At 42.7% G+C, this 141,190-nt stretch overlaps 2 protein-coding genes across 3 annotated transcripts; both read left to right on the forward strand.

Annotated features, from left to right (window-relative positions):
• The first annotated feature begins 1,508 nt into the window (after positions 1-1,508).
• Positions 1,509-69,563, forward strand: ptpn4a (protein tyrosine phosphatase non-receptor type 4a). Its single transcript, XM_047600442.1, has 27 exons — positions 1,509-2,082; positions 27,288-27,442; positions 37,918-38,025; positions 38,373-38,415; positions 39,019-39,097; positions 40,473-40,517; positions 40,763-40,815; positions 44,820-44,940; positions 46,038-46,125; positions 47,817-47,905; positions 50,877-50,940; positions 52,490-52,662; positions 53,812-53,880; positions 53,993-54,127; positions 54,892-55,053; positions 57,936-58,095; positions 58,670-58,753; positions 58,956-59,012; positions 59,623-59,779; positions 60,435-60,601; positions 61,006-61,096; positions 61,261-61,322; positions 62,970-63,116; positions 64,058-64,186; positions 65,000-65,148; positions 65,303-65,438; positions 65,543-69,563. The coding sequence occupies exons 2-27, from the start codon at positions 27,305-27,307 to the stop codon at positions 65,939-65,941; spliced, it is 3,105 nt and encodes a 1,034-aa protein (XP_047456398.1). The 5' UTR covers positions 1,509-2,082; positions 27,288-27,304; the 3' UTR covers positions 65,942-69,563.
• Positions 69,564-70,913: 1,350 nt separating this feature from the next.
• On the forward strand, positions 70,914-105,207 carry epb41l5 (erythrocyte membrane protein band 4.1 like 5). 2 transcript variants are annotated; one of them, XM_047601231.1, is made up of 26 exons: positions 70,916-71,147; positions 72,201-72,412; positions 77,996-78,100; positions 79,534-79,576; positions 79,739-79,817; positions 81,156-81,200; positions 82,090-82,142; positions 83,772-83,892; positions 84,138-84,225; positions 84,469-84,557; positions 84,704-84,773; positions 86,839-87,008; positions 87,753-87,859; positions 88,523-88,541; positions 89,422-89,467; positions 89,727-89,845; positions 97,444-97,592; positions 97,956-98,050; positions 98,248-98,382; positions 98,871-98,938; positions 99,670-99,792; positions 100,711-100,792; positions 101,117-101,197; positions 101,830-101,892; positions 102,134-102,267; positions 103,157-105,207. In XM_047601231.1, the coding sequence occupies exons 2-26, from the start codon at positions 72,233-72,235 to the stop codon at positions 103,224-103,226; spliced, it is 2,334 nt and encodes a 777-aa protein (XP_047457187.1). In that variant the 5' UTR covers positions 70,916-71,147; positions 72,201-72,232; the 3' UTR covers positions 103,227-105,207. The 2 variants fall into 2 exon arrangements, with proteins under 2 accessions (XP_047457188.1, XP_047457187.1); XM_047601232.1 differs by lacking the exon at positions 102,134-102,267 and having other exon boundaries at positions 70,914-71,147.
• The last annotated feature ends 35,983 nt before the right edge of the window (positions 105,208-141,190 follow it).

The following is a 141,190-nucleotide window of genomic DNA, read 5'->3' on the forward strand; positions in this document are numbered from 1 at the left end:
GCATGTTGTGATAATATCCGGACACAAAGGAGCATGAAGTCAGGAGAAGTGCTGTTACAGAAGAAGTGTTCCTACTCGGGAAAGCTTGGGCACATTGTTCTCTGACAGCAACCATCCTCCTTGCCTTAGTCCCCTTGAGCAAGATAATGGATTAGTTACAACTCACTGTCATGCAGCGGATTGTGTGTTCTGACACATTTTATTGTTTTTCTAAAATAAACTTGTATCAGGTCATACGATGGTGAGGAATGATAAAAAAAAAAGGATTGGACATTCCTTCATTCAGTAGATCAACCCCTGAACTGGTTGATCTACTCCATCATTTTCCCAACTACAAAGTGTCTTTTGAAATATGCACAACATCAACAACACTGGGTTTATTGTCTTGTCCTCGGCACTACGCTTCATCAGCTTACCTCATTGTATACTCAGCCCCACTCAGTTGTGTGTACAATGGCCCATTGTTTGTTGCATTGTGGTGCGTTTCTTTTTGAGCCACTTGAGGTCAGTACAGCCCACGTTACCGGGCTCACAGTACGAGATCCTCGTTCTTTTATGGCGTTCATGAATGACCGGGCTGCGGATTCATTCGGCTTGAATGGACAGGCTTGGACTTGAAATGAAAGAGACAGATTTAAAAAAAAAAAAAAAAGAGAGAGGCATTTTCCTAATAACACTGGATAGTGGTTTCATTCCAAAATTCTCCTTTCAAAGTAAAATGCAAGATGAAAATAGCTTGCAGCCAATAAAAATGCTTACAGGGAATAATATAATAATATACACAGCTCTAATGCTGCTGGCTGTAAAATAAGTTAGCTGGGGGGGTTTTAAAATTAAAATGACTGCATTTGTAGTTGTACAGACAACTGTGGCGTGTTTAAATCAAAAATAAATATTCAAAGCTGTGATTGCCTATTTGCACTACTGTTCAACTGCTTACTGTTTTAAATGCTGCTCCCCCCCCCCTCACCAATTACATTCATTTGCGTGCTACTGGGTATTTTATTCTATATACTGTATTTTATTGTGTATATGCTGCTATAGTTTCTATTTTTTATTGCTCCCGAACCGAAGAGCTGCCAAACTATATTTTGTTGTTTTTCACTGGGCAATGACCATAACAAGCTGTTATTCTTATGTTCTTGCAGCTCATGCTGCCAGTTGTGATTATTATTCAGGACATTACTTAGACCCACACTTAGATTTGAACGATCCACAGGGGAAAACACATTGGTCACTGTTGCAGAAGAGGGCCGCGAGTAAATAAGAAAGATAAAATAAAAATAAATAATGGCTTAAATAAACAAATAATAGCTTAGTCGGCTCCCAATAACACTGACCAAATGCCAACATTTGGCTGTATAAAAACTGTCTAAGATAAGATTTCACTTGGCAGCAGTTCAACTCACTGCCGGGGTGCGCTCGCAGACAAACAGCGCGCCTCCCGCTCCATAGCCCCGCCCTCTGTGCGTTCGGTTTGCGCCATTACGTCGGTATCCCCGGTCGCTGCTGTACTGCAAGAAGGCAGACGGAGGAGCAGTCAAAGCAGCAGCTGCAGAGAGAGAGAGAGAGAAACCAAGGCAAGGCTGACAACAAGGGACGGGCTCACGTCGGGAAGAGTCAGAAACGCCACATTTGCCCGTATTTTGATTTCACGTAGAGTGCCGTTCACGTTTAACGTCTTTGCCCATTCGCAATCCTTTCTATTATTTTTCATTTTTTTTTAACGCGTACGTGGGATTATATTTCTCGTCCTGACGACCCGAAATGACTGCTAGTCGCCGCGTCTAGCCAATGGTTACTGCGGGGGCTCCTGGCTTGTGGATTATCCGTCGTCGCCGAGGCAGTCGCATGGTCGAGCCCGGAGGAGGCCCCGCTCTGCTGGATGGATGTGTGTGAAGCGGCGGGCGAGCTCCGAGTGCTGATGAAGACTGTGATAGCGACGATGCCCCGGTCCCATCGGCTCCAGTGGGTGAACTGATCTTGGATGTTCGGGCTACGTCGCCCCTGCACAAACCATTTCCTCGTACTGATAAGATTCTATTCCTTAAAAACTGGACGCCCCTGGAGCAGTTTATGACGGTAAGAAGGAAAAAAGAAAAAGAAAAAGAAAAAAAAGACACCCCATTCACAGGCCACCAGCTTCTTTCACGGCCAGCTGACGTTGGCTAGCTTAGCGTAGCGCTGTCACTTTTATCCAAGTTGCTCTCCGCACGGCTAAAACGACCGATGTTCGGGAGCTACGTCGCGGTAACTCTCTTCCAAATGGCTCGGTTCGCAATTACACTCGTGTCTGTTCGCTTGGGGTCTCCCAAAAAGAAGGAGAAACCCTCAAACGGCGTATTTTATTCTGTAGCTCGCCAGCTAGCTGTTTCTTAGCCCATTCAATATCTCCAAGCTTACTTTACGTAGCCGAGAAACAGAAGCCAATCCTATTAATGTAAAGCTTTATTTAATAATTAAAACATTTGGCGCTCGGCGTATTCGACGTGGGTGTATTTATTTCTTCTTCTTCTTTTTTTTTTATTTTTTTTTTTAAATTTTAAACAAGTCCTTAATGGCTCATTCATACGAGCCATTTAATCACTGACTCAAGTTGGCGATCCATGAAGCGGCGCCGCGTCGCTCTCGGTGTGGATGTGGCTTTAAATATGTCACGCATATATCATTTAACGCACATTAATTAGTGATTATTGCGCGACTTGGGTTCGGGCGCCGGACTTTGACCGAGCGGAGCGAGCCCGTACAGGGGGGAGAACAGGCAGCGGATTCAGAGTTGTTGCGTTTGTGAAATAAGCTCCGCTCGTTCCAGCTGCTCTGGTGTACATGTCACATATCTAGAAACGACACACGGGAGGGCCTGCGTGGATAAGCCGCTTACCGAGACCCTGCTCTGTAGTTGCCCGTGCATGCATTCGTTGTTTTTTTTTTTTCTTCCTCTTACTTCTTCTTCTTTTTCTTCTCGTGCTGAGATAATTGTTAGAAACAGTCAGCGGTGTGGTGTCAAGTAATGGATGTGAGGCTTTGCTGTGATGAGGCGTCCTCCTTTTCTCCTTTTCGATGACGTAATCCTCCTCCATCCGTGCCACATCTTTTGGGTCTCGGTCGGTTCTTGGATCATATGGACTCTGCTCTGTCCTGTTTGTCTAGCCTCCCTTCCTCCTTTTTTTTTGGCCCATGTTCCGCTATCTGAGCTGTGAAATTACTTATGCCATAGCTGACCCCGAGTAGGGTCTTAAGGAACTGTGAATGAAGTCCAGTGGCCGTGATCTCCACATCAAAAATCCAGGGATCTGGTCCCCGACCACATCCTTTCTTACCTAAACAACGGCTTCCATTGTTTTCTCGAGAGCCCCTCTTTTTTTGCAGTATTTGTTTCTGAATGAATCCCTGTAAACACAAAAACAGATGGGTGGTCCAGAGGAGTATCTGCGCTAGCGTTGGTTTGTGGTTGGTCTGGACCTGAGTGCATGCGGGAATCCCTGACTGAGGATGGTGGTTGCTGGAGCTGAACTACTTATCTTGGGAATTAGGTCTGTCATGCTGCACATTTTTTTTTTTTTTTTTTTGATATGGGACACCCATTCCAGGCTGCCGACTGCCAATGTATCGTATGTTAAGCTACGATATCAGGGATTACTTTTACATAAGACTCGTCTGAAAAGTGCTTGACACAGACTTGTACGGTCCGTATCGTCCCACATGACATGATGTTTCAGCTCACTGATTCCAGACTTGCTCTCTAATGCAGGTAGCAGAATATTTTCTATCTGTCAGTACTCGAAACGCTTTAAAGTCCCATCATGCATTCGTTGAAACAAGCAACCTGGGGAATCCTCTGGTTTGTGGACAACCCTGCTCAACCTACCGAGCCTTATCTGCCCCAATTATAATGTAATTGTGACATTTAAATATATGTTGATAGTTGTTTAAATCAATAAAAGCAATCTAATAGCTCAAATAAAACTCTGCTCAGCTAGCGTGAAAATTGAAGAGTCGAGTATCCAGATTGGTTTCAAGGCTCCGTCCTTCATTATGAAAGGGAATTCCATTGTTGCTGGGAGAAACGTTTAGAAGGAGTGGAGGCTGCGCTGCTGCACCTAAACACGACTAAATGAGGCAGAGCAAAGTTTGTGTTTCATGAAAGGCAAATGCACTCATGCCACCTTTATTTTCATGTACATTATAAATTCATAAATGGTGCAGCGAGGAGCATCTTGAGCTGAACTTCAAATGCCTGTGGCTCTGCAACAACGCTACAGGAGTACTGGGTTTCAGGAGTGAATGGACTCAGCTGGTGAAGACTGAACTGCCTGTGGCAGTGGCACCGCCTGACTCGAGAAGCGCACCTGAACCTGCCATCCCTATCCTGTACACCAAAATTGTGAGGGTAGATAGTAAAAAGAGAAAGACAGAAGGGGCGCAGGTGTGGCAAGGGCAATTGGGATAAACTGCACATGTTAGCAGGGGGCAGCGGGATCCCATGGGAGCAGGTTTCGAGTCAGGTGGCACCATCACATCCCAAGGCACCTCATTCAGGCTCACCTCTTCATACGACTCTGAGGTAAATTGTACTTACACAGACAAGCTGACTAATGATTCAAGCCAGTTGCCTTTAGTTTAAATTAGTCTCAGTCTGGAGGTATAGACGGGAGGTCTGTAAATTATGCACCCTGTTAGCTTTAACAGTTTTAGTAACTGACAGCACGAATCAGATTGCCATCTGAGTTTTGTGATGGATTTCTTCTCTATACCATCTATAAATTATTAAAGAGGAACTGTGCTGAATAATTTTGCTTCGCGTCCAGCACTTCATGTTAACCTCTTTGGATCATGGGTGCAAGCAGTACCCTGTTTCATTAGCGGCCATGTAGGAGGGTAGCACGTGCAGCAGATGCATGTCCATGCGTCCTTAGACCTCTCACTTTGTCATCTTGCCAGTTTGAATGGTGGCTGCAGAGAAGATGCGTTAAAATGACAGGCTTCTCGTTCATCATAAACTGGCCCGGATAGCAGAGTGGTCAAAGGTCTGACATTGTCCTCACCAGTGTAGGAGAGGTGTGTATACACTGATGGGTTAGAAGTACAGAATGAATTTGTGTGACCCAGTATGTTTAAGGGCCATGGCACACCCAGCCGATGGTCGGTGCATCTTGCTCCGTTGGCCCATGTCTGCAGGGTTATGAAGATTCCTCATGTCGAATCTAGAATTAATAGAAAGTAGACCAACTGAGCAGCACGAATTGGGAGAGACCAGCTCTTTCTGGCGCCTCCCAACTAATAGTGACGTGTTCGGTTAGCTCAAGATTTGTTTCCTTTCACACAGATCCAGAACATATGTGCCAGCTGACACAGGCTACTTGAGGTGATGTCACAGTCGGCCTTCGTGCCAGTAGTTCTTAGGGTTCGGTTTGAGGAGTCCTTTCTAGGGATGTCGATGGGTATCAGGAGATTGGTATCTCCAAAACCACAACCACATCCCTGTAGCGTAAAAACGGATTCTTCCTCTTCTGTTTTAATGACGGTAGGCTAGTGCCAAAACTACCAAAAAGAAAGCGAAGAAGACGAAGGCTTCTTCTTCTCCAAGAATCACATGAATAAACATGTCTGCTGTATAAAATAACTTTGCCCGGGAAAATGAAGTCAGTCAGACTGCAATTTGTAAATTGCGCAATGTGAATGTTTGGCGGGGTGGTAGAAAGAGATCATCATTCAATAGTACCAACTAGACTTGGTGCCAAATAACTCAAAACAAAACAGAGTATGCGAACACCAAGGTAAAGCCTGAAAACACAACAAGCATTGAAAAGAGAAAAATTTCCTGGAGACAGTGTTAAGAAAAAACTATTTCAGGGAAGGTTTACACAGGTTATGGAACTGGAGAACACAGGTTTTTACTGCCCATTGGAACTTCTGGAACCAAGGTACGAGCTACCATCTCCTCGCTAGATCATCTTTGACACACCTCTTTACTTCTTGCTACTCAGCAAGACCTACCAGAAAACAAGTAAGATAAGAAATGCTGTCAGGAAATATAGTTAAAGATTGGATCGAGACTCAGAACAGTCAGTACTGAATATTAAGAGATTGGTACCAGATTGGGGGCCAAAAAACTTTATTGGGACATCCCTAGTCCTACCTCAAAGACTCTTGGTCGGTGGTTAATAGGCCTACTTCTTTTGCTGTGGATAAAGACAAATTGATCTTCCATTCTTATGGGGATTCTCGTGTCTTTGCCTAGATTTTTCTCTGCTCTTCCCGTTTTCTCTCTATCTCTGTCTTGCAGCTTACTTTTCCTTAGTCTCAACGCTGGAAAGGCACACCCAACCACTCAGCGGGGTGCTCCACAGTGCTGACAGCTTATTATTGGTGTTAACTAACAGTGTTGGTTAGAAGACTGCTCGCTGGGTGCTGCAGGCGAGATACTTTATCAGGCTTTAAAGATGTCAGCGTTTACATATCTTATATCGGTAGGTTTGGAATTATTGCCGGAGACTGTGGAAAAAGCCCGGTGGCAAACTTTCACTTTTGTTATCCTAGTTTTCCCCGACTCTTTCTGAATCCATATATGCTCTCAATCTAGTGCTGCAGAGTGAATTATTGAAATCCCATTCCCAAATTAATAATTTAATTATCCAGTTCTCAGGCTTACAAATTGATGATACTTACAAGTAGTCTGCGATACTGTGCCTGTTTATTTCTTAATTTGTTTGAGAGATAGATAGATGCCAAAATAGTGGTCATCTCTTTGCACCATCACCATGGTTGTTCTGAGCTACCGTTCCGTCAGTCTGTCTGACTGGCAGTCTTTGGCCCAACAGCCATCCACACAGACATCCAGCCAGAGAGGCAGCTAGTTAGTGGTCTGTTGCTGGGGCGGACATGGCACGACTTTTTAGCAAAAAATCGTCTCCAAAGCTCCAAACACAGCTGTGTTTATTCGGTGCAAGATACCACGGCCGCAGAATGCCAAAGACGAAGGTGCCTGGACAGATCTAGACTTCCAAAATGGGAAAGCTGATCGATGGTGATACATTAAGTTGTGATTTGTTGCAAACAGTGCCTATCAAATGTGGATGTGTCTTGTCGGGCTTTCAGTAATTCGACTCAAAGTCGCGCTAACGTGGCAACGAGTGTAGTTACATACACCATTTGAAGACAAGAATAAAAATGATTTTTTGCCTGTGAACGTGGTGATAAAAAATAATTGTGGCGTTGTGGAAAAGGATAGATGAATTCCGCTCTGACAGGGGCTCCCTTACTTTAGGGTTATGTTATAATTGCTAAATGCATAGTTGAACAGTTTAGTAATGTAGTCAGCTTCTCTTAAAGGAACCTTGAAAAAATTAGAAGTAGCTGACCTCCTTTCTTGTGTCTTTTTCCTTTTCTTCTCCATTTATTTTAGACATATTGTCAGATCAGGCAGAGGTCACCTCTTCTATCCCCCACTCGGTTTTTCCTCTCTCTCTGCTGCCGTATCTGGATCATGCATAACTAATCAGATGATACTGCAAATTATGGTAATGGTGTTCTCAGTTAGCTGGCAGTCATAATGGTTTGATTAGCTGGAGCAGCATGTTATCCAGCCATAGGGGAGCTAGATACAGACCCCCTACATCTTCAACGCACACAGCAAACGCTTTGTAGAGCTCCAGCAATTACTCCAGTCCTTTGTGAAGAGAGAAACAATAGGGGTATATTTAATGATTGATTAATCATTGATTTAAATTGGATTTTATTCTCTTTATTCATTATAATTATAATTAATTGAAGATCTTTAGGTTTTGAAATGTTGGCTGAACAATAAGAACATTAATATCACTGATTGACATTTTTTTTTTAAAAAAAGGATAAATATTTGCTTAACTGAGAAAATGATCAAAAGTATTCATGTGTTCTATCCAGATGACTTAGTTCAGCATGTTCGGCAAACAACTTTAAAGAATAATCTGCAACAAAGGCCGGCTGCGACCTCACCTCATGTTGCTTGTGGTTGGGCAAAAAAAGTTTCACTTGAACTCACCATGAAGTCTCCAGCAACAGCTGGTCTTATGTGTGTATCAGTGGTAATGTGTTATCGGTGGCAATGTCGGTAAAAATCGGTCAGATCAGGGTCACTGACCCCCCAACATGTGTGAATGGTCGACCATCGTTCACATCGTTCACAACGTCATTTACTGTAAACTTTCTCACCGTAGAAAGCTAATTCTGAGTTACTGATTCACCGATTCTTGGAAATCCATGTTGTTAAATATAACAAGAACATTTGTCTGTAACATTATGTGTGTTTTCACTTCTAATGAAAATCAGACCGGTTTCAGAGGCTACACACGGTGTTATTTTAAGCCTGAAGAGTTACCCACAATATAATACCTGCTAACCGGGTTAGTGGTCATATCCGCACACCAGAGTAACTGCCACAAAGTGAAACCGTTTTCCTGTCACAAAATTTAAGTAACGAACAAATTGTTGCTTTCTAACGTTTCCTGCGTTCACCTCTCGGCCATCGTTGGCCTCCGCCTCTCGCTGCTGCCTTTGCGGGCTGCTGTCGCTGCCAGCCCTTATGTGATGTGGGTGGAGGAAATGCCAGCAGGAGCATCACTGTTAACCCCACAAACAGTTTCCCATCAGCAGTTTATCTCCCCAAACAGAGGCCACTGCCCACTGTTTATCTCCAGCACGTTTCCGCAGCGTCTGGCCGTCCTCCTCCCGTTTTAGGATTTCTCTTTTAAATATTTTCTTTTCTCAGACAAAGCTATCACAGCATATCTCGATGGCGATTATTATTATTATTTATTGCCGTCGCTCCAAATAGGGGGTTGACATTCTTTTGCTGAAAGTTTGGCAATTTTGAGTTTTCTGCTTATCAGATGTGGTGGTTTGAAGGTGCAGTCAGCTATAATTGTTTCAGTTAAAAACGTCTTAACTTCTCAGAGTTTAAGGAAATCAGTCCTTCTTTGTGCAACAGACACATTTGGAGCCTGGAGTCTTACTATTAGCTCTAAGCCTTAGTGGGCGTCTGTCTTTGCAAAGCCAGCCCAAGGTTTTCTGTGGCCATCGTTCAGTATCATTACATCAGACCAGCCAGGATTATGAAAGGACTGTCATTGTTGTTTCCCACTGGGAGCAGTGAGATAACGTTTACTAGAGTACAGCTCTTATCAAAAGTAGCTCTCAGAGGAGCGTACAGTAAAGGTCACTTGGGGAAAAGGGAAACAAGTTATGAAACTAGTTATGAAATGCATCCCCTCTGTTATGGAGCGGAAAAGCTCTTAATCTGCTTCTGGAAATAAATGCATAGGAAACCGCGTGTGAAATGTTTAATTGTTCAGCAGAAAATCTACAACATTAATTCAAATGTTCAAACTCATTGAAGAAAAAAACATTTTTTTACTCCACTTTCCTGCACCTGTGTAGACCTTGGCGAGTGGCTCCGGATATCTTTTGCAATTCATCATCCTTTATCGTCCCTTTAATGAGTCACTTGTGTGTTCTAACCCAGTTTCCGAAAAGATGCAGGACTAGCTTATGCCATCAGAGCCAGGGGATAAAGCGAGCTAGATTATGGTGCAGTGGCTGTGACATGGAGCTAGCATGCCAGTGGTCAGATTATGAGAGTGTAACATAAAGACATTAAAGGATTAACAGAATCGATGATCATCACTGGGTATGAAGTGATGGTTGCAGGGATGGCCATGGGATCAGTGGAGGAAAAAGGGGCCGCGCAGGTGGGCAGGTGTGTAGCATTAACAGACGGGTGGAGTACATGAAGCAGGTTTGGTTTGCTTCCACTTACATATAATCTGTAACTCCCAGGTTTTGCGGATGACATTGGACTGACACCATGTGATTCAGTTTAGTTTAGTGGGCTGACTCATATGTTAATTCACCAGGTTGAACCCTCTTTTGTCTTCAGCGCTGCCTTGATTTGTCATGGAATTGATCAACAAAGTGCTGAGAATATTTCTTAGAGACTTTGGTCCATGTTGACACGACAGTTGCTGCGTTTGTCGACTGTACATCCATGATGCGAATCTCCCGTTCCACCACATCCCAGAGGTGCTCATTTTGATTGAGACCTGGTGACTGTGGAGCCTTTCTGGCAGTACAGTGAACTCATCATAACATTCAAGAAACCAGTTTAAAATAATTTTAATTTTGTAACCTGGTGGATGCTGGAAGTAGCCATCCGAGTATGTGTGCTGAGGTAGGCGCTGGTTGGTACTAAGGGGTTCTAATAGGCTATTTAGACTTCTGTGACAAGCTGATGCAGATGCTATGATTGGTCCGCTTGTTTGTTAACGTATTTCTGCTTCCGTATTTCAGGCTGCTTCTTCATCTCCGTCATTATCGTATTGATTGTTTTGGATCAATATAGGTGTAATACATTGAAGAAATGTTAAGTGAAGGGCCGTGGAGAACATTTGTATGAACCCTGTCGAAAGTGAAGCAGGAAATAGAAACAAAAATGAACCCGAATGTCACAAAAATCCTGAGACCAGGTGACTGGGTTGTCTCTGTTGCTGTATCCCATCCTCTCCTCTCTTGAATGAGTTGTGTTGTCGGTCGTAACCATTCTCCTCCGTCCTGAGTCGTCAATTAAACATGTTGAATGTTGAATTTGGGCTTTAACTATTTTTAAATCTGTAGTAGAAGGCCAAACGGGACCAGGTTAGACTTGTCAAAATAAAGCACTGCAGCAGTCTGATGAATTAGTGAACGGATTTGCTTGAGATTCTACTGTACAAAGTTACAATGCTGTGATGAATGCTAAAATATATCCTAGCAGCAACAACTGGGTATCATATTATTCAATTATGATGCTACTGGGTATTAAATCTAAAACATTTTTTACCTGAAAGAGAGGGCTCCTCTCCAATGCAGCCCCACCCCCATCTTTACGCACCTCAGGTATGCGAGTACAGCTGGCTGCTCACACTTTACTCAATAGCTATGCTCCAGTGCGTGTTTTGGCCTGTTCTTTTTTCCTTCACCCATCACCCATCACCCATCCCATTCTCTCCCAACATGGATATACTGTACGCTGCCACATAAGCGCTTCTATGTGCATTTACTCGTACATCCAAAATACAGCAATAGGAAATTATTGTTGTATTTTGATGTGCTCAGCAAAGAGTTGTAGACCTGCTGCTTGTGTAACCTGAGCAGAGTTTGTGAGTGTGTGTGTGTGTGTGTGTGTGTGTTGGCTTCAGATCCCCAGGTCTCCCTTTGAAACAGCTGCTTAAAGAGCCTTGAATACCTCGGGAGGTCAAAGGACACAGTTGCTTAAGAACAGTGGGTCGCAGTGTGAAGTGTGTGGCACTCCTCGTTCTGCCGCGTCTCCGTCTATGAGAATCGCATCCAACGTTTCTCAGATCTGAGGCCCACATTTAGGTTCCGCTGTGTAATAATAATAAAAAGCAAACAAACCCCGTTGTCGTTGGTTACCGCGTCTCTAAACTTTTTCGCTTCCTGTCGTTCCTTTTGATTCGTGCAGCGTGTTTTTGTGCGGGGTTATTTCTGGTACATCAACAGTTTACACACTGAAACCTAGCTTGTTTTTTCCCGGGAGATCTTTTTCTTTTTTCATTAGCATCATTTTTTTATGAATCATATCACCACATGACCAGCAAGCTGTTAGTAAACCCTGGCCGTCCGTAATTTTCCAGTGGGCATATGCCAAATGTGTGCTGTGACAATGTTGCACAAGAAGCGATGCCGAGGAGCGAGGCGAGAGGGAAAAGGTTGACAACGCGCCTTAGCTGCTCTGCTATTTTGTTGACATCTGGGCCTGCCTCAACGTCTCTCAACTTCAACTCGCAGCCCGGGGATAGGAATTATCCCTTCCTCAAAGCAGCGTCTTCGCAGGTCAGAATTTGAGGCAACGAAAATGTTTGACACTGTGCAAACTGTGCTGTTATTTATTTATTCATCACGCCAATTTAATACATAGTTACCATCAAATCTCCCTTTGTGACCGTTGAAATGTTCAGTTTATGTAGAAACGGCGTCAGAAAGGTGCTGAATCAACTGGATGGTCATTTTGGACCATATAAGTTTGCCAGTGTAGTCTAGTGCACTGATTAAAACGGGGTTGTAAAAATAACAGAAACATGTCCTTACAACATAATGCAATTCCAACTGAAGTTGAATCAACAGCTCTCTCAGATGTTTGAGACATACCTTGAATACCTCCACGAAGATCAGATTAAAGGATCGTCACATTCGAATGCTTTCATTTTACCTAGTGTACCTAATGAACTGGCAAGTGAGTGTATATTTGAACAAAACATGACAGACATATATCTTCTACATATAACCTCTATTTCTTTTCCAGATTTAAGGGCTTGTCTTTTCTTTTTAACATAAGTTGTATAACAGGCATAATTGCAGAGCGGCAGTAACCTTTATTAAAACTCAGCGTTCATTATTAGCAGAATTTTTTTATTTTTTATCATATTATCATTGCTGTGGCTGGATAGCATCATGTTTTGTGTTTAGGTCAGACAGGGACCGATCTAATCTTACTCCATGTGGGCTTGTATCTATGTTCCCTTATTCTGCTATTTGTAGACACTGCTGTGACTGACTGTGACTGTTTCAGACTGTAGAACAAGACCAGTGGCAGCTATCACTAAAAAGGTCTCCAAGGGGCTGCTGAGTCAACCTTCTGTGACACTTAAAGGTCTTAAGTCCACTGCAGTGACCATTACACGTGCAACTCTCTGCATCTTTGACAAAATAAGATCTTGTTTATTTGAAGCTTGTGCTAGTATGTGAAACAATGTCACATTTAGGCAGGTAAACTAAATTGCAAATCCTTCTGGGTTTCTGCAAACTCATGCTGCAAGAGCCTGGACGTCAGCCCGGAGAACTTACCCCGGTGACAAAATTTTAGTTAGGAATTTTGGTCTGGATGCGTTCTCCATTTGAAATTCTTTATCCCCTGTCAAAGATCTGCCAGACCAATCAAATAGTTTGGAAGGGCTTTGGTCTGTTGTAAAAAAAAAAAAAAAGTCGACAACGGTGCAACTTGCGGACGAACAGTTAATAGCGATTAAGGCGCTGGTGGAGAAGCTGAGTGGTTGTAGGACCATCCAGTCACACGCGGAGGTAAATTTTCTGTGTATCGACTGAAACGCCTGAATCCTCGACAAGAACTGAGCGCGGGAGTTGTCGAATATCGCTAGAACATATTGGACAATCCATACATCTGTCAACGCGTTCAGTCTCTTTCGCCATTCGTCTACTGGCTACTCATGTACTGCGTGTCGGCGTGGTTTTACTGCGGGCGTTTGTCTAGATCCGTCTGTCGTTTGCAGCGGTTCTCAGCAGGAAAAGCAAATTGCAGTGTGCGTGTGTGTGTGCGTGTGTGTGTGTGTGAATTTTGCACCGTCAGGTCCTTTGTGCGCATACGAATTCATGAAAGAGCAGAAAGAGATGGAGCAAGATGGGCAGCCATACCCTGAGAGAAGTGTGTGTGTGTGTGTGTGTGTGTGTGTGTGTGTGTGTGTGTGGTGTGTGTGTGTGTGTGTGTGTGTGTGCGTGTGTGTGTGTGTGTGTGTGTTAGAGCGATAGAGAAGCAGCCTCGCTGGTATTTTCTGGGGCAGGCCATCAGGCTGCAAGGCAGCGGGGAGGGATAATAACAGAAGCTGTTACATTCTTGTGGTTTCTCTGATTTCAGCATGAGGCAGGGGGCTGTCTCTGGCTGACTCACGGCCGCTCTGCCTTCCCTCTCTCGGCCTCCGTGCCAGCATGGAAGCTGCTAGCAAGAGGACAATACATGACATTTCTTGGACACTTTAATCTAAGACACATTAATTACAGGAGCATAAATCTCTGCCCAATAACAGACCTACGGACTGATTAACGCCGGCTCAACTGCCACTGTGAGCTGTGGCAGTGTGTTAGCTCAGGTCCTCTGCGGCTCTGCGCGGGCCCTCGTGTAGAGATATACAGATATCTGTGTGGCTGCTCGCGTTTTAATGTGCTAGCTGGTAAATTGTTATTTGTGCAACGATCTAAAAAAACTGATTGTTCTGATGCAGATCATAACACCAGTGGGCGTTAATCTTGATAAAGAATGTACTGTCAAGACCTAAAAACTTGACAGCATCGCTTGGGTTTAATTTTTTGGTGACACCAAAGAGTGGGTTAAAAATGAAAAGATAATAAAACCCAGTAATACTAAATCCAAAATTATAGCCCAGCCGGAGTCAGAGTAATTGTGTTTTTGCACAGGAAAGAAACGCACCAGCTCGTCAAGACGTAGACGGAGGAGGACTTTGAGGTTGAATCAGTTTCTTTGGTTCGTTTAAGCCCTCATTTAGGTCTTGGGTTGCATTAATCTTCTTTTGTAAAATCAGATTAATGCACAACGGGCTAAATCAAGCGCCGTTTAACACGTGTTTGTGAAACCTGCTTTGAGTTTGTGTGTATCTGGCCAGGTCTTCACATGAAACGCTGCCTTGATGCGTAACTGAAGCGCCGCGCTCCCATCGCAGTCTGATGGCCCTGCCTGCTGCGTCGGGACAGTGACACTTTGCTGGGTTTGAGCGATGCCCATAAAAGCTGCTCGAGTTAAGCGGCTAGCGTCGCCCGCATTTTCCACCAAGTAAACTCATGTGGCATTTAAATGAGATTAATCCAGACACAAATTTCTACCTTTTATACCTCAAGACATGCAACAAAAGCCACAAAATGCTGTCTCAGCTAACCTTATTTTCTAGCAACATAGTACGGGCTCTGAGGTGACTCTCAGGTGGGCCTACGCCTTCCTGTTTTGGCCCTGTTTACCAACCGCAGTGTGTTCCACCCACCTCTACCTCTTTATCTTCCCCTCTTCGTAGAGACATCCACTAACACCTCTCCAACGCACGCGCATCTTGTTATGCACAATTATCATACAAACAAGCTGTTGATTCCTCTGGAGTAGCCAGTGTCGCAGCGGGGCCCGACGAATGTGAAGCGTAAAAAACGTTGTCCATCGCAGACTTTTAAAGTCTACATTATGTCCCATCTATAGGCGCACACACACACACACACACACACACACACACACACACACACACACACACACACACACACACACACACGCACACGCACACACGCACACATAAAAAACAATTCTCAGAAGTGCGCATTTGTTCTCAAGGCATTTCATCGTAAAGCCAAAAGGAGCAGATGTTCTGCTTTTTCTTTTGTCGTACAGGGATTAAACAATGAACATCAGCAACACAGTGACCATGATACAACACCAGGCACAAGGTTCTCAGCTCTTATTTCTAACAAAGAAAAATTTTACTGTAAATATCCTTTGTCATTTTGCCTCATAACCCTGCAACACTTGTTTTTCATTGTGAGCTGTTTTCTCTTTATGTTGCTGCCTCTGTCTGCCTGGCACTTAGGAAATATTAGTTTGGCTGAAAGAACATTTTTTTTTTAAGCCAAAACCAACACAGCCTCTTGCAATTGACCCTTGCTGACCACCAACCAGAGGACTCACAACTTTGGTCACATCCAGGCTTCTTACGTTACTAATCTGTAATAAATCCTTCTTTAAATTTATGTATTTATTTATTTTTGATATAGGGTATCTGTAGGTGAGACAGCTGTTATTAGCAACCACACTACCGTAGGGAAACACTGGAACAACAACCAGTCTTTTCACCAGTTTTTTTTGTGTGTGGTTATCCATGGTTATCTCCTTTGCTATACCCACACTTACGTAAGTACATTTTTCATATTTTTGAAGAATCATGATAACGGGTTTTGTTGCTAACTAAGTACACATGCTATCAGTGTTTGTCGAACCTATGGGAAGTGAGGACTTGACAAAGGATGGGAGCCCTCTGGTTGGTGGTCAGTAGAACAATCAGAGGGCCAACAATGGATCAGCTTTCTGCCACATAGTTGGAAACACAGCCTCTGATTTGTGGCCAGACTTAACCAATGACGTTGTTGACGACTAGTAGGTGGTTCATTTTCCACTTACCCGATCAGACAGTTGTATGGGGCATTAGTTCACTTGCCTAGTATCAAAGTCGAGCCATGTTTTGTCCAAGTTACGGGATCGGTGTCATGGTCACATTTTTAAGACAACTCACATGTCCAACAGGAGTTGTGAAGTTTCCACGGAAATGACTGTAGTAGCTCCTCGAAAGGACTCGACTGATCATAAAAGCCTCTCGCTAGTACTCTTTTTTTTCCCCGACTACCTGCTGCTACTTTCATTTTAAATGTCAACCCTCAGTCTAATTCTGTTTCCCGGCAAAGAACAAGAATAGAAAACCTTCTTAGAAAAAATGCTTGAGACGTGTGAAGGGGATGAAGAGATGGGTTGAAATTTGATGAGTTCTAATTGGTTTAGTGTTTGAGTGCCGCAGCTATAGCTTCTAAGAATAGGAGTCCAGGGTCAGCCTGAGGGTGCAGGGGATTATGTGAATCATGTAGTTGGCATACCTTTGTCTCAAGCTGCCCTCAGTTTTTTTTTTTTTTTTTTTTTTTTTTTTTGGTAAAACACCGATTGATTTAGTTTTAGCTTGATATATTCATTTAGTCTTGTCTTGGTGTCAAAGTATGCAGGCTTTACAATAACCCATTTGTGGAGTTAGTTAAATATATTACCATTGCTTTTATTGTGTTTAATGCTATAGCCTTTATTTTTAATTTTCCAGGAAGGAGTCCAGACCCCTTGGTCCAAATAACGTCTTGTGTTATTTTGCCTCGGCAGAAAGCCACTTCCTTCTTTCCTTTCGCTAATTTTAAAAATACATTAATGCATTCAGGCTACGCTAAAGCTGCTTTTACACAATCAAAGTTCCTAATGCCGCTTAATTCCCTCCATCATCGCTAATGTTCGTTGCGTCGATGCCCAGCTGCTCAAGACAAACCGGCTGCTCAGACTTTAAACTGTTGTGACAGACACCTCGTCATGTGAAGAGCGTCGATGTTAAAATACTTAATATAGCCGTGTTGAGACATGCGCCGTACATGTGTTGTGTCATTTTTTTTTTTAATCCTCTATAAGCGTGTCAGACAACCAAGTGTTGTTCGCGACTCTGGCGGGGAGTTTTTTGGCCCTTGTACGGCCAACACTGAAGGTGTAGGTGTCATCTAGGTCGCTGTCTGTAATCAACTCACACTATCATACAGAAGAAACTCGCTTAAAAATACAAAAGAGTCTCTTTCATGCACAATGATGCAAGAATGTGGACGTGTTTTCTTGTCCATACTGTATGTTTGTGTTGTTTGTTCTCGTTTGCCTGGATTGGTGGTTAAAGATTTAAACCTATCAAATTTTTTAAAACCTTGCACCATGTGCATCTTTCACAGAAAATTTTGATGTTTTTTGAGATAGTTGGAAACCATGTTTTCACCAAGAGAAAATGGAGAAAATGACTCTTTCAAAGACAGTAGCTCACAGATAAAAAACAAACAAACAAATGATCACAGGTGAAATTTGTGTGACGCCAAAGTGCCAGTTGTCCTCGAACCACGTGGCTGAGCCGCGCCGCGCCGCGCCGCCAACCTAACCTGACCTGACCTAACAGCAACGACTGCCTGGCGGCAGGAGGGCGTGGGCCCCGGCACAGAAACACCTGGCCTCCCTGCTGGCGGGGCAGGAATGCGCGTGGTTGAGTTAGATGGGTGGAAATCTGCAGCGTGTTCAGAACACGACCCCTGGTAACATTTGAAGGTGCCGGTGTCAGCAGGAAAGGGAGGGAAAAAAAAAACAAAAAAAATCAGGAGAATGTGCTGCTTTAATCAGACCTGCATCTCCGTCTCTCTGCCTTCTGTGTTTTTTTTCCTGTGTGTTTGTGAGAGTCAACATTAGGGCCTCTTGTTGGATGATTGAGGGAACACTGTCCCAACCATCTCATATTTCGAATTTCCTATTATTTTTCCTACTAAATAAACATGGTAGCGATCTCTCTGAATAGCATTTTATTCTTCAGCAATTAATCCTGTTGGAGAATTCAAAAGACCTTCCTAGATGTAAGACAATAATAAAAAAAAAAGTAGCCCACATGACAGGTCTGTGTCCAGAGATGGTTACACTCTTCTTGCGTATTGGTAAAATAAGACCGATATGAACCACGATCCATGTGCTGAAGTCAGTCGAAGAAACGGCTGCAGTTTGCATCAAATCTTTCTTTTAACTTCACATATACATTTTTTTTCGCAGAGGTCCTGCTGCTGCTCAGCCTGAACACCGTGAATAAATAGTTTTTTCGAGTGTGACAGATTAAAATGAATTTACAGAGCAGCTGCACGTTTGTTACTTGCAGCGTTAGTCAAAAGCAGGAAACCTCAAAATGTGGGCTCTGTGCCCCCACTCGCCAGTCACCACTGTGACCTTTGTGCTATATGTAAATTCAGAACATCAAGGGGAGTCGGCGAACGTATTCACATGCCATGAAGAGAACCGCCGACCATCTTTTTTTTTTTTTTTTTTCCCTTTACATTTTTTTTTTTGTCATAATGCTGTTGACGTGACGAGACGTGCGCGCAATAGTTTCCGTAGGTGAGCTCCCGCCTTTGTCTAGTGAGTCTCAGCTTCGAGTGGAAATGTGTGTGAGAATGTCTTGCGAGCGGGACGTTTCCGAGCTGCTGCTCTGTGAATCTCAGGCTGCCAGACAACGTTTAGCAAACCCGCAAATGTAAACATAAAGCGTCTAATAAGCGCGGGGGGCGAGGGGGTCGGAGGAGATGGCGAGCTGAGTGACAGCGTTGCGAGGACACGTGAGAGAGTTTGTGACATGCGAAGGAGACGACGCTGGTGCCGCCATTATCTGCGTCTTTGATGCAGCGAGAGTCTCTGCGACAGGTGTTGGATTTTCTGAATGGCTCTGTGTCTGTTTGTGCGCATGAGTAAATGGCTTCTCCTTGGCACCGATGACTGTAATTTGCATAATGGACTCAAAGGCCACACCGGCTGAGAGAAGTCAAGGAGAGGGAGAGAATGAAGTGTGTTTCAAGGAAATCTGCAATCAAAAAATCTCAAGCGGCACCTCTCTCTTTTCGATATCGGATTTTTACTAAAAAACAAATAAATAAATAAGGAGACTTGCGTCTTCAGGGTTCAGCTAAGGCTGCTTACATGTTTTGTTTTTTGAGTTAGTCATAAACCGTTTTTGTGTGTGTGTCAGGCTGCATCCTGCTGGGAGTGTCATTGGTCTCAGGTAACATCCACGTGAATTCCAGGTCCAAAAGATTCCCAGCAGAAGATGGGCATAATGTTGTGGCTGATCAGTGTGTGTCGTTTCAGATAGATTTCAAATGTGCACCGTTACCCTTTATGCTACTGATTGACACGCCATTGAGTGGAGCATATGTGTCTGTATGAAGAGACTGCAGCATGGATCAAGAAAGTTTTCTCTTCTGTTGTTTTAAACCAGAATTAATGCTCAAATCTCATCTTTCTGGCACATTTTGAAATTTTCACTTGAAGACATTTGTCTCATTTGAAGTGCATGTAAGGGAAAAATCCCAGTGCATGGTCCAGTATCCAGTCCAGCAATGACCAAAAAGATTTCATATGTTTTGTAGTTATCCTTAATAGTACATTTGAGAGTTTATTTATTTATGTCACACACTGTCTTGAATCATCATGTCATGGACGTGGAGTTGACGAATGGGAGCGAAGACTCAGAACAAAAAGCTGTTACATGGGCCGGGCAGGGCAAGGCAGCTTTATTTATATAGCACAATGGGGACTGTGACAATAGAATAGTGACAAATATTGCTTATGTAAACAGAAAAACATCTTGGGTTTTTAAATAAAAAGTGAACAGACGAGACACACCACCAGAAACCCTACACAGAGAAAGGTTTCAGAGGTTTTGCATGATGTGACATAAGTTAATCTGTTTGCCGTAGCATTAAAATGCAACTGGATATTATTTTTAGGCCTTCTTCCTCTAGGACATCTTGCCTAACAGTGCTCAATAATAAAAGGTCAGGGTAGTGTTACTCTTTGACTCATTCTACACCGTAGCGCGTGTTTCTCACCTGTGTTGAAATAACAAATGAAGTGCTGTGGGAAACTGAGAACTGGAACGGGCTGTGTAGCCTTTTTTTTACGAATCGGCGCAGCCGGCCCGGCTGACTCAGGATTTTCATTCATGCGTCAGGAGAGGCTTGTTCCATGAGGGCTCGGTGAAGTTCAAGCAGAGGTCTGCAGGCACGTACGACTTTGTGTGACTGAATTACGATGGGTTTAAATTCGATTCGCTTCGCCGTATTCTGCATGTAAAGCTGCGTGTGCGCAACAGAAAGTCTAGGGCATGATTATAACGCACGTTCAGAGTTTGTGACTGATCCGAACTGTGCACGCGGAGCTGTAGTGAATCACGGTTGGACCTCATTTCACATTTTGCTTATTTTCTACAGAGGTGCAAGCATGAGGTTGGGAGTTACTGCTCTAACGTTCATCCTTTTAACTGCTGCTGCTGTTGTTGTTGTATAAAGGATTTCGAAAAAAGAAAACCCTCTCCACTCCTCTGCTCCCCACTCCACTGTATGACTTTACCATCAGCCGGGGCCACATATGGCGAACCCTAAACGAGGCCATAGGTCGTCCGCCGCCTGCATTCCTTGAGCTGCAGCCTCCCCACCGACCCCCACAAAGACGCATCAGAAATGTTTTGTCTGAATCTGCGAGTTCAGCGTGTGCACCCTGTCGCCCGCTGTTGTTGGCCCACGTGAAAAAGGTGCAATCAAAGGGCGCATGGAGGTGGTCTGATGGGGGCGGCGGGGGGGGAAGGGGGGGTTTAATACCATGTATCTCTGTTCCGTTCACATGAACGCCACCACTCTGTGCGGTGATCACGCTCCATTTCTACGTTCTTATTTAAATCATCCATGAGGGCTTTTTTTTTCTTTTTTTCTCTAAAACAAGCATTTATTATGAACGCTGCAATCACAAACTGTGTCTGCCCACACACACACACACACACACAGTGGCACACATCTGTAATTGACCACCTGTTTGTCTGTGGCCTAGTTTACGCTTTATGAAACACAGTGAAGCGGTCGTTCCTTTGGGATTCCTGACTGCTAGCTTCTTATTTCAGCTGTTCCCAAGAAACGCAAAGGGACAAAAAAAAAAAAATCGAAAACAAAACTACGTAGCGTAGTATCTTTGAAGAATTTGCGGGTATAAATAGAAATTCGCAGGGTGAATAAAGTTCAGCAGTCGGCCCGTATCTGAACCGGGACCGTGCCTTTTGTTAGATTCGCTCTCAAGACGTTTGTTCTTTTAGTTCAGCAAATAACGTTTTATCGGTGTGCACCCTGATGCAGCTCAGCTGCCCACGGCCTGACTTTGCTGTTGGATAACCAGTGTGTGTCTCTGTGCATGTCATTGTGTTGACATAGGTGTATACATGTGTTTATACGTGTTCCTGTATACAGACAGGAAGGCTGCAGGACCGTCTGTATTTGCAATAAGCCGAGAGAACCCGAGGGAAGCTGAGAGAGCCCACCAGTGACGGAAGCTGTAGGGGTCAAGGGCCCTCATACCAACGCACACACACACACACACACACACACGCACACACACAAACGTAGAGGGAGAGAGACGCACTCCTGCCTGTTTATAAGCTCTGCTGACTGCAGGAAGCAATAATGGTAGCGTGCTTCCGGAGATCCGGAGGCTTCTCTCAGGGGAGCGTGGCCGTCCTGTCCAGCTCAGCAGAGCAACGCTAAAAAGAGCACAGCGGAGCAGAAAATTATAGAACGTTGTGAATAGAACGGAGCAGAAAGGAAAGCGGCACAATAGAACGGGGGCCGTGGAGGATACAGTAGAATGAGACGGAACGGAAAATACCGGAACGAAAACAATGCGTGTCCTTACAGGAGAACCCAAGAACACAATGGAATCGGTCTCTAGAAGAGAAAACGCGCCGCACTAAAACAGCGAAAAATCCTCCGAACAAAACAAATGAGGAAAAAGCGCTCGCTCTACTGGAATATAATAAGTTGTAATTTATTAATATGCTTTAGTCGTGGTTGCAGCTCTGGGTTATTGAACCAAGATAAGAATCACAGACGGAGAAATTAAAACAACACGATAAAAATATTTTGTCCATGCTATTTCAAAAAATAATTTCTTTTAAAGTTGCCCATATTTAAAGTCAGTAATGCAGGTGTTAATGAGGGGAAATGGGATGAGCCCTTCTGTGGTCTTGGGCAGGATGTGAGGACAGGAAGCGAGCAGGCGACGCGGCCTGCGGAGACGGTCTGCGTGTGGGAGCTCATCACCCGCGTGTCCCACAGCTCCCCCTCAGTGCGAGCCGTGTGACTGCAGCGCATCACTCCATCCTTCCTTTTTCCTTCTGCATGGCTTCGCCGCTGCATCCGTTCCTGCTCATCTCCCGGGCCCGTCCGCTCCGTCGTCTCCCAAGGTGACAGCGCTGCGGCGGGCGTCGCTGCGCTGCGCTGCGCTCGCTGTGTCTTCCTGAATTTGCATGACTTTGTGGCTTCGCACCCCTGCTTGGGCGTGTGCGCTCGATTGTGACCGCGTACGTGCGTTCGGTCGGCGGTCGGACTGTACTGCTCTAACTGGGAACACCCACAGCAAGAACAGCTCCTCATCGTCCACAATACATACTCTCATGTTTGGACAGAGACCATACTTCTCCCTACAGTATTGTTATCGTTTGTGGTGATGTCTTCGTCGGCCGTGATACGAATCAAATAATATGTTTAGTTTCAAAATTACTTCATAAACAATGACCACACTGATATTGTGATTTCACCGTGTGATGTAATGTGCTCTATCCTTGTGTAGGCTAATGCTGTATTTCATAACTGCATAAAAATGTATTCTGACATAAGTGGGGGCGGCTTAGCGGTGCTGCTATTATGCACTTGCCTTTGAAACATTTTTAATCTCCAAGCAGCAACTGAGATATCCCCAGTGACATCACCGGGGATTACTTTGTCAGACTTGTCAAGAGCCACAGAAAGATTATTAATTATTCTTAGTTGCTGAAAGTGTTCGGAATTTTTTTTTTCTCTCAGTAACCGAAGGCATCACTTACGTTATCCTGTTCACATATAAATAAGTTAGTTAAGCCGTCAACTAGCTGCCGTGCTGACGGCCCATCCGCGGGGTTAGGGTTAAGTGCTTCATATGCGAGGCATAGATGGGGTAACCTACGCACGTAACCATGTCGCTCTGAGCCATTTATGCTTGTCAGTCTGGCTCGCTCTGTAAAGCTGCCACCCAAACACCAGTTGGGTTTATTTTTGCTTCCACTTCCTGCTTCGCTTTCAACAATGGCGACTGAAGCTTTTGCCAAAAGTTCCCAGAAATTTCGCAGTTCAAACCTCAGCAGTCTTTCTTTCTTTTTGGTTCCATTTTTACTTTCGAATCGGTTCGAATCAATTTGCGGTGCCAGTCAGACCAATCACTGCTCCTGCGGCCTCTGTCGCTGTGACTCGTAGTTACATTTCTGAGGAAATATTAGTGGATGGGAAATGAAACACTAAAATACTCGTCACTGTTATTTCAGGTAGTTAATCTAATATTGATGCATGAGGATAAGTTTTGTTCTAGTAAGTTATTTGACGCTATAGAAACAGGATGTTGCATAATGGTGACCACCGGTTACTATGCCAACCGCTCTGTAAAGTGGTCCTGTGGGACCGCGATAGTTGTGAAAAAAAAAAAAGACAGTACAGTACAGAGAATAACCCAACATTTCCTTGTAAGTGGTGGAGGTAGAGAAGAGCGTAGGAGTAATTAAATGAAAACGTGAGCGAGTCTGGAGGACGTGTGGTCGAATTATGGATATCATGGTTTACTCTGGGTCTGTTCTCCACAGACTCTGGCTCTAAAGATGGAGTCCCCCACATCCCCGGGAAAGTAGTGGAGCTACGCCGTCCAGTTGACGCAGAAACATAAACTAGGGTTTAGGGTTTAACTCTCACCCTGGCTATGTGCCATTACATGTTGTGCACCTTTGGGAAGCTAAACTAGTTGCAAATTCATAAACGTGTTCTACTCATTTATTGAGCCTCACAGTATTCCATAATATAAACTAGATATAAAACTCCAACAAAAATGGTCCTGTTACGTTGCCAAAGGTCCAATAAATGTCCTCCAGTTTCTATTGTCAAATTTGAAGCGAGACTAGGTTAGACTTCATGCTGTGATCTCGTTGTGTTTTCTAGTCCACACCACCAAGCTACAGGTATTTTGAAGGCAAATATTATTAACAAATTAAGGGAACATAAAAACCACCTTTTGGTGCGTTCAAAAATCAGTGCCAGTAGCACTGAGTAGATTCTTAAAAATTCAGTGTCATATATCAGTGTACTCCAGGTGGTTCAAGGCCAGCTTTTATATTTACCGTTTTGCTTTTTTAGGCACTTTAGGTGAAAATTACAGGAATTTCAAGAGGCTAAAACCCTTCGGATAATGGGCATAGCTTTCTCCAGCAGCTGCATCGAAGGCACGAGCACAAAGCATCGAATACACTCGTTTCATCAAACCTTTTAAAGGACGTTTCGCGAAACACTTTCTGGAGCGATGTCACTGTGCCCGGCCAAGATATGATTCTCCACATACTCCCTGTAAAACCACACCTCGTTTCACACCTTGGTCGTCATACAGCAGGGACATTTCTGTGCCCAAGCTCCTCTTTATTCCTGTTTATGAGCGCCCGAGGTTTGCAGGCATTTAGCCGGGGCTTATCCGTGGCTCTTGACGAGTAGTGTAGTGTGACCCGAGATGCAGATGAGCATGAAAAACACTTCCTCTGTTTGTGCAGTACCTGCACTTTCTGCTTGTGTGGAATCACAAGCGAAGAAATTGCACGTTAAGGTTACGGATAAACCGGGCCCACATCAAAGGAGCGGCGGCGGGGAAGGCTGACTGTGACGTCTTCTCGTGTTGCACTTGAGAGGACAGAACACAAAGGCTGCAGCCGGCGGCCAGCTGGCCCGTACGCTCTCTGGCATCCGGGAAACCGGAAGAGCTACTATTGGCCTAGGAAGAGTTACAAGCCATCTTACATAGCTGGCATTTCCTGAATCGTGCCAGACCATCGACTGCTCTAACGTTTACCCGTTCTTGAAAATGACGCACTTGCGAAAACATTTGCATATTTGAATACTCCGATCAGATAAAGGTGTTAAAGAGGAGCGCCTTCTCTCTACCCTTTGAACTTCATTATTTCTTTTTTTTATTACTTCTGTTTTTCTTATTGTGCACCGGTGGTGTGATCTCTCTCACTGACTCATTTTGTCGCTTATTCAACGCGGCTTAAAAGCTTAGAAGGCAGAGGTGTCAGAGTTGTGGTATGACACACCTAGAAAACCTAAGGCCAGACGCCTACAGAGGAACCTCCACCGGAAAACGTCCGCCCGTCGGCTCGCCGTCTCTCCGTGTGCGTGACGCTCGAGTGTCTAGAGGTGATAAGGTGGACCGTCTGGCTGTTACTAGCGCGGCCTCAAGTGTCGGATCTGCTCGCGTGCGCTCGCGAAGTGCACGCCATCTGCCAGTGGTCGCGGGGCTTTGCGCTCATGCGCGGCGACACGCGGTTTCTTCTGCAGATCTCGGCGGCGGGGCGGTGACCCTCGTGGGGTTATCATGGCTGCTGTCGTGGCGGATCAGCAGAGGATAAAAAGAGCAGGAGGCTGACGGGAAGCTCTCGGAGCCCACTGCGAAGGCATATGATAAGCAACAAAACAAGAGAACCTGAAAAAAAAAAAAAAAACGTCGCAGCAGAAAGAGCTAAAATGCGAATGGCCGCCCGGTTCGCATTTCTGAATTAGTCAGACAAATATGTCAGCCACTAACCTAAAGCGTAAACATTTCAGCTGGATACTTGACAGTTAAGTTGTAAAACCATATAATCAGAAATGACAGCAATTACAAGACAATGAAAAGCATACAACGGTTTTACAGGTTAGCTGGACACACATTATTGTGAGGCCACAGTCGGACATTTTTGGGGAAGTGTGCTTGTTTCCATTCCTTTTACGACAAAAGAAACTTGATACCACTTTAATGTTTGTGCTCTAAATACGATGCCACCAACCGGTTACATTGACGTAGGCCGTAAATGGAGGAAACCGTCAGGAAACGCAAACCTGCAAGCACTTACCTCTGCAGCCCGGCGTGTAACATGTCAGATATTATCTGTGCAAACGAAGGGCGTGGTGTTATGTGCAGGTGCATGTCTTAGAAGTCTGCGCTCCAGCCGCCGCTGTGAAGCTTCCATGTAGCGTTTCTCAGAAACTACCCTGTCAGGGATAAATAAAATGTAACATTCGTTTATCCCATCAATACAACTACAATCCCATTAGTATTGGTGCCAAAATAATCCTCCATATATTCTTTTTTTTTTTTTTTAAAGAATTGTTCAAACAGTGTGGCACGATTACGAGGGTTCTCGTTTTCTTCTGTAATTTCAGAATCGAGGCACATTTGCCATGCGAGTCACTCAGATGTGGCCTCCGTAACGAGGGACGTGTTCTAAATGGATCAGCTTCTGATTGAATTATTATTATTATTTATCCCCTCTGATGAGCAGACAGGGCTCCCTCCTCGACCATCACCTATAGCCCACAGGCACGTCGACGATGGAACGATTAGAGGAACATTAGACTATTGACCTTTTTTTTTTTTTCCTGAAAAGATATAAGTGGTCATTAGAAAGCGCTGACCCATGAAATGGTTATATAATAGTAGTAGTAGTAGTTTTAAATAGTTATATAATAATATATTAAGAGCAGGCAGCTGAAAGGACTAGATCTCTTGATCTTTACTCCTCTGTTCTTGCTTTGTGTGCAATATTCCTTGAGGTATACTTGAAGTATCATGCTATTTTTTTTTCTAGAAAGACGCATTTTATTTCTTTTTCTCTAACTCATAAGTGTTCTGGTGTTTGGCTGCCGTGCGCTTTCTTCCCCCCTTTGGTAGAGAATCTGCTGCTTGCCTTCTCATTGACATTCTTTTCTCATGAAGTACACTCTCTGCTCCTTCACTGAGCCTGTACAGGCTTGTGCTGCTGCATGGCTGTCTCTACTAAGACAGCTGGAAGCCAACGTGACATACAACATATTGACTCTTTTTTTTTTTTTTGGTAGAGCCTTTATCAAAGGGGGTCTTTGTCACATGGGTAACACGGTTTCTTATGGCATGTGTATGTTTCGAGCAGTGTGACATGCCGGTTTGGTTTCACACTTCAGACCACGACGTAACGATTCCCCCGTTTGCTCGTCACCTCTCGTTTGTCTCGCTCATCGTTTTCTCCTTTTGCTCTTTGCAGACCCTGGTAGGAGCGTGATGAGCGCGCGCTTCCGCTTGCCTGCTGGCAGATCCTACAATGTACGGGCGACGGAGCTGGAGCGAGACAGGCAGCACACACAGGTTGTGTGCAACGTACTGCTGCTGGACAACACTGTCCAGGCATTCAAAGTCAGCGTAAGTAAAGCCCCTGCGTTTAGGTGAATAGAGTTGAAATGGACAAAGGCAAAACTGTAGAGTCAAATTATTGCCTGTTTTAATGTTACCATTTAAAAATGAGTCCGGGTGGAACGCTGACATTGCATTGCTAAAAAAAAAACTGTGGGACAATGTTTCTCTGTATTTACTTTTTGAAGGCTCACTAAACCCAGTGATGTACTTTAGACCGGCTGATGGAAGTCAGTACAGTTTACCTTTTAATCCAAACACAAAAGTATTGGGATATTCATTTAGTCATGAAGTAGCAAGCAAATGAATGCGGTTTTATCCCTAAGGCTCAGAATGTACCCCTGACACTATATATATATATATATATATACACACACACACATATATGTATATAAACTAAATCCCCACAAAAAAGGAAAAGAAGAGATTACAGTAGCAACACTGCACTTCTTCCCACTTCTCCCGATAGTCAGTGTGTTTACATGCACAACTTTATCAAGCTATGCTCAAACTTTTACTTTCTGAATGTGGTACTTGTCGCAGTTTAAATGCAGCGGAGAAAATCGAATAACTGGCGGGAATATGTCCTCCTCCTCCTCCACACTAGGGGGCAGGTTAATAGGACCCCCTTTCCAGTTGACCTATTACGCCATATAATAAACAGCTGAAGTCGTCCATGCGGCAGACCGGCATTTCAAACAACAGCTAGATTGATAATAGTACAGCTGGTTTAATCTTGTATGTAATGAGTGCGCTACCTATGGTGCACATAAGATATGCGCTATCCCTCATCTTCTGCGACCGTCTTTCTTGGATGTTTTTGCTCTGGGGTCATGCGCTGTCCCAGGAGTTGTGGAGCATGCGCACATGCGTTGTCTAGTTAAACTCCAGTTAAGGTGTATACATGCCGGTGAAAATCGATTTCCAGTCACATTATGTGGGTGTCATAGCTGAATATAATGATATTAGTCAGAGTAACGTGTTTACATGCACTTAAGTTGTCCAGTTAGAGTCAGATTAAGGCATATATATATATTTTTTGCATGTGCAGGTAAACATACTGAGTGTGAATTTCCCCTCATTCCCACCTCTGGTTAATTTAAGTGTCGGTGAGGGAAAAGCCCCTGTGCGTCTCTGCATGCAGTCAGACATTTAAAACACAGCCCACAGTTTTCTCTTCGTTTGGTTTGTGGTATATTCCAATAGTCCTTTAAGGTTAAAATTCCTTTCCCCCACCTTTCTAGCCTCAAGTTTCAATTTCGGCGGTTGATCATTCGATCTGTAGCGTTTATCTTTCCTTACAAGGGTTCAGTAACTCACAGGCGCGCCCTGAGGGGACAGAAAGCGACGCCTGTGCGCGCAGCATGTGCTTCAAACTGGGTGACGGGGTTTGGCTTGTGAGTGATGTTCAAATCCTCCGTCTCTCGCTCTCTCTCTCAGTGGCCTTTTGTCTCTCTCTGTCACAAACGTGTTTGATCAGAGTTATGACAGAATGAGGCAGGAAATTCCCTTTGTGAGTCAGAAAACACAATTTCTCTAATAATACCGTTTTCCGACGCATCTCTTCCTGTGGGTGTTCAGGTCTGTGTGAGTGATTACTTTCGCACGTACCCACAGAAATGCAGAAACGTTAATGTGCACATTACAACCGCGTCTCTCAGCCCTGCGTGGTAGTAAAGCCATTATTCCTCTGAATAAAAGAGAGAGAGACGGATGACGACACGCGTTTAATGCGTTTTCTTGCACGCTAGATGGCTAGATAGATACGCTCGGCCTGTCCCAAATGGTGACAGGAATTCTTCTTTGACAGGCCTCACAAAGAACAATCGCACAATTCTCATCAGAAGACGAGAAACTCTAAACGCACATGACTGGCGCATGGGGGTGGGGGCACGTTCTAGGTTGGTGATTGCGGATGGAATGAAGGATTTTTTTTTTTTTCTGGGCCAGTGGTACTTTGGACCTTCTTCCTGGAAGGAGTGGTGGAGGGGATGAAGTTTCTAGCTCGTAACCTGTAGATCTTTCACTTCCTGCCACAAAGTGTTGCTGTGCTACCTCTGTGGTGCACACTACAAAACAAATACTAAATGGTGAAAAAAAATGCTTTGTAATGCAAGAGTCCTACATCCTATCTTCATGAAGGTTATGGTATTAAGCATTTGTTTCAAAAAAAAAAAAAAACGAGGGAGCTTCATTTTGTTGCAGTTTGATTTGTATTGTCTTGTTCCAGCACATGTTTCTATTATTTGGACAGCCACATGTTCGTCTGTGCGCTGGGCTGAATAGCAGAAACACGTCAGTGTTTAATTTAATCCATTTTAGCAGCAACACAAACTGCATCCTCTTAAACGATCGCACAGTTTAGCTCCCACTTTTCTGGCCTCGTTTCAACGTAAACCGAACATTAGAGCGGCCGTGAAGGAGGATTTATTGGGGGACTGATATATTGGAATGCAAATGTTTGGTTTTTAGTGTTTTGAGACTACTTCAAATGCACTGATTTCTCGCGAACGCCCCTCGGTTTGCACGATACGCTGCCTTCGCGGCGTAAAAAAAAAAACTGCGTGGATTTCTGTCTCACACGACGCCTTCTGCACGACGCCGACCGTTCCTCGCCCTCTCTCTGCTTTCTGCTCCGGCTCCCCTCTCCATGCGTCGTGCTGAATGAATGACTCGGCCTCTGTCGGTCTCTCTGTCAGTGTCATTGATCAGACCCCTGCAGCAGCAGTAACTTCCTGGAAAGACGGGCCATCCCGGGAGCAACAATGCGTCTATTGATCCTCTCTCTGGCCCGACTGGCCGCGGCTCTAGCGGAGAGTGAAAATCCAGAAGCGGTCGCTTATTGTCATGGGAACCGTGGCCCTTGTGGTGTGTGTCTGGTATTGATGATCTTCTAAATGGGAAGCCTTTGGCTGAAATGATACCACCATGAAGACGAGTCCGTTGCAGCGCAGGAGCCTGATGGATGACGAGAAATGTAAAAATAATGCCTGCCCACTGCCGACCCACCTCTTCACCAATGCAAAAGCAAGGTCAGAACCACAATTTATTCAGGTTAACAGCAGAGGTAACCATAGTAACCACTATGCACCACGCAGACATCCAGCTATTTGGTTATAAAGCAGCTCTTAATAAAGAGCAAGTAGGGAAAGAAAGAGCAAAAGGATAAATAATTCTACGGCCACTCTTGAATGAGACTTTTCCGTGTGGAAAGCAGCGTAGCAGCATAGCTTACGCCTAATAACGTAAAAACGTAAGTGCTACTTTGGTAATGAAGACCAAATAAACAAGATCACCATGATAGCACGCTGCTGCAAAGTGGCCACCACAGCTCTTCGCAGTACGCATCAGCAGCTTGGTAATAATCAAGTTTAAGAAAGTTGCCTAGAAAAGGAATCTGTGTCCGTTATTTCTCGCAGTTTGACGAACACTTTTCACACGAGCGCCGTCGGAGTAATTCCGCGCAGTAAATGCATTTGCAGCAGCAGCAACAGACGGCAGACGAACTTGCAGTGAAAGGCTTTTGCTGAGCTCGCGCTACGTTACACAAAGCGGCAGCACAAAAAGCATCTAAATGCAACCTGCTATGACAACTGCTCCCCGTGTTTAAATGGATGTTTTCAGGTTTTCAGTGACATTGTCCAGCAACAGATCAGACAGTTTGAGTGGATCCATCTTTCAGATTCGAGAATATCAAATGGTTTTCATGTGATCAGCTGGGGTCGACCGTGTTCACCATGAAATCACAGTCGCGTGCAAACGACGGTGATTCACACGCTCCTGTTGTCTCCATCTAAATGGCTGGAGAAGGCGAAATATTAACCACATATGGTCCGTTTCGACAATTGGGATGTGTGAGGTTGTCGTATAGTATGTGTGGGCGAAGTACACCACGCAGCACGTGTGATTCTTTATTACTCTCTGTAGATGTAAACGTACCTGTTTCCATAGATACATGGTGACACTTTTTAGCTGTTTTTTTTTTTTTTTTTCTGTTTCTGGTGTAGGGCCGCAGGTGAGTGTCTGTGGTTCTCGGCACTTGCCACTTTCTTGTCACTGTCTTTTTTTTTTTTTAGCCGATTGAGCATGTTGGTAAGAGAGGTCTCTCCTCATCGGCTGATCAGCTTAGAGCAGCGGCGCGCGACCAAAAGAACGGAAGCGACAATTTGAATGTCTATCTCGGCCGAACATTCAAATGCACACATCTTTTCCGAGCCACGATTGTCTAACGAGTGCGCACTGTAGACCAATTAATCAATATAGCAAAGGAGGGGCCAGCTCTGCACAATGGTTTGCAGGTCTTTCTAGTTTTCCAGCCTCCCAGCTACTAGTGGCTCGTCCATGCGGTCTGTGCCAGCTGGCTGTCAGCTGTAGCTTTTTTTTTTTTTTTTGCGATGCGTTCAAGTGTAACCATTTTGTCTAATTTGACGTCACCGTTGACAGTTCATTAGTTGTGGCGTGTCGGTTTGGTGTGTCCGTGCCTTAAGCTAGCTTTTGTGAAACCGAACTCGTGAAAACAGCCCATTTGAAGGCCGCCCATTATTTTGTAGTGAAAGTATAAATCTGATGACTACGATTCATTCAGAACTCCTCCACCGATCTTCTAGCGAGTTTTCTTTTTCAAATGATTTTCCTCAAACTTGATGCTTTTTCTTCTCTTGTGTACATTTTGAGTAATTACATTTCCTAAATGGGCTGATGGTGAATGTGAGTGTTACTCATCATCAGTAGCTTGGCAGCGAACGTTGCTGGCGAACAACCATCCTCATCCTCATCCTCGAAGTCTTTTCTACACCTGAAAAACACACTGCAGTGTTTGTGTGTATGTTTTTTTTTTCCTTTTATTATTGTTTTACAGAGAGGTACAGAGAAGCAGAGGCAGATGTAGCCGTAACTCCTCCTCCGTGTACCTCTTTTCCTGTCCGGACAAGCTGCCTTACGCATTCCTGAATTTCCCTCATTCTTCAACACCAACACTTATCACTTATCACATTCAGCTGTGTTGTTTATTCATTTATTTGTTCGGTTGTCTCTAACGCGGTAGAAGAGAAATAACACGATGGCGTTTTTTTTGTTGCCCCGCAATCAGACAGTAGGATTTCCCCCCCGAGTGTCGCTTTCCGTTCGAGGTCAGCCCAGTTTATCTGATGTTTGATGGTCTTTTCCCCCCTGACACTGACGACCACCCCTCAGGGGGAGAAAAACTTATCGCAGCATCTTTCTCACTCCCTTTTTTTTTTTTTTTTTTTTTTTTGTCTCTTCCAGTCTCTTGTGCCCTGATTGCTCTCTATCCCCACGTCTCCTTCCTCTGTCCTCACTCTCACGCACACAGACACTATTTCAGTCCGTGGTGGTAGTGGATTGCACAAAGAGCGCTTGTCTGGCCCGGTCGCGTCGTCAATCACTCTTTTTCTCTTCCCCGCGCTCGCCCTCTCTCTCTCCCTCCCAGCGTCTCTGTGACTCTCTGTCTTCTTACGTTTTCTTTCTCTTTCTTCTCCGCTGGTCCCTCTCTCAGCGTTGTGTTACTCTTTCTCTTTGCTCTCTGGGACTCTTTCTCTCACGGAGCGCTACCACGCGAGCTATCCACAATATGGGTTTGTTGTTGCCGGAGCTGCTGTGTAAAAGTACAGAGAAGGAATTTGTGAAAGCGTGTGTGTCCGTGTGCACATGCTTCCCTGTGTGTGTGTGTGTGTGTGTGTGTGTTCCTGGCTCAGTTTTAACAATGTACGGCTGTTTGCTCTCACAGTGGCAGCAATGGCACATTTGGTCTGCTTTTAAAATGCTAGGAGAGGCTAGCACCAACGCATATACAGACTGGCAATGGGTTTCCTGGGAGCACAGTGTGTTTAAAAAAAAAAAAAAAAAAAGAGTGCACAGAGGGCTCCTACATCAAGATGAAAAGCTGCTTCACACAAAGGGGAAGCAGTGGCCATACATCTGAAGTTTCTCAAAGGGCCTGGAATAGACGTGCCTGTTAATAGTCTTACATGAGAGAACATCACATTAGATTTTTGCATGTTTTGCCACTTCCTCATATTTGTCGTTCAGCTGCAGCCACTTCGGTCGGCAGTTGTGAGACTATTTCTGAACTCGCAACCCGCTTGCCCGCAAAGCAGCAGTTTGTTTTTGAAAAAAAAAAAAACAACAATTCTATGCGTCACTTGGTTTTACATGATCTGAATGTTCAATGTGACGGTCGAGTGGCGGGGATCTCATGACTGTCTGGAGTTTTTTTTTTTTTCTTCTGAAGATCCCTTTTTCTCCACCTTCACTGCAGGGGAAGTGTCGCTTTTTAGCCAGTTCTGTCAACATGAAATGTTGTCAATTTCCTCTGAATTTCTTGGAAAGAAAAAAAAATAACCCCTGGTCTCATATTCATAGATACAAGCTCATTGTTTTCTCACGTCTGTCCGAGTCAGGTCTAAATCGATCACTTTGACAACCGTGTACGCCGATTCCATTTCTCCTCTTTGATCTGACGTCGTGCTAATGATGATCTCCTCGGATCCAGGCAGCTTTAGCTTTGGGAGCCAGTTGTTTTCCCTCCAGTTTCGCAGCCTCGGGGCACGACGGGAGACGCCTGGGTTCAACTCAACAACATGACGTCCTTTTTATTATTGTTGAGTTGCTTTCAGTCTTATCAGATTCTGTAATTTGATTCTGTCAACAGAATACATATTGTGCGATTAGATTACAAATCGTGGATTGAACGCAGTGCATCAGTTCCAGTCTGCATAGTCACGTTGGGCTGATTAGGAGCACGCAACAACACAAAGAAACAGATCTGCTGTGCGAGCTATTGTCTGGCTGTGTTCTTTCCCAGTCAGTCGGGCGATCTGTGTCGATCAGAATTCTATAAATAGCGTTAACTTAATAAGCTATCCTAGTTAAAGCAAAACATGTTGGTCTGATAACATTCATTTGGATCCAAATCTGATTGGTCTGGGACTTCGCTGCAGCTCTTTCGCTTACTTCGATCAATGGGAAAACCTGATGGGACTCTCTTCATCTGGCACCGCATTTCATACGCACGTCTGATGGGATGAATTGATGACGTTTTCCATCCGAGCAGTCAAAAACGTTAAGTATCAGGTTGCCTTTAGAGCTAGCTGCCTTAATTCAACAATGTGCCGAGAACATTTCTTAGAGACTTTGGTCCATATTGACATGACAGCGTCACACAGTTGCGGCAGATTGGTCGACTGTACGTCCGTGATGTGAATCTCCCGTTCCACCACATCCCAAAGGTGCTCTGTTAGATTGGGATCTGGTGACTGTGGAGGCTTTCTGGGTCCTGTTAAAAAAAAATAAGTTATTTGAGATTATGTCGGTTTTGTGACGTGGGGACGTGTCCTGCTAGAAGTATCCCCCGGAAGATGTTTATACTGAGGCCTCAAAAAGGATGGACATGGCCAGAAACAATGCTCAGGTACTAAGAGAATATCCACTATACCATTACACCACCACCACCAGCCTGAACCGTTCATACAAGACTGGATGGATCTATGCTTTCATGTTGTTTACACCAGAGTCTGACCCAAATGTCACAGCACAATTCAAGACTCATCAGACCAGGCGACGTTTTTCTAATCTTCTAATCAACTGCAGCCTCAGTTTCCTCTTAGCCGATAGGAGTGGCGCCTCGCTGTGGTCTTCTGCTGCTGTAACCCATCTTCTTCCACATTCATTGTGTTATGTGTTGAAAGATGCTCTTCCGCACACCTCAGCGATAACAAGTGCTTATTTGAATTACTGTCGCCTTTTGCTTTGACTCGCCTTGACCACGTCTGCACTCGTAAATGCCCTGAGCTGCTGCCGCCGTCTGATTGGCTGATGAGATATTTTCAGTAATGAGCCGATCTGGCGAGCGTAAATACCGTCACAGTCTCCACCGCACACTTTATATCGTGAGCGAGGACACACGCTGCAAACTGCAAACCGTCTGGCTGTGGGAGCTGTGCCACTACAAGCGCGGCAGCTCCAGTTTTAATTCATTTTTCATCACTCGCCCGAGACGTGAAGAGAGCAGAGACGGGGAGAAGAGGCGCAGCGGCAATCCGAGTTGACTCACACTTAACGAGGCTTTGACAGCGGCAGACTGCACGCACACGCTTTCCCAGTTATCCTAGAGGGCAACCATGTCAACATGTCAACTGTCACCCAGGGCACACGCTCTGCTCTGAAAGTGTGTCACCAGGGCAAAGGGGAGGGACGGACTGGAGCACTAACCGTGCGCGTTTGTGCGTTGTGAGTGCGTGTCTTTTCTCCCATGGGAGCGCTGATGGAGTCAGATACTCTCACTCTCCCTCCCAGATCAGGTGTGAATTTGTGCTCCACTTGTGGTCCCACAGTTTATCCTCTCGCCCTTCCCACTCGCTCAGGAAACAATATGATATTAATGACGTGTTCAATAAATAATTCCCCCACACTTTACCAGCCTCTCGTCCGCGCGCGTAGCCCCTCTTTCTACCCGGTGACAACGACGGGGCAACGCTTTTTTCCTTTTAACCTTTTAGTTTCGCTCTTCATTTTGGGTTTCGCTCGCCGGTTTTACGGTCAGTGATAAAACAACAACGTGGCTGGTTAGAAAGTGAAAAAAGTGACCACACCTAACATCTTTCACTTCAGCATACACCCAGTTTTACCTCTGTGTCAGTTCCTGTAAGGTAAAAGTTGTTAACCGGATGGAACCGGGCTCAGTGGTTTGAAGCTCGTGCTTTTCGTTGGAGTTCGACTTTTAAATGTTGGCTTTGAGTCACACTCATTAACTAGGTGGCACTGGGCGGCGGGTGACACCGTTTCACACCATAGGGAAGATCCGCAAAGGTGTTTACATATGCTAATTACGCGGTGAAACGCAGGTACCATGGAATTTGTATGAGATATGTGGATTTCCTTATATTGAGGGCAAAAGCCTCAGCGCGTTTTTTGCAGTATTTACCAACTGATAAGGGGATCAGAAGAAAACATAGCTTTGTATACTTGAATCCTTTTGAATGCACTATTTTTTAACTCTATTTTGTGTTTGTGGAAACTGCGACTGAAGAAACTGATTGTTTTCCATAGTGCAGAGTTGGTGAAGATTCCCAGCTAAAGCTACATCATTTGAGTTTTTCATATCATATATTTTGCATATGTTGTTTGTCATGTCAGGCTTATGATTAATGCTTAAATAAGTGACTGAATAATTTTAATAGAACAGTATAGTGAATGAGTGGGTGCTCAGATAATGCTGCATATTTTGTTTTCGTGTTTGTGCTCGAAAGTCTTGGTTTTACTTCAAATGCAGCTAACTGAATGTAAAAGGGAATACTTCCCTCTCTACCATGGTTTTGGTGTATCATTACGTTAGTTTTTTGTCTATTCTATTATCTCAGGTTCACACTGCACAATCTTCTCATTGCGTAAATTTGAGAAGTTGAATTTTTTTTTTCTTAGATTTGTCATTAAGGAGCGACGTTGAGCCCTGAACCCAGACCAGGTGAAAACCTAGAGCATCTTGAGGCAATTGACCCTATATAAATAAAGTTTTATTGAATAAAAGCCGTCTCTGGTGCTTAATCCAACTAAATGATCAACCATAACAAAAAATTACTGATTATAAACTAGCTTAATGAGAGGAAATTGGCTGCTGTTATCCAATTAGTCTTCATCTGTAACTAAGTGAATAAGAAGCACTTCCTGTCTAAAAGATTTCTGAAAGCTCTACTTCATCACACATTCACTTGAACTGAGTGATTAACTTGAATTCTCAGCCTCATTCTGTTTAAGTGTTCCTCTTTTGGCGCCTCTGTCTTACGTGAGCTTAACCGCAGGCAGGACGTGCTTTCAGTAAAATATTGACAGTTCCTTTTATTCCTTTACCGCAGAGTTATGTTTCTTAAAGCCATTGTTTCCCATCAGGCAAAGTGAAGCCAAACTTCATTCCTCAGCTTTAGTTTTTTTTTGGTTCGGCTCGTTCAGTCGCCCTTGTTGCGCGTCATTGTGTTATTGATCACGCATAACGGCAGCTCTTAATTGCAAGACATCGCAAACCATTACAGCCCGAGAATGAAATGCGCTGGAGTGGCTGCGTGGCTTTTTTAGCCCCGCGTAACCGTGCTCCGTTGCTCTCATGACGCAAAACAAACAAATGCACGATGGCCCGCAGGCATCCGCCGGCTTAATTCCTCGCACACACTCTCTCTTCCCCCGCGTGCTCGGGGTGATATCAAACAAGGACGAGCCACGTGTGAATTTTTTAAATTGGCGAAATGTTTTTGCGCCGTAGTGTGGGCGTTAAATTATTCACGACGTCTCTGGGCGGGAAATGAGGGGACGTTTCGGCCTTTCCCCGCGCTTCTGTCCCCGCTCCCTCTGCGACCTTTCGCCGAGGAGTTGAGGAGCAACAAAGGGGCAGGGGTGACACTCAGGAGAGGGGGGGGGGGACTATGCTGTGTGGCGAGCGGCTGAATCCATCCTTTGTTTTCTCTTCTCCTCTGCAGAAGTCGGATCACGGCCAGGTGCTGCTGGATGCTGTCTTTAAGCACCTGGAGCTGACCGAGAGGGACTACTTTGGCCTGCACTTGGCTGATGACTCCTCAGACGCACCAGTTAGTATGCTGTTTTCTGTCTACCACAGTGTGTGCGCGCAAAATTTGTAAAATCATATCTTAAAGTTACTGTCTCTAAATGTGTGTGTGTGTGAGCAGCTACATGTGTTCACCTGTAAGATTATATCACAGCTGCTCTATGTTTCTGACTCATAAAATGAACATGATTAAGACTACTGTATGTCATTGTGTCTGTATGGTTGTGTGTTTGTGTACAGTATTTGAATGTGTCTGACAGGTGTGTGTGTGTGTGTGAGAGAGAGAGAGAAAGAGCATTGGTGAATAATTTAGGTTGTGTAGTCATGCTTTATGGCGTCTCTAAGTGTCTCTCAATCAATATTTTACAGCGCTGGCTGGATCCCAGTAAGCCCATCAGGAAACAGTTAAAAAGTAGGTGAAATCCACAACACAGCACTCTCAGCTCACCCGCTGCGTTTTAGGCTAACGTCAGAAAGTCCCAGAGCCGAGCGGCTCCTCCCGAGCCTCGCGGTCGACGGTCCAGACTCCACCTCGAGCGAAAAGTCTCCCTAACCCTCGCCGAGCGTCATTTAAAATTCAAAGCGAGCCCTGAGCATCGGTTCAACTTCATTTCAACCCTGTTCTTATTTTTTTTGATAATGAGTATTAGAATTTGTAACGTGTACAGTGACGGAGTAGCCGGATCGGGGTCTGCTGTCCTCCTCCAGCCACGATCGAACTACGCTTCAACTCCATTGTTACACTGACTGATTTACTCTGTTGAGTCTATTGAGGAAAAATAAATATATTAATAAAAACACACAGGATTTCTTTTATGTCACTCAGTGCACAGATAGAGGCTGCTTTGTTGGCAGCCACTGATTTATATTTGGAAAAAGATTCATATATATATATATATACTGCCTGCTTGGCTTTAACAATTGGCTTCTTTCATTTCTTTACAAATTCATATTTTTGTGTTTAGTATATCAACACGTTCTGTTAGTTTGACTTCTTACCGTTTTTGTCTTCCAGGAGGATCTCCACATAACTTGAGCTTCAGAGTCAAATTCTTTGTGACAGACCCTGGTAAACTTCAGGAAGAATACACACGGTAAGAGCTTTAAGTTTTCCTGAGAAATCCAAGGCTTTGACTCGTAGCTTAGCGTTGGATTTCACCTCTAAGCATCTTCACTGCAGCAGTGGATTTGTGCATCTCGTGGGACCTGGCCTTTTTCTTCATTTGTTGCTTCCCTCACTCAGTTGTGTTCATTTTGTCCGCGCTTTCCGTTGCATTCGGGCCCAAGTGTCTGTGTAAATGTCCGATTCTTTCTTTACACAATCTGAGCCTAATGTTGTGCAGTTTTCTGGTTACGTCCGTTGTCACCGTTGTCTACGTCGCAAACTTATGCAACTCAAGCAACTCGTCCCAGTGTGTTTCTCAGCTTTTTTTTCCCTCTCCAAGTCAAAGAACTTCTCTGTTTCCGTCTCGGTCTAAAGACCCATGAAGTTTAGGCAGATTTGTCCACAGAGGTATAAAAAAGCTTTAATGCAGTCTTGGTACTGAGTAGCTCCAGGAGTTCCTAGTCCCTGGTGAAAGTTCACACACTTGTTTTCTGAGCTCTAGCTTTGCTGTGAGATAGAAGATGAAATTCATTAAGAGATTATTGTTGTGACGTTCACCGTGTGACATTGTAAAGACAAAAAAAAAAATGCTTGAGCTAATATGAGAAACCTTGGCACTAAAAAGAGTGCATACATGGAAATGGCGTGCCCTGTGGCCCAGGACTGCAGACACAAGAAGGAACACTTTGTTCTGTGTGCGTTCATCAAAAGGAAATGTACTTCCTTTCTACAGAGCTTAGATCAACTGTGCGCTAAAATTATAATACGTTTGCTATCTAATTATTGCGAACGGATTCCCGGAAACCAGAGCTTTTATTCTCTGCCTCGATGCAGGTTCAGTGAGGAAAACCAGAAACGTTTCCTATCAGAGCCATAGAATGGACTCTAATAACGCACATCTCAGCGTGCACCGTCTGCAGCGCCGCTTTCTGCACTAACCACAGCCCTAGTTTTATCCTCCTTATCAGCACTTTCCATGCTGATTGCAAAGGTGAATACTGAGCCTTGTATCTGACACGCTGATCTGTTATTGTGCCTTCAACTCGCGGACCAAAACACACAGGGATGGCTTTGTCGTACCGTGTTTATGGCTTTGGGAGTACACTGCAGTTAAGCAATACCGATAACAGTCACGGCACTGTGGGGCATTCATTCATTCATTCATAGGTTCAATAAAACCAAACTCTATATTTTTATGATCTATATACAATTTCCGGAATAGCTTTTTACAATATTTACTGAATGTTCTCCTTATTAAACGTAGGCTGCTGCTGTGTTTAAATAGTATTTAATAATAATAATTATATTAGTATTTAAGGTAGTTTTGTCTTATTCTAATGCAATGTCTTGTCCCCCTCCCCCAGGTACCAATATTTTCTTCAGATCAAACAGGATATATTAACTGGAAGGTGAGTATTTGTGGATCTGATGTGTGGAAGGAAGCGTAACTTTATATATAGCGCAGGTTCAGGAAGCTCAATGGGAAGCACCGTAACATTATTGTTTTTTCCAGTAAAAATAAGCGTCACTGCATTTGTTATTTTTCTCTTACTGTTACTATCAAACTTGAGTAATGTGTGTCCTTGGAAAGAACTCTCAATACCTTGTACTGACACAAAGCTGAGTGATTTGTGTGTTTTCCCGTCACTTCCAGGTTGCCCTGTCCTCACAACACAGCTGCACTGCTGGCATCCTATGCTGTTCAATGTAAGTAGCGCTCACTCCGCTGGATGCGCCCAGCGATGGAAAGGCAATTCATTAGGGCTCCTTTTAGCTACACACACTGTTAAACGTAATGGCTGTGGTTTCTGGAGTGCATTTAACACGACTCCTCTGAAGCCATGACCATTCAATTAAGCACTGTGGTGATATGTGATATGACATAAATATTCTATGAGGCCGAGGTGTATTTTTATTTATTTATTTGTTTATCTACCAGCGTTCACTGGTCCAATATCAGCCTTTTAATGGCTAAATCGTTCGCGGAGGCAAATGCTTGGTTGCTAGGTTTTTACCACACTAGTCTGTGGATGTTTATTGCTGCAGTCATATTCTCCATTACTTCAGTTTTAGTCAACATTTTGAGTCCGTTATTTAGATCTGAAAGACCAAATAAATAAATGTTTCCTGTCATCCTTTTTCAAGTCGGTCCAGTACCTTGTTTGGTCTGGCTAAAATAATCCACTTCATTAATATCACAGAAAAGCTGAGACAAGGGCAGCTGGACTCACCACTCGTCTGAGTAGCTCCTTCAGTTTTAAATCTCTGTTGGGGTGTTTAGGTTTTTATTAGGAGCGTCTGTGGGTGGCGCCCACCTGAAACTTGCACGGCTGGGGTCCGTTGACGACCTGTAATTGGAGGAATTGGTTATGATCCACCATTAAATGTCTGTGCAAACTTACAAACTGGCCTATCCCGCTGGTTATTCGGCGTAATCTTATCTGCTGTCATTTAGGCTGGATGGTGACATCAGAGTAATGGCTCCTGTCTGCCTCACAGACTCCTTCTCTTTTATTGCCGCTCATTGTTTTCATTCAGCCTGTTTTGCCCTCTGCCTATTTCTTTGTTTCATCTCTGGTTAAGTCTTCCCACCCCCCTCTCTCCTTTATGCACTCATAAACCCCCACTCTTCCCCCTCTATCTCTCCCTCCCTCCCTCCCTCCTTCTCTCTCTTGCGTTTCCACTATGGCACATTTCCCGGGGAATATGCACAGCAACAGTAAATAGGTCAGAGAAGAGATTTGGCCTAGACTAGCAACATCATGACACTACTACTGCTTTCACACACGCACACGCACACACACACACACACACACACAGTGTAGCTAGGTCCATGTTGTCGCTTCGTGCAGTGCCAGCCCAGATTATAAAGATAAATGTTTGCTTTGGAGAAAACGGCTCGAAGCAGCTGCTATGCTGCTAATTCAGTTAGCTTAGCCCAAGTGCCAGCGCTGATGACTCTAAATCCCACATTAAAGCGGGCATTCTCGAAACATCCCAAATCCCTAGCAGTAGCAAACCTAAATTCTTGTTTAAAAAAATAGCCATAGAAGCCCCTTCCTCAGAACTAAAGACTCAGCTGTAAATTTATATAAATATGTACTATTTTCCATAAAAATAATGTTGGGTGGATGGGGCAGTTTTTGTTTCAGATCAGTCTTGGGAATGACCATGATTATCTAAAATACTGAATGACTGGATTATTAGTTTTTTTGTAGCATCAGATTTACAATTTACTACCCTCTTTATCCTCAGCGGACAAAAATGTCCCATTGACTTCGATTATAACTACATTTTTTGATTTCTCAGCCATGGCACGATAAAATAATTTATCCTGGAATATTAGGGTTTCATTTATGAGAAAAATGGCCAAATTTGTTATTTTCAGCCATTTCCCCATTATAGGGCCTATGTATAAAATGTTTATTTCATTCATTTTGCTTGTGTTATTGAGCTTAGAGGTGTGTGTGTGTTTGTGTGTGTGGAAAATAAAAACATGGGCCCCTTCTCTTACTGGACTTCACGGTGAAGAAAACAGTTAGTGAGTTTATGCACCTGGTTGGAGTCCCGTCACAAACTGTTTAATTCCTTTGACAACCAGAGAGCAGTTTTTGGACGTGGACGTTTTTGTCCGCTGAGGTTACTAGAGCGTGGTACATTTTTTTCCACAGTGTTCTGTTGACCTATTAGAATTATTTTCTTTTTGAATTTCAAAATTTGTGTGGACATAGGCTGTGTTACAAAAAAATGTGCCATATGCACCAACACAGCCTAAACGCAGCCAAATGAAGAGGAAAGTTTTGCCCAAAATGGACAAAAATGTCCCTAATGTTGCCAGAGGGTTAAAGCAGAAGAGGAAAAAGAGCTTGTCTTATCCAACATTTTGTAGACATGATTAGATGTATCGACTGCACACACAGCATTTTGTAATTTATTCATATTGATAGTAGGGAACCAACACACGCACGCACGGATCCATATAGATGCAGTTACCTGCAAGGCGAGCAAATGCATCATCATTAGAGGTAGGCTTGAGCTGAAACTAGCCTCTCGTTTTTAGACACAACTAAGTAATAATAATAGTAATTGATACTGATCAGTGGGCTGTTCCTCTCAGGACCACGCCCTGGGAACAGTTTAGAGGTTGGCCGCTTGCTTAAGGCACCACAGCAATGGAAATGGGGGGAATTGAACCTGGGACCCTCCGGTCCTAAGCTGCATCTCTAACTACTGCTCCACAGCTCCCCCGGTGGAGTCCATATTCAAATATGGATATGAAAAGATGCTAGTTTTTGAGGTTCATTAGAGATTAAATGAACACTGGACCTTGTTAAAGTAATAACTGCAGCATAAATAAAACTGACATTAGCCTGCCGTTCTGAAACATGAGCTATTGGCTGCACACACACACAAACACACACACACACACACACATATATATATATATGTCCCTGGTGGTGGACATCAATAAACGGGTGAGCTGGAATTGATTGGTCGGTCAATATGCTTAGGCTACTTGCTTGTAGTTTAGTCAAGGGACTACTTGAGAGAATTGATGCGTTTGGGCGTCAACTACGGGATAGTGAGCTAATGGAATTCACTTTGAGATCTTTGTCTCCGAGGGCTCAGAGGGCTACCAGAGATCATTTCATTCTTTATGTTTCAGCCTGTCATGTTGAGCCACAGTTAAATGCCTCCGGCCATGTAATGCTTGTACTGCAGCGTTCATGAAATGGAGAAGAAATGGCCCATTTGAACAGTTTTAAGGATGTCGAGGTCTCACCAGCTCTTGGTCTCGTGGTAAAAATCAAACGTATTGATGCAGCTCAGTGTATGTATGAGTATCTTAGCCGACCTGAGAATAGAGGTGTGGTGTTGTTGCACTGTATGATGCCTTCCCTGTTTTCTCTAACCTCACGTTGTTGTTAATGGTCTTTCATCCAGTCTGTTTTTCCGTGCAGTTCTTGATGAGTATTATCGGAGACTATGAGAAAGTTTATAGTAAAGGTGTAAAAATATATTTTTCTTTCCAACCATGGATTCATCATGTCGCCCTCTTGTGTAAACAAGGGCACTCCCACTGTAAAACAACACAAAGATGGTGTAAAAGAGGGGTTATCTGTCAGCGGTTTGGTGTTAAATGGTGGCATTCTGAAGATGAAGGCGGTTAAATGGAGCATTGGTGGAAATGCTTTTCATTGGTAACAGGCTACACTTGTAAGGAATAGTGTAGTAAAAGATTTGCCACAGATGAGCCTTAAACCAGAGTTTTTTTCTAGAACTATTTTTTTCTACTAGTTCATGTTTTTCATTACATGTCAGTTTCTCTGTTTAAAAAAAATGACCCGCGTTAAGATTAAAAGTCACCACTGTGTGACATAAATAATTTTATTGTGACAAACATTTTCAGCTAATCACACGAGGCTACTAGTTAACTTAATAGATCCACCTCTTCACATCTTTAAAGTGAAAGTGTTGACTTGTGGCTATATTACTGTATATACTGACTTGAAGGTGGTGAATAATTTGCAGTCTGTTCCACATTTTTATGTTATATATTTTAAGTAATTGACATTGTAAAAATCTATTTTCATTTTCACACGTTTCTCTCTTTCTTTCTTTTTTGTTGAACTTGATAAACGCAATAAAAGGGGAAACGTATTCAGTAGCGTTCTCTTCATATTTGAATCTTTCTTTGTCTCTGTCTCTAGCCGAGTTGGGCGACTACAGCGAATCGGAGCACAGTCAGGGCTATCTGTCCGAGTTCTGCTTCATCCCCAACCCCCCACAAGACTTCCACAAAGAGGTCGCCAAACATCACCAGCAGCACAGGTACGCTCGGACCCACGCGCGAACCCGTCCGGGATTCCACACACATTCATGCACACGTAGAAACAGGAAGAAACTGGCATATTCACCTGAGCGTTCTGGAATATCTGGCTGTACGAGGTCTATGCAGGTTACATCCAGATGAAATCACAATAGCACCTTGGCAACAAGGAGATAGACAAGAACGCACTTGACATAAACACCCCAGGACTTAATGTCTAGATGTTTAAGTGTCCCTGAAGTGTACCTTCTATTGCTTGGTTCTGGTAAGACCATGGTGGAATCTTGCCAGGCTTCAAGCTGCTGTATGAACATGTGGTCGAGCCACAGTAGTTCAAACCTTGAGACCTTTGAGGAACTATTAGAAGCCAGTGGTGAGCTGTGCATGTTCCATCTAGGCCTTCAATGCCCTCCAACCTCATTCAAAACCCTTCTTGATACGATCGTTATGGCGCCATTGCTATTGCGAATCATACAGATACGCACTAAAACAGGACGTTGCATTGTAAGCAGATATCTCCTATAGTGAGATTAATGCCATTACTAGAGCAAGAAACTCAGTTAGAACAATTCAAAATTTTTTCCCTCCGTCACTGCAGCTGCACACCACATACATCAAATCCAGCAGTGTCGAAACAATAAAATGGCAAAAATATACCAAAAAGATAAAATTCATTTTACTTGCCAGAACTTAAGAAACTATTTCGAGTTCTCTGCCTGTGATTTCCTTGTTATACATGGTGATTAAGCTGATGGTTCATCCAATCACCTGCTATGTATTTTTGCCTTTTTTCAATCGCACGACTATCAGTGAGATTTATGTCTTTCCGAAAATTGGTTCCATGACAGATTGTTGCAGTAAATGTAATTAAGTCTGCCATCACTGTGGAGCTGCAAACATTAGTACTAGTTCAGTTCATTTCTGATCACCCATTTTTTTTTTTTTTATTGCATTTTTCTGTAATTTTCCCTGCCTCACATGCCAGTTTAAAACACTACCTTGTAATTATCGTCGCTGCCTTTTCTCCCACACGTAACCTCTCATCCTTGTATCTTGCTGTGTCCCTGCTTCCTCTCTCTTTCCTTTCTATCTCTCTCAGCGGTCTATCTCCTGCCCAGTCAGAGTTTAATTATCTGAACACAGCACGTACGCTGGAGCTCTACGGGGTAGAGCTGCACTATGCAAGGGTAAGTAAGCTTTTATTCCATATCTGTAAACGCTCGTCTGAATTAGTGTGTGCGTTTGTGTGTTAAAGACTATTCTATGTATTTGCACTTACTTTATTTACTGTAATATATGTACTATGTGTGATATCGATACTATAATAAATGTCTTGTTCACATAAATGCCACCACAGTTAGAATCAACCACAGAAACACAAGCAAATAAATAAAATCTTGCACATCACCCAAGGCCACAGATTAAACAACACACACAATACAACGGTAGGAGCCTGTGTCACCATCAGACCAGCGCCCGACAGTATGGAGCAGTATGGCGCCAAAACACTACCTGCTGTAGAGGCCGACTGTGACGTCGCCTCACCCCGTCCAGGCCAAAAAATTGTACTTCCGCAGCCAGCTGGCACACATGTTTTTGCACCTGCATAAAAGGAAATAACTTTTGGAAACCGGAAGAGCTATTATTAGCTGGCATTAGCTTCCTAGGAAGCTAGGAAGCGCTCCAGTCATACGCAAATAAACACTTCTGAATCACGCTGATCATTAGTCTGCGTTTATTTTTAGATAATCGTGTCATTATCAAAATCCTTCGGAACTTCGTCACTTTGTCTATTTTGTCACTTCCATCTTTCTTCTCGTGCGTTGGTCTCTGAGCCGAACAAGCTCGTTCTGCCATAGATGCTCGACACCAGGAAATGGCCAACTGTCGGCTTGTTGTGCCGCGGCAACATTGTCCGTATCGACCTTCAACCTTTGTGATCAAAGCTGATATTGTGGAGTTCGAGTTTATAAATGGTTTTCCCTTTCCCCATTTTCACAATATTGGTAGTGCGCTTGTTTTCATTCTGGCAGCAAATATGGAGCCAAGCAGCTCTGTGCTGGGAATGAGAACAGGTCTGAAGAGCTGCAGTGTGTACAGTCAAGGTTGATGCCCACACCCTGCAGAAATACCACACATTGGCATTCAGCACTCATAACACCAGCAGCTAGCAGCATCGCAGCAAACCCATAATTTAGATCTTTTTGCCCATATAGTTCTTTTGGATAGTTGTGTATGGGAGATTAGATAGAAGATTAGATTGAGGTAAATGACCACTTACCTAATCTACGTTGATACCTGTAATTTCGAGATTAGATCCAGAATCAACTGTAATGCCATTACGAGCTGGAGAAGAACATTTGGGACGCATAAGAAATTAAATTGCCAGACAGTATTAAACATAAAAATGTGCACAGCTTTTTGAGAGAAGCATTCATTATAAAATTCTACATTTTAAGTCTGCGGACATGAAAATAACACCAAGTACTCGGCTGAAATCATGGACAGAATCGATCACTTTTGGGGATCTGGCAAATTTAGAAATATTGTGACAGAACTGAAAATCCAACACGATCATTAGATTCAACAGAAAAAATGTATCACCTCAGTATAAAGAACTATAGGAACTGTTATATTCTGATCATCCTTCGAAGCCTTCGTACATGTTTGTTGGACCTAGACCTGAGCCCGTCCTCACGTCCTTTGCTCTTCATCTCCTTGGAGGGTGTTGGTAACCATTACGGTTTGAGGCAGGCCTTTTATTCAGCAACATCTTCTAGTTTTATATTAGTGGGGAAACCTATCCAAAAACATGTTGTACTGTTGTACTCTTTCTGTTTGGCTCACAGCTTCACATTTTCTACTTTCCTCTCTCAAGGACCAGAGTAACACGGAGATTCTCATCGGGGTGATGTCCGCTGGCATCGTGATTTACAAGAACAGGGTACGGATCAACTATTTCCTATGGTGAGTGTCGCACATCAAGAATGTAACACCGCACAGTTCACTAAGTCTGACTTGTGACCCAGGTCCACTTCCTGTGTGTGTGTTTGAGAGATATACCGTATGTGCCACTATTTTTAAGTACTAGATAATAGAAAGTCTTTTTTCAGTTTGCCGAGATTACTATCAGGTTGCACATGTGTACAGAGAGAGAGTGAGAGAGTGGAGCTGTTGGTAATAAGGAACAAGTTGTAGGCGGTTTTGGTGATGGATATAGGACCTGTGAGGGTCATATCAAATTTGTCACAGTTCAGTTTTAGAAAGTTGGCTCACAACCATGATTTAATTACAGTAAAGCACTTGGTCAGGGTGGAGTGAGTAGCAGTCGAGGGGGATTAAGTGAATATGTAATCATCGACGTAGCAGGGTAGACCATGATGATGGATGAATTTACAGAAGGAGAGAATGTTAAGGATCAACAGGAAAGGACCAAGTACTAAACCCTGGGGTACGCCTTTCGGGAAAAAAAAAAAATAGTCCAGAAAACAGAAATGTGGCACTGAACAGGAAAAGACATCAAAACTGAAGCAAAACAGAAATGTTGGGAGCTCTAGATCAACGTTTTCGAAAGTTATTTTGCAACCAGGGGGAAAATCTGGCAGTTATCAGACGTGAGTGAGTGGATCTGTCTGAATGGTTCTTCATTGATATTTTCATACGCTGCTGTTTTCCCACTGGCCAGTTTTCCTCTGAACTAGGGAAACAAGCTGTGGATGTTCTTGTCACAAATCCACCTCTCTGCTTGTCTTTGCGCTGCCAGCTCCACTTGATCCGCCTCCAGGAACCCATTTTTTACTGAGAAATAGGCTGCATGATAGTTTGGAAACTTGTAACATAGCGATTATTGACATGGCATATTAATATTTAAGCCCATGTTGATCTTTGCTAGAATTATGCAGATGATTTCGCCAGATTTTTTTCCGGGGCGGGGGGGGGGGACTTTGTGCTGAATTGACCTTCCTAGAAATATTACAACACGGATATTCCTCTGCTCACTCTTCTTCTCCCTTTGTCCTCCTTTCACTTCTCTCTGTCTAACTCATTTACTTGCATCACTCTTTTTGTCTCTCGCTCTCGTTCTCTCCGGGATCGATTCTTGGAAATCTACCGTACTCTGCAGCCGCGCTGTGGGAGGCTAAATGTTAATGGGTGCTGGGGGTGGGAGAGTAACTACTCAAACCCCCTGTAACTCTGGAAGATAATTCACCCGTTTGTAGGCTTAACACACATAACACACCCTGACCAAATGCACATAGCAGCTGGTATGTTTAAATGTGCGTAAATAGACTTTTTTTTTTTTTGCAAAGATGGGTATGAGTTCAGTGACTAACATTGCGAAGACCAAATTCATAAATGTGGGGGTTGGGGAACTCCCATTTGGGGAAAGAAAATAACTAACCATAAAATTTTAGGGTTAACACTGGGTTTCCTGTTTGGGTGACGATAAGTCTCCACGAAACGAACGTCGGTGCAAAGTCCTCGTCAGCGGAGAAGAATAAGCTAAAGCAAATTTGTGAGTGCATCCAGTCGGTTGAGCTAAATTTAGAGGCCAACAGCGGCGTCCCCAACAGCTGCGGACTACCATGTGCGAGAGAGAGAGAGAGAGAGAGAGAGAAACATAATAGTCAACAGTATCTCTCAACCTCTCACCGAATATCTTCACTCTCCATTCTGTCTTTATTTAATCCGCTCCGTTTCTGCATCTGTCACGTCTCTTGTTTCTTGTCGCTGTGAATGAAACCGTAAGACGGGGACGGGTCAAGAGAGCCGGGGAAAGAGAGAAACGAGAAAGACATTTAGATTTTATTTTTTTTTTTTTTTTACATTTTTCCTATTTCCGTTCACAGCAGTGAACAAATGAGCCGCACTTTGATGGGGCATGACTCACACTCAGCCTTAGCATGTGTGTGTGTGAGTAAGTATGTAAAATATATTTAGCAGAGAGCGATGAGTCACAGCAGCATCAGAACTCCAGGAAGAGATTATGTTACTCTTGCTGCTGCTCATCGGCGCTCTCCTCACCGTGGCTTCGCGCGTGCGGTCCTCCGATTCAAGTATTTTATAGACATTTTTTTTTATTTTTGCGCGAATAAATGCTGCGCAGATTGCTGAGAAAATGTTGTCGACCCCAGAGGGAGACTCCAGCGCTGATAACTCAAACCTTCCAGCTGCGGGGGGGGGGGGGGTTTAGAAATCCGTTGAACAGTTGGAACGAGACACGTGTGTCGGCCGACTCGTAGAAAAGGCATCTCATTCAGAAGAGCGTTTGGAAAGCTGTGTTTTGATTCCTGAAAGAGAACTTGGGCCCGCCGTGCTTCAGCCTCTGCAGCTAGCTGGCAGTGGCTGCGCTCGCTTGGTAAACATTTCTCCAACCCCGTTTGAAATCCTTCTTGTTAAAGATTTCAAAAAGTCAAATACAACCAAGATTTTTTAACTCCTTGTTGTTTTTCCCCAACCACGTTTCTGTCCCTTCTGGAAACGCATCACAACACCTGATGTTTACCCCGCGTGGGGCAAATATGCTGCAGGGGTCGAGCCGATTGTTGGGTGCATTTTCAAAGATCTACTCCCCCTCCTCCCCCACTGTCTGTTCCAAACAACCTGTTTTTCTTCTGACTGACCCTGATTGTTAGTGGAATACACGTAAAAGCAGCATTTATATTTTAACTTTTCAAACACCAGGGTCGGTTACTACGCAAATATTACAACGTGTTATTAAATGTCTGCACAGCCAAACATTACTTGAAGTGGGTCTTGTGTTGGGTGTTCACTGATGGCTGATTCTTCCTGCTGAAAAATGTGTTTGTGAATCCAAATACAGTCTGATAAGCACCCATTTAATTCAGTGTAAACCCAGACAAGGGAACCTTGTGTGTTAAAACGTAACATCACTACCTTGATACTGATAATAAAACGTTTCTCCTTTTCCTTCCAGGTTGAAAATAGTGAAAATCTCCTTCAAGTGCAAACAGTTCTTCATCCAGCTGAGAAGAGAGGCGGTAGGTCCACAGCCCCCTCCCTCCACCCACGCATACATCGGAGCACATACACTCTCCTCAACCACCCCCTCTCTCTCTCGCACAATCATTTCCAGTTTGTGAACAGATGGAGTTTATCCAGTGTGTGTTTTCTAGGCGCATGCTTAACTGACTGTATACGTGCAGCCGCCGCCGCCGCCACCACGTTGCCGTGGTTGTTAACTGAGCCGCATCTGCATATGCGCGTGTAATCATTGTCAGATTAAACCCCTGCTGTGTCCTGCTTGACTCTGCCTTAATCCCCCGCTGCGTCTTGCGTCCTTTGTTTGACATGTGGGTGTCTTTCCGTTTTTTTTTCGGCAAACAATCCTCCCGTCGACCCGATGTTTGTTCCCCCCACAAATATCCACAGGCGCACTTCATGCTCCTTAAACAGGCTTTACGTGTGAAGTCATTACTCCTATTTAAAAGTTAATTGAAGCAGGCCGTGACATTTTCTCTTCCCGGCTTCCACCCGGAACGCGCGGAGGTGAACGCGGGCTTTGAAATAATAGCCTGACGTAGCCACACTCGGTTGTTATCAAAATACCAAATTACTGTATGAGTCTGCTGACATGACATTTGAATGTCATTATGAGTCATGTTACGCGGAGGGGAAAAAAAGCACCTCTTCACAAAACTGGATTACGACATTTTGTAGTAGTCAAACTTGCGTCTGCGGCGCTCGCATGACATGGATGGTTACGTTTCTGTTCCTGGTCAACGTTACTACAGAATTCACTGAACTTTAAGTAACGCACTAATCATGGGGATTTTGTGAATAATACCAACTAAATCCGTTACAACAAACTGTTGATCAGTTCATTTTCATCAGTTTATTTTTTAGTGTCGCTGGCTTTCGTCTTTGCGTACGAAAATATTGAAGCCGTCACCGAGTCTGTTCAGCACAGCACCGGTGTCACTCTCACTGTTTGTGCGACGCATGGACACAAACAGGTCGGCCTTTCCCGGCGTCAGTCAGCGCATCAACGATGACGTTCCTTCTGAGGAACTACACGTAGCGGTTTAGACTTCTGCTTCAATACGAGAAAAAAAGAAACAACAAGGGCCTCAACTTCTGTTCTGGGTAGTTATTTTTACCAGTGGTTACTTAGTAATCCTGCTGTTAGTGAACTTTACTGAGTAAATCTTTGCTGCTGCCCTTAATTAGTCACGAATAAGCTCGTAATAAGCTCACAGACTGTTGCTGTACTCAGATTATTGTCAAATGAGGCAGGTTGACTGTGGTTCTTCTGAACATGACGTGCTCTGCATCCATATTTGAAGACTTTAAATTAAAGGATTGTCTTATTTTAAAGAAGTCTAAAGATATGGAAGAATAGTAGAAAGAGAGTTGCTAAAAGTAAAGAACGGCTGGTATGGTTAATGGAGGAACGCTCAAAATAATAGAGGCTGAAGGTTCGACCGCTTCAACAGACACACAAAAGAAAAACTGTACAGATATAGAAAAAATGCCAGAATGTTATTCAACGTCTCACTAGTCGTTTTCTTCTCCCCTCCTTCCATGCAGACTGAGACTCGGGAGACGCTGTTGGGTTTCAACATGGTCAACTACCGGGCCTGTAAGAACTTGTGGAAGGCCTGCGTGGAGCACCACACCTTCTTCAGGCTGGAGCAGCCCATCCCACCGCAGAAGAACTTCTTCTCTCACTACTTCACCCTGGGCTCAAAGTTCAGATACTGGTAAGAGCAAGAGGACTTAAGTATACGCTCCCAGAGGAAAAACTGAGCGCGCTGAGAAAGGTCTCGCCTGACATGTACACGCACGCACACACACATGCGTCTACCAGACTTTTGGATTCTTTCTCTCCCCGTCCGACTCTCGCCAGTCGTCCCACATCAAGGAAACATCAACAGAAGTGCACGTTGGTTGGAATCGATGCAGTTTTTTCGCTTTGAGAGGCTGGATCGCTGGAAGGCGAAGCGTGTGCCTTGTTTTGCTTCCATGCCCCAGAAAACCACAACTTAATTATTTACGGTTCACTTAAAAAAAAAAGCGACTTGTTTGTGTTTGGCCTTGCAAACTTGTACTTTAACGTTTTTTCGCAGGAATTACTTGTGTTCGGGCGCGGGCGCGGGCGCGCCGCGCACTTCACGGTGCAGCCCCGCAGAGCGCTGCCGCCGCCACTCCCTTTTCAAACAAAACGGCTCTTTTAAATTGGCCATATACATTTTTTTTTCTTTCAAGTTGGGGGCTTAGTACATAAAATAAAAGTGTTTTCTCCTCAGTGGGTTGTGACTCCGCCCGGTGTCAACTTTGTTTCACTTCACTGCCGGCATTTTTTATTTCCCTTTTCTATGAAATTCAAGTGAGAGATGAGCCGGGAGTTGGACGTCTTGTGATGCATTATTGAGCGGGAGTGACGCAATCCGAGCGAGAAAGCCTTGTCTGATGTTTGGCTTGATGGTGTGTGTGTGTGTGTGTGTGTGTGTGTGTGAGTGAGGGGGAGGGGGGTGTTTTTACCCTTGAGATATTGACAGACTTTCCAATAAGAATAGTCCTTTGAATTGCAAAAAGTGTGCGAACACGTTATTAACAGTGTTTCAGGAGATGAAATATGTCACACTTGTTACCGGCTGGCACGCTGCTGGTGTTACTTTGATTAATTTGTTCATTTTACCACACGTTCTTTTAATTATCTTTGGAGGGACTGATTCCACTGACTAGAGCGGCACATTCCTGCTCTCATGCAAATCGGTGTCGTTTCATGTCTTAATTTCGGGAAGTGGGGAAAGTAAATACAAATTTTGAAATCTTGCCAAAGCGGAGAGTTGTTTCACGTGTGTAAAACTTTTCATTTTATACTCTGTCCGCTTTTTTGTTCTCTTCAGTGGACGGACAGAGGTGCAGTCTGTGCAGTATGGAAAGGAGAAAGGTATCAAGGATAGAGTATTTGCCAGGTAATAGACACGTCCCTATTTCTTCGTCCCTGAGTTTCTTTTTCCCGTTTATCTGATGGTAGAGAAATGTTGGTTACGTGCACAGCTGATTTGATGTCTTGCTTTTGAGCAGGTCTCCCAGCAAACCTTTGGCCAGGAAGTTGGTGGGCGGGACTGACTGGGAGTCGGTCAGCAGGAACAGCCTATCAGATGAGAGACTGGAGACCCAGAGCCTGCCTACTCGCTCTCCGCCTGGCACGCCCAACCAGTGAGTCCTAATTACAGTTCTGTTCTTTTATTACTTATCTACTAACGGTGAGCATCTCTTTGCGCTAAAGCGTTCCTGATTTTCGGAAACCTGTTGTGAACACGTTTCCTGGCACGGTGCTAACGGACAGCGAGGGAGTCGTTTCAGGACTTTACACTCAAATATTTGCGCTGCAGGTCGTCTTCAAAGCCCAAACTTCATCTCTGACCCACTTTTTCTTCCCCCCGAAAAGCACAGGGACCTTTAAAATAATTGTATTCTTGTATTTTCGCGGCGCGTAGTTTAATGGTGCTTTCACGCCTAGTTTGTTTTTCAGAAACCAGCAGCGCCGGCTTGGTTCATTTGGGCTTTTGTGAACACGGCACTCACGTCTCAGCTGAGTTTGGTTAGAGAGCGTGGTCTCATGACGCTCTCAGTTTGTTCGCATTGAGAACACACATTACTGATTCAAGCTTATAATTATTTACCTAGGAGTTTACCAGATACGTCTTTGGCAGAGTAACTGTCAGGTCAATAGGTTTTGGTCCCATCATATACATTTCGAAATCTGAACTTTGTGCAAAATTGTTAAAAAAAGTTAACCCTAAAAAAAAAAAAAAACTTGCATTGAGATCCTAAACCTTTGTTTTTCCGAGCATAGTCTAGATCCCAGCTGTCAGGTACTTTCAGGTGCTTCAGTTATCCCTGAAGCGATGCGTTACCACCTGCTCATTTACAGCTTGTGTTCCCAGCCCTCTAACATAACACGTCTTTACGTTTGTCAGGAACTCGCTGTTTGTTCAAGAGGGCACGCGACTACGCCCGTCCTCCGTCGGTCACCTGGTCGATCACGTGATCCACGCTTCCCCGAGCCTGCCCGTCTTCTCCTCCAATCACAAGTCGGCGTCGTCCACGCAGGCCAACAGCATCAGCCTGGATTCTACACCGTAAGTTTCATGAATGAACGAGTCGCCCTCGTCTTTTTACGCCTCGTCCTCTTTCCTTTATTCTTGTCATTGACGCGCGTTCTTTAAAGCCGCTGCTCTTTCTTTGAGGGGAAAAGAAAAAAAAAACTCTTGACTTGGTGTCACTGGTTAGATCATAATTCCACTGCTTCACAAATAGAACCGCTCACTTCTCCTCCTTCTCCTCCAAAACAGACACCCTCTAATTTGGAAGTCGCATTTTAGTCATCGGCGTTAGTCTCGTGTACTGCTGAGTTGACAGTTGTTGTTTTTTTTTTTACTTTTAATGTCTGTCGGTGTCTGTGGCTTCTCCCAACAGTTCACACCCTCTCCCACTGTCACTTAGCGGGCCCCGTTGGAAAGATGAGCCCTTTGAAAAAGAGCCCATAAAAAGCGTTTATAGCGGGTAGCAGGGCGGAACCAGGAGCCAGTGATCTCTGCCTGTCTTCGCGGCGCCCAGACACACTAGAAAATATCTGGCGAGGTCCTTTAACTAATAAACCGCCGCGCTGCCGCTTCAAAGCGCGAGCGAGGAGCAGAGTGATGGAGATGGAACATTTCTCGGTTGGAGATCAGAGTGGTTAAGTAACGTTTAAGTGGTAGCTCCTCTGCCTACAAAGCTACAGACACGAGCCAAGTCGGTGCCTCATCCCTTTGTCACGGAGCCAAAAGATGATATAATCACCTGCTCTCTTCCTTGGATCACACACTTGCTATCTGTGCGTTGTGATAGTCATCAGTGTTTACTTCGTCAAACCACTGCTTTCTACGTGTAAATAATGTGAAATAACTCATTTTTCAATCACAATTGCAAAATGTTGCAGAATTCAATTGCAAATTTTTGCAGAATTCAAGCCATGTATCGCAATCAAGTATTTCGTGATTATACGAGAAAGACGCGGACACGCTGTTGATCTCATGCTGCGTAACTTTAAAGTTTGTTGAAATGTCTGACTTTTGACCTCCAGGCGATCCACATCCTAACGGCAAATGTAAACAACAAAAAGAAAAACACGGCCGACCGCGTGCCTCTAGGCTAGTGATAAGATAACTCAACTGTCAGCAGTGGAGGATCCCTGACAGGGGACAAACATTATTGCTTATTTTGACATCGTTTTACAAGTAGAGACGTTTTACTGGATGATATTTGAATTAAATGCAAATATTCGTCAGACGGACGGTTCTCAGAGGTCGAAAAATCTCGCCTTCTTAAATGTCTGGAACGCAGCATCAGACCATTCAACTTGGGGCTCACAGGCCAGGACAAGCTGTTTGAATGGATGAGATGGAACAAGTGCTCTGCTACGCACCGGTCAGCCACAACATTAAAACCACTGACAGAAGAAGTTAATAACATTGACCATCTCAGTGTTCTGCTGGGAAACTTTTGGACCTGACATTCATTCAACTCATAAGACACAAAGACCCCCCCCCCCCACATCTTTTCAGATCTCACTTTTAACTGTGTTTCTCTGCAAAATAGGTTCCAGGTGTAGTTTGTTGTCCCCTGTCCATGTTAGTTGGTATTAACTTTGCTCGCTCTCAGCCCCCTCATCGCACAAATCCCAACTTAAAAGCTTTTCTCCCCAATCCATCATATGCTTTGCTTTGTGTCAGTTCTTAACTATTACTGTTATAAAAAGGCAAAGTTTGAATTGTGCCTCATGAGAATCAGATGTTGCATGTTTGCAACCTTTTTGCAGCTCAACCCATTTCCAAGCTTTCCACATTTATTATTGTGCTCAGATGAGATTAAACTCTGCTCCGTGTGCTACAGGGCCACAGTTATGTGTTAGTTCCACATATGCTCAAAACTACCCACCCATAACCTCTGGAAACACTATAAATGTTCTGTTTTTAGCCGGGTAAAGTGAAAATGATCTGTTTAGCAAACCACGGCGTTGTGATGGCTTTTAAGAAAAAGAAAAATATGCGTCTGGACTTTGCAATTATGCAAAATATTGTAACAACTTTGCGTGCAACTGTATGGTATGTTCAGACAAATTACGCTGTAATCAGACCCCTTTCTTCACAGGTTTCAGAATAAATACAGGCTCCGGAAAATAATTTAGTTTGAAAAACTGGGTGTGCACCGAAAAGAAATTTATGTTTTAGCGATTTTGATTGCAATACGTCGCATTACAGCAGCTAGTTTTAAACTCTTGCGTGCCTACATGTGGTTTGTCTGTTATTCTTCTTCACTCCTATCCCGTCACAGAAATGGTGGATACGATCACAGCGTTAGGCACTTAGGCTGGAAGAACACTCGTCTGTGTCATCTTGAGGAAACTCAGTCATGTAGAAGACCTGCTGTTCATTGCCCTCCTTCTGACCCACAATAAATGTTAAGACACAAAGTGACACCAGTAGCAGCAGCAAAACAAAGGCCACGCTCTTTGGCTGGTTCTCTCGCCCCTGAGGAGGCGCCTGTGCGCAGCGTCGCGCAGACACGGAGTGAAGTGACTGACTTTCACCCACCAGAGATTGAGGCAGGATGCAGCTGAAAGCCTTACCTGGCTGCCTTTTGTAGTCTGGATGATGGAGGGGAGTGTTTTCCTTCCTCTAGCAGCCCTTTTATTGAGGTTAATGCATTGTGACTAACACAGCGCTATTAAACCTCTCTGTCGCTTACAAGCTCATTCCCCTTTATCCGTTTTTCTCTATTTGTCTCTCTTTTTCCTTTAGTCCATTCAGTTAACAAGCGGGAGGACCTTTTTGCTAGACCGGTACTTGCCTGTTAATTGTTACTGTAATATTCAGACTTAAGTTTAGCTCCATTTCCTCCGTCCGTCTTCCAGGAGCAGTTACAGGTGCTAAACAGCGACTGACTTTCTGTCTCCAACTCTCTGGTTTCTTTCTCTCAGGTCTCCGGATGGGATAGATGGTCAGCCTCCAGCTCTGCCCCCCAAGCAGCTGAGCAGGAAAACACTGAGCCAGATCATCCAGGCCCACTCCCAGCAGAGCCTCCTGGACAACCACGTCAACGAGATGTACGACGTTCCCGTCAATGCTGACAAGACTACGGTCAGTGTCCCCACGCAAAAGTCATATATTCCACAAAAGATATTAATAAGAAACAAAACAAAACAAACATCACGGAAAGTCTTCCATTGATCAACTCACATTAGATGAGTCCAGCTTTGGTTGAAATAAAGGGCTAACTGAGCCCGAACACTGTTACCATGGCAACTTTACTACCTTTTTAAGAATTTTTTTAAGAAATCCCTCTTTGTGGGTCCTGAATTGTGACCCTCAAACTAATAAAAACACTACGTATTTGTGTATGTAGACTCCAACTCTAAAGAGAACTTTCGTTAGCTCATTGCTTCGGTTCTGCAGCCCACACAGCCTGGTGGTGTATTTACCGAACTAAAAGGCGAGCAAAGGTTGACATTTCCCAGGTAAACAGAAAGTGCAAAGTCAGTTAAATCATTTTTTTGTGTCTTCTAGATGTGAAATGAAACATTTAGCGCCGCTTGGTTAGATGTTTATTCTGCCTCCCAGTGGTTCTGAATGAATTATTGAATCCCCTAATCTCTATCACACAGTAGATTATTTACGAGGCCTGGTTAACTCGTGCTGAACTGTGTTCTTTCAGTTGAATGGAGTAGTTCCTCATGATAATCTGGTCCTGATCAAGATGAGACCCGATGAACACGGACGTTTTGGCTTTAATGTCAAGGTGAGAACCGAAAACCAACGCTTTTAAACCACCGGGCTCGAATCGTCTCTTCTTTCACTTTTTTTTGTGCCATAATCTTTGCGCATTATGACACACACACACACACACACACTCTCTTTGCCCTACATTTGAAGTCTTCCCTAAAAACAAAGCACATTTGCACAAGGCTTTGTGTTGTTAATGCATGTCTGTGTGTTTCCAGGGTGGAGCTGACCAGAAGATGCCTATCATTGTGTCTAGAGTGGCTCCGGGAACATCAGTAAGTCAACAAATACCTCATTTGCTAAGCTCACACACCTGACTGTTCACGTGATGACTTCACTCTCCAGCTCACTGACAACATTTGCGTGGAGAATGTTTTTTCAGCTTAACTAACCTGTTTACATGGAAGCTAAATAAATGCTCCAGTTTTGAAGATTTTTGCGGTTACGTGCAACAAAACATCACAATATAACTTGGTGTCGTGAGTGAAGTGCTCCTATCTGCTGGGAAGCACCGAATCTGCTGCAAATACAGAAGACCAACTTTTTTAAAAAAAAACTTCATTCGATACATGACCCTAAATCAACTGGTTCAGAGCCATTTGATCTGGGATCGACTTTGCCTTTTCATATCTGAAGACTTCTTCTCTTTGAACTGTTTGGTTGAACGAGGCATTAAAAGTCTGACAGAAAGCAAAAACAAAGGCAACTGGTCTTGTTTTCTGGATGATGTGTCTGCCTCAGAACAGAAGAGGTTCCTTTGATGAGTAGTGGAGACTCAAACGAGCCCAGCTTCCTTTTTTTTTTTTTTTTGACAAACCATGACTTTAGCACCTGTACGATTGAGAATCTTTCGCAGACATCGCTCACATGCCGCTTCCTCTCCAGGCTGACCTCTGCGTGCCTCGCCTCAACGAGGGCGACCAGGTGGTGTTAATCAATGGGCGGGACATATCTGACCACACCCACGACCAGGTGGTCATGTTCATCAAGGCCAGCTGTGAGAGCCACTCTGGGGAGCTCATCCTATTGGTCCGACCAAATGGTGAGTTCTTCCTGCATTGGTCAGATCTACGGTGGAATATTTCACTGAATCGGGTCAACTGTGACGGATTTGATCATTGCACTGTTCAAGAATCTCACAATAGTTTTGATGAAACAGAGTTTGTGCGTTGCAGCTGGATTTAATTTGGTGATTGTAAACATGGCTCTAAAGTGTAATCTAACCGGTGCAGCACACTCATGAAAACGATCGGCTACTCGTCTGGTTGCAGGACTCGTTCTTGCTTCTGGGCTCCTCGCGTTCAATTTTTTAAAGTAGCCTATAAGATCTATGAGTAAAACATTTTCTGTACATGTGTTCACTGCGTCAAAGCTCTTCTTTTAATCAGCGCCAGCGAAGCAGGGATGGGAGCTTTTAAAGATGATGAAACATGGAAATTCTTGGTATTTTAAGTGGGTCAGAGAGGGATTTATACATTCCATCCCCTCTCACACGGAAGCAGATGTAAGACTGAACGTATGTGTTGAATGCTTTTCAGTTCACATGGTTGCGTTTTGCTGTTGAAATGTAGGCATTTTCTCTCAGCGCAGCGCATCGGTTGTGATGTTCTTGCTCTTGTTTTTCAACATTTGAGAGCCGAAGCCCGAGGCTACGTGAACGGCCTTGTGCATGTGATGTGTTTTTCTGCTCCATTCAGCCATCTACGACGTGGTGGAGGAGAAGGTGGACTCTGAGCCCGACTTTCAGTACATCCCTGAGAAGTCCCCTCAGGACCCAGCCCAGCTGGACCAGCATGCTTTGAGAGACTCCATGGTCACGCTGAAAGAAGGCCTGACCAGTGGAGCCATACTGGCGCAGTTTGATGTGAGGATATAAAGACACACACATGCACTCCTTGGTAGTTCATTAGGTACACAAGGTGCACCGACGCATTCTAACACAACAGGCCTGAACTAAAGCTTTGTGACTATTCGGATGTTTACGTTGTGATTCAGCTGTATGATTATTTTAGAGGATGGAGTTTATTATTTTAGGTTTGTTGCATCCTCCACATTACAAAAAACTTCCCGTTCCCCGAAGATGAACTTGAAATCTTAACACACATTCAGATATTTGAATGTACGTTGGAGAATACCAGCACCTGTGTCCACGCACAGATACAAGAACCTACACATGTTTGCATACACAAAGTGGACAAAGGAATAGTTGGTGTCTACTGATCTTTCTGCTCTTCCACAGCTTATTTATTTCTGTTCCTTCTGTTGCAGCAACTGTACAGGAAGAGGCCGGGGATGACCATGCTGTGTGCCAAATTACCTCAGAACGTTTCCAAAAATCGCTACAGAGACATCTCTCCTTGTACGTGAGCGCACGCCGCTGTCTGCTTCTGTTGGACTGCTCCTTCAAATATGTGTCGACGTCAACCCTTTTGTTCCCCGCTCTCCGCGGTCTCAGTCGCTTGTTTCCCTCTTCCTAACTTATTATTTGTTCTCCCGTTTCTCCCCCTCTCTCGCTCCTGACAGATGATGCCACGCGGGTCATTCTGAAAAGCACAGATGACTACATCAATGCAAATTACATCAACGTGAGTTCGCTCTCCCTCATTTTTACCTCTTTCGTCAGCATCTCCGCGTTTCGCTCATTTGACACGGTTGTTCTGCTCTCGGGGGATGAGTTTACATTAAGAGTGACACCGTGAGTGAATGTCTTGCAAGTTTTTGCATCACCCAGGCATTAGTGTTTATCAGCTAACAGCAGCTGGTGTGTGTTATTAGAAGATTACACATGGAGAATGTGGTATTTGTAACATGACTGGTCTTGTCCATCTGTCTGTTTAAGTAAAGTGAGTAAATACACTCTACAGTTGAATTACTGTTTACCCTGTGTTTTAATTAACTATCACTGTGAGTTACAATGACACTGGCCCGTGCTTCTCAATGCGTTTTCTCAGCAGTGTCATTTTTATGTCTTTTTATATTCCGCTGTCTGTGACCACAGGATGTTCAGCTGTGACTCAATTCATTTCTTTTGCTATCTGAGATATTCATTCATTCAGAATAGCACACTTTACTAAAGCCCTATTCACACAGGATTAGTTTTACCTAGGGACCACTGGTAATTTCTAATAATCACAGAGGTCGTCTCTGATCTTAATCCCATGCGCATCGTCCGCGTCCGTGATTTGTAAAGTAAAAATTACACCGCAAATTACCTCCCATAATTCTAGTAACACGGAGGTCCTCTGATAATAATATCTCTGTGATTTCGGAGTGAGTTTTTACTTTTTCGAGACTTAATTTGCAGCTTCTTTCCGCCTCTTGTCACTTAAGAATCATGAAGGGTGTGATATAATTCAAAGTTTGGACAGATGTTAATATGTTTGGCAAAGGTGGAGCTGATTTAAATACTGACAGGTCGTTGGTTATTTCTCTCCCAGGATAAATAGTATCAAAAATATGTTTTTTCTATCCATTGTAATTTGCAAAGTAATTTAAAAGTTGTTGGACACGCAGCGGAGTGAGATGGAAAGTAGCAGAGCCACAACAACGGAACGCAAATTTGAGTTTGTTTATCCTGTGTGAATGAAACCCAGATGTAGGGGGGTAACATCTGAATCACAGGACGTCCTCAGGTAAAACTGATCCTGTGCAAATAGGGCTTAGGAATACATACTATGAATTGTCATGGCACATGTCAGTGGGTTGGATATTTTAGGCAGCTAGCAATGTTTTGTCCTCAAAGTTTTTGTGTTATATGCAGTTTATTGTTCTGTGTCCATTTAATGGCGTAGCTATGGCGACAGCGCAGAACATATGTGGACCCTAGTGCCACTTGGCAGCAGCGTGTCTCCACTTCAATAGAGACAAGAGATAGTTAGACCTTGTCAGAGCATCTCCAGACCCGCAGCTCTTGTGGGATGTCTCCTTTTTTGTAGTGATCAGTACCTAACAAAAGTGGTCCATTGATGAATGTGGAGAGAGAGAGAGAGCCTGGCCTGTGTGGTCTGATCCAACAGATGAGCTCATGTAGCTCCAATTGCTGAAAGGTTCTCACACGTCGCCTCTCAACCCCAACCCCAGCGTCATCTGATTTAGCCGATGGGGTCCCAAAAGTTGTAACAAGATGCAAAACTATTACAGTCTCTGTTCATTTAGCACATATTTCGAATTGGGAAAAACAAAACTCAGTCTAACTCCTCTCCGTGTCATTCTTTGTCTACCTCTCTTGTTAGATGGAGATTCCAGCCTCCAGTCTGATAAACCGGTACATAGCGTGCCAGGGCCCGCTGCCCAACACCTGCCCTGACTTCTGGCAAATGACCTGGGAGCAGGGCTCATCACTGGTGGTTATGCTGACGACACAGGTCGAGAGAGGCCGGGTATGTAAAAAAAAAAAAAAAAAGAAACACACTCCATATTACACACATTAACCCTAGAACACTAGCGTTGTAATTAGTAACATCAGGTATATTTGGACTGATAAAAAATACTTCACACATATGAAATGGCTCTAAAATGTGTGAAAAACTGGGGAATTTTTAATGAATAACTCCATAAAAATATATGTATATATATAGTTGGTCAAAAAATTTCCCTTTGTGAAAGGGTAAAAATAATGTGCTGACTATAAAATGTTTTTGACCAACTGAAATCCCTTGGAAATTACCAATATGTTTAAAAATTACCAATATATTTAAAAAATATTTAGTCACAAGCGTTATACCGAAAAATCCCATTACATCCAAATTCCAGGACTTAATTAGCTCTAGTATCAAAGAATAAATATGTAGTTAGCGAATGCTGTTGTGAAGCTACCTTTAGTTGTGTTTAATTAGTTGTTGGTATGCCAGATTATCCAAGCCTGTGACAGGATGATAGCTGCGAGCATATATTGGTATAAAAAGTTATTACAGTCGTCTGATTTAATACTTAAATGTTGAGCTACTAAAGGACTCAAATCAGGCAATATGTTAAGGAGATGTAACACATCCAAAGCTTTTCTGTAGCTTTCTATTTCTTTTACAGTGTAAGTCTTCTCGTCTAATTCCTTTGTCAAGATGTTTCATTATTCGCAAGTCGCAAACACACTTTTGCGCAACTCATTACTTCAGCCAATGAAACATGCTAAAAAATAACATTACGCCACAAAGTAGCCCCTGGAAACATCTGGATTTCAGATGCACTGTGTGGAGGCGAGTGGTGAATGTAACACAGAGAAACAGATGGCTAACCGAACGGGAGAAGATCCTGACCTCTGTGCTGAGAGCGAGAGCAAGTTAAATGCTCAGTTATAAACCCAACACCTCGTCTGTGCTTGTAGGTGAAGTGTCACCAGTACTGGCCCAACCCAGACAGCTGCACCACCTACGGAGACTTCACAGTTACGTGCCACAACGAAGAGGGCAACTCTGCCTTCCTGGTCCGGGAGATGACTCTCACACACACTCAGGTAACCGCACACAAAAAAAACCTGCTCGTAGAGGCCAAAGGAGTCGAGGTGAGGCCGGAGAGAGAAACACCGTGAGCGCGTCGGGTGCCTCGGTAAACGGGCGGGAAGAGCGCGGGGTCCATTCAAAAAGAACAGACCAGCGTCTCGGGATGAGGATGAGCCACCGAGGACCACGAGGAGGTGTGTTGCCATAGTGACCGGTGTGGGCTGTTCTTTTTCTGGCTCCCGCATTTTGGGATCTGGTTGCTCTGACAACCAAACCACCCCAGTCGGTCACATTGCAGAAACAGAGCGCGAGGGAAAGGGAAACCGAACGGGGAAGAGCAGAGTGGGACGGTGATTGTTTCAAACACAGGCGTTGAGAAAGGGGAGTTTTATTTGATGCTGAAGGCTTTAATGCCTTAAATTCGTCCCTCTAAGCTGAAGGTTTTATTGCATTATATGCAACACATGGCCTAACGTAGCAGCGGTCCGGACATGATCTAACTTAAAAAGAGGCTTTTGAGGATCAAGCGCTCCTGCTGTTTATCCGCCGCGTCCCCGCCTCCTGTGTTGTCCTGATTACTTTAGCGTTTGTTGGTTGCACATGCGTGACCTTTAAAGTATATGGCTATAAGAGGAGGCAATTAGCATTTTCCTCTGCCTGTGATTGTTGCTATGGAGATGGGCGTGTTGCCATGGCGACGCAGCGAGGCAGCATCGAAGAGTCGATGAAGGAGCGCCGGCCGGAGCTCAATGAAACGTTCCAGTGAAGGAGTCTCTCTGAAAAGGTTTCATTTCTTCTCTTCTCTTTCTGCGTGTGTGTGTGTTCAGAGTGAGCAGCAGAGGGAGCTGACTCAGATTCAGTACCTCGCTTGGCCGGACCACGGCGTTCCTGACGACTCCACCGATTTCCTGGACTTTGTTGCTCTGGTGCGGACCAAACGGGCCGGACAGGACCAGCCAATGGTGGTACACTGCAGGTACGGTGAAGTCAAATGTTGATTATGACGAATTATGAGCCGTTTAGGGTTTTTTTTATGACATAGTTAACTGCAATCCTCTCCTTATACTTGTCTGTGTTGCACTCCCTTTGTGACTGAACATCCATTTCTGTCCGCGTTGTGTTCTTTCCAGTGCGGGCATCGGTCGGACAGGGGTTCTGATCACCATGGAGACGGCGTTGTGTCTAATGGAGTGCGGTCAACCGGTGTATCCTCTAGATATTGTCAGGACCATGAGAGATCAGAGGGCCATGATGATACAAACGCCCGTATGTAGACACCGTCCATTATTCTGTCCATCTGCTCTCGGCTACACTTCAAAAAAAAAAAAAAAAAAATGGCTGAAATATGTCCCTTTGTTTTCCTCCGCCAGAGCCAGTACCGCTTCGTGTGTGAGGCCATCCTGAAGGTCTACGAGGAAGGCCTGGTCAAACCGCTCACGACGGCGATATACCAGCAGAGGGAAAAGGTGAACGACGAGCGGGAGGAGGAGAAGAAGGAGCAGCAGAAAGCGGGAGCGGAGAGGGAGGAGGCGACGGCGACGGAGGAAGAAGGGGAGGCGGCTGTGGTGGAGTTGCTGGAGGGAGGACTGGACGAAGAGGAGGACGACGACGAAGAAGTGGAGGTGCTGGACGTGGGAGAAGTGACGGAAGAGGACGACGATGACGAGGAGGTGGAGGAGGAGCCGAGCGTCGCGAGCGCCACCAGCATGACGAGCGTGACCAGCGGGACGAACGGGACGAACGGCGAACCCGACCCTGCCAACCTGTGACCAGTGGGCTCCGCGGGCCGTCGGGGGTCACCAGGAAGAGGCCGGGAGGCCGGAGGAGAGAACAAAAGCACTGTTGCACTTTATGCTGAAATAAAAATGGATTAAAGACAAACGCAAACAAACGTGAAAAATCATGGACAAGATGGAATTTAAAAAAGAAAAGAAAAGGAAAAAAAAAAGTCAAAAGAAACCCAGCTGTGTTGAATAGGTACCATTAGGGGATGTTGTATGATCAGGGTAAAGAAAAAAAAAATGACACAAAGAATAAAAAGTTAAAAGTACGAGAGAATAAAATGTGGATGGGGAAACGCTGTAGTGCCATAAGTACGAAGGGGAAGGGCTGCCCCTGTGGATGGAAAGCTCCTCGTCCCCTCTTCTTTTACTTTCTTTTTTTTTTTCTCTTTTTACCCAAAGGGTCGCCCTGTCCCCTTCTGAGTGAGTCTGCCAGACGGACCTGCCTTTTTTTTAGAGTCCTTTTAGCTGATAAAGAGATATACCTTATCCTTCGTTCCTCAGAAAGAGTATTTATTATGTTTTAGTTTGTGTCGAACCCTGTCCACTGAACAAAAAAAAAAAAAGTTGTACGTTTCGTTTGTATGAGTCTAGAGCTTCATGCTTTCCTGATTAAATCTTAGCTAGTAAAGTAGTGTGATTCCTCTTCTTCTAACTACTTCTTAATTTCTTTTGCTTTTCGCGCGGGGGAGGGGCAAACAGTGATTTTATTTATTGTGCTTGGTTTTGACCTCTGTTAGCTTTCTCGTCCAAGTCTGACGGATTGACAGCTGAGAGCGCTTCGTGTCCCACCTCTTGTTCAGTGCCGTGGCGAGTTGGATACCTAACCCTGCTTTGTGCTGTGTTTTCTTGATGTGGTCATCGTTCCGGTGTGACCGCGGGACAGAACCGGTTTCCATTCGTCAGGCCCAGTGTTTACCGGGGAACACTTCTTGCTCCTCCGGTTCAGCTATTTTCGACATTAAGTCGTCCTCACATCGCATAAAGCTCGGCAACGTTTGAACTGAACAGAAAACAGTGAAAGACCCCCCCCCCCCCCCCCTCCCCCCGTAGACACCGAGGCCTAATTTGAGTTACAGTCTAAACGAGGCTGAGGTCAGTTCACTTCTTCCTTCAAATTCATACATGTCCAACGTCGGAGCCTCTGCTGAGGTGTCCTTGAGCCAGACACCGACAGCGAAGACGCCATTTCCTTTTGGTTAGGGAGACTTTGAGTGGATTATTACATTATGCAACCCAAGTACGTCTTGCTTTCTTTGCACAAGTCATTACGATAGAAAGAAACGAGTAGGGGTGGTTACTTGGTTAACTTTTATGCAACTATTATTCGTTTTTTTTTTTTTTTGTTCCTTCCGAAACTTAAACAGTGAACTGATCTCAACCTTTGTAACGGCTCCCTCCAGGGATCTCCCCACATCTTCTATTTATTTCACCTTTTTTTTTTTTTTTTTTAACACACAGGGGTTAGAGACTCGTGTAACCTGTGAACTGGAGCGTGCGTGTACGTGCTTCGGGAACGGTGGATCATTGCTGTCAGAAAAACTAGTAGCTGTTCGCTTTCCTAATGGGAAGCTTTTTCAGTGGGGTTCAGGGGTCACTGGAGCGGAGCCAGTCATTGCTGTTTAATTTTATTTAAACTGAGTTAATAGTTAATAGTTCAAAGAAGCAGCACAAGCAGAACGTTCAATCGATAGGCTTTACTTTTTTTTTTTTTTTTTAATCCTTCGCTCCCCCATCCCCCGATGGTACTTGGTCATTTTAAGACATGTGATGATTTTAAGTCAAACTGATGAGTCATGGGTTGGTAGGAGACTTAAAGATGACAGCTGTTTTTAATTCACAAACCCTAGTATGAAGTCACTTGTTGGTTGTTGTGCTCTTCATCGCAGCATGGAGCCTCTTCGTACTTTGAGATTTCCTTCTTATCGGCCGCTTCGCCACCTGCTGTCATTTTCTCCCACGGTGGATTCTGCTGGAAAACCTACTGCTGTGTGTGCGTGTGTGCGTGCGTGTGTGTGAGAGAGATTTGTATTTATCGGTTTCCCCTCCATCTTCCCTCTTCCACTTCTATCATGTGGTCTGTTTAGCTGTCTGGTCTTAAGCCTGCTTGTCTGTTAACTGGAATGAAAGGTTGCGCCGTAAAAGACGCGAACCGAATCTAACCTGATCTCAAGTTTTTGGAAAAAAACAAAACGAATCTTTGCCTGTGAAACAAAACGCGCAGTGTTCATACCTCCCTTTCAAACAGCTGAGTCACACACATGTAGAGGTGGTATCAAGAAGAGCCGAGATACAGCTTTTCCCCTTCTCTTTCTCTCTCTTTTTTTTTTTTTTTTTTAATCTCCTCCATTTAGCCTCCCAAAATCAGCATCTCTTAGTGGCTTCTGCCGGGCCCACGCAAAATCCACAGTCCATTCTTCTCTTTGTGTTTTTCGTCCAGATGCTTCTCTTTTGGATCATAACACGCGGATCCCACTCTCTCTGCGCGGCCTGAAGGCGAATGAGACATCTGAGCGGAGGGCCGTGGGTACAGTAGCTCACAATCAAACGGCAAGCCGAATCAGTGAGGGGAACAGCCGAATTTAACTCAAGTTCTTGCCCACATGTTCCAGCTTGTAACGTGAAGAACTAAATGTTTTGGATATGGCAGCAGCAGCAGGGCCGGCCAAATGAATTGACACAAATCTGCTAATGAATTGGCACCAAAAAAAAAAAAAAAAAAAAAAAAAGTCGACACAGAGAGAACCCTGCAGGGAAAAGTTAATAATATTTGATCTATCGGGGCTGCCAGAGGATCCATCTGCACAAGACATCCAGCAGTGAGCTGTCTTATGTTCCAAGTGTTTTGTTTCGTTGTTGACACAGTTGGTACTGTCCGTGCGTTTTTTTTTTTAGCGGGTACTGATCAAAAGTAGTTTGGAGTGGACCAGACACGGGGAGGGCTCGGGTTAGTTGTATTTTTGTAAAAAAAAAACAATAACAGTTCTAGTTGGGTAGGGAAAGGGACAGCACTTTGTAGAAAGGCTGAGTGGCAGGTAGTGCTGCCGGGGGGGAGGGAGGGGGGGAGGGAGGGAGGTAGAGACATAAAGCATTGCTTAATTTATCATTTTTACTTTTTCGTTTGACAGTAAGACACCTGTAGAGAACAAGAAAAGGAGCTCCTAACTACACAGTGCCACTTGTTAATTTTCTGTAAATAATATTAGACCATGTAAATACAATGTTGTATATGAAAAAAAAATCTTTAAAATAAAAGGGAAATCCTTTGTGAGCAGAAAGATTTTGTTTTTATTTTTCTTTTCTTTTTGGATGATTCAAATGTGACACAAATGGTGTGTATTTCTAGACTGCTCCTTCATTTATTATTTTTTTTGTTTCTTTTTTGGGGTTTTCTTTGAGTCTATAACAGCGAGTGTATATATATACAATGAACCACAAAACAATGGCAAATGTTTTACCGTATTATACCCTTGGTTAACTCCTTACCTGTGTCATAAAAACCTTTGTCCTCAGTTGCTTGTTTCTTTCTGGTATCATGGTTTGACGGTGCTTTGGACATGTCTATAAGCTTGATTATTGAACAATTAAAGCTTGTCTGTCAAAGCATGGAGACGTGGCTTCAGATCACCTTGCTTTTCCACACTGTAAAAGTGAGGTTGGGCAACGTTAGAGTGATAATGAGGAGAGTGATGAGAGTTAAAGTGCCAAAGGCCCCGGTGGAAATCAGTTATTGAGATTTTATTATTAAGATTTAACACCAGAGCGAAGCCATTACTCAAATGAGGTAGCAAATGTAAACCTGTAATAATAGGCCCCAAAGGAAAAAAAACAAAAACAAACTCGAATGACTAAAAGAAAATGATAGATTTTGCATGTTATGATGTTATCTGTTTGTTTATAAGAAACAGGTATTTTGGATCTTACCTCTGCTCTATATTTAATGTTATCCCCGAGCTTTCCCACAACGGAAGCATTTAACGTGCGTTAAATGAGAAATTACACGTTGAATATAGTTTGTGTAATAGTAAACGCCAAAAGATTTAAATGTTGCCTTTCAGATCTGACTATACTTTCTGAGGCATACTGTACCAGTGCTTACCTTTAAAGTAAATATAGGTCTGTGAAGTTCTTAGTCACCGAAGATCATGGTTTATCCAAAAAGCAAGCTGAAACAAGTTCATAGTCCTAGTCCAAATCCATTTGCCCGTGTTTCATTTTGTTTTTTTGAAATATTTTAATTTATGGACATAGAAGACCTACTATAATTAATAATATTATTATTATAAAATAGGGTTACTTTAATTTACTTGTGTGCAAGTACAACTGAAATGTATACCAACGAATGACTGGGTGAGATTACTAGCACTCTGTAGACAGTGCATAGAAGAAGTACATCTAAAGATTTAATTCATCTGTTGTTATGGGTAAAATACCCTACTTTCATATGTGGCAGAATGAGACTTGATTATTTAAAAAGCTTTCAACTCAGAGCAGTTACAGCTGAAGGGGGGATCTTTAAAAGATTTTTAAAAGAAATATAAACAAACATAGTTTGCTACCACCAACCTCTGCACCTCATCAATAAACCTTTATTCATTAAACCGACCGGAAGGGGGAGCTGCTGTCAAATAGAGATGGTATAACATTTGTGATCAAAACTAGGTAAAATGGATCTATATCGTTAAATATATATCACTGTAATTTTTAAATGTCATGAGGAATAGTGTTTTATGAATGGGTGCGTCTTTATTGGTTTCACGGTTTTTTAAATGTGTAACTCATTAGGCTCAAATGACGCACTAAGAGAAAATATTAAAATATAATCCGCAAAGGGTAGTATTAATTAAAGAGTTTCGAGTAGAAACTTAGAATATATATGTGTGTGTGCGTGTTTGTGTGTATATATAATTGTAATTCCAGCCGTTTAGCCCAAGGGTTTTGTCGCTTTAAAAATGCTAATAGAGTTTTTGTTAGGGATTTGTCGTGGCGTCACATCCGGAGGAGAGCTACTTTTTTTGTTGGGACCTGGGAGAGAAAATTATCCCGCAGAGGTAGCGAGCAGGAACGCAAGGAGAAAAAAAAAACCTAGAAAAGAAGCCAGTTACAAACCATGGAGATGTGCGAGCTCTCTGTTTAGACGTCTACGATGCAAGCGGGCGTGCTTTCACCGTGAAAATCCTCCCTGGAGCTTTCTGTAAGTAACCCATCATCCAGTAGACGTCCTCCTCGGATCCACAAGTGGCTCGTGAACTGAGTGTGTGCCTGTGTCTGTGAGGGTGTGTTTGTTTTGTTGTACGGGACCCGCCTGAACCGTCGGACTCGCACTCGTCGTATGGGTTCTTTTCGGTAACGGTTAGCTCGCGGGATATATAACGAGCGCACACCTGTTGCTTTTTGCTCTCATAAGTACCAGCCAGGTACTTCGGGCCTTAACTGGGCAACCTTAAAGTAAAGCTACGTTAATGGGTAATTTTCTTTTTTTTTTTAAAGAAGGAAAGAAAGAAAAAAAAACATTTGCTTGGTAGATAATTCCCAGGCTTTGTGAGAGGTTTCGGTGTTGCTGGGTTACCGCAACTCAACTTAAACGGCCGATATCTGGAAGTACGTTATTAAATCTTAACTTCCTCAGCCAATATAACGTAACTTAATAAAAAAAATATATAAAGATATATCCGGTACCAGATGGAGATGCTTATCGGGTCTAATAGCGTGTGAAAGCTTCCCTGGGTATTTTGTGTCCTGTAGCATATTGCGGTCCTACGCCGTTAAAGTGTTTAGCTAACACAGTTGTTGATACCTGCTTTGGGCCCAGAATATGTAGAAGAATGAACAAATATGGCGCCTTTGATAGACCCCAGCGGCTTAGTTTTTTTGTTGTTGTTTAGTTATTTATTTGTTTTTGTTTTTATCAGGTGCCCGTAGTTGGGACCTGATTTTTAGGGGTCTACAAAAAAAAAAAAAAAAAAGCAGCAACACTTAGACAGCCTTTATCTCTGCTTGTGTTTGTCCAAGTATGCACTTCATTTCAATCAATCAAGCTTTATTTATAAAGCCCTTTAAAAACAACCCAGTTGGCCAATGTGTTGTACACAGACATGAGTGTATAAAACGCACAGAAACAAGATTCAAATCTTAAAACAATCAATAAGAGAAAAATGCATTTTTCTTTAGCCAACCTCTCCTTTTCTAAACGTGTAACACTGCTTCCAGCATATTACATTGTTTGACAGTGTTTCTTCCTTTCCAGGTGTGGTACTGTTCCCCTCCCTCTCTCCCATCATGCTGAGTTTCCTGCGCAGGACGCTGGGGCGACGCTCCATCCGGAAACACGCGGAGAAAGCCCGGTTACGAGAGGCCCAGAGGGCCACGACGCACATCCCTGCTGCAGGGGACGCACAGTCCATCATCACCTGCCGGGTCTCCTTGCTGGACGGGACGGATGTCAGTGTTGACCTGCCGGTAAGTAGGGTTGCTTGGTTTGTCAACTTCGAGAATATGGCTCGTAATGGTTGTCCTTTCGTCTGTATTTGTCCTCTTATTTGCTGCTGTTGAGAGAGAGAACAGATTACACTTTGGTACAACGGTACATAAGTGGTTATAGGAGAGCTGGAAAGTGAAAGCAGTGTACTAGTGACCATTGTGCGCCCGTGTCAGTGGAGCAGTGCTTGTTAAGCCGGTAGGATGTAGATGTGGGTGTGTGTGTCTGTGCGTGGTAGTGCTGCTGATCACCTGTAATTCCCTGATCCTCTCTGGAGAACACACTCGATCACATGACGCTGTCACATGACATGTTCGGCTCATCATCACTCTCCCCACGCCCCTCCTCATGCTGCTAAACTTTTCTTTCTTTCCTACCTGGTGTTATTAGTTTCTCTTTTCGCCGACTTTTAGACGAGCACCACGCTGCAGCCGAAAATAAAAATGTATTTCGATGTTGTACTGTATATAACCATAGAAATAGTGAATAGTTGCTATTATTTTAGACCAGAGGGCACAAATATCCGTTTTTCCGTCATGTGATCTTTGTTTTTCCAGGGCTCACATATTTTAATACTTCATGTTTCCACTAGCATTCCATGTAGAAAATCTGCAGCACTCCAGTGAGGTCAATCTGGTATTTGACTACGTCTGGAAATCTAGCTGTCTACCATAAATTCCAAGAAAGTTACGCTAGAGAGAATACCTTTGCTCTACATTATTGCATCTGTTCTACATAAAAGTCAGCCATTTGCTGTAGTCAGACGGACTTAATATAAAATATTTGTTCAAGGCACCAACATTGTGGAATTCCTCATCAGCTTATGGAGCAGGGATGTATTTTATTCAGCATATCTTACAAATGATGTCACACATCTTTGAGCCCGTCTACAGTTAGTGTAAGGACCGGCCAAATCTTTAACATGTAATCCAGCCTATCAGCTCAGGACTGTGCACACAGAGAGGGTGCATTGTGTTCGTACTCAGTCTTTCTTCTAGTGGAATGTTATCTGCTCGGACTTTTTCTACCTCTCAGTTTCTCTATCTGTTGCTGCTGCTCTTGTTTCACTTTGAGTTTCTGCACTAGGTTTTTTTAAGTTCTTAATTGGTTATCTTAAAACTTCTCAAGCATTAGATATGGAGGGAGAGTATTTTGAATGCATTTCAGTATGTCACTGCTCTGTAGGTTGAGTTTCAAAGTGAGAAGATTCTTCTTGTTCTTCCCCCTCCCCCAGATAGACTTGTAGGTAGCTTCATTCTTATCATCATTTATTACAAAAACACACCAGTTAGAAGCATTTATCAGTCTGGATGCTCTGCCTTGTCCTCCAGATATCATTTTCAGTGATAACAACACCTATAGTGCTTCCATGAAAGAAGTATAGGAAAAGATTACTTTAGTTAAGCACAAGGATATATGTCAGAAAAGAGTTGGCACAGATGCAGTTCACCTATGCCTTAGATTTCTCTCTTTTTAGTTCTTTGGTGTAGTTACTTATTTCCCTGACACATTTTAAAAGTAGATAGTCTTGTTTTAAGCCTGTCTGAAAGGAATCTCTCCTTCAAATGTAAAATTTCTCTTTTCTTATGTGTCAGTGTTCCTGCCCTGCATTACACTGACCCCTGCATAATAAACAACAGTGTGCGTTGACCGATGGGCACCCCCACCCCAAATGTTTGTTACAGCGGTTATTTCTTTGAATGCTTCTTGCTCTCTGAGATTTTTGGACTGCCTTGCGCGTAGCAACAGATGTTCAGTGATGTAGTTAAAGCTGCTCGTGTCTTTTTAGATTCTTCATTGTTGGATTGTAGTTACATTTCTGGTATAACATCAGTGCATTGTACCTCAGGACCCTACACATCACCATAAACCAAGCTTTACCCTGTCTTTACCTCTTCAATAGGTTGTTTTCCATCCTCCTGACTGCAACAAAACCCTAAAGCATGATAAATACACCTCTGTGCTTTCCAGTTGGAGAGTTGTTCTTTTCATAAAAGCTTAGATGTTGAATTGTTGAATGTTGTGGTGCTGACTTCCATTGTGGTCATATTTGTACAGGTGTTGCTAAAGAGTAGAACGGTGCCAGCTCTTCAGATCTGTTAAATCTAGCCAAAGGTCTTTTGCAATCTATCTTAGCCTTTCTAGCAATTCTACAAGCAGGTTTCTTTTTGTCTTTTTATTTGCTCTTCCAGGCCTCAGATTAACCCCTACTCTTCCTGTTGATAGCCTTCTCCTGCTTTGTTTGCATCAATTATTTTTAGAGCAGCTGCTTGGAGGCGCCCTGGGCTATTGACTGTCGGGTCAGCCACGGGCTCCTCTAGTAGAGTATTTATAGGGCTTTAAAATTTTCATTACCTGGGCTTTCCTAATGATTGGGAACAAGCTATATCCCTATCAAAACTAATTAAGTTCAGCTAAGGCAGCACGTTTACATCACCATTAAAACAGTGCAATGGTCAGTGTTATGCCTCCCTAAGGGAGGTTCTTCTTTATCGCGTGCATTAAAAGTCCAGGACTGAGCCGTTTGTGTCAGTCATTCCTTTAGTGTATGTGTGTCTATGTAATGCAGAGTTTGTAATTTAAGTAATTGCGGGGAAATGCCAGCTTCTCAAATAGTGTTCTTTGTAGTGAAGAGAGCTGAGTAAATAAACCTTGTGCCAATCTACTTTTGGGAGTGTTGACAATTTTGAGTAGCTCCTGGTGGTACGCAGCTAAGAACAGCTGGCTTACAGGGAAAAGGTTCAGCTGGCAGCTTCCAGATGTTTCAAATAAATTACGATTTGCTAAGCAGAGGCTAGGAGATATCCACTGCTGTCTTTACCTAAAATGAAAACATCTCATGTGATGCTGGCAACACCCTCAAATGTTTCAGTAACGCAAAAAGAAGCAACCAAAGCACCATGGGCCAGATGTGTGCAACTATATGTAAGTTTGCATCTGAAACCTATCTCTGATGTATAAAGCTGCACCAGCATCGAGTGTGTTCAGTGAATATCATTATGGAATTAGGTGTATGAGCCTCAGTTTAACTCCCTCAGTTCTCTTTGTGTGGTCCGAAGTGTGCTTGTACTGTATACATTGCTACTACATTGTGAATGGTGTACGCACGTTTTTTTGTGTTCGTTGCATTTACATCTGATTGCCGATGCAACTCGAGCTGGCAGAAAAGCAGGGGACCTCCTGCTAAGTGGTGCGGTTGGTTCTACTTTTAAGATGCTCAAGTGGTTGTAAATACACAGTCGCACACAATCTAAACTTGAATAGGACACATTCAAATGCTTTACTGGCTTTCCAGCTGTGTTTGTGTGTACATATGTGTGTGTCCAGGATGCTAGGGCCACCCAGAGCCGTCGCCAAGGGATACCTCTTTTTGGCAGCATCCATGTACGCACCAGATTCCACACAGACCTATGATTCACATTCCTTCCTTTTAAATTTATTAACGTCATTGTCTCTTTTTCTGTCACCCTCACCCCCTAACACACACACACACACACACACACACACACAGCAAAAAAAGCACAGTCATTGGTTAAATAGTGCAGTAGTTGAGTGAGATCATCGGTTCAATACTTCAGTTGAAACCTGAACAATCTGATGGAATGAGACTCAGGAAGGCAGCAAGACTGCAAATGGTCAAACAATACTGCAAGCACTATAACAAGGGCTTCAGTGCAACACACACACACACACACACACACACACAATGAGTCTTTTGTGCTCTCCCTGGGTACTGTAGGGGTGCGGTATGCCTTGACAGCTATGCCAGCTAGCATGGAGCCAGCCCCCCCCTGAGCTGCCCAGGAGCTCTCTCAGGGGGTGTGTGTGTGTGTCTGTGTGTGTGTGTGTTTGTGAAAGAGTAGCAAACATTGGGCCACCCGTGGTCTCATCCTTTACTCAACCACAGTTTTCCTTTCTCGACCTTACCTTACCTTTTTTATGTAGATCGCACTGTGTACGTAGTCCAGATCTAGATAGTGTTAAATGATTTACCTTATGAGTGTTTGCACAATATATGAGGACAATAGAGGCGCTCATCTTCTGAATGAGCGCTTCTTTATAATGTTTGTTATAATTATCAGGACCACACACACATACTTGACCTCTAGCAACACAGTCAAGCACTTGATTGGCAAATCAGTTTCTGTGGAGAGACTCAGGGAGGGAGTGCTGTCATTATCTAACTTTTTTATTTATTTTTTGATGCTTAAGACATAGGAACTTGTTTTGTTGATTTACTGTTTGTTTGCAGTTTGGTGCCCAAAAAGTCAGTCATATTAATGTATGTAGATAAAAGAATAAACATGGAGGGTTAAATGCGGCAACAGACTGATCTCATGTGCGATGTCTTTGCCTTCATAGTGAAGGTCCTAGAGAGCCAGATGATCACATGATGTCTCCAGCTCCCCCTCTACTCCTTCAGTTCCTCCATGTCTGGGGCACTTACACCCCCATTACTATAGCAACGCTGTCACTGTGCCTCATGACAGGGTTTGGAAGTTGTGTGTGTCTGTCTGTGTGTGTGTGAGTGAGTGTGAGTGTGTGTGAGAGAGAGTGAAAGAGCACATATGAGAGAGATTTCCCAGTCCCAGGCAGAGCACAGGCGGTGACTGGTACGGCTTCATCAGAAAAGGGCAACACCTATTTAAAGTTGAAGAACCTGATCTTAATATCTTCTCATATCACTTTATTCAAATATTAATCGGAACATACTTTAACCGCAAACTAACCGAAAACAGACACAATGTTTTAGTGTGGTGTAAAACAGGGAGAGTCGTCCGTTTATGGAGAGAAGAGGGGGACAAATAATCTATTTGTGATTTGTATTTAGTTTTTATTAATCTCTCCCGGAGCTTTTTGTTTTATTTTATAGAGTAAATGCTCCAAATGTCAATATGTGCTACTTTCAGCTGCTGAAATATGAGTGTTTATCGCTCTCCTTGATCATATATGATCAGTGAACTGAACATCTTCAGGCAATTTATGCTTGACAGCTTTTTGACAAAGTCAAAAACCGGATTGACCTCACTGGGGTGCTGCACATTTTCTACATGGACAGGCAACTCTAAAGCGTCTAAATTTAATTTAACCACATGATTTAATGGACAAAGTAACTATTACGGGTAATTATTTGGAAATATGCCACCTTTTCACATATCAGTGATCCATAATTATCATCAGTAGACACAAACCGTGCTGTAGTTTGCACAGCACACAGCTCTGACCTCACTGAGCTGCATCTGTAGTCTATGTAATGGTCATTTATCTACAATTTTGTCACTGCATTCTTGTGTAGCAGTTGTCTGTTCTCTCTGTCCTACTTAATGTGTCACTAGTTTGACTTGTGTTGCTGTGGAGATCATTATAGTCTTTTCTTGTCTTAGATTCCTTTGTATCAGTGTAATCTTATATTTTGGACATTAAGGACTCCTCATGTATATCACTCACCTTTTCTACCCCGTTCTTATTTTCACTACTTTTTAATATATAGTTAACAACTGCTGTTTTCTTCATGACTCCAAATACTTAGGTCTTTTGTATCTTTTCTGTGTTTCCGTCCTCAGAAAAAAGCCAAAGGTGAGGAACTGTTTGAGCAGATCATGTACCATCTGGACATCGTCGAGAAAGACTACTTCGGACTGCGATTCATGGACTCGGCACAAGTGCCAGTAAGAATGAAGGCAGACTTTACACTGCAGTTAACTTATAGTCTTGTTTTGTTCTTTTGTGCCATAGTGTGTGAGACGTAGTATGGTTCCCGGTCTAAATCACGTTCCGCTTCACCAAATGGACTAAAAGGATTGGTTATGGGAGCCTTTTGAGAGCCGGGAGTCAGGCTATCCAAACTGCACAAACTGTTTTAAGTCACCGGTCTGTCAGTGACCCTGTTCCTTCACTGTGATACTCTGTGAAGGCCGTGGAAGGAGGTGGGGGTGGCTGGTGGGAGAAAAGATGAAGCAGAAGGGAGGGAAACGGAGGAGATTGGTGAAGAGCATAATGAAGTTGAGAGACAGAGAGGGAGGGCCGTAATAAGGAATGTGGGGGAGAGGAGACTAGAAGGTTCCTCTGTTATCTCTCTCTCTCTCTCTCTCTCTCCCTCTCCCTCTAACTTACTCACGGACACACAAAACCACCACCACCTCCTCTCCTTGACATTGTTCATGCCTCATAGAGCCTGAACTTCTGAGAAGAATTACTGGACACAACACAACACTGACCTGTGTGTTTGTGTGCACATGCAGCTTTAACTGGGATAGTGTTTTTTGTGCATCCATTTACTGACACATGTGTTTGTAAAAACAAAACACAGGACTAAGAATTTTTTTTTTTTTTGACATTTTTAACTAAACTTTGTTTAAACCTCAAATCAGTTTTAATGGACAAAAGGACAAAAATGTTCACATCCAAGAAACTGCTATAAAACCTAAATGATTCATATTTCTTATGCTTTTTTCTGCATAGATCTCTTAAACCACTTCAGCATTTTATAAATCTACCAAAATTCAATCATTGTAGGAATTTTAACCCTGTTAATGCCGGTTTAATTACTTAAAGTCTCTGTTGTTTTTATGAAAACAACAACAACAACAAAAAACAACAACTGACTTATAAAAATGATTTATTTTCCATGAAACTAATGTTGGGAGACAGGGGCATTTTTCTCAAATCAGCCTTGGATATGACCCAGACTATCTAAAATATTCACTTGGTTACATTATTAGTTTAAAATAACATTGTTTTGTGAGGTGGGGGTGGAAAAAAAAACAAGTGATTTTAAGTAATCAAACTGGCATTAAAAGGGTTACAAATCCTTAAAATGATCAAAATTTTGGAAGTGGGTGTTTTTGTCCTCAAGAGGGTAGTAAGTGTTTGTCACAGTGTTTTGTTGATTAGAATTCTTTTTTTTTTTTTTTTTTTATGTAATTTCAAACTTTTTGTAGACGGAGGCTTCATTATAAAAATGTGCCACATGCACCAACACAATATTGACCAAATGAAGACGAAAAGGAAACATTTGTAAAACTGCCCCTAATGATGCCTGAGGGTTAAATTGTTCTATTTTAATATTTTCCTAATTGTTATCACGTTCATGTTTTTTCAGCATTGGCTTGATGTCACAAAAAGTATCAAAAAGCAAGTGAAAAGTAAGTATTCCAGAGGCCTCGTCTCTACCCATTTATTTTCCTGTACCCAAACACACACACACACACACACATATAAGTTTATTAGTCTGTTACTGTGGGTGTTAAGCAGTTTGACTGATAGTCATTATTACACTGTTAAATGTGATACTGTGTGTGTTTTAGTTGGTCCACCATACTGCCTTCACATGAGAGTCAAGTTCTATTCGTCAGAACCAAACAACCTGCACGAGGAACTCACCAGGTGAGTCACACACACTTAAACTTTGCGTCGTACTTTCTCGCACTCACCTTAGAAAGGTTCAGCATACTAATATTTCGGCGTTATTTATTTTTATCCAATCAGTTCACACACGTACATACTAGAGATAGACCGATACGGCTTTTTCAGGGCCGATACCGATTATTATGTAGTCAAGGAGGCCGATAACCGATATTTGGAGCCGATATTCATTTGCAGTAAAAGTGAAAATATTGGCGTCAAAATGTTTCATACAACTCAAGGTGATGGGACCACAGGTTTGAAGTATTTTTGTTGTTTCCCATTGTCCCATTGTTGCCCCCATGCTCACACCTTCATTGCATGTATTACAAACTGCTGTTGGTTGAGTCTAATACACTTTTAAACTTAAGTCTATCCATCTGCAACAAGGGTTTGAAAAAAAGAGAGAGAGTTTAAAGTGGGGCCACAAGCTGACATATGCTCAACTCATTGTGCTTAATTTATTAGGGCATCTGGGAAGCCTGTAGTTGATTTTATTATGTAAATGTTGTATCTTAACATGTGATAGCAGGGACCCTGTCATTCAAAACTAGGCTGCTACATTACTAATGATTAATGTTACTATAGCTGAAAAAATAGTAAAATAGCAATAGGAGAGACTCAACATGCTTCCCTGCAATAAAACTGGACTGAACGGAGTTCATTAGGTTTTTACTCTCTCTCACACACATACGTCTACTATCACAGATTATTTCCATATTGATATGTTCAGCAGCCCGTCTGGAGGGACTGCGAGCGAGCAGAGCTGCTGCTTATGTTTATATAACGTTATTGGACTCACAGTGATGTTACTAGTAGTTGAAGAGGGCTGGGATGTTTATTACAATTTCTGGAGAGTTTGCTTCCTTAACGTACCTTCGAAACGTGTATCTGCTCTCCGTAGCTTCTCCTCTGGTCAAAACTGTTTCTCCTCTCTGCCGTGTGTGTGAGCAGTTTACGTGAGCAGCTCTCACTGCCGACTGGCTGTTACCTGGCTCTGTGTGTAACCAATCAGGTGGTGCTGTGGGTAGAGACTACAGACAGACGCGGCTGCATCGGAGCCAAAATAACTCGTTTTGAAATTGATCTCTTATCGGCCGCCGGATTAAAAAAAAAAAAAAAGCCCGATATGGGTATCGGCCTTTTTTTTTGAAAAATCGACACCGATAATCGGTCGATCCCTAACACATACACTGTACTTAAGAGAATGTCAATGTCATGTTTTCTGCTGGGAGAAATAAAGGGATATTGTTCTGCTGTGTCCCTTGCTACCAGTCGGGCGTAAACTTGTCTAACAGTTTATTTTTATTTTCCTTTCAGATACCTATTTGTATTACAGTTAAAACAAGACATCCTCAGCGGCAAGTATGTCATTTCCCTGAATTCTGCCTCCTCTGTCTTTTATCTTTTATGACGTATTGTGCACAGGAGAAACTTTTGGTTAAAGGGAAACAAAGCCAAGCAAACCGATATTGTTGACTTTAATGCCGTCACATTAAAATGAAGTAAGCGTCTTGCTGTGGTTGCAGGCTCTGGCATTTAAAAGTTCTGCCGGTAGGTTGTTTAAGTGCAGTTAAAACAAATTTAGCCTCCGCTACTAGAAAGCTTCACTCAGCCCACGTAGCTTCTCCACTCCCACGGTCGCAGCCTAACAGAGGCGACTCACTCCCATGTTTGCTCAGTACATTCTGCCTGAGTCTTCAGTTCGATTGTTCAGAGGTGGACAAAGTGAAACAGTAGTAGAGCAGATAAGACGCTTATCACAGGGTGGAAAGACACTATCAAGTAAACATTTTACTACATATTCTACCCATTGCTGGCCCTAGTCGTCACTCCCTGTCACCTGGACTGTCATGACTGACTACTTTTCTATTCATTTCATTAATTGTCATTGTTATGGAAGCAGCCAGGCTGGGCCACTTTTAAATGGCTTTAGTAAGACAATATATTTCTTCATCAGTTGTTAATCCTTTTAAACATGAATCATCAGTTGTATTGTTAGTCGTGGGCACGGCACTTTAAGCGCCTTACAGGATTACATGTTAGTCAGAAGAATTGAATTACACCAGTCATTAAAAGAAGTTAGAATATGTTTGTTAGTTGTTCACAATAAAGATTAAGTCTTATTTTCTCATTGTTTGGCTCATTACTGGTGGGAAGTGGTGGTGACGAGGAGGCCTCTGACAACATTATTGGTTTATTCATTATTTATTTATTTATTTATTGACCAATTCTTGCATTTGTGTATTTTAAGGCTAGAATGTCCGTTTGACACAGCGGTGGAGTTGGCTGCTTTCTCACTACAGGGTAAGCACAACAGATGATGAAGATTTTTCTCCTATTTTCTGCCATTGCACGTTAGTTGTAGCGGTTACGATTTAAATGTTTGCAGAGTCTAGAACTGTGTCTTTGGTTAGGATAGAGCCCCAGAGGCGATGTATACCATCTTTTCACGTGTGATTATACCAGCAGATGTGATGTAAATTATGCAGTCATTTGTTCGTTTGGGGTAGGAGCACTGTACAGTTGCTTAGCCACGCAGGCTTTCATCTGCAGTTGCTACATCCATATTCCAAGAAGTTGTTTATCTTGACTCACATACAGTCCAGGCAACATCTAGTTCTGAACTTGAAATGACTGTAAGTTACAAATACATGTGAACCCACTCAAATGAAATCTGAAACTTAATCTGGTTCTTTAATGTAGTATCCATTATTTTATTTAAAAGTTGTCCAAGTGCTTATGATCTTGCCTGTAGCCTAACTATGTCACAACCTTCCTACATGCCCAAGCACAGCACCTGATCTGTTTAGTCTCAGGAAGGCTCCCAATAACAAATCTAACCCAACATGAACTAGCATGTTTAAAGTTGATCTAGCGTAACAACCTTATATCCATTTCAGGACATGCAGTCTTTCCTTAGCTACATGCAGCACATTTTAAAGGAGCAGAAATCAATTTTACTTTTCATCACTAGCAATGTGTCCATATCCAAAAACTCAAATGCCTTTCTTTAATGTTTTGGATGACAGAGGACCTTCTCAGACACAATGATGAGACATAATGAGTCCATACCTCCACGCAACACCTATATCTTCATACACAACATTTACATGGCTTTTAACTTTACGTTGGTGTAAAATTTAACACATTAAGACAAATTACAACATTTACCTGCAAGAGCAAATTATACAATTTCAGAGGTGCTTTGGGGTAACAATGACTGAGTGTCTGGAGAAATTTATGGAATGGGATTGCGTGCACAAACCCTTGGGCACACACACTCACACACACACATACATCTTCACCGTGGGGTAAATGCCAGCTCATTAGTGCTCTATCCTTTTCAGTGGCCCCCTAATCTAGCAACCATTCTTTTCTCCCTTTCCCTCAGTTGAGCTTTCTCCCCTTATTTTCTAATTTTCGTTTTGAGAATAATGTGGTTGATTCACTGACATTTCCTGGGGTAAGGGTAGGAGGGAATCACCTCTTTATACTGAGGTTTTGCTCAGAGCTGGACTAGCTTAACAGTCGAGCGCACAGCAAATCCTTGTCTTTACTGTTGACCCGAACGCTGGAAAATTAAATCAGAACCAAGATGTCTCGGTGTCTGTCTTCTTTCTCTACATTACAGAGCTTAGTGCTGTCACCACTCTGCCTGAACTGTTTTTTCAAGTTTACAGATGTGATGAAATCTCTGTCCAGTGTGTTAGATATTCATCTGTCCCTGACCTGATTCTACATAATGTCCTTTGTGCTGAGAGGCTGCCAAAGACTGTTTATTTGTTATCTTGTCAATTAATATACCCCTTACCCTCTACTGTGGTGTTAGGCACTCTTTCTGGGGATGGAGGTCGGGATACTGGTAGAACTGTTAGTTAAAGAGCGATATTATTCTGAAGTTGATTTGTCGTGTGTGTGTGTGTGTCTTTTCAGCTGAGCTAGGGGATTGTGACCCATTAGAGCATCATCTGGACATGGTGTCAGAATTTCGCTTCATCCCTGATCAGACGGAGGATGTGGAGCTGGCTATATATAACACATGGAAGGAGTGCAGGTGAGAATTTCATTATAACCAAACTGACATGGATAAATGAAAAGCAATAATCCAATCAAATGTGATATTGGTGAGAAGAACGCATTCATAAACACAGAGACACTGCTATAGATAACATCTTATGACAGTATCTGCTCCATATGCCTTTCATAGCTGTTTTTGTTTCCCTTTGACTTGGAGGTTTTGAGTTGATCCTTTCTGTTTTGTGTTTCTTCCCATCCCCCTCCCTCACACACATTTTCCAGAGGTCAGACACCAGCTCAAGCTGAGATAAACTACCTGAATAAAGCCAAGTGGCTAGAGATGTATGGCGTGGACATGCATATGGTCAAGGTAACGGACGAAATCTTCCTTAGCACCACTACTCGTCTTACAGACTACACTTACACATGTATGGAGAACATCAGAAGCACAGCTAGGATTTCAAACAGGAAGTGTCTCTAATGAAAGGCAGGAAGTGGAAACAACATCAGAGAGCGTTAATACATGATAAGGTCATAAAGCCGTCCGTGTTGATATCTCTATTTTTATTTTTCTCCTTCTTCTCCTTTCATGTCTTTCTATCCATCCCTGCAGGCAAGAGATGGTAATGAGTACAGTCTGGGTTTAACTCCAACTGGAGTTTTGGTATTTGAAGGAGAAACCAAGATCGGGCTGTTCTTCTGGTACCGTTGGTCTTGACCTTATACCTTCTTTTTTTTCTTTTTCCTTTTTTTTGTTGGTTTAATTTTTTTTTAAATTTTTTTTTAAGTTTGAATCTTGCATTTGTGTTTGGTTATAAGTTTTTCTATGTGCTGTGTGTCTGTTGTAGGCCTAAGATCACTCGGTTGGATTTCAAGAAGAGCAAACTGACGCTTGTGGTAGTGGAGGATGATGAACAGGTAAACATGAGCACACACACACACAGACAACAGATTGTTGGAAATGCAGAACATACAGTGCATTCAATGTTGCATAGCAGTCACTCTTGATAACAGTAACTCACTTCTCCCTCCCAGTACCTGATTATTGTAGTGAACGAACTTCCCGTACTTTGTACTTAAACCATAATACAATGTATAACCAGTCAGTTCCTGTCAAGTATGGTTTGTACAATCAAAATGGTAATTTCTCTTGAGGTGGAAGATACACAGTGTGTGTGGAAGCTTTTCATATCATTCCTACAGCATTGTTACTTCAGAGACCATCAAACCGTTTGATATGTAAAAGAAATCTAAGGCTAACTGTGTATCTTGTAAAATGAGCTCATGAAGAATTATTTACAAAGTTTGGTAGACCATGCAAGACATTTTTGAAATCCCTCAATATACAAGCAGACAGAGGTTGTTTATTTGTTTCTTCATAAAATAACTATTCCTCTTAAAGCCTTTGTTTGAAGTGATGCCTGAGCCCTGAAAGCGGTCGGTTCCAAATCCAAATGAAACAAGGTTTAATATTGTAATACACGCAGACTTGTGTGCGTGTGTGTGTGAGTGTCTGTGTGCAAGAGAGGAGGTTCTGTTTATGTCCATCCCGGGGGTCTTTGTGAGGTTAATAAAGAAGCCTGCCCCCCTTTGGTATTTCTGGTATGCACCATTCTCCTACAAATACACACAGCCCTCGCCTCCCAGCTCTGCCCTAAAGAGATGTACAGTATACTGTGTTCATCTTAGCACTGAAAGAATGTGTTATATTTACTTAACTTCTTGGTTCTCTAGCAAGGTGATTGTCTGTGACACGCGTACATCAGAAGCCTCAAAGGGTTAAATGTAATGAGCAGTAATTGATGAGCAGTGAATCTTGTAAAATTGTCATTTCATTGGCAGTTGTTGTACTGGTCTATGCAACAGGGGGAAGTGAATCAATCACATCCTATAGTCAGTCATTTATAATTTCACCCTAGTTCTTTGCATTTCTCCGAACAGGCGGCTAGTTCAGTTGTACAGCTGTTTGTGTAGCTTATTTGTTCTCTGTGTTTGGATATTGTGCGTCAACAGGAACTATTAGAGGTTTTGGAAGGACCTAACCCAGAAAAGTTAGCTGGTGAATTTAGCCTGTTTAATTTAGTGATAGTGGTCAGCCAAACAGAATGGGACTGTGAAAGTTTGCTACACTTTACAGATTGTCTCTGGTCCACTGTGATTTAAGTTGGGTTCAGCTTCACTACATGATGATATTTGGAAGGGCTTCTTATACATGGGTTTGTTGTCACTGATGCACGATACTCATACAAAGAAAATTAGCTTCATACAAACAGGAATAGTTTGTGATGTTAACAGTACTTTACTGAATTGTAAATGCAGATTTTTTATTTCGAAGCATTGGATCATTTATTGGATATGAACATTAAGTAGAGACTTTGTCTGTATATGTTTCTTGTTGTACCACTACACTACTTGTATTCAACACGTGCCTGAATGCCTGAAAACAGATGTACAGGTAAAAAACAAAGCAAAGTGCGACTGTGACACTGCAATAGTTCCAGCTCAGGTTTTGTCGTTGACTGTGGGGCCTGGCATACTTCCATCTAACTCTCAGGAGAAATCGGATAAAGGAGGCAGCACCTGCACTGGTAGTGCTGCCATTCCTCTCACATCCACCTCCCTTCATGAGTAAAACCTCACTGCTGCACTTAACGTTGCAAACATTTATTGACTAACCAGCACTAACCCTCCAAAAACCAAATGGCTCTGAAGTTCATGTTGAGTTAAACAGTCTATGTTTAGATAGTGGTGTTGTCCTGTGAGAGTGCTTTTGCTTTGCTTGTGCACATGTTTGCGACTATTCAGCGCTAACCAACAGGAAAATGCACACAATGCATTTTTGTGAGTAACACTGAATGTAAACATAAACCCTCGGTGCCCCTTTAACTTGCCGACTGTGCCCTGGTTGTAAGTTGTGTTCCAAATAGTTTTTTGAGACCTTCTCTGCATTAACATGACGTAACCCCATGCTAATCACCCTCAGGGCAAAGAGCAGGAGCACACCTTTGTCTTCAGGATGGACCACCCCAAGGCCTGCAAGCATCTCTGGAAGTGTGCTGTGGAACACCATGCTTTCTTTAGACTGAGGGGTCCGGTACAGAAGAACTCTGCACGCTCTGGATTCATACGCATGGGATCACGCTTCAGATATAGGTAACGGTTGCACTGTTAAAAGCATCATGTGTGGTTTGTCTCTCTTAGAGACAGTACACATATCAATTAATATTAAATACACAGGGTTTAAAGTCCTCTGGAAACAGTTAGTTAATTGGAAATTAGAGAGTCCCTGGCATTGTCAGCACGAGCGCTGTCCAGTGTCTTGTGGGTTGCGTATCCTGGGCGCTAATGACTTCTAGCTGCAAGAGAAATTCAGCTGGTGTGACGAAGATGGTTTATAAGTAGGCCTTGGGGGATAGGGGGAATGCATGAGTAGAGTGCTACAGTGTTGAATAGGCATGCGTTTGTGTCTGAGCTGTGTGTTTGGGTGGACCAACAAGATAACCCTAGGTTGACATACAGTACTGCATCATTCTCTGGACATACAAAAAGCCCTCATGTGTACACACAGATACTACAGTGGTACTAGACAGGCACTCCGTGTCAACATACTGCAGTAGCCGGCTAGTTCCACTCTGTGTGTTTAAACATTACCCAGTTAGATAAGCATCGGCGGTAAAGTTGATTTAACACAGGGGTTGCAGGGGTTTGTTATTAATAGAAGGTTATCGCCTGGATGGGTCCAGAGTTCAAAAGGGGTCATTGCTTTCCCTGTTTTTTATTTTTTTTTGTTTGTTTTTTTCCAACAATGAGGTTCATCCAAACATCTTCAAGAAGAGCTCTTTATACTTGTTGGGAACAAATAATCAATGTAACTTATGTATATATCTGTGTTTCCAGTGGAAAGACCGAGTATCAGACAACCAAGGCTAATAAAGCGAGACGGTCGGCCTCCTTTGAGAGAAGACCCAGTCGACGTTACTCCAGGAGAACCATGCAGAACAGAGGTGAGGACAAAGATCACACACTCTCACACCTTCACAGCACAGAGGGACACAGTGCCTAGCTGGGTGAAAATATTCATCAGTACCAAAATAAATCTATTACAAAGAGTCATGCAAAGGGTCAGGACAAAATGGTATATGCACACTTTATGGCATATTAACCTTAAGTGAAAATATCTTACAGTGCATTAAAGGGCCTAGTAGTTTAACCCTTCTGCTTTTAGCCTTCTCATAGGTTTAATTTTAAATGAAAAAATGTGACATTTTTCATCGCTTCTTGTTTACTTTAATATTCTTGAGATTTGTCTAGAATAGTCTGCCAGTGACTAATTGAATTAGTTTGGCACCTGTGTGTCAAGCTGTGAAGTCCAGGCAGGTCTCAGTCCTTTAGGTTAGATCAGGGACCAAATACCCAACTTCAGAGATTCAGAACCTGCCAAAATATGAAAATGAGTCTTTGTTTAAAAGGCACATGAGAGTCCACCTGGATTTTGCCTAATCATTTTTTAAAACAAGTAAAAACAAATATGCAGAAAGTGAAGGCATCTGAGTGCTGACTGAATCTACTGTACATAATATACATAAGGACACTTAGAGAATTAAAATGTTCACATTTATATTAAAGTATACATCTGGACAATATTGTGTTTGTTCTTGGTTTTACAGGACACTTCAACGCCCAGGGGTGAGTACACTCACGTTGAAATTATTTGGTTGTTCCATTGACTGTTTAAGACAGTCGCTTTGTTTTCACTGTAACCGTATGCACATTAGTTATTTTGTGTGGATATTTTAATGAATTAAGAAGCTTTCATGGGGCCTGCCATGTCTAAGTTTTAACATTTAAAAGAAACTTTATTAAATGGGACTTTTTATTACGCGTCAGTGGGTTTTTTAACACAACACTTGTAGAGAACGTACTAATGTCTTAATGAAGTATTAATTAATTAGCTAATGACTCATGCCAGACATGGCGATTAAGAATGCAATATCCAAACTGTACATCTGCATTGGCTCATAAGGTGGTCGGTGTGTCATGGACCGATCGCTAGACACATGCTACTAAATCCTCTGTATAACTTGCCATCCACAGTGAGCATTGTGCTCTGTGATAAGCCCTGTGGAAGACTTAGCCCCTGGTTTGTCTGTTAAGTGGCCTTAAGGCGTTCTTCAATAATTTACACTCAACAACCACATACACTATTCAACAGGAACTATTATTCATATTCTCATTTTCATATTAAACTTGGCCAGCGTTTTAAATAATGAGGTTTTATGTGAAAATAATGTCTGTCAGCTTAAAGCCCTGACTTCACACTGCTGTAAATCTTAGCTATTCTATATTCTACCTATTTTCATTGTCTACTTTTGTTCAGAGCTGATGTCAGCTCTTAGGAAGGGGGGCTTATAGAGACAGAAGCTAGAATGGCTTGGTTCACAAAGCGAACAGAGCGGAGGGCTTGCGAAAAGGGCCGGTCTCATAATGGAAAATAGCGTAGTGGATCCCCCTGCGAGAATATTTGAGAGCTGATTGTTCTTTGAATTCCCCATTCCTCTTTTCTCAGGATTCTTTCCTCCGGCAATGGAGTCAGCTCCAACAAAGACAGCAAGGTGAGGAGCAAAACCTGTCTTCTGTTGTTGTTCTTTTGTTGCTGCCACACTGTTAATAGGAGATGTCATAGAAAATAAATACTATAATTTAATTAATATGAATATACATTTGCAACATTTCAAACTATGTAAAGATTAATAACGGAAAGATTTCAACTTTGTCCTTACTATATTCCTTTCTCGGCCATTTGGGTGCCTCCCCTATCGATCTACAGTCCCTGCTGTTTCATATCTTCCTTTCTCTCCCCTCCTCCGTCAGGTTTCTCCCGGTAGAGGTGCCTGGTCAGGCATGCCTGTGGTCAGTGTGCCTACTTCCTCTGTTTGTGGACCAATGGAAATCGAGGCTTTGCCTAGGAGTCCAGGAGGTGAAAAAAGGAGGTTGGTACCTAGAAAATATTTCCACATTAGTCTACTTAGTTAAGAGTTACTTCCTTTGATAGTTTGAGTACTTCCCAAGCTTAGATGGCCGTTAATTAGGGGCTTCAAAGCACAGTGCCATTCATATATTTGCACCAGGTAAGAGATGATCTGGTTGTCAGCCTCGGGGTATGTGTGGATGTTTGTTTTGTTTTTGTTTTTATTTCATCCACTATTGCACTCTGCCCCCCCTGTGATAAGCATTTGAGAAAATGCATGAACCAATCTTTTGGTGTTAATCTTCTTTTTGTTTTTTTATATGCCGCAACAATCGCACAACTGCCCAGTGCTCTCTTATGATGAGGAAAACAAAACCAGATTAGAAGAGGTTGGAGCAGGCCACTGATCTCTGTTGGGTGCTGAAAGAAGTGGGTGGATATTAGGTGTGTTTTTCATAGTCTAATACCATGTGAGTGGCTTAGCGTGGCTTATGCGCTGACCCTGTGTGGTTGTGACCAGGGAAAGCAGGAGATAGGAGGCACAGAAGGCAGAAAGACAGAGTGCATTTCCCCTCCATGCGTGCCTGTTATCTTGACATGTTTTCAACTTCCTGCTCTGCGGTACGAGTGTGCATGATGTACTTTACCGGCCATGGATTAGATGAGACAACTGATGGGATTTTTCATAATTTAAATACGATATTCAATTTCAAAAATTCACTTACAACCATAATGCATTTTATTTTATTTTTTAATTCTGCTGTATTTTATGTCTACAATAGCTAATGCTGCCTCTGAGCAATGTATTTGGGGTCTGTTATGTGGGGATATCTTGTCATGTTTTGTGTGAACCTTTTGTGTAATGAAGAAAATCAAATGTTATAAACCTCCAATGTTCCCTTGTGTTCCAGTATTAACATGTATTGAAGACAGATTTGTCTTGTCTGGAGGGGAGCCCCGGTAGGTACAATTGTACACTGAACCTTGACATGGCTTTGGCTTTAACCAATCAGTCGCTGTGCAGTGGCGGCCTTTATGATTTTGGCTTTGGAAGAGGGTTTTTTCTCGCGGTGAACAGACAGTAGTTTGCTCTTTGTTCACTTTCGATCAGCATGAAATGCTTTTCTAATCGCGCAGGAAATAGCGGTTGGTGTTGATTTGGGCTGCTTGATGCGGGGATCCTGTAACTGGTATGATGAATCAGTGGGGTGATGTGATTTCAGCTCTGGATCTGTCCTCTCTTCAAGACTTTGCTGCATTCTAGTTTGTAGGTGTCTTTACTTTGAGTCATCTACCGTCATTCTGTGCATCCTGTGAACCCCCTATTTCACTTCACTTCTTTTTCTTCCTACTTAGTAAATGGTTTCTTTGATTCTTTAACAATCCTTAAAGGTTAGTGGAAATTTGTTTGCCAATAATGCCATAATAATGGTAACCGTACCCTTACCAAAGAATAATTTCATGTGGAGACAATAGGGAAACTTCACTTGCCTACATAATGTGTCCTTCATAAAGTAAGCCTTCCTATTCCTGATTAGTGCACTTATCCCTCTGGGACGAGAAAAAACCAAAAGCTGTTTCAGATTTACAGCTCAGGCTGATCCTACTTCTAGTAAAGTAAATTTCTGGTTAGTTGTGTTAAGAGGATTTCCTGTCATTTTTTAAAAAAGAAAAAATAAATCTGTGGGCCCTTTCTCTTTCATTTATTGCCATTAAATGAGGAATCAAGCTTCTTTCAACCTGATATACTGTATTTCTACAACGGAGGTTCAGAGTGCATGACTTATTGAGCCACGTTATCCTTCAAACCAGGATGCACAGGCATGACCCTAGATAAGGACCGTTCCTAAACACATTTGTAACCTATCATACTAATTATGCTGTATCCTCCTCTTTTTGACTTTGATGGCCAATGGTAACTTAAGATGTCTGCAAATACTCATTATTTTATAAAGAAAAAAAACTCAGTATAAACAGTATTTTTTGCGCCCCAGATGTAAGTGAAATATGAATTTAATTATCTTGTTAGTGACATTGATAAACTAAATCTAGATTGCCCTGTTTTAAGTAAACATAGCACATACAGGCTAGTATTGCCCTGTGAACATGCAGTGTTGACAAAGCAATGCAGCCGAGCCTTTAGAAACGTCTCCAATCATTAAGCAAGCTCTTTACCAACGCTGATACATGGGATACAAGTTCCTGTCTACTCGGCATGAGAGATTTCGGGCCTGTCTAGACCTTACATTAAGATCCTGTCTGGGCTATCCAAAAGTGACGAGCTTCACGTACGTGTGTTCAGACCTTGCTTTAACATCTGTTTCCCAAATGAGCCCCTACATCCGATCGCAGGTTCGCCTTCTGTATGCAAATAAGCTCTGACATCATCTGAGGTGCAGTAAAACAGCTGCTGCCTCTAATGTCTCTCTACCACTGCTGCAGGACCAAGAAGTTAGTATTTATTGATCTCCGCCCTGACGTTAGTTAGACTTACACAAAAGTCAAATTATAACTCAAACCCTGGAAGGTTTCATACGTAACCTCTGGTAATAAAGGCAAATAAAGGCATACGTATATGACGAAATATGTTATTTAAACACACACGGCTCCTCTTACATCAACATAAATACATCAGTAATTAACACAGAATCACGTTCATGTCCTCATATTAAGTTCTTTCATTTGTAAAATCTTACTTAGATTTATTGGGTTTTTACACTTCTTTATTCTTTTCAGGAGGTCATTTATAATAGCGGTCATGTTTTTTGTTTTGTTTTTTTTGAGGCATGATTGAGGCACAACTCCCCCGTTGAGAATAGGCGGTTTCTAATGTAACCTAGGACGTCCACACTACCAGCGGAATGCGCACACACCCGGACACATGTGAGCCAGACCGCCTACACACGTGGTCAGTGATCAGATCTCGATGCCATGCGGTGGTCGTCACACCCGTCTTTTACGTGGTCGTGCCCCCCAGATTGGATCCTGATGGAAGGTCAGAGCAGACCCTTTCTGTATGCCGTCATCCCCCGGCAGCAGTTTACATCTGACTCAGTGGAGATGAGGAGGATGCCTTGATAGTGACATTGTTACTAATACTTCAGCCTAATCCCTGGTGCTCTATTTGTTCTCTTTCCCATGACTTGCCCCGTGCTGTAGATACAGTGTCAGTGTTGAAGCACCTCAACCCTCGGCTGTTCTGCTGATAACATGAGCAGTCGGTTTGAAATGGGAATGAATATTTGATAAAGAATGCACATAACATGCAAACTTGGTACATTGTATTCTGATGATGAGCAATTCAAATGTAAACTAATCATTTTAGAAAGAAGGAATTGTTAAGAATGTTGTTTGTGCAATGGCATCAACCTTCCATAAGTGAAATCAAACGCTAACAAATACTAATTCAACAAATACAATCACAGATGTTTTCGTACTTTCAAACACAATCTTAAAATGTCTTGCTTCCCGCAATACCTTTCATATATTTTTCCTACATATGCAGCAGTCTGCCTCACAGCTGTCCTCTGTCTCCCTGCATAAGCTGTCATCAAGAGCTGTGCCTGTGACTGCTGCCTTCTTTCTGACCCTTTAATTCTGTCTAATATCATCACGAGTGAGAGTGGATAAGTGTCAGATCACCGCCATGAGAATTATTAAACATACTTAATCTTTAGTGACTGAGGAACTATATGGAATATATGAAGGGTTACTGGAAGTTCATCTCCTGACTGTCTAGTCAACCAAATTACTGTTTGACAGTGACAATAGAAAGCTGTGTATCCTCCTGCCTTCCAAACTCACGGTGTAGCTGTCATGAATTACAGCCTCCAGCACTGAATACATATACACAGATTTGTCATAAGCCATCAAACAACGGCTACTATAGGGGCAAAATCAGGTCACTGATGCTCCAGAGACACCCAGTCTACTCCACTTAACTCAGGTGTTCATGTGACAACATGTGTCATGCCATACTTGAATGCACGCTAGTGTACGGAGTAGATGCAGCGCTGTGCTAAAAGCTCCACGTCTTATTAATTATTTGAACATTGCTGGGCTTATCACACTCACGCACGCAATATTTATTTATTCATGTTGTTTCATGTTCATTAAAATGACTGTTTTTGACGTGGCAAAGTAAAATGGAGCGTTTTGATACTGATACAAGTGTAGAAAATCCTTAAGAAACCGTGTTCCTTATACAGGGAGGGTCATAGTTGGCTTGCTCCTCAAGCTGTGTGCAGGGATTGGTGCTGATACTCGGTGCGATAGTGGCACCGGTGCTGACGCAAACGGTAGTAACCAGACCAAAAAGCAACTCAGATTTCGGTGCTTCATTTAGATGCCACTGAATTTTTAATTGCCGCCCCCTTAGCTCCATTGCTGTGCTGACGTTTTTAGCTGCACGGATGGAAGTGAACCTTCAAAATGCCTCATATCAAACGGTCAAAAGTTTGTCTGTACTTCACCTCGGAAGACGCAGACTCGCCATCCTGCAACAAGTGCTCGGAGGCGATATTGTGCAAGGGAGGGAACACCTCGAATCTGATTAAACATCTGACATTTAATTATGATAATTATAACAGTTTTCTGTGAATTCAATTATGTATTGGTCAGTTTATTTTTTAGTCTTAGTTGTATTTATATGATTTAAATTAATATTCTCATCAACTTATGCCTTAGACATAAAAAGGCACCATTTTTGGACAAAGTGTGTATGTTTTCCATTCTTTAAGCACCATTCTTTTAAAATTGCCAGTATCGATAATTTGGCACCGGTATCGTATAAAACCTTAACGTTACCCATCCTTAGCTACGTGCAGTGAATTACACTTTTCTGCTCCAGTTGTCGGATTCCTCCTGCCTCAGAATCTTGTCTACGTCCTTCTGCTTCTCCCTTATTTCCCCATTTCTCGTTTTTCCTGCATTAAACCAGCTGCTTTATCATTACCTCCTACCCCTTCATTTGCGTGCCATCTCCCTTTCCTCTTTGCTGTTATCATTTAATTTTTTCCTTCCTCTCCCACTCCCAGTCTTGCCTTTTGGTTTGCCTCAACTCTCACTCACTCCCCATTCCTATATTGCCACCTCCCGTTTGTCCCCTTCCCCTTGTCCCTCTGTGTTTCCTCCACCCTGTTCTCCTCAGGTCACCTCTTCCCTCCATCCTCCCTGCTCATGCCTCATCAAAGCTCCCCCACAAGGCGGCGGACAGCTCCGACCGGCTGACAGCGTCCGCACCTTCTGTACTGACACGAAGCGGTCAGCGCGCTAATAATTGGGAATGGCTCAGCAGTGACGTGACTTGTCCACGAAAAAAAAAACGTCTGGCATCTGTGGCAGCCACCAAACCGCAAGGAACAACAACTTCAGCGTGAAACGTTTCTAAGCGAAAATTGTTGCTTATTCAGCTTAACAACGTCCCCCACGGACTGACATTTCTCCAGGCTTCGTATTTACCTCCGTGGCTCTGTCCATCTCTGCATGTCACGCCTTTTCTCTTCGGCCCTTGGTCCAGTGGCATTTCTGAAAAGTCGCCCTCCCATTGCTCCAGACCCCTTCTCTTCTGCCTTCTCTCCATTCACTTATCCTCTACACTTTCACACCGTCTTTTTTCTTCATTCCTCCTTTTCCCTTTTTTTTTTTCCCTGATGACCTTCACTCTGAACCTCACGGTGAGGCTGCCTGGCTGGAGTGAGATGGTATCAGAGTCTTAGGAATTCAGTTCCACTCTCGACTCTTGAAGGAAACAATAGGTTGCATAATGCCTGTGGGGGTTATGCAAGTCCTCTGTCCATGCTCCTTATTTTCACACACACAAATCATTTTTCACTGTTGCTATATTAATTCAGGTAGAATACCACCAAATGATTTTTATAAATGGACATATGATTTATTTGTTTTGTACGTTGTTTAGTTCTCCTTGATGTGTCTTCAGGTGTTTAAAGGGAGTTGGATAAGAGAGTGGACATCTATCTCATCTGTTGACATATTTGAGGTTTTTCGAAACGTAACGAAACATAACAAATGGAAGCCAGGGAGAGGTGATCAGTTCTATCTCTGAAATGCGCTTTCCAGAAATTCAAAGAAATGCGTTTGTCTTCTGTCCAAAGTGTCCTCGTTGTTGTGCTTCCAGTGTTAGTTGAGCTCGTCTGAACGTATTCTGGACTCTGGTGCTGCTCTGAAGCTCAGAAACGATATAGATGCTGCCTTCTCATCCAACTTCTGGCAAGAGATCAAACATGAATAATGCATTAAAATGGTCAATACCGAAATTAAATGATATGCAAATCGTATGTCTGTTTATAGCACATAATTGTTGGTTGTGTACGTAAAGTGGCCCGGCAATCATGGTAATTACATAAGACGAAGTGTGTGGATGATTATATGCATTAAATGCCTGCCTACACCACTGTAAAACATTTCATTGCACAGCTCAACCGGTGATGATGATTACTTAATATTATTGCTTAGTTTAATGTTTACACCATGACTGACCAAAGGATGTTTATTTTACCTGTGTGTTTAAATCATTTCAGAGAATAAAGACAGCACTGACAGATGAGCAACCACTTTATATAGTGTCCTTTATGCCTGTTTGACTGTTTATTATCCTGTAATATTTTATGTGTGTGTCCCTGAGCTCATTGGGCTCGTGTTTGTTTAGTTGGTGACATGAATCAGTATTTTGTTGCTACCAGAAAGGGTTTAAAACTGCTCGATGTGCACATGAGCACTGAATTCTACTTCTACAGCGCAACAAATAGTTATTTAATGTTGGTATTTGTGCTTCTTCATGCTTGCTGAACACATCCCCGCTATCCATTCTCATCTCTCTTTGTGGATTACCTCACATGTGCGTTAGATTTGTGGTCCTTAATCCAAGCTTTGTCGTTTTCTCCACATCTTTGCGTGCGTTGTTCTTTACCTCCTGTTCTCTCCAGACAGTATGTAGCAATATAGTGCATCTTCAGGCTTTGGAAATATGTAATATAAGTAGTTACCGTGTTCCTGGAAGAGCTTCTGTCGAAATCCGTGTGTCGGATGTTCTGCTCCAGGCATCTCGACTTCAGAGAACCTCACCGCACATTATTCCAACAAAGTTATTACTTGTAAACCCTGTTCCTATGGACTTGATTTTGTCTTTACATTCATTTTGTTTCATTGGACGCAGGTCCCAATCCGTCCAGTCTCACCAATCTTGTGGTCATGAAGTTTGCTTTGCTGGTTTCTTTTTGTTTTGTACAGATTATGAGTTCAGATATTAGTTAACAAGTCTTGAACAGTGGCTTAAATTGCATATGAATTTTATCTTATCATGTTGGTTTTATTGTCTTGTTTTGTATGATATTGGCATGTGTGCTTTTTTGTATATTCGGTTATTCTAAAATATCTTCTGATCTCTATGGGTCAGTTTTACCATCATTACACAGTCAGTTCATATCTTATGGATGACAGAGGTAAGCTGTATAATCCCGAATCCTTTTCGTTTTGGTTAAAACGTTAAAATCACCTCCACTGTTTCCATTTACATTTGTGTCAAGTCCTCCACTCTGATCTGCCAACTTGTCCATGTCTCCTTCCGCTTCTTTCCCTCCCTCCTCCGTCTGCTCTCTCCAGCTTGCCCCTGGTTGCTGACCTGATGGAGACGTGCATCGATGATGTCCTCAGGGCTCCTGTAGCTCCTGCGGCGGCGGCGGCTACAGAAGAGGCCGGACCGAGCAGTGCCTACGCCCCCGCCGCCGCAGACGATCAGCTCGGCCTCAGTGGTGAGGCCGTGGAAACTTCCCACAGATTGAATTCATAGTGAAAGTGATAATTACACGGGGGGAACTCGGCCGACATAAGCAAATCTTGTTTTTGGAGCTATTTTTAAAATAATCTGGTGTAATCCTTTAAATCTCTGCAGATATAAAAATGTGTTTCTGCAGGATAAAACGGCAACAGTGTCATTCTGAGTCCTATAAATTCCCTTCTAACTAATTCACAAGTTTTTATTTCATTATTACAGGAATTACTTTACAACCCTGATACTATCTAACCCCACAGTTGAATAATTTAAGTGTTACTTCTTTTAGTTGCGTGAACCGATTACAAATCAGTGAGTGTGTTTTTTCTTCGTGTCTCATCAGAAGCTGCAGCTCGTCTGAAGCAGCTGGAGTTAGAGAGTAGTCCACTCCTCACTACTCCAAAAAATGTCAATGTGAATATGGTCATGAACAATCAGGTAAGTGTTTCTTTATACAGTAGTTCTACTGTTGTTGTTTTCCAGATATTGACTAGCAACACTAGCAAGTATATGTGTACAGGTGGAGGTACAGTATTCAACAAGACGATTTACATAGACACATGGCTTGTGTGCCATTGTACCAGTTGTTATCTTGTGCGTGTAAAACCATGTGACATTTGACTGTGTTCCATCAGGATGATGTGGTGAAGATAACAGAGAAGTGTGGCCTGAACAGTACAGGCAGCAGTCCCATCGTCACACCGCTGCGTACGCCAGAGGATCTGAAGAGTAACATCCTGAAAGCTCAAGTTGAAGCAGCTGCCCTGAAGGTGCGAAACAGACTCCACAAAAAAACTGTGTGATAAGGGAGAATGACAAAGAGCACATAGCAGTGCTTCAACTAATTTGACATTTTATTGATTAGTGATTCTAACCTGTAAGTCGCACAAGGCTGAAAGTCCTGTCAGCTGCCTCAAGGATGTTTTAACAAGTTTAATTGCACCTTATACGGAGGAAAAAAATCTATCTGCTAACATTACAATTTCCCGAACATTGTAGTGCAAGTGAGTCAGTACAGTAAAATATAGTATCATGTTCTTTACCATGTCTTTCAATCAATACCTGCAAGCAGGTAACCACAACTCTCACCCTGACATTGTGTGCTTCAGTGTTTGTGTGTGAATAGAATGAAAATGAACTCATCACAGTCACAATACTGTCATTACTCTGCTATCTTATGTGGACTTGAAATCCATATCTGTGAAAGCCCCCTAATGACAATCCATCCATTTTCCTGCCTCTGTTTTCCTCTGTGTAGGGTTCTATGGAGGAACACGTCGTAATGACTGGAGATAAAAACTGTAACTTGCAAGAAGCCTCTGCCAGGTACAAACGTGAAAATTTTCAATGCTCACTGCTCCATTTCAGAAATATAACAAAGGATTTATTAATTTAATTAGAACGTACATAAAATGTTATCCTGCTGTTAACATTTAAATACATTTTGTTGTTCGTATGGAGCGTGCATGTGTCGGGAAAAAGCCGTTGTTACTTGGACTTCATTGTCTTGAATCCCGTCCTCCTCCTCCTCCTCCTCCTCCTCCTCCTCCTCCTTCTTCTTCTTCCTGAGTCATTCCAACTGTCAATGCATTGTCCCAGCCAATCGCAGCGCTCCCTTCTGCTAGAGCTGATTAACCTCTTGAATATTCATGAGGATTATTAGCATTGCTCACAACATTACATCACCCCCCTACACCTCATCTCTACGAGCAGGGCTCCAGAGATTGGCCAGCTACGTCTCTGACCCTGGCTTGTATCCGAGGCAGTAAATGCCTCAATTGGAAGATAAACAACGTTAGATGTGGCACATTCTGTTGTTTACAGTATTAATTAAGGTCGTCCTTTTGCATGGCCTCAAGATATTGTTTGAAATGACTAAAGGATTTGCTTAGCCGGGCTGAAATGTCTTAATGTTATGTTAAAGGGAACTTGTGCTGAAATTATCAGACATGAATTTAGTCCCATTCAGATTAGTCCAGACTGAATGTTTCATGTAAAAAAGGTTCTTTATGTGGTCGCATCACTAGTACTAGTGAAATATGTCGTCTGTCCTCCAGATTGAAGGTGCGTACTGGGCGACTGGGCAGCAACTCGTCTCTCTCTGTAAGCAACCGTCCTGACGTCCAAGACTCCTGGGACCTGCTCAAACCGGCCTCACTGGTCTCACCTGCAGGCGCCAGGTTAGTGTGTTTGTACACACTAGATTTTTTTTTAGTAATGCAGGTGTTATTTGTAAACCCACATTGGACAGCATAATTTTTATTATTATTTTGCATGTAGACAATATGAGACAACGAAGGAATGAGGACAGATGAGCAGAGGAAAGAGACTTTGTTGTTAGCTGCAGATCAGATAATGGTCACTTCACTTAACCTCCATTCTTAACTGAGGAGAAATGTGGCACGAAGAAAGGATTTTAGCATATTTAAAAGAAAGTGTGTAAAGATGGAGCTTGCTGAGTTATAACCACAGTGCCCACCTGCTTTTAATAATACCTAAACAATGTAAAATATAAATACTTTCAAAATGATCTCTTAGAGGCAGCTTGTTCTTTGTAGTCTTTTCTGACATCTGTTGGTGGCTTTGAGTAATGCATGTGTGTGAGTGTGTGCGTATGCAGTTGTGCTTCTGGGTGTGTTGCGTCACATGACTTGAGCTCTGCCTGGATACTGCTGGCGTCTCTGCTCAAGAAGTGTTTCCAGGAGAATGACAAAAAAAAAAAAAAACAGGCAGATGCTTGAGTCGACAATTGACAAAAGCTGTTTTGCTTCAGCCTCATTAATATCATAAAAGCTTTCGGGTGTTCAGGGTGCATTTCAGGCTTTAGACAGCAGCAAGTAGCATGTGGGGACGATTACTGTGTGTCCATTTCAGGCAAATTCATCATTTTTGAATAATAGCGAGAGGTTTTAGCCACACGAGCTGTGTCAATATATTTGCCTTGTACTGTGTCATGATCTCGGAATTAATGGTTTAGACAAGGACACATGTGGAGTTCAAATTCTTCATCTTTAATATAAAGCAGCATAAAAACACACATTTCATCTTGTAATTTAACGTGTGCTACATTTGCTCATTTGTCTTCTTCTTCCATTCAGTGCTGAGAAGTTAACTGAAGATTTAAACCCCTCTGTTCCCAAGATGTCCACTGACCCTGGCAGCGAAGGCTTGGCACCAAAGGTAAAAACGATTCAGATGGTTTCCTGTGATGGGCCTAAAATGTTGTCTGCAGCGTCATTTTATGTTATGAGATCATGAGGTTGCAGATGCATTTACCTGTCTGTTCAATAACACGCCTCTGACATGACTCACAGACATGTCACTTAGGTGTTAACAGTTAAATAGTGTTGACAAATGAATTGTTAGCAGTGTTGCATACTTGTTACTATTCTGAAAGTTTTGCTGATTGCTATTTATTTGTAATCGTGGTCTCGATAAAAATAAGCAGTTTTTACTTGGGATACGAGTAAATTCCACTGTTGTTTGTATGTTGCGGTTGTGCAGGTTAAAGCTGAGGAGGTTGACCTGCAAGCCACTGCCCCGCTGTCTGACAACCTTATTGACTTTACTGATCCGACTCCTGTGGTACGTGTCGTTGCACCATATACTGTTAGGACCATCTCTGAGTTCATTAGACTCCCAACACGTAGAGGGTGGTCAACTTTTCTCATGAAATACTAAGTCCGCTCGTTTTTTTTCACCCAAGTATTGGCTAAATTTACTCCTGGCACTGCTGGCGGCCATTTAAAAATGAATAATTCCACAGCTAAGTAGATTTGACTTTGTGTTTGGAGACCTACCTAACTTGACTGACAAAACTAAGACGTCGATTACAAAGGCCAAGCTGGAGGTTACAAAAGGGTGACCCACAGACAAATAGATGTCAATAGTTTAAAACAGTTACAAATGTGGATGTGTTTGATTTAATGGATTTTAAACTTTTATATGTTTATAAATATTCCAGGGTGTGCGTTGGGTAGTAAAAGGTAGTAAATCCACTCTAGGATTCCTGTATGAACCCTATATTCATATTTGTACTGACTATTAAAGATGAATGAGATGTGTGAGTGTGTGTGTGGGACAAGTTTGAGCTCAAAATAAACAGTGCAGCGTTGTAGCTCAGTTCAGCAGTCGTGTTCATAACATCTCTGAAGTCATTAATGGTTATTGGCAAGACCCTCTGTGAACGTGTGGTCATTCCTCTGCTTGTGTTGTAGCTGCCACCAGTGCAGCAGCCCAAGCCTCTCATCACGCCTCGCTGGATCATCCCCACAGCTGCTGTGAGTTTCCTATCTTTGCTTGACTGTCTAGTTTTGGTGCGTCTCTGTTTGCACTCTGCAAAATGGTGTAAAATATTAGAAGCTCTAAAATATTATATAATAATATTTGAATATCTGGAATCTGGAGACACAAGACTGCGGTGTTTCCATGTGCTCCTGTATAGTCGCTGTACATTTTTTTTTGATATAGAGGCTAAATAGAAGCTGCTTCCTTCTCCCTCCTCCTCCTCCTCCCATGCAGCCTTCTGGCGCCTTTACTAACGGCCTGCTCGACCTCGAGCCCCCCACTAAGGCAGCCCCTCTCCTCCCTGCAGACGGGGGAGCAGCTCTCACCCCAGCCCTCCCCCACCTTGCTTCTACACGCATCACCACAAGGTAAAAAAAAAAAAATTCCAGGTGTACCTTTGCTGGCAGAGATTTAGACTCAAAGTTTGTTTTGAAGCTGTATCGAATGCTTTTCCCAAGGAACTCCTGCCGTCTTGTGAAATCATGGCTTTACTTTTAGTATTAACATTGCTTTGATCTGTAAAACACTGGAACTGTAGGAACTGTAGGAATGTGGGAAAAAAGTCAGTTAATGTCTTGTAACAATTTTCTTTTTTCCCTAGAAACCGGCCTATGAAAAAGCAAACTTTTCATGTCATTTTTTTCAGGACACTAAACATAGTAATGGTCGAAATTATAATAACAGCTAAAAAAATTTTTTTTTCCTGTGTCTATATATCTAGCAGTTATTTTTGGAGAATCATTTGGCAGCTATATCATTAAATAAATGGATGGAACCATTGAAATTTCAAACTTTTATTCAAACCTTTCCTGAATGTAATTTAAAACTAGAAAGGAAGGAATCGTGTCTGAGAAGGACTTGCAACAAACTAACATAAATAAGTCGCCTCTGCCAGGAAATGCTGAAAATAACCACAGTTCACGATGACCACGATCAGGCTTTTTCATTTAGTCTGGATTAGTCTGAATGTCTGAATGTCTGAATAAAGGTAAACATTGCTTTACTTCAGCGCATTCCACAGACATTTTCACATAACTGACGTTGCTGATAAGGTCGGCACATTGTTGCAGCTGCACCGCGCTCCTTGTAATAACTGAGAACATGCAGAAGAAGAGCTCACCATTAAATTAGTTGTGCTCCGTACCAGGGATTAGTGTTCTCCTCTTCATCAAATGTGCTTCCGTCGGTACATATAAACATAACCAAGTGTGTGTTTCTTCTTTCTTGTTTCCTTCTTTCCACCGGTTCGTGCTGCAGCTCTGTGGGTCAGCCGCCAGCCTCGGAAGATGGAGCCAAACCCAGAGGTCTGTTGACCACAGAGCTCTGATGAAGAAATGAGTTGCCGCCGTCGCAACGCTCATTCTCCCGAACGCTTTCCCACTCGACCCCTCGACCCGCGCTCTCGCGAGCTAGCTGCGCCAGGTGAGCTGAACTTTGGGAGAGCAAAGAGGAAGGCGGAAAAGGAAGAGCAGCTGGGCAGCTCCACCGCAACCACCGGTCTCACTGCACCCACGGCGATAAACAGACCGAACTGAATCCAGCACACAGGTCAACATTAGGAAGCACGTGTACACATTTAGCAAAATGCTTTTTACAACTTTTAGCTCCAGTTTTAACGTGTTACGAGCTCCTAACTTGTGAATTCCCTGCTAGAGTTCCACTTGGTGAGCCGATTTATCCATCCAGTCACTGTCTCCCAGTAGATGAACGGAAGTCGTGTTTAGTACAGAGATGAAGTCGGGGGCTCACACCCACATATCATGGAACTCACGGCACTAACTCCAACACTGACTTAAGACTTGAATGGTTGGTTGTCTTGTTTTAGTGGCCAGTCATTCTGTTTTAGCATTGGTGTTTCATACCGCTGGACCTCTGCTACTCTGAGCTTTTTTTTTTATTCTCTCACACAAAGCTGCTGAAGTACACTGGATGAAGGACTGAAAAGACGGTAGAAAAGCTAGGAGGAGAATGATGACAAACAGCTGGACTCTTAACACGATGAAACACATTGCTATGATGTCCTAGTAGCACAATACACTGTTTTTTTTTTCTTTTTTAAAGCTAGTCCATACTACGTGTGAAATTAGTCTACAGCAGCCACTGGATATGAAACCTTCACTGGATTATCTTTGTAACACTGGACATGGAGAGACTTTTATTTTTGTCTCAATGGACGACCACAGAGCTGACCATTTTATTTTTTTTCAACTGATGTTTTTATTATCCTCTTCTTAACGTTTGATATTTTTAAATTTCCCATCGTAGGGCTTTCTTGGAATTCCCACACTATTATGGTAGCAGCATCATGAAGGACATCACTATTGAAAATGAACTCCAGTCACTTTTTGGACCCGTCTTGTTCCCACTTTGGTTAAACCGTGTCACGACCTCTGATTTAAAGTTTGTCACAATTTGATTCTATACTTTTTTTTTTTCTCACACCTTCTTTTCACCTGTGGCCATTTTCGTACACGTTAATTTTAGCTTGTAAATTGGATATGTAAATGAAAGCCGGTCAGACTGCTCTCGACCAAACTGTGATTTGACGTTTCTCTTAACATGTTGTAGCTACTACCCTGCCTTATGTAAATGAATGTATTCTAAATGTCTAATCTGAGAATGCTGGAGATGCCACGGGACAAACACGTTAAACCCACCATTGCTGATATAATTTAGGACCGGAAGAAAACCTGTTTAATATCTTGAAAGCAGATATTGTACATGGGGAAAGTGAGACCTACTTCTACACTTTCTGAGTTATTCAGTGTTTGACTTTGACTCTTAAATGGTAGAGTTGTAGTTCTCGTGATTAAAAAAACAAAACAAAACAAAAAAAAAATCTGTTGTTATCGTAATCACCAAGTCAGGACCCTCACTGGGATTCTGTCTGTAGTTCTCAGTATCTGTCTGAACAAGGGAAGCTGACTGTTGTACCAAGTCTTATTAGCAGTGACAGTATTTATGCTACTACTCGGTGTAACTGTTGAAGTACTACATGATGTCCAAAAGTGTCGTAGCATACAGTTAATGTGTTGTCAGTACTATGGCACCAGCTGGCTGTAGATATGAAGTAGAATTATATACATATATATATATTTTTTGAAAATGACATTGTCAGTGTAGTTACTACATTCTGATGAAATCAGCCTTCAGGTGTTTTACAAACGAAGTAGGAGACGTGTTACTGATCAGACTGACTGGAAATACGCTGAGATTGTTACGTCTCAAATGCAGTTTTATATAAACTTTTTTTTTTTTCTTTTCTGGAATACCTGATCATGATTCAGTAAAGCTTTGCTACAGTAGGACTCTAATGGTTTGCGTTGTTTGTTTTTTGTAATTTTCCTGCAAAGGGGATTATGAGTGAGCGCTGTAGCATTTTGATTCTGCTGTTGACTGAAGTTTTGTCACGTATTTAATCACATGCGTAGTTCAGTGTTTAAAACAATCAATTTTGGATTTCAATTCAGCTCAACCTGCGACATTTTTATTTAAATAAACGTTGAAGTCCGTCCTAAAATGTAGTTACACAATGGAGACTGAGCTTGTGATGAGCTTATATGAAAGGCCTCGTGTTTACTGAAAAATCACATGAAAAATCCCAAAAAGCCTTAAAGTGTTAGTGTTGTGTTTAAGATTTGCAATAATCATTACTGTGATGGACCGGTCCTGACACCACACAGGCCACCAAACAGAATGAAAAAGATGTTTAACATAACATATACCGATCAGGCATAACATTATGACCACCTTTCTAATATCATGTGAAACGGTTGTGACTCATCAGAGGATGGACACGGGCCTTCTGGACGGTGGGTTGAGACAACACTTATTAGTTCCTTCAACACTCTCTCACCTTCTCTCCGTGTGGTTTTAAACCCCGTTCACACCTGAAGACTGGACTTTCTAGACATTAACAGATGGTTGGAGTTTCACTGATCCTAACAAAGAGGACACAACCCAGGTTAACCTACACAACAGGCTCCAATTACAGGTATGTGCTCATCAACAGTCCATAATCATTTGAGTTTCAGGTGTTCCTAATAAAAACTTCTAATGCCCCACCAATTATTTTGAAGTGAACACTTGTTTAGAGTTTTCTTGAAGGCGTTTCCGCTCATCCAATCCAGCTGCCTTAGTTTGGCCTGAGTGGCTGAAGATCTTTCTGCTTTAAATGTAGCAATTTCATTTCTACAGTTGACTCTCACAACTACGCTATTAAAAAAGAACGGGGCGCTCAATGTCGTCTAATCAACTGGAGCTACATCCAGCTGTTCAGCATACTGTGTGTTTGCCAGGTGTCCACTAGATGGCAGCACAATACTATGTTTTGTTTTTTTCCCTGAACAGAATACAGGAGATGTTTGTCCCTCCTTTTTTCCTTTTTTTTTTATTATTTTTTAATTAAATCTCAAATTATATCTCCCCCTTATAAAGAGCATTCCAGCCATTATCAGAGAGTCATTGACAAAGTTGTAATTCACTAAATAAATGAGATGGGCCTTCTCTCCAGGTGAATCCATGTAAGTCAATTATGCATTGAAATTGAGACGTCTTAAAGAATATAACTGTTGAATACTGCATTTTACCTTTATAAGCAAAATGTCCACTAAACTGGCATAACCCTACAGTCTGAATGTACATCATCTCCAAATGTTCACATAAAGACTATCTGTTTGCTTGCTTGCTTGTTTGTTTGTTTGTTTGTTTAATTAATTTAATTTAGGTGCCCAAACCACTGATCAGTGAGTCTGACCTCTTACAAACTTGAGCTAGAGTGGAATCAGCTGAATTCAGATCCAGTGAGTTACAGTAGCGACGTGAGGACCATCTGACTACACTGTACTAATCTTAACCTCTAGGGTGTAGTGTAGCTCCAGACTGAGTCAGGTCGTTCTTAAATTAACAAACAGAAGTATATTTCTAGATCTGATCTATGATGAAACAATCTACTCAGGCTGTAGGAAGACTGATGACAGACTTGGGGTTGATATGAATAATGGATATGCAGTGCTGCGTCTAATATCTCCAGGTTCAAGATGAGCGTCATCTAATGTGCGGTTAATCACATTTGATGCCTGGATCACCGTCATAGGAGCTCTTTGAGCTATTGATTGTTCTAGTTATTAGAGTGCAAATAATAAGTGTCGCCCGTGTGAGTTTTCTGAGTTGTCACTTTTTTCACAAAAGAGCAGCACAAAAACGAGGTGCGATAATGTGCCATAAACCTACGGTCGGCCACAGTTTAAAGGTTTTGTCGAAAGCTTTGATGAAAAAACAGTTTTAGGAAATTGTCCATTAATACTGGAACGATTACTGGTATTAGTGAACGGCCACATTAGTTTACATTTGAAACGCAGGGACCTGGAACTGACTGACTGTTCCACGCTACAGAGCAATACATAGCTGGATCATTATTAAGCAGCAGAACGGCCCACAATTCAATAACTCGGCCAGGACTGCTCCCCTCAGCAGATGGGCCGACTCCCCCACCTCCCCCCCCCCCACCACCACCACCACCACCACCACCGCCACCTTCCAAATGAATAATTGATTACGTACATGGACCTTATGCCAGGTCATGATTGCTTAAGCATGCTCAAAGCTCTGGGTGGATTCGTGGATATTTGGCAAACGTCCAGCGGCCTGATGTCACCAAACTGACATTACATGGCAACTCTTAAATTTTAATTGTCTTTGAGGTTGGCTACGAGAACTGTTGGGTAAAAACCAAACTCATTTATTAACTATCAGCCTTGTTTATAGCTTGATGGCCAGCTGTCCAACACTGTTCTGATTCACTGGGTCTCAGGCAGGTTGTGTAACAGAAACACCTGCATAATTCTTCACAAAAGTTAAATCTAAAAGAAGCGAGTAAAATGTCAGTCTGCTATTTCACTAATAACACTCCCATGGCATTCATGGTAAGTTATTTGTTGCCTCAATTCAGGAGAGGAGGCGGCAGAAAGATTGGTGTTATTCTTAAGTACTAGACATTTTCTTTGAAAGATTTGAGTTCCCAAATTGTGACTTGACTTTTTTTTTTTTTTTTTTTTTTTTTTTTAAATGTCACAGCTCATGTAATATATTTTTGATTTATGTTTGTAGTATCTCAGAATTGCTTGAAAATGAATCATGAAGCATATTCAATTCTTCACATGCTTGAAAATCACTTTGTGATTTGCCATTTAAAAAAAAAAAAAAATCACTTCCAAAAACAAAAAAACAAAAAATTAAAATAAATATATATATATATAGCACTAGTAGGTTAAACTGCTAACAGACTGTTGGTGTTGTGGCCCCCTAAAAACAGCTGGTTTTGTGGCTGAAGGGGAACATCTATCGTCTCAGGTGAAGTGCTCACTCTCGTTCTCTCTTGTTCCAGCCTATGTGCACTTAACACTGAATACAGATCTTCTGGCAAGTCACAGTAGAAAACAACATTAAGATGAACTAGTTCCAGTGGCGCATACTGTATCACTTAAGCTGGCCTCAGACTACAGGAGCTTTTGAATCCAAATTCCTTTTGGTGGAAAGTTGGCGTGGGAGCACTCTGGTGGGAACTGATCTGCTGGGCCAGTCAGATCATTAGGGTGAACATGATGGACAAAAGTGAAAGAGTCATATACGTCATCTGAGTGCCATGGACTGGAATTTTGAAAAAATACTGACTTGGCAAACACAAAAAAATCCAAATGGGGCTTTACCAGACTATTCTAATACATCGCCGCTGTCCAATGAAAAACACGTATCTCCAAATTTTCATACCTGCTTTTGACTGACATTTCTGACATCAATGGAGATGCATTTTAAATGGATTGCATCTTAAAGCATCGTTCCATTGGTCATATAGATACCGAACGTGTCAGTTGCTAGATTACAATGCGGACATGTTGTATACTGTAGAAAACAAAAAACTTCAAAAGTGGATTTACGTGTTTTTTATCGGACAGCCACGACATGCTGTAAATCATAGGTCTTCAACGGGGGGTCCATGACCCCTAGGGGGTTCGCAGAGGGACTGAAGGGGGAGGGGTCCCAAAATCTTTGGTTGATTAGACTTTTTTTTTATATATATTGTTTTGTCAATTTCCTCCCACAAATTTGAATTTCTTCATGAATCCAACATATTTCATAAAAGGGACAAGGGAAAGCTTAATATTGAATGCAAAATAATAATGTATGTTTATAAAAAGCACTAGGCTGAGTTTAATATAGAACACATTTAGTAGGGATGGGGTCCCTACTTAATCTTTCCATCAGTTTGGGGTCCTTGGCCTGAAAAACGTTGAAGACCCCTGCTGTAAATACATTAACCTGTACTAGACCATACTCCAGTCCAGTAGATGGCGATAGTGCTAGTAGCTGGCGTTAGAACTGACAATCTAACTAAAAGGAGAAGGTGAACTTGTTACGTTGTCATATTTTCTCATCTTTCTTGTCACAGCATCGCTCCTTCAGCAAGAGCTTGAGGTGGTATAGTAACAGTTTTAGCATCTGTCTGCAGAAGCATGGGGACTAACATTAGCCTCAAGTGGGATAAAAATCAGGGCGGCCCTGATGATTCTGCATGTGGCTAAGGAGGTTTCAGAGCAGATCTGTAAACGCTCACATTACCTGATGATCTGGGCCGAACCTCGGTAACAAATTTCTTTTCCTATCGACAGGAGGAGTGAATCTGAGGAGTAAATCAGCCCAGAACTCCCGTTGGTTGAGACGAGCGTTACTGTGTCGGTGTTGGAGAAGATTCAGATGACCTGCTATGACAAGGCAAAGAAGTAGGATGCACATACAGTAAGAAAGCCACAGGCAAAATGGTAAATACATCTGAGGTGGCGTGAAGTCAAATTCAGAGCTGAAAATGTTTCATCCTGAGCCAAACATTTGTGCTTACCCTGCACTTTATGAGGCTGCTTCATCAGTATACATGAGTGAGAGGAGAATGGCCTGAAATGAAGTGTCTCTGTTGTGAGTTCAGTCGGACATGCTCAGTGTGTCTGCGTTAGCCAGCAGAGATCTCCTCACTCACCTCATCCATTCATATGAAAGTTGCTCCGTGACACGCACAGTGTGTACTCAGTGCGGTGTGCGTTGGAGCCTTTCTGTGAGCTCCCTTCACACACAAATAGGCAAATGGATCCAGGGCTGATGAATAATAAGTCAGACGGGTTTGTGACACAGACCCATTCACAGTTTAATAGCTGCTGTTTTTCCAGCGACTGTGTTTGGAGATAAATGCTTTATTGGTCAGTGTTTCAAGCAATTCCCCCTGTGGATGATTAAAGTCGATCTTAGTCTAAGTGTGTATCTGCTAATGAGTCATGTGGGTTAATAATGCAGGTTGGCCATGACGCCTGAATCACAGCACAGCCAAGTACACACCAGGTGTTTGCTCTAATCAGTTGTTTCAGGTCCTTTGGATGTCATAACTCAGACTTTAAATTGCTTTTAAACTGGGGCGGTGGGGTTAGCGGTTTGATCCTTTGATCCTTTTATTTATTTACTCATAAGTAGAAAAGAATACTGAACAGATCAATATAATAGACCCCTTCACGGGTTGTAAACAATGTGACGTTTTTTGAGGGGCGGGGCTTAACTGGATGCCACACATCTCAAACACCGTAGCCTGTAAACGGTGGTTAGCTTATTTCAATGGACTGTTTAGGTATGAATGGATGAGGAAAATGCATATTTGGAGAATATACAAATACACTCACTCCCCATACCATCAGTGTTATTTGAAAAAATTGACTCTGGGTTGATGGGACTACATTCACTGACCCCTACGCTCTCGCAGATTTGACCAAAGGAGGACACGAGGGGACGAAGTCTGGTCTGTCTTTATCAAGTGAAGCCTCTCCAACAAAGATATTACAACAAGTAAGTGGAAACACTGTGGGGGGGAACGTAGTAAATGCAGTGAGTGTCTGCTTGGACACCCCTGAAACACGCAACTAATGTTGCGTTAGCTCGTGGTTAGCATTAGCATTAATATGTAACGAGAATCTCCTAAATAATGATTAATGTAATTTCAGTCTCGATTTATTCTAACCCAAAAAGTTTTCAAGGTTTAAACTGATGATGCGTTACATACTAATCTTATCTGATATGAAGTGTGGGTGTTGTTGATTCTCTCACTCCAGTCCTTTCTTTTAATCACCAAAACCAAACCAAAGTTGTCTACGACTGGCAGTGTCTGGTATGTGATAAAGCTTCAAGCCAGTGTTTTTATACACATAAAAAATACAGTTTTATACAATACAGCAAGACAACATTTTCATGGTTGATGGCAGTGTTAGCCTCGAGCTTCCCTCTGTTCTGCCTCCAGCTAACATCATGACATCACAGTGACATAGGCCATGAAGGGGTCAATAACAGCATACAGTACATTGAGAAGAGAAAAAAAAGTTTGAGATAGAAATATGCAGGAGGAACAAAAGAAATAAATCCATAGGGGCTTGTCTGGTGGCCCTCCTACATGACAAACATTCAACCTAAAATGACAAACTCAAAGCAACAGCTAGTAAGGAAAAAGAAAGCATAGTTTCAAAAGATGAATGGAGGTATTTAGAGTAGTGGAGAAGATAAAATTAAATAATGTGCAAGTGGATTGATTACGAATTTGCAATGCTCAGTTGGTCCTCTAAAAGATGTATTGTTTGCCTTTTAAATGAATTAACACTGGTACAGTTTCTATTGTGAGCTGGTAAGGAGTCCCAATAATGAGGACGTCTGTATCCAACTGAAAATTGTGAGAAAGTGGTCCTAAAGAAATTAAGATGGAGATTATTTGCTGACCGTGTATTGAAATGATGGATTTGGGAATTGAACTGAAATGTAGAGTGAAAACAGGTCAGAGGCAGCTTGTGAATGGGTTGTTTTGTGTGTGTGTGTGTGTGTGTGTGTGTGTGTGTGTGTGTGTGTGTGTGTGTGTGTGTGTGTGTGTGTGTGTGTGTGTGTGTGTGTGTGTGTGCTTGCATGAATAAATCAGTAAATGCGTTTCATTTGGTTCTATTTGTCTACTCTCAGGACCTGTTTGGGTATCCGCTGATGTTTCGAATCCCTTTTATGCAGAAATGTTGGAAAAATGTGAGGAGTGCAAATAGTTTCAGGAGGTACTGAACCGTATATGGAAAACATGCCCGTCTCTCTTTCAAAGCAGCGAAATGATCAGTTATCCTCTCATTGAAATCAGGCATGTCCCGATTGTGTGTTTCTTGGGAACGTCTTAATCGCCGGCTAACCGTCTAGAACGAAATAAACGGCTTATGTAATGAGAACAGGTTAGTGCAAGCTCTCCTGTAACCCATTCAGACTGCACTGCATCGTCTGCAGTTAGGAAAAGGAAGAAAAAAAAAAGAAACTCTTCATATGCGGGTCTATGAGAACGGTCTGGATGTTTCGCAATCAGGCTGAAATCATACCGATGGGTCAACAGTTCTCCTCAAAGCACAGCTTTATGCTGACTGGACGACATTCAGGGGCTTGAGGACAAAGAGTCCGCAACACACAACTGCCAAAACACACATAAATCATCCCAACATATTAGATCAATGTTTTGTTTCGTACTTAGGCTACTCCAGAGTAACCAATCAGGGTGGTCAGTCATAAAAAGCAATGATCCGTGCTTAAAAATCATCTAGCAGGAAAACTGCAACAGACATCCATGTAGTCCACCGATACTTTACTGGCACTTTACTGATTGGTGGATAAAGCGTCTCCTCTCTCCTCCTCTGGAAGGAAGCAGCTCCAATAACTCATGTGAAGACTAATGACAGTACAATAGATATCTTCCTGTTTGCACAAACGGAACACATCCAGCGAACATGCAGAGACAAACACACCCACACAAGCATAGCAGCAGAATTTGTTAGATCCCACCTTTTCAGACCAGGCTTTGCCGTCTGCAGTCGTCTGGTTTTGGAAAACGGTCAGAATTTCTTCATCCGCCCTTTTTTTTTTCAATTTAAAACTGCCCAGTTTTAAATGCCCAGAGCTTGAAACTGTCCAATCTGGCAACACTGCTACCAGCTGCACTAACACTGTGGTTGAATGTAGTGGAACACATACATTTCTTTCACCTTGCACGATCACCCTTGACCTTCCTGGAAAGGAAAAGCCACAAGATATAAATAGAAAAACAAAGAATTTTTTTTTTTTTTTTGCATCTTGTAAAATCAAATTCTTTTAAACTTGTTAAGTACATGTGTGGACAAATTATTAATTAGACTTTTTTTTTTTTTTTTGCGTGTGTCCCTAATTAAAACAGGTTTTCACTTTCTGGGTGAAATCCAGATGCTGATGAAACGTCCTCCTGGCCTCGCATCTGCTTCCATCACTTTCTCTGTTATGAGTGTCGCATCCTGATAAAGTTTCCTGTTTCCGCAGAATAAACCGACCTTTGTGAAAATGTTCACGCGGCAAAAGCCGAGCAAATGGTGAAGCATCTGGACGGGGTGGGGGGGGGGGGGTGTGTGGGTGTGTGGGGGGGGGGGGGGGGGGGGGGGGGGGGGGGGGGGGGGGGGGGGGGGGGGAGTGGTGGCTAAAGATACTGCTGCTTTTGAGTGTGTGTGCGACAGTTTGATCACTCCTCCACAGAGCTGGTCTCTGGTTCGTCCAGATGTCCTGAAAATTCAACAGAAACTCATTTAAATGGCAGTGAAACACACACACTCACACACACACACACACACACAGATGAGACCCTCTGTCCATCATTACACTAAAGGCTATTGTGTTGTTTGGCTCGCTGTTGCAGAAGATCGCCTCTTCTGGACATTTTGAAAATAAGCTTGTACATCTCATTTATCAAAACTGGTGCATTTCCTTGGCATATTCCTGTGTGTGTGTGTGTGTGTGTGTGTGTGTGTGTGTGTGTGTGTGTGTGTGTGTGTGTGTGTGTGTGTGTATGTGGTCAGTGCGCGAAGGCTTTCACAGTCAAAAGCTTTGAAATGATAAAGACATGAGTGAACAGTAATTGATCCCTAAAGAGCTGCATTGTGCCAGCAAGTGTGTACTGTGTGTGTGTTTCTGTGTGTGTGCCAGGTGAGATGGGGATGTGCCATATTCAGTAAAAAAAAGCAAAAAAAAAAAGCAAGCAACCTCGTTATTCATGGAAAAGCTCATGCACACACACACTCACTCACTAAGCCACAGTCTTTAATTGGCAATTTTCATGTCAACAGTTTGTCTGTCTTTAGGAAATTATTTTTATTTGTCTGTCACATAATGCGTATTTGTGTACTGTGGTGTGTGTCGCGGTGCAGACAAGGTGAGGTAAAGTACTCTGCAGGAATTATATTTCCTGTCTTTATCATGATTTACACTAATTTATTGCCGTATCTAGAAACTTGTGTAACTCAGCAACAGAATAACTAAAAAACAATAACACAAATGAAGTTGTAATAAATCAGTCTTTGTCTACGAGAGGGAATTGGATTAACATGGAGGCTGCTTCAGAATAACTTAGACTTGGACTTAAACGGCCTTTAATGACTAATGACTCACCAGAGAAATGACTTGGTCACCATAGCTTAGCACATAAAAGAAACATTCTCAAAAACCACAAGTAAAAATGAAAATAACATAAGATTACATTTAAATAAAGTAAAAAAAATAAATAAATAAATAAAAAACGAAAAAAGTATTATCTAGTAAAATAAAATTTACAGAATTAGAATTATGAACAAATGTACAAAAGTAGTTGGCAATACGGTGTCCGGGGTGATCCAGTTGTTTCGACGGTTGCATGGCAACAGTGGCATGAATGGGGTCGTTTGCTGTTTCCTTGTCCGCAAGTGAGGGATGTAAACTCCAACACCCAGGAGCATGTCTCCATCCACCTGTAGGATCCCAAAGCCGTCCCGAAAGTCTGTATGAACCCAGGTCTCCTCAAAACACATCAAGCGCACATGGTCCAACCATTTTGCCGCCAAAGACCTCACGGTCTTCCTGAGTACAGATGCTACCTCCGACCTCAGACAACTGGACTTCACCATTTTCCAGTTCTAAAAGACGGGTGGAGAGTTGGAGTTTAAAAAGGAACAACTGTCTTTGTTGCCCACCTGAAACTCCCACTGAACAGGGTCTGCAACAACCAGATACTCACCTGTAATAGGACCCGTTACTTTTGAACACCAGCTCCTCACTATTCATTTAGAACTGAAGCTGAGACGATGCCACACATACACCTGATACACATACAACTTTTTAGATGCTTCAATGATGCAGGGACGTGTCGACCAATCGAATCAATGCGTTTCACCACCGTTAACATTTAAATGGATGAGGTCACCACCATCGTCCACCAGCGTCTCAAAGGTCACACTGAGCATGTTGTATCTTTCATAGCTTACGGTGTGAACTCAGGGGTTCCTGAGGCACTGCTGTAATGCTCACTGTCAAGTGACGAAATATGTCACACACTGAGCCAATGGCTTTCACAAATGCAGCTTCTCCACTTTGAACTGCAACGCCATCACGGTGAAATAAACATGGCCGTCTACAAGCTTGAACCACGTCTTTTTCCTTTCTCAGCTACCGCTCACTCCAAAGGTTTCAGCCTTCAAAGACCGTCCTGAGTGACAAACAAGTGACAGAGATTCCCCCAACACATGAAAAGGTGAATAAGAATGAGGCAGTTCTGCCCTGCAGAGGAGAGAGGGCTGTTCCTGTTATCAGTACGGCAGGTTCAATGGCTGCCCATGGGCTCGACTGACAGGTTGTGTTTGCGGTTGGTGGGGATACAGAGAGGATTCGAGTCCTGTGACAAGTGTGTGTTTGAGAGCAGGGAGAAGGGCTGTGTGTTAAACGCAAACAGGAGTCAAAGCTAGAGTCACTGTGGAAGAAATTGAGTTGTAGTCAGGTGTTTGCGTGTAAGAGAGAGAGAGAGAGGGGGAGACATTGTGTACGTGGGTGTCTGACCGGCAGACAGCTTGACAGAGCTCATCTGTGGCGGTCGCCCTCCTGCGTGTTATCAACAATGCCCAAACGAGCGCTGCCAATCATCCCGCGTGCCAACGGGACCTCGCATCAAGCCAGACCACAAACACACACACACACACACACACACACACACACACAAACCACCTGGTGAAAAGACTGCCAAAGCATCTACATGTACATATGTAAGTAGGTTGCATCCGCGTTCCAGTCGTCCTCAGTGGCTGTCATTTCTCTTAGACACACTGGGAGCAGGTGTCACTCACATGGAGAGACAGAGGTGGGACACCCCTCTCCATCTGCATGCAGACGCACACTGGAGTCACTGTCTACTGTCTGGCCTTCGTTATTCTGTCTCTCTGTCAACCACTACTCTAACCTCTAACCTAACCTAACTCTAACCTCTGCTGCCTTCACAACTCTGGACTCTGGGTCTTAAGAAGCCACAAAGCTCACGCATTCAAATTCAGTACTGACAAGCAGTGTTGGGAGTAACGCATTACAAAAGTAACACAATTACTGTAAAGCATTATTTTTTGCTGTAATCTTGTAATGTGAGGCATTACAAAAAAATAATTGTCATATTTTACTCAGTACAAATGTCCAATGTTACGATGGATTTTAAACTTGAAATGAATTAAATTTATTAAGTTGTGTGTTTTTATACAAATTCGACATCAAAAATCTGAGTAAACGTTAACTTCCTGTTAGTTCCAGCTGATTGGGGAGTAGATGACTGCAGCGACAGAGTCGCACTCTACATTCACAGTGTGTTCGTATGCTCGTTTTTTGTCAGAGGAAAGGATACAAAGAACATTATATTTAAGTGCAGCAAGAGATCTCTATATCTCGCAAAATAGCACAAGTAATTTAACGAAACATCCAGCGTGGCGCCAGCTTTCTTTAGGTGTTCAGTTACAATACACAGTAGTAGCTTCTTGCAATTTTGATTTCAATATGAATGAGCCCAAATTTACAATATCTCTATCACAGTATGCATTGCACCATGAGCCATAACTGCGGCCATTATATTATACTGTTGTATACTGTTGAGCTTAGTTCAGTCATTATGCCGTTACACATCACCTTCTACTGGATGTGGAAATGAGCTACACTGAATGCAATAAGATCTATTGAGAATGCAAAAAACAAATTTCCAGTTATTTTTATTTAAAAGTAATGTAATGCCTTTTAATTCAATTACTTTGAACTTACAGTAACAAGTAATAATGTATTACATTTTTGAAGTAACTTGCCCAACACTAATTAAATGTCACAATAATACACTCATCATTGTAACCCTTTACGGGTGGTACTCCGACTTCCTCCCACCGTCCAAAGACATGCTCGTTAGGTCCACTGGTGATTCTGAATTGGCCGTAGGTGTGAATGGTTGTCTGTCTCTCTGTGTTAGTCTGTGGTTAAATGCTTGAGCGATGCTTCTCATAGGTTAGGATGTTTGAATTTGCACTGCATTGTGTCGATGACATCAACAGTCATTGTTCTGAGCTACCTGAGTGTGACCAAAAGACCAAACCACGACATTGCTTAGTTACAGCACAGCGTGGTAGTACCACCCATCCTGTTATGGTATTTATGTGTGTTCAAGGTGTAATTTATCTCTATTCTTTTCATTTGCATGGTACTCTTCTAGTAGGCTATATATTTATTCATGTTTAATCTCCATTCAGTCTATACTGCAGCATTTTGCTTAGACAAGCACAATATGAGTCTGGTAGCATTCAAATCAAATCATTTGGATTTCACTGCATATCTCTGGACACATCTGGATAATCCTACAACCAATCAGAGCCATTTCGTTGTAAACACATTTAGCTCCACACTGTGACACGATATGTTGCTGTCACTCTTCCCCTTCTTTAAACTCTCTTTGTAAATACACATTATTATTATTATTTGAAGAAATTTAAATTTAAATTTGTGAAGGAAAATTAAAAAAAAATATATATATGTATAAAAAATGTCTAATCAAGCAAAGATTTTGCGACATCCCTGAAGTTCCTCCGCAGACCCCCCTGTTGAAGACCTATACTTTACATGTTCCATTCATCACACCTTATTAAAATAAATTTGTCTTGACTTTTATTATTTCCGTTTAACTTTTTCTTAGGAGTGGTGGCAGAAAAATGCCGTATGTCTTTTTTATAGCTACAATCACTGACAGACGCACAATCTAGATAGGCCAAACTGAGCTAAAATCTTAGCTACAGTATTTGTATACATTCATACATCTCAGTTGAATGCTGCCAAGTAATTACAATAACACAAGAATAAGATAGACTTTCCGTCCATTGTACTTGGGAATGATATGATTCATAATATTTACCCGTAATTAAGTCTTTAAATCTTTAATCAGGTGGAATAATACTGCAGATTGAAGCATCCATGCCAGTTTGTTGGCATTTAGTAATCCCCTTTCATTTTATGAATGTGTTCATCTGCTGTGTGCGATGCACTGCTTTTGTATTGTGTTTTTATTCTTTGTATTGTTCAGCTATCTACTCGCCAGCACTTCCTCCAGATCCACGTGTGTCCCTTGTGGTTTGCCGTATCCTGATAGCCGCAAACGCATCTGTCACACTGAGCCTCGTTTCCATGACAGCAATTATTGAGACAGGCGACTGCAGTCTGTGCAGAGTGTCAATTAACTCGAAAGGCAAAGCAGCACAAGCTCACGGACACACAGAGTGTCCATGCAAATGTCGCACATCCATAAATATTTCAATGACGGCATGGGTCACATTTGCTTAACCAAAGATGTTATTATTCCACCCATTCAAACAGGAAATAGTGATTAGCTACTCATTACCATGTCTTTTTCCATCCCTCTTTTTCTTTCTGTCTTCTCTCTCTCTCTCTCTCGCACACACTTTCTGGATAGAGTATCAAGCCTCCATTCAAGTTAATTAGTGAAGTGTAATTCTGTCAGTCTGCAGGCCTAAATACAGAAGGGGCTGTGCTGTGTGTATGTGCCATAGAGATACCATCTGCTGAGACAACAGCTAAATATTGGAGCTACGTTTGACTCAGTTTTAAATTAAAAACAAAAAAACAACACCGATACAAAATCAACAATGATAAGGGCTAAACGGTCCATCCTGCATTGAGACACCTTAAACTGTTCAAGTGTTGATGGTGGTTCAAATTAAAGCGTAATTTTAAAGATTAGAAGAAGAAAAACAGCTAATGACTCGTGTGTAAAGTTTAAGCCCCGTCCACATAGAAGGGATATGTACAGTACAGCCGGTTGCTAGTGGACGTTGCGTATTTTTAATCCAAAATGTTTCCAGGAACCAGAAACAAGTGGAACATAAATGTGCCAGGTTATGGGCAGAAGTGGGGCATCTTTTAGTCTTACCTTTGTATTTGAAAAGAATATACCATCAACACTGCATTCGCTCGACCTAGGTGCTCCAAGCCTGCTATCGGCATAGTGACTTTGGTGCCAAGAACTGAGAGTGGTGAACATTCAAGAGTGAATCATCAGCATCAATCGTGTCACGTCAGAGTTGAGATTAGTTCAATTTGTCAAGATGTTTTAGAAAACAACCTACAATGGTAAGAATTTGAAAGGGATACCGTACCAGCAAAAAAGACATCAGTAGGATCAACAAATCGATCCGGAAGGCTGGACGTGTGATTGGTAGGGAGTCGGAGTCTCAGTGAGGTACAGGACGATACTGGATAAACTGCTCCCTGTTATGGGTAATCCATCCCATCCACTACACCGAAGTCCGTTGCTCAAACAGAGTTCTGTTTTTTCTACAAAAAGTTCTTTGTTTGACCTTACGGACACTCTAAACCACCCTCGAAGAACTTCCACCAACGAACGCCAAGTGTGACATCATCTTACATCACTCATCCCAGGGCCAAGAATTTGCACCTAAACACACAAAGAAATCAAACAAATCTTCTGGGAAATGGGCAGTGTGTCTCTTAGCGAGGAGGTCAGGAAGCCCGGAAGAGCTACAAACCGTGATACAGAGCTGGCTTCTCCAGAATCATCCTGATTATTTGGTCTACAGTTTATTCATTTCTATTTATGATCATGTCATGAATATATTCATATTGATCATCAGATAGAGATAAGTAAAACAATGATAAGCCCCCTGTGCCTTTGAACTTATGTTTCCTTGCGCTCAACTGCTGACTTGGCTACCTCCAATGCAAAGACCAAAGACATTCATCGACGGCCAAATACCAAACAGCAGCTGATGGTACGCTCTAGTTTCTAGTTCCAGGATCAATCACAGTTCAATGTTCCAACAAAGTTCTTCATTGTAACAATGAGTTCCAGGTTCAATCTCAGAAGGCGTATGTTTTATTAGACACTGCCTTTGACTCAAAGAAAGAAACACGAAGTCAGAAACGATTACGGAAGGTCGACCAAAAAGAGTAAGGGTCCACTCATCGTTACGCACACACTTTTCTGTAAACATACGCATTTCCAGACATTTCTACAGAGTATGTCTATTACTTCACCGAAAAGCCTCGGAGCTTTTTATGGAAAAGAAAGAGGAGAGCAGAGGATATTACTCATTAGATAAAAGAAATGCGGATGAGTCAGTAGAACTTGTTTATTGTCAGTGAGCTTGCGCTTGTGTCAATCCATGCACAGGAAATAGAAGTGTCGTGCTTCGCAGCACAGAAGAGGAAGTGGATGTGTGGAGTTTGCTTGTTTTCTTGAAGATTGTGTTGTTATCCCTGTCATGTGTTTGTTTTTGTGTTCAGATGCCCCAGTTAAAACTCAGCACTTTGTTCCTCAAACCAATATGCGCCCGTGCAAGTCTCAAAACAGTGCTCACGCACACAGATTTTACATATTCAAATTTGAGTGCGCACACGACTCTGCTTGGGGAATTTTAAAGATTCTGGATTCACCGAGGGCTACATGGAAAGTACAGAATTTTACAGTAACAGATGACAACACACAGAGAAACGTCCCCTTAAACTTTAACTGAACGCATAGCTGACAGCATCAAAGCATGTTCACCTTAAATTTTTCAGATTTTCTCCGTTCACACATTGTTTTGCATTAATCATAGACTGTGTAATCGAGGGGGAAGTTCCCTCCATGTCTGAAAAGTCAACTCGATGAAGAGCCTTAATCTTGCATTCTTTCTAACTGTCAGTAGGGGGCGACAACACTGACTGCAAAAAGAAAGACGATTTATGAGAAATATATAAAACTTCTCACTTAACTTCCTTCCCCCCATATTCATAATGTATAATGCCAGTTGCTAGTTACAACTCTATTATGATGTTCATATTAAAGCAATAAATGATGAAGCAGGTGCGGCTGGTTCATTCTGGTGCACGATATTTAATGAAGATTTTCTCCATAACTTCTGAAATGGAACATAACGCTTCTACTTAAAAGCTAAATTAAACAGTCTTACAAAATCCAAATAGAAGTATTGTTACTACTGCATTATGTACCACAAACCTAACATTAAACCCGCGCAGACACAGGGAGAACATGCAAACTCCACCCAGGTAGGCCCAAGCTGGACTCAAACCGGACCATCTCACTCTGACCACCGAGCCGCTGTGCTGCCTGGTGCTACACTTGTTCATAAGCAACTTCAGAAATTCACCCAGCATTGCTCCATTAAAGCAAACTAAGGAGTTCTCACCTTTTTACCTGCGAAGCATAAAAGAAATACTTTTATTACCATTGCCACATAGAATTTTCTGCTTTTCTATTTAATGTTTTAAATAGTAGTCATCTGTCATCCATCCTCACTATGGCATCTGATACTGGGTTGATGTATAGTAATACAGTGTAGTTAGCTAAGTAGTTAGACATTGACTATTGACAAATTTGAGGCTGCCCACTAGCAGTGCAAGTCATCACAGTAAAGTAAGTCATCGTAAACATATTGAATAGTTGTGTACCATAAGGGTTCATGCGGCTGTTCAAGGTGTGCTACATATATTTATATATACCAAACCAAGTGAGCCTCTGCATCTTCTCCTTCCTGTTCAAATATGAATATGTTATCTAACAAAGGGAAACATGAAGCATGTATAAGTGTTTGAGTCTCCTCCACATCACTGATCTTGGTTTTATGTATCATGACGCATATTTTATCTTCACGGTGCGGCAACTGTCAATTACTCTAAAATAAACAAATAACATAACAAAAAAACAAGATAAACAAGGTTTCTGTTCGATGTGGACATTTTAATTTACATGAACTGTGACTGTGATGGTCCAGCTGTAAAAAGGAACACTGAAATTGTCAAAAGTGAGTAATCTTTTTAATTTAGTCAGAGTGTGTGTAATGGCGAGGAACCCACCGAATAGGGCAGAATCAGTGGCATGAATAAAAATGATTATCTTATTAGAAAAAAATCCAAAGTAAGGGCAATCACTGCATTTCCAAAGCTCTGACAAAATGGTTCATATTTCATTGACATCCAGAACTATTGGGTACACGCATATTCACTCGTGCATAATAGAGAATCATTTGCTGCAATGACAATAAATATGAGCGCCAGCTACGTCCTCGAAAAGTTCCTGAAACACATTTCATCAAACAGAGCATATTACACTGAGAAGAGAAAGCAGCAACTTGGGGCAATGAATGTGAACTGCAGCGCACAGGATCCATCTCTAAAATAATAAGATAAAGTTGACTCTTCCACTGTTAACGTTGGCCGTATTTCTTTTTCAGCCTTCCAGAATATCTCCCAATCAATCACTGAACATCATATATGGAGTCAAATATTGATTCAGTCCATCTAAATATTGTTTGAACTATTTTGCCTGAAGCCAGGAATCATTTTCTGTGTTTCTTGCGTCTCACTCCAAGGAATACTGCTCATTTTATTTTTAACCAGGCCACTGATACGGCCTCATGGGTGGAAATTTCAGTCTTTCAGTTATTCGATTCATCACTGCCCATACTTAAATATTTCAATAACTCTTGTTTCCTTCAAATGGGTTCTCAGTGTACTGTGTTCACAAGAAGGGTCCACATGAAAGTCCATGGGAAACTTTCCAATAAGGTCCGATATTGTAATTTAGTTGTACAGAGGTTTCTTTGTAGTTGTATTGAGTACGATGTTGAAATTTGTTGTTGTTATGCTCTTACATTTCCTACATTAGGTTACCTAGCCGTTAGCTAACCCTAACCCTGACCCTAACCTCAGGCAGAGGTAGTTTCCCAGCAGCAGTCTTCCGGTCAATGATTTCATGTTAATGCCAAGTATTTAGTGTACACAACTTCAAATTTCATAACTACAAGCTCACAAGTTCCATTTGAAGGCAAATCAGTCTGGTCCATACTGGAATATCTCAACAACTCTTGCTGTCTTCAAATGGGATTGTAGTCACCGCCTTCATGATTAGGTGGCAGTAGTGGTAAATACTGACTCCTCACAGCAAGAACATTCTGGGTTTGAATCCATTACCTGGCTCAGGCCTTTCTGTGTGGAGTTTCAACATTTTCTTCCTGTGCTTGTGTGGGTTTTCTCTGGGTGTTTACCCAGGTTCCTACCATAGTCAAAAACCATGCTTTTTAGGCTTAATAGGTGATTGTAAATTTGCTTGTGAGTTTGAATGGTTGTTTGTCTTTTTGTGTTAGCCGTGTGATAGACTGGCGACCTGTCTGGGGTGTATCCAGATTCACGCCCCAATCATAGCTGGGATAGGCTCCAGCTCCCTGTAATTAGCCATAAGATAAGCAGTAATGGATAATGAATGAATGAATGAATGGACTGGTACTCAAAGAGCTTTACAGTCACAATGACATATCCATCCATTTACAGAAGTGCGCACACATTCACACACCAATTTCTGGGTGTCTCGTCAGTGCCTGATCAAAGAGACCGCTTGCCCTCTGATTTGTGGCCAATCCACAATACCTTGTGGTATTCACAGACTCTGGTACTTAGCGATAAAGTCCGGATTTTCAAGGAATTACGTGTTTTTAGACGTTTTCACAAATGACAGTGAAGAAGTGGATGGCAAGTTAATATATTGTGTTTTTTTTTTGTAATTTTATATATGTACAATATTATATACCTAAAAAAGAGTTGACATTCCTTCAGTATGACTAGTGCGTAAGCCTCTCAGGGCAGATATCTGTAGACTTTTAGTCTCATTTTCATGGGTCCCGCGTTTTGCAGTAGCTCAGACCTCTACCTTGCCCTGTCCCTTGTTATTTTTCTATTTAAGCCTCGTTTTCTGTGATGTGTTTTCATGAGACTGCCATCAATTTTGCGACGCCTCACTAAATCCTCCTCTTAACTCCTTTGAGTTTGTGCACAGCCTTCGCCGCTCACACATGTCATCCACCTATTCATGAGGGCTGGGCAGGCCAGGGCAGGGCTGTGCTCTGCGGCGAGCCAAGCAGTTTTGAGAATAATATCAATTCTCCATGGGAAACTAATGAGTGGCGGACATGCCCACCGGCCACAAGGGACACAATCCATTCCTTCACACTGGGCGTCTCTGTTGTGTCTTTCTATCTGAGTGTGTGCGGAGCACTCAATGCTCTGCCATATGGCCACTATGTCAGTCCTCTCCAGGACTTTTTAGGAGCGTCCTGACTCCCTGTGCCCAGACGTGGCCCACTCATGCTAGGCCAAGATGGAGCGACACCGAGACCCCCGGAGGGAAGAACGGGGGGAGGGTGGAAAAAGAAAGAGCCCTCTATAAATGAATGAAAGGAATATGGCGGGGTGAGGAATGAGGGATATATGCTTAACAAAAGTGATTATGAGATTACGTTTGAGGCCGTAAAAGGAAAAAATGCGGCGGGAAAAAAAAGAGGGAGGAGACGAGGATGTCATAGTAAAGACACACATGCTGTCAGATGGAGAGGAGAGGCAGATTGGGGAAGACACGCCGAAGAGAAAGAACTATTCATTTGCAAAAAGGGGAAGCGAGGAAGAGGAGGAGGGCGCGATGAAAGGAGGAAAGACAAAAAAAAGGCATTAAAAGAGAGGAAATGGAGTGAGAGAACGCGAAGAGGCCAGGTGCAGCGGCGGAGCAGATGGAGAGAAGGGAAGGAGGGAGGGAGAGAAAGAGTGATGGCAGAGGGGGAAACACAGAGTCGAGAAGTTAATGTCTCGACTGTTGTGTGATGGGGCGTGTCTGTCCCAATGCCAGGCCGCTTTTCTGCACACTCACTTAAAGACCCCGTTTTTTTAGGAGGGTTTCTGCCTCTTTCCCCCTTTTGGTTTTTCTCTTTTCAAACTTTTCTCTTTATTGTCTCAATTTCTTTCTCTTCCCGTTGCTGATTCAGTTCAGTGACTTGGCTGGCACGGCTGTCCATCTCCGAGGGCACTCTAAACAGTTTATCCAGTTTGAAAGCATGCTGGAGTACAAGAGTGGATCATTTCTGTCTTTAGCATCCAGATTAGAAAACGCTCTCTTGGTTTAAAAACATGGTTTATGTTCCCCCGTATCCCATCTTCTCAAAAAAGACTTATCGTGAAGGAACAGCTCCATATTTCAGAAAATATATAGTTTTTGAGCAAACGAGCAAAACACTCTTGAATGTGAAAAATAAAGCTACAGTCAATTACCTTGGCTTAACGACGGGGTAATGACCGGCCTGGGACATTACGAAATATCCCCTCCAGTACCTCTAAAGCTCACTAATTAAAATGTTATATACCGTCTGTTTAATATAGAAGAAGTATATATGATGTATCGTTCTTTATTGGATTTATGCGCGAGTCTATTACCCGCTCCGATGCTGTGGGTTTATCAATCCGCTCATCTGACTCTCAGCAGGAAATAAAAAGGAAAAAAAGGAAAGTCAAAAAGGAAAGTCAAAGCCAAAGCTATTTCTTTAAGTGTTTGTGCTCGTACGTATTTGATATTTTAATCTTTCCATTATCTCTGTCTGCCTGACAGTGAAGTCTGGAGACGCGTTGCCTTCGCAGAGAGCCGGGAGGAAATAACCCCAACAATCTCTCTTCTTTTCTGTCACAGGGTCAGTGGAGCAGCGCAGACATAAACATAATAATCTCTTTGAGCACCATGGGGGGACAGGATGCCCATATTTGGAAGCGAGGAGAAAGGGAGGCGTGGCGGGCCCTACAGGGGAACTTGACATGGCGGAACGGGTGAATTATTTTGGAAAGCCTGAGAACAGTTGAGCATCCAGACTGTTGGAGCGGGGTGACTGTCTGTCTAACACACACTCATACACACAACGTGCTCGTCTGTCTCCTTTTCCTCTGTTTCACTCTCTGCCCGCCTATGTCCTTCATGCCTTTTCTTTCTCAAACGTGCATTTTTTAAAAACACATCTGTCATCCACGGCAACTTTTGCTCCTTTATTCTTTCTTTATTGGTGACTTCTCTCCTCTCCTTCCAGTCCTCCCACTCTTTTAATCTAGATGTCTCACACCTGTTAGCTTTCTGTGGAACGTTTTCCGCTGGTGTAAACGCTCGGTGATCCCAACAACCATTTTGCTTCCCACACTGTCAAAGAGCACCTCATGAAAACAAATAATGACTATATTTTTCTCACTTTCTAATACACAAGTGATCCCAGTCTGTTCAGCCTCCGCATTAACATCTGATCGCAAATCAGGCCATCGAATAATTACTGAAGTCTCTATTGATCACTATCACCAGAGACAGTGTGAACTGTCTAAAATAACGAAACATCAGGGTGGAGATAAATAAATGAATAATAACATAATGTTTTTGATTTCAATGAGTGAGCGAGAGATACTTCACGGCTTGTTCTAATATAAGTTGGCGTATCATCTCCTCAAGTCATGATGCACACACAACAAAATGTCACAATGTCAGGCCAGAGATATAAAAATAATAACGTAACGCATGTCACCTATTGTGAGCACAGAATAGGCATTCAGCCCTTTTTACATGAAAGGTGACCCTTGGGTATTGATCATTGTCCTTGTGGGTTGACGTATTTACTTTATGTTCTGAAATAGGGTTCTGGGTTCGAATCCACCGGCCAATTGGGGTCTTTCTGTGTGCAGTTTGCATATTGCATATTTCGTATCCTGCGTCTGAGTGGGTTCTCTCTCAGTACTCCGGCTTCCTCCCGTCATCCAAAGACATTCTCGTCAGGGTCACTGTGAATGGTTGTTTGCCTCTGTGCGTCCAGAGTGTTCCCCCCCACCTCCAATGAGAGACCACAAGCAGTTACAGAAAATGAATGAATAATAATAATGATAATAACAACGTCAAACAGACATAATTTTGTGGCCTCCCCTTGGTTGAAGTAAATCCACTCCTCAGTTCATCTGCTTTGAAGAAGTCTCAAATAGTCTCAAACATTTCAGTCCTACAGAAGGTTAACTGAGGTATTAACAGAAAATGTGGTTTAAAACAGAATTCCGAGGGCACCTGCAGCTCTTCATCTAACAGCTCACTGTGGCTGCTCCCTCTTCAAACCAGCTAAACAACCAAAAAGAAATAATTATAATATTAATAATGTTGCCATAAATGTTGCAGTTTTCAGGAACGACTGCTGTGACTGCTAAGTTCACTTGACTACTTCATAATAAAACCTCAGTTCCTTTATAATCTCCTCCCAGGGAGAGCCGACTGCTCCAAACTGCTCCATTTATTCTCCTTAGTTTTTTCCTTTGTCAGAGCTGCTCATGCAGTTGACATTGGACGGCATGTAAGGCATGCGATATATTTATTTATCCATCTGAGATGTAAAGATTCACCTGATTTTGGTGCTGGAACATGTTTATTTAGATTTGGAACTACAAGATCACTGAGCTGTTTTCATTTCTAACAATACTCCGTCTCTGCCAACCACTCAGCTGAGGTCTCATGTTCACAAGAGTGGGAACGGAACAACTTGAAAACATCATGCCTTCAGCCACTGCTGCCATCGACGCAGACTCATACTAAACGCTCGGAATTATGAATTACATACAACAACTGTTTTAATTTTTTTTTAACTGGCTTTGAATGGAGCGCATCCTCTGCCACAGTCAGGTAAGACCTGAGCAAAATGTGGTGCCTTAAAATTCCAGTCAGTGTGAGCTGAACGGCCTGACACAGACGGCGCTGATGTGGATTTGTACTGTTTATGTGAGATTAGATTTGATCATCAAGACCCTCTGCATTCTCCGTCTTTCTTTCCACATCTTTTCTCCATCACTCTCCCGCTCCCCCCCTCCCCTCCCTGCTTCTCTCTGTCCTGAAAGATTTTAAATGTTTAAACAGGGACTGCGGTCAATCATTAATCACACTGACACACACACGCACACACACACACCTCAGTCATTACTAAACACCTAATGGACACACACAGCAAGGCATGGCCTTTAAGCACTGTGTCTATCATGTACACAACACACACAAACACACACGTTATGCTCTCAATCACTCAAGCTCATTACCCCCTTCTTTCACTTAATCCATCTTTCTGCTTATTTCCTTCCTCTTACATTCATTTTCTTCCTTCCATTCCATTTCTTCCACCTCTCGCTCTCTGGCCTCCTGCACCTTTTCTTGCTTCCCCCCCCTCTTTCTCTTGGATATTCTCAACACTTGATCCCCCGTGCCACATTCCAGTCTTAATTCCTGTCCAACTGCATCTCCATCTCCGTTTGTCTGTCCTCCCACCACCTACGCAGGGCGGCGTCCTCTGTAGTAAATCTTGTTCCCCGTCCTCCGAGGCTGATGCTGCCTGCAGCTCTATGCAGAGTGATAGATGATACAATATTGAGCCACTGTAAAGCTGCGACTGAGATCTAGGGTTCTCATAAGAAAAGGGCCTCCGTAGCCTGTAGGGAGAGAATAACGGGGAGGAGAAAGAGAGGAGACAAATGTATGTGAGAGCGGGGGAGAAAAAAAAGGAAAAAGATGAACAGAAATGATGAGGAGACGAGAAAGTCGGAATTTATCCACAGCAAGAGAAAGGGCAATGAAAGTGTGACTGGCAGAAATAAGGCACAATGGTAACTGGGATCATGAATAATTTAGAGGTGCGGGCAAATGAAACAAGTATGATAATACATCTCTGCAATGCAAAACCAATACAGACACAGCGGGCCTTGTGCTAGAAGAACTGAAATGTAGTATTAAAAAAAAAAAATACACTTTCCTTCCGATATTAAAACAACACGCTGATATGAGCGGAAAAGTAAAAAGAAGCGTGAAAGAATGTATTTTCACTTACAAGACATAAAAACTCTAAAAGACAATGGGAACATTTCTAACTTATACATGAACAACAGACTAATTCAATTACCAAGGACTTCAAAAAACAACGTACTCTACTGACACTTTCAGTCAGAGGTGTAATTCATAGGTCTTCAACAGGGGGTCCGTGACCCCTAGGGGGTCCGCATAGGTACTACAAGGGGGTCGCAAAATCGCATTAAATGTTTTTATATATTTTTCCCGAAAGTTTTCCCCCACAAATTAAAATTTGTTTAAATGCACATTAACATGAAGGCAACACATTATGGTAAAGAGATAAATGGAGGCAGAAGACATTATCTTTCGGTCAGAACATCACTCATTCAGCGATACAAGAGCTGTCTCAACACCACACCAGCCGAGACCTGTCAATCTAAGCCTCCTATACACAGTAGGCCCTGCCCCTATCACTGCTGAACCAATCACAAAGCCTCATATTACACACTGACTCTGTCAGGTTCCCCGCAATTGGCCAAGAGCCTATTGAGTCCCAAGGTAAAATCCCAGGTGCACGCTGCAATATTAGCAGAGGAGAAGCTAGCAGTACAGCCCGCTCTGGTTTTAGTTATAAAAACAAGCACAATACTGCATCCGCCCTGGAGACTGGATTTCACTAAGTGGTTGGTTAGATTTATGCAACTGAACCACTTGGTTGAGTTTACACAACACCGACACTACTTGGTTAGCTTTCAGAAATCATGCCTGGGTTACAAGATATCATTTCTTTAACCACTTAAGAGTCTTTTTTTCCCCCATTTTTTAAATTTCCCCATGAATGAGTTCCACCCTCAACTGGATACCTCACATGTGCTTATTTACCTGATGGTAAGAGACCTCATAACATTTCACATACTTCCTTCTAGTGAGCCTGACTCCTTCCTCTACCATGGAAATTCAGACATGATATGGCAAAATGTAAATGCTGAAATTATTCCATTGGATTGTATGTTCACTGTATACTTGACAAATGATAACTGAGTATTAATTTTAACTCAGTAGTGCAGCCAGTTTTAGGCATTCTGAAGTCCTGATCTGGTGTTGGCTCGTAGGTGACTGCCTGTGCCCTGATGATCTGTGGTTTCAGCTGGTTCAGTGCGCTGAATCGACAACCAGTTGGATCATGAGCTTCAAGAACCAGCGTACCAGAAGAGAAACAGAAGTGAACAAAACAAAGTTCTAAGAGCACACACAGAGGGCTCTTCATGTTTTTCATCTTTGTTTAATCTGAGCATTCAGAACATCCAGCTGGCAGTTGGCTGAGATCTTTGTGGTGTGTTCAACTTTTTGGCCCAGACACAAGCAACAAGTGGTAGTTCTTTGATGTCCGATTGGTGTGTCCACACCTCAATATGATTATGGCCTACTTACCACACTTTAGCGGCTCAGTCTGGACCTAACAAAGAAACAGCAGCAGCAGCAGCAGCAGCAGCAGCAGCAGCAGCAGTAGATCTTCCCACTTGAAAGGAATCTCCTCCGAAAACTGTCATTTTCCACACTGCCTTGCATTTCAAAAGCATGTTGAAGTAAATGAACTCTGGGTGACACTTCAGTGAACACGGTTTTCAAAAGACTAGGTTGACTAAGTCTGGTTAAAAATAAGCCGAGTTCAGATGTTCAGATTTGTCCACACTGCATTCAAGGAACACACTTTATTGGAAAAAGTTGTTTCCCTTATATAATGATACAAGATACACCGATCAGGCATAACATTGTGACCGCCTTGCAAATATTGTGTAGGTCCCCCTTGTGCCTCCAAAACAGTTCATCAAAGAATGGACATGGACCTTCTGAGGATGTCCTGTGTGGGGAAACAGGAAACTGTTAGTGGGGGTCTTTGCTATGGGTTGAGGGGAGGGCCCTTGGTGGATCAGGCTTGTTCCAGTTCATCCCACAGATACCTGATCAGTTTGGGATCTAGTGACTTTGGAGGCCAGGTCAACACCTTGTGTCGTTTTTTGCGTTGATCCTAAACCATGTGTGTGTGTGTGCCTGTGCTGCATCTTGCTGGGGATGTCTGCTGCCATTCATTGGCATTCATTGCTATGGGGTGGAGGTGTCTGGTCTGGTCTAGGTGGGTAGCACATGTATAACACCCACATGAATGCTAGTACCAAAAGTTTCCCAGCAGAACACTTAATTGCCACAAGATGATCACATGTTACTCACGTCTTCTGTCAGTGGATTTAATGTTATGGCTGATTAATGTCCTATTGTAAGTGCTGACACACATCTATTATCTGTATTGAGCTACATAAACCAGTCATGATAGTTTATCCGTATCAGCAGCTTGCAACACGATAAAGGAAGTTTTAGTTGTTAAGGGGCCTTTTCGACTACGGTCAATTGAATACATCAGCATCAGCAGGAACATTAAATATCATAATATCCTAATTATGGCTTAAACGATTTAAATACGACCCAGGGTCATTACAAACAAAGTATGTTGTCACCAATCTATAAAACTTGCTCTTGTGGGTAAAAAATAGACAATAAACAGAGAGAGGAGAAAACATAAAAACAGGAGTTATAGCCCATAAACGCAGATTTTATCTGAGGCACAACACATCACACAGCCGAGTTGAGACAGCAGTGTCTCATCTATGAGGACAAGACTTTTTTAGGAGGTTATATTGCATTAAAGAAGAGGGAGAATGTGGGACACACACACACACACACACACACACACACACACACACACACACACACACACTGCCAGTTTGTGTTGTGACACACTGTCAGCTGCTATGTTTAGACTGGTTAATAGAGCCACCTGTGTTTCTCTATTACAGATAATGACATCGCGCACACAAACACACACAGATACCCGCCGGCAGTCACAGTCATCCAGCAGCGTTTGGATAGCCAGAGATGTACACTTACTGACAAAAACCTACCTTAACACAAACACACACATGCATAATGTAAACTTGTTATTGGAAGGTTTATTTTTAAGATTTTCCAAACGGACTATTCCATCTCACCTCTTAAAAAGGGAGTGTTGATGAAATGAAAGCTTCCGTGTAGTTTGTATCACAGTTAGATGCTACCTCATGACACATGCTTGTGTTTTACTGTTGAAAGGTAGCACTTTAAATGTGAGTGTGCGGCTTCAGGTGGTGTGTCTGCTGGATGGTAGTGGTCTAATTGTTGTCAGGTGCAATGTAACAGGTACAGTGTTGCAGGTTTTGGAGCCCCTTGTTGCCAATATACTGTATGTGTGTTTGTGTTTTTGTAAGCAGGAACCCCTGGGCGAAATGTCTGTCTCTTTTGTGTCTTAATGCATCGCCGCGTCCCACTGCTTCAGCAGTCGCTAACTTTGTGTGTTGCTTGGCGCTGGGAAGCTAGTGTACATTGCCTTTATCAAAGCTTTCTTACTGAAAATGTCTGCCTGCCGAGCCGCAGGCAGGGCACAAGGTATTAGGGCCAAACTGGTCGGGAGCCACCATTTAAATCAGAAGCTTTTATTTACAGCGGCACACTGGGGTTCCTGAGGTCTGAACAGTTGTTGCTCAAAATCACCAGCTGTCACTCGGCCTCATGCTGAGAGGAGACTAGAAAAAGACACGCACATTAAAACACTCAGGAAGGCGCGCACACGCACACACATGCACACACACACACCATGCTGTGCAGGAGGTGTTCGAGGTCCAGTAACCTTCTCTTAACTCAGCAGGAAATGGATGAACCGCCCCTACTCCTGCTCTCTCTTCACTTTAGCAGATTGATGGATGATTGGAAATGGTCTGGGAACAAGCTGCACGTGGATCAATATTGTAAATTTATTAGGAACTATGAGGATTTAGAAAATGTCAAATAGGCCCCGGCTGAGTGGGGGTCTTTCCAATGCCATTTTATAATGTATTCAGGCATACTGTAGCATTCTTGTCTGGTCTTGAATACTGCGTAAGTCAATCTTTCAAAGTAAACGACAAAAATATTCTTGTTTGATGCAGCAGTTGACAAGATGGTAACATTTTCCTTGTCTCCACCTTCCAGCAATGATATAAATTTAAAAAGATATAGAATTTTTATTATTTGATTAATGTTCTAAGTATTGGTAATGTCTAAATACATAAGTGACTTGTTTCTCTTATGGAAAAGGGAAGAGTTTGTGGAAACTGGGGCTAACTGTGCACAGAAGACTTAGATTGACAGGTCTTGGCTACTGTGGTGCTCTTTGTGAAACGGTTGAGACTGTTGAGACAACTCCTGTATTGCTGAATGAGTGAAGCGCTACAAAAAAGATAACAACTAATATATATATATATATATATATATATATATATATATATAGACAGTAAGGCTCTTGTTGGAAATAAGCAACGATTCTGTTCTCTGATATTTGAATGAAAAGGCAACGATTTAAAATATATAAAATCGCAGGTAAATGTCTTGCATTTAAAATAAGTACTGTCAGCTAAATTCACTTCAGTATCAGTGAGAAAAAAGGGTCGTGAACACATGAGTGATTCTCACATGCAGCAGTAATGAAAGAGCTTTGGGTAAAGGTTAGGGAAGGATCACATCTTTGGTTAAACTTTAAGAAAAGTAATGTTAACTTTTCCAATATTTAACCGAGGCCACGATCTTTCCCTAACTTACACCATACAAAGGCTATGTGTTGTCAGTGGACATTGTGCTGATACGTTACATAAATGTAATATCTCTAAATACGATTTAATAGTGCCAAATCTTTGGATAATGAGAACGTCAGTTCCTACAGAAATCTACTGTACACAAATACCACGCAGTTGCACATAAACACAGTCAAGGGGCAAATGCACTTGTTTACCACTGATACGTCTCAAGCTTAATTTATTCTGCCTCGCTGGATCTCATTTTGTTTCCTCTGCTAGTTTTTTGTTAGCACATAATACGGGACTTATCATGTCTCTCTCCTTGCTTCTTGCACGTAAAACACACGCCGTTAAAAAGAGTCGCACAGATGTGAGAAGATCTACAAGAAACACACAGCCGAGCACCGCCATCTATTTGTTCGCCGTTAAAATGAACATGTCCGTACACTATAAAGAGAGTCATCTGTCACTCTCCATCAGGTGATGAATAATACACCAATCTGTCACCGATCCAATAAGCGCACACTGCCCCGAGCCACTGGTAAACACAAAAACACGCTCACACACCCACAAAGGAAGCCACACAAGTAACTACAAATAACCTGTCTGCACATGCACATACTAAACACCACGTATTGTTCACACACACACAGACACACACACACACACACACACACACACTGTGGGTAGTGATTAATGCTTTGGGGCTCTGTACGCATGTGAAGCCATGGGGGCATTATTAGAAAATTATTGATAGTGGACTTTCATCCCTCAGAGAGGCAAAGGGAGACGCATACTGTAAACACACACACACACACACACACACACACACAGGAAAAGAGAGGTATTATTTGAAACCTCATGATGACAGAACTGGCCAACATCATACATCATTACCCCCCCACCCCCTCTCACACACACACACACACACACACCCCGGTTTCATTATGTGACATTTTTCATTACAAAACATCAGAGAACACTGGAAGCCTCATTTCTACTCCAAAGAACGGCATAAAATGCTACAAAGAGAACAAAGGCAGCTATTACAGCAAATTGTTGCTGTCAGGTGGTAACGGTAATTTTCAAGGCTAGTATGCAAATTGACCACAATGAGTTCATCAGGAACTAGCTCTAAAGAGCTCCCTATGACTAGTCGCCACTCATAAGCTGGAAAAATGGTTTCCAACCTGACTTGAAACTGACTCAGAAGTGAGGGTGTATTGATCCCCACGAGCATTCAGTTGTGCATCATATACACTCATCGGCCACGTTATTAGGTACAACTTGCTAGTAAAAGGTTGGACCCCCTTTTGCCTTCAGAACTGCCTTAATTCTTGGTGTCATACTTTCAACAAGGTGTTGGAAACATTCTTCAGAGATTTTGGTCCATATTGATGTGATATACATGATGGGATCACACAGTTGCTGCAGATTTGTCGGCTGTACATTTTTTGATGCCAGTCTCCCGTTCCACCACATCCCAAAGGTGCTCTATTGGATTGAGATCTGGTGACTGTGGAGGCCATTGGAGTACAGGGAACTCATTGTCATGTTCAAGAAACCAGTTTGAGATGATATGAGCTTTGTGACATGGTGCATTATCCTGCTAGAAGTAGCCGTCAAAAGATGGTACACTGTGGTCATAAAGGGATGGACATGGTCAGCAACAATACTCAGGTAGGCTGTGGTATTTAAACCATGCTCAGTTTGTACTAAGGGGCCCAAAGTGTGCCAAGAAAATATCCCCCACACCATTACACCACCATCAGCCTGAACCGTTGATACAAGGCAGGATTGATCCATGCTATCATGTTGTTTTTGCCAAATCCTGACCCTGCCAACTGAATGTCCCAGCTGAAATTCAGACTCGTCAGACCAGGCAACGTTTTTCCAATCTTCTGTTGTCCAGTTTTGGTGAGCCTGTGTGAACTGTAGTCTCAGTTTCCTGTCCTTAGCTGACAGGAGTGGCACATGCTGTAGTCTTCTGCTGCTGTAGCCCATCTTCTTCAAGGTCCAACATGTGGTGTGTTCAGAGATGGTATTCTGCGTTCCTTGGTTGTAACAAGTTATTATTTGAGTTACTGTTGCCTTTCTATCATCTCCAACCAGTCTGCCCATTCTCCTCTGTCCTCTCACATCAACAAGGCATTTTTGTCCACACAACTGCAGCTCACTGGATATTTCTTCTTTTTCAGACCATTCTCTGTAAACCCTAGAGATGGTTGTGGGTGAAAATCGCAGTAGATCAGCAGTTTCTGAAATACTCAGACCGGCACATCTGGCAACTAAAACTATACCACGTTGAACCGGTGTACCTAATAAAGTGGAAAGTGAGTGTATATCATAAAAACACACAACAGCATCAGGTGGCTACAGAGGTTGTGTGATAACCAGAGCATAGACAAGTAAAGACATCCCGCCCCCCAGAGCTGCTGCGCTCTCTCTAATGCACATCTATGTAACACTTGGTGAGTCCTTTCTTCAAGTGTTTATTTTAACAAACATTGTCAGCACAACCTCGTACTCCTTCGTTCCAAGCATGCTCCAATGCCTCGAGAGACCGAAAAGACGACAGGGCGAGGGACGCTTGCCCAAAACGCCGTCACCATTACATCGAGCAGCGCATCAGAAAGTTTCAGCACACACAGAGTGAGAAGTTGCTCGGTGGGCAGATTCAGTTGGATCCATATTGACAGGTATGTGTGGGTATACTAGTCTTTGGTTTGAGGTGAAGTTATCTGTGTGGGTTAGGACAGCTTCACAGGCGTTTTGCTGCTGGTGCCAGCAACACCTCCTGAAACACATACAGTACACACACAGACACACACAGCCACCTACCCAGATGAAAGACTTGGCTCTGCGGCAGACCACTCTGCAGCTCCCTCAGAGGCCCCGTCGAGGGTTATTGTTGCTATTTATGGGAGAGAGAGTGTTTTTGTTTTCGTACGTCCTTCTGTTCTGCAGGTACGTCCCACATCTGAATAGAATTTGTGTGCATTTGTGGCTCAGTCTTCATAACGCAGCGCGTTCACAATCCTGTGAAGGGGAGAAAACCACACGTCAGCCGCCACCAGTCTTTGCGGCTGAGCAGCAGTTCAAGATAAGGCCACTGAACAAAGAGACTGATATCGTCATAAGAGAATGAGCTGGCTGTAATGGTGACGGATGGAATATCGTACGGATGAATCAAGAGGGGCGAAGAATAAAACGAGGATCAAGCAGGCGACGGAGACATTCATCATAAAGTGTTTCACAAGAGAAGCGGCGAAGGAAGGAGGATGACAAGTTTGTGATGATTTGCTTCAAGTGTTATATTGAAAGATTGGAGAAGTTGAAGAAAGACAAACACGAGGACGTGAGAAATGAAACAGAGACAAGGAGACAAAACATGCAAATAAAAAGTCAATTACACAAACACGCTATTTTCTTCTTCCTACAGGTAGGCCGATCAGCTTTACAGCTAAACTTTTGAGTTTGTCTAAATTTTCAGGGACACTTGCCAGCACCTGGCAAACAGCCAAACAAATGAAAAGCCAGAAATCAGAAAGCAATAAGCCTTATGCTATGATTAGATATACAACAATCTTATTTGTACATGTGTAGCGAGGAGAAAAAAAAAAAAAAAAAGAGGCTTTTGTCTGATGAAATGTAATTTGATTTAGCAGCATGCAGCCGGAGAGTTCACAACATTACCAGAGCAGGATGGTGGAAGCTGCCAAGACCATGAACACCCAGACGCCCACCCAGGTGGGGAGGATAAAACAAAAGTAATGGTTTTTATACGGTAAAGGAGACATTTTGCACTCTAGCTTATTTTGTGTTTACTGCAAATGGAAAAATGTGATTCGGTAAGAGGCTGCAAGCATACAAATCAAATTTGTTTGCTCATTATGTGAAAAATGCTTCTCAGTTCTAGTCTCTCTTTTCAGCTATCTGTGCAGCTTTGTTAAAAAAAAATGATATCCAAATAATTAAAGTCCAATTCAAATAATCACGTCAAATAAATTAGGTGTTATTTGCAGGGAACTGTTACAAACACACAAGGTAGCAGAGACACACAGACAAAAAACAAATTGATTCCAGTTACTAGTGTGTGTTTCAGCTGAAGGCAGTATAAGTTTATCTACCTTGCCAACAACCCACTGTGTGGGTTTGCATACATAAAGTTAATGTAAGCCCACATGAATATGAAAAATACAAACTCAAATGTAAAAATGAAACCCTCGGGATGTTGCGTGGGCCCTCGTTGAGGCCAAATGCCGGTTGTTGTTGGTGTGCGGACGTCCAATTATGCATATTTAATATTTCCAGCTGATGGGGCAGTGTGTGCAAATTAGGAGTAATGATTCATAATAGAGTGGCACAACTGTTAGATTTAAAATTAATTCACTGGATATTGCATTCCTTCAGCTTTTATTCCTTCCAGTTGTCCAAAGAAGACTTAGAAAAGAGTTGCATGTGCAGATCTATCACAAGCGCACACACACGTGCACATTAATAACCAAAGCCTCAGCTGCTTGAACAGTTTTCTCTGTTCACCTAACTGTTGATGATGCGGTTTAGTATTATTGCCTTCTAAAAAAAAAAAGCACGTGGAGGCACATGAACAGGCTGCTTGTTGGTTTATGAGGGAGCTCTGTGTGTGTGTGCATATGGTTGTGTGTGTTATTAAAGACAGACAAGACCTGAGTGGAAAAAAAGTTAGAGAAAGTGTGGAGGAGTCACTGCAGGTGGCATATGCAGGGCATCTACCTTCATAACTTAATTTAAAACTCACCAAAACCAAAAATGGTTCATCTGGACTGTAGTTTTTATTTGACATTCTTCGGGATTTTTGAGTTGTTCCTAATCTGGTTTTGTGTGTGCGTCTGTGTGAGGCTGCATCCTCCTGGGGATGGCTGCTGCCATCAAGTAATGTCATTGCTATGGGGTGAGGGTGTCTGGTCTGGTTATCTTAGTAACATCCACATGAATGAATGCCAGGTCCTAAAGTTTCCCAGCAGAACACTGAATTGTCACAAGTTTATCAATGTCATGCATGTTGGTGGTTTTAATGTTGTGGCTGATTGGTGTATATGGATAGTTAGTATAAAATAATGAATTGGCTTGAAAATCTGCTGGTGCCAGACGGCTGGTCTGAATATTTCAGAAACTACTGATCTACTGGGATTTTCACCCACAACCATCTCTAGGGTTTACAGAGAATGGTCCGAAAATATCCAGTGAGGAGCAGTTGTGAGGATGAAAATGCCTTGTTGATGTGAGAGGTTAGAGGAGAATGGGCAGACTGGTTGGAGATGATAGAAAGGCAACAGTAACTCAAATAACCACTCGTTACAACCAAGGAATGCAGAATACCATCTCTGAATGCACAACACGTCCAACCTTGAAGAAGATGGGCTACAGCAGTTGAAGACCACACGGGATGCCACTCCTGTCAGCTAAGAACAGGAAACGGAGACTACAGTTCACACAGGCTCAACAAAATTGGACAACAGAAGGTTGGAAAATCTGCGACATTCAGATGGCAGGGCCAGAATTTGGTGTAAATAACATGAAAGCATGGATCCATCCTGCCTTGTATCAATCGTTCAGGTTGGTGGTGGTGTAATGGTGTGGGGGATATTTTCTTGGCACACTTTGGGCCCCTTAGTACAAACTGAGCATGGTTTAAATGCCACAGCCTACCAGAGTATTGTTGCTGACCATGTCCATCCCTTTATGACCACAGTGCACCCAACCTTTTACCAGCAAGGTGTACCTAATAAAGTGGCTGGTGAGTGTATGTATTTGTGAAAATATTGTGGATCACAAAGTAATTCCTGTAAAAGAGTTCTTTGTTCTTTCCTTTTTGTTTTGTGCTCCTTGAACAAAGGCATCAATCACTGGAATAGTGATGTGTGTACCTGTGTGTGTGTGTGATCAGTGATTTGAGCTACTAAGCAGACAGTAAAAAAAATCTGTGTTAGTAGGTTACACTCTCAGCAAATGTCAACCACAAGAGACCTGACTGAGATATTGTGTGTGCATCTACGAGCTTACAGTCACTCACGCTGGCACGCCTGAGTTTGTACGAGCCTCTGTTCGATTACACTCACTTGGGGTGTGTGCAGAAATTTTGATGCTCGTGTTCGTGCATGAGGTCGTGCATCTGTTTTTTTTTTTTTATGTTAGCGGAAGCGTGAGAATCAGGTCAGTCTCCTGAGGAGAAGAGTAACAGTGGGATGGTGGGATGATGAATAAATAAGGCTGGCATGATGAGAAGAAAAGGAAGAAGAAAAAGGTGAAGAAATGCTGATGCAGATAGGCTAGTGGTAACGGCTCTCTAAGCTAATTAGGAGGCTAAAACCAAACTTCAGGACCATAGTGTATACGGTTACAGGCAATTAAACAGCACTATAAAGCGCAGCAGATGGTCAGGGACGCAAGGCAATCTATACTGCAGTTATCTGGGCGTGGAAAAGGAAAAAAAATCCTATATTGGACTTCCTGTTACTCATAAACAACTGTATAAACTAGTCACTACAGTTGTGTAGGTGACACGTTTCCTGTTGTGTTCTTCTAGCTCTTCTCCGCTTGCCCTAGGTGCTTTGGTTTGTGTACGTGTTAATTAGAAGAACAAAAACCTTCACAGCTCAATTAAATGAAGACAATCCTTGACCCTTCATTCTTCGGCCTCTCACAGGTAAAAAAAAAAAAAAAAAAAAAAAGGCCCCAGAGACGCACAGATCTCATCAACTGATTGCCGTGGGGTTTTCATAGACATTCATGGTTAGCAGAAGATGAATCCTTCTTGGCTTCGGTGTCCGTCTGAGTCCTCCAACAACAATCAGGTTGTAACTGAGTGTGTGTAACAATGAACTGAAACCTAGAAGCTAGTTCAGTTTCTTCCCAGGTTTTTTTTTTTTTTTCCTACACTACCAACCAAAAACCTGCTGCTGCTGCTGCTGCTGCTGCTGCTGCTGTCAGCATTTCAAAAGGCCCACTTCCACCCCACCACCCACCTGGAGGCTTTGATCTTTGGGGGCGGGAAGTTACTATTGTAACTATTGCACTTCCTGCTAAATTGAGCTTGACATTTCCATGTGGGGGGCAGCAGGGATCAGAGCCTAGAAGCCAATCATTAACGTAGCACATATTATACATTTACATTATAATCTACTAACTGTGAGCTTTGGTTTGTGTCCAAAGACCTGCTGAAATACAGCTGTGTTTAGTGCAACTATTAGCCAGTACCAACGTGTTAATGTGAAGATTATAATGTTTAGCTCAAATACTACCATACTGGCTAACAGAGTCAATGCCTTATGTTTTAAATTGTGAGGACAATGTTTAAAAAGGGGAAGCTCTTTGAATCCTTAGGAGCTCTTCGATGTGTTGAGGTCTTCTTCAGGTATACATGTTGGTAACAGTTATAGGATCAGGCAGCAATCTCGGGGAACTCAGGGAATTTCTCATATGTCCACATGAGGCTTGTGGCAAACATGAATCAGTCCCCATTTGCAGCAAAACAAAATACACAGTCGCTCAGGAGGCAGAGCGGTGGTCCAATAACCGAAAGGTTGGCAGTTGAATTCTGCCCTA

This window comes from Mugil cephalus, chromosome 12 (assembly GCF_022458985.1).
Source record: "Mugil cephalus isolate CIBA_MC_2020 chromosome 12, CIBA_Mcephalus_1.1, whole genome shotgun sequence".
NCBI lineage: Eukaryota > Metazoa > Chordata > Actinopteri > Mugiliformes > Mugilidae > Mugil > Mugil cephalus.

Coding starts and splice junctions, on each gene's coding strand:
- ptpn4a (XM_047600442.1), top strand. CDS start 27,305: ATGAGCGCGCGCTTCCGCTTGCCTGCTGGCAGATCCTACAATGTACGG. Junction 54,128..54,891: donor CCGCCTGGCACGCCCAACCA/GTGAGTCCTAAT, acceptor TACGTTTGTCAG/GAACTCGCTGTTTGTTCAAG. Junction 58,096..58,669: donor TCAATGCTGACAAGACTACG/GTCAGTGTCCCC, acceptor GTGTTCTTTCAG/TTGAATGGAGTAGTTCCTCA.
- epb41l5 (XM_047601231.1), top strand. CDS start 72,233: ATGCTGAGTTTCCTGCGCAGGACGCTGGGGCGACGCTCCATCCGGAAA. Junction 72,413..77,995: donor ATGTCAGTGTTGACCTGCCG/GTAAGTAGGGTT, acceptor TTCCGTCCTCAG/AAAAAAGCCAAAGGTGAGGA. Junction 99,793..100,710: donor GTCTCACCTGCAGGCGCCAG/GTTAGTGTGTTT, acceptor TCTTCCATTCAG/TGCTGAGAAGTTAACTGAAG.